The sequence below is a fragment of the Phyllostomus discolor genome, chromosome 1, assembly GCF_004126475.2.
Source record: "Phyllostomus discolor isolate MPI-MPIP mPhyDis1 chromosome 1, mPhyDis1.pri.v3, whole genome shotgun sequence".
Lineage (NCBI taxonomy): Eukaryota > Metazoa > Chordata > Mammalia > Chiroptera > Phyllostomidae > Phyllostomus > Phyllostomus discolor.
The window spans coordinates 179,609,056-179,742,267 of NC_040903.2; the positions used below are offsets into that span (position 1 = coordinate 179,609,056).

The 133,212-nt window shown below is 40.6% G+C and overlaps 1 protein-coding gene across 1 annotated transcript; it reads left to right on the plus strand.

The window, feature by feature from the left end:
* The first annotated feature begins 1,002 nt into the window (after nt 1–1,002).
* Nucleotides 1,003–109,763, plus strand: GNG2 (G protein subunit gamma 2). The gene is made up of 4 exons (XM_036010028.1): nt 1,003–1,252; nt 18,463–18,503; nt 88,722–88,837; nt 106,570–109,763. Exons 3-4 carry the CDS (start codon nt 88,751–88,753, stop codon nt 106,696–106,698), a joined length of 216 nt encoding a protein of 71 aa, XP_035865921.1. The 5' UTR covers nt 1,003–1,252; nt 18,463–18,503; nt 88,722–88,750; the 3' UTR covers nt 106,699–109,763.
* The last annotated feature ends 23,449 nt before the right edge of the window (nt 109,764–133,212 follow it).

Sequence of the window (133,212 nt, forward strand, 5' to 3'; positions counted from 1 at the left end):
TAAGAGCTAGTATGTATCAAACACTTTCTGTGTTTCAGGAATTATTATATTCCTTTCGTATACCATCTCATTTCATCCTCAGATTTCTGCTGTGGGATATGACTGTGATCATTTCCATTTTGCAGATGAGGAAATTGAGGCAAGTAGGAATTAGATAATTTGCCCAAGTTCATAAAGTCAGTAATGACAGCTTAGATTTAAATCCTGATGGATGAACAGACTTCTGCAGTCTCTACTCTTATTGGTAATGCTGTGCCACCTACTAAAGTGACTGGCAAGGACTCGGTAGATCCTTTCAGTTCTACCAATGTGTTGGGGAGGGGATGCAGGAGAGGACTCTCTTTCTGGGCTGGGACTGGATTATAGTGTTTAGGACCACGTCCTTCCTTCCCACCATCAAGAGTGTTGGCAATATGTCTTCACTGTTAGGCTACAGGTAGCATTGCAGGACTTGGTTTAGCTCCTATGCCCCACAAGAATACTTAATCGGGGTCATTCTTTTCTGAGTATGTGGGTTAAGCAAGATTTCAGTGGTAGTGGGACCTTGGAGAAATTAGTCGTGTAGAATGTTGGCCCAGAGAAAAATGCTGCAGCAAGGCACTGCAAGCTTCCAGTTAATTCATTTGAAAAAGATTATAGTGAATCAGAAGGAGCCATTGAGGCTGGTGCTGGATCTCAGGACCGGAACCTGGCCAGGGGCTGTTGACATCCCCCCAAAAACAGCCACAACAACAACAATGAAAACAAGTCAAGTTCAAGCTAAGAAAGCAGACTGTGTGCCGGCAAGGGGGCCGCCCGTGCTGAAGGCGGTAGGCCGTGGAGGTGAGGGTGAGGGAATATGGAAGGGGAAGGAAGGACCAGATACCACCAAAGGGATTTGGAACAAAGGGGTAAAGGGGTTGGTTTCTTCTAGTCAAATTGTGTCAGTAGCCCAAGAAAAGGTGAAAATGCTAGTGAGCCCTGAAATGGAATGAGAGGGAAAGAAGAAAGCAGCTCGCAGCTACTAAGAGAGGAGGAAGTGGGAGATGTGCTGCTTCCTGTAGAAAGAACGATGACTGAAGACAAAGCTGGGTGGGGACTAGTCCCTGGGCTGCCGGCGCAGCTGCTACACATACACACAACGGCCGCTGCTCTGTGGGCAGCTCCTACTACTGCTGCGCTGGGCTGGGCGGGCTGCGCCGGAGCTCGCCTGCACAGACCAGCTCGGAGACAGGAGAAAAGCCACTCTTCTCTGACCAGCCTCAGAGCCAAGGTAAGAGAAAGGCGTTTCATTGTCGGTCTTTTTTAAGTGAGTGAAATGACCATCGCCTGTGGTTTTACAGGCAGATTTCTAAGGGAAGATAGGGACATTGTTTCAGGATTGGGGAAAATGATTAAGATGGGTTCTTGTGGAAGGGCTTTTGAGAATGACCACATTTGCTTTAAAAAGAAAACGATCAGAGTGCTTATCTTTGGTGACTGATCAGGAAAACACGCCAAATGTAAGGAGCTGTTAGCACAGTTCTCTGGGAAGAAAAGCAGGGCTGAGTTGAAATCAACTGGGGCTGTGAAGCTGTGAGCGGATCATCTGAGCGTTGCAGTCCTCTTTCAGGGGTGTAAGCGAGTAAAATGCTAATTGCATTATCTTTCCGACACGTTGCACGGGGGTATCATCTGTTTTGCAGCATAATGACTGTGATTTGGCTTCTTTTGGGGGAGGCATAGGGGTATTAAATCCTTTTGTATTCAGAATTTGCCAACAAAAGAATTGCGTATTGTGAGGGGCAGTATTTACCATTAAAAAACGGTGTCTTCTTCCCGGTGCTCTGTGCAGCTGCTTCACTGTAACCTCAGAAACAGCCACAATTTGCCAATCGGTCTTCTCCTAAAGTTGCTTCCTTTCTCAAAGGAGGGTGGCGGGTTTCGCTTGTCCAGAATGAGATACCAGTGTATACCTGGATTTTATGTTTACATGGATTTTATTCATCTCTAGGGCAAGACGCATGTGAATCTCAGTGAGGAACAAAATATAAAAATGTGGCTGGGTTGTTTCCTTACTTATATACACCACAGACAGACTGAAATAGTAAAATCAGAACGTGGTTTTTATTCTTTGATTTTCTTGAGCAATGGATGCTCTTAATAAGAGTCTGTGACCGTGACTTGTTCATATTTATGAATGATATGTAAAAGTGCATTAAATAAGTCTAATGGATAAGAGAGGAGATTGTGGAGTCCTTTGACATGATATGTAGGAGAAAGAGTTTAACACCCTAGTGTAGCTGGTTCTAAAAATTAAGCTTTGTCTCCAAAAGAAAGTACAGTTAAGCAGCAAATAGTCATTGATAAAGGTTTTATTTTTTAAGTTATTAGAATGGAAGGAGATAAATTTTCAAAGAAAAAAAAAGAATTTCTTTTCTTTTTATAGTAGAGTAAAATAATAAAAAGGTCATATTGAGACACTAATAAATTCTTAAAATAGTGGTTTTTAAACACTGAATAAGCCGTTGAGGGTATATGTGCCTCCTCATTTATCACCACTTTCTACTGTGAAGAGCTATAGGTTTTTTTTAAGCTATTTTATGAAATTCATTTGGCTTCTCAAAATCTGTAGTATAGCAGCACACTTTGAGAGAGAAGAATATTTTGGTACTGGAGGAAAAAGCAATGTCTACTTTTCTGAGGTGACTTATTCAGTGAAACCTGGTTCTATGTCTAAGAGGCAAAACCATGGAACTCCCCTGACAGATTCACTGCATTTAATCAAATCTGTGGGCAAAACAAGTCACGCCATGTATTCCACAGCTCCCCTTCCCATTTGCCTCTTTTTAGTAAAATATGTGAAGATACCTGCCCAGAGAGGGGGTCTAGCCCAGATCTGGGATCCAGAAAGCCCCTGACTGGAGTTCTCCGATCAAGCTGCCTGTCATTACGTGAAGTAGAAAGTTGGGAACCTGGGCTGTATGAATGAGTATGGGCTCATCCTCTGGTACTGACTCATCTACCAGCTGTGTTCACTAGGTAATGCCAACACTCAGCTGTGTTTGGGGGGTGTGTGGACAACCTGCATGCCTCTTCTCTGCGTGTTTCACACAAGAGTAAGAAAATAAAACCTTGGCCCACAGGCACTGGAGAGTCAAGAGAGCCCCTTGCTCTCTTTCAGAAAACAACTAAGAGGTGCCTGTTTTGTGCACAGCACAAAACGTTTCCTTAATTGTTTAATTCCAGCTTGAGGCACAACATTAGTGAGTAACAGCAGATCAGTAACTGCAATGGTAGAAGGCTTAGGAAAAAGATGAAAATGCTCCTACGCTGTAAAATGAGACTATTTCCACTTATTGTGGCCATATGGAATATTGAAAGGCATAATGCTTTTGCCCAGGATACTCAGTGGCTTTTGAGGGAGTCGACCAACACTGAAATTTTAATTGAATGTGTTTTTTCTTTTCTGCCATATGGCCAATGGCTGAGAGAGGAAACACGACTCCATTATTTCATAGCCAGCCCTGGGCCTCATGTGGTAGGCACATAGCGAATGTATTTGGTCCACTGACTTCTTTAGCCTACCTCTGAAGGCAAGCCCAACTTTTAAGTATAAAGGCTGTATACTCAAAACAGAAAGCCCGTTCAAAAAGACAATTGTGGGTAAAAGAAAATAACATCATGGACTCAAAGGAATGCAGGCTTGCAGAGTCAGGCAAATCTGCCTTTGAATCCTATCACTTAACCTAGTAGGTTAATTTATGAACCTTAGTTTTTTCATCATAAAGAGGGTTCAATAGTACCTAGTCAAGGTGGTGGGGTTTTGTTTTGATTCTGTTGGGGGGGGGTTGATTTTTATTTTGTTTTTGCTTTGTTGTGGATATGTGGGGACCTGGGACATAGTAGGTACTCAGATGTCATTTTTCATTCCTGGGTGGCATAAAGAAAAGTTAGCATACACATAATCTTTGCCACTATCACGAAAGTTCCAGGAGACTTTTTTTTTAAAAGAAGATTCAAATTTTTAAAAAAGACTTATTTATTTATTTTCAGAGAGGGAAGGGAGGGGGAGAGAGAGAGAGAGAGAGAAACATCAATGTGCAGCTGCTGGGGGCCATGGCCTGCAACCCAGGCATGTGCCCCGGCTGGGAATCGAACCTGCGATGCTTTGGTTTGCAGCCCGCGCTCAATCCACTGAACTACGCCAGCCAGGGCCGAGACTTTTTTTTATTGTAGTAAAATAAATATATCTTTAATAAAATTTCTCATTTTGGCTATTTTGAAGTGAAAATTTCTCATTTTGGCTATTCTATGGCATTAAGTGTGTTGACACTATTGTGCAGCCATCACCCCCATCCGTCTCTAAACCCATTTCATCTTCTCAAACTGAGAAATTTGAGTTTACTGGGGAGTTTAATGGGGAAACTCGGTCCCCATTAAACACTAACTCCCCATTCCCTCCTCCCCTGGCCCCCGGCAACCACCCTTCTGCTTTCTGTCTCTATGATTTTGATTATGCTAGGTACCTCATGTAAGTGGAATCATACATTATTTGCCTTTTTGTGACTGGCTTAATTCGCTTAGCACTTGTCTTCAAGGTTCCTCCATGTTGTAGCATGTGTCAGACTTTCCCTCCTTTTTCGGCTGGATAATATTCCACTGTGTGAATGTACCACACTTTGTTTATTCATTTGGTGGACACTGGGTTACTTCCACATTTTAGCTATTGGGAATAATGCTGCTGTGAACATAAGTGTGCAAATATCTGTTTGAGTTCCTGCTTTCATTTATTTTGGGGTACCCAGAAGTGGAATTGTTGAGTCATATGTTAATTCTATGTTTGATTTTTGAGGCACTACCATATTGTTTTCCGCAGCAGCTGCCTGCACCATTTTACATTCCCATTAGCAGTGCACAGGGGATCCCTTCTCTGCACATCCTCACCAACACTTGTTCTTTTCTGGAGGTTTTGCTTGTTTGTTTTCGATAGTAGCCATCCTACTGGGTGTGAATTGATATCTCGGTGTGGTTTCAATTTGCATTTCCTATGCAAATAATCCTATTTGCATAAGGATTAGTGATTTGGAGAGGCTTTTCCAGCGCTCATTGGCCATTTGTATATATCCTTTGAAGACATGTTTATTCAAGTCCTTTGCTCATTTTTCACTTGGATTGTTTTGGAAGAGACATTTTTAAATGGTGAGATCTCTTAACATAGTGTGCCAACGATCATAATTATAACATTTGTATTTAATTTGGTCATACATCAGTATTATTCCTGCCCGAGTAAAACACTTCTATCAAAGTAACTTTTAAAATCAAAAGGAGAAAGTAGGAAAATCTGTAGAACTCCTGATACTTTGTGATATCAGGAACCCAATAGTGAAATTCAATCCCCTGAGTAGACAGTCAGACCAGGGACCCTGATGGTCAAGTGTGGACCAGGCTACTACTGTCTCCTAAGTGCCTTTCCACCTTCCCCTCAGCTGGATGAGAAAAATTGCCCAACAGGTAGTAGTGTCAGAAGAAGGGAGAGATACTAAAGTACTAAATTGCTTCCAAACCCTTTATAATTGGGAGCATCAACCTGTAGAGAAGCCCTGTAGTCGTAAATAATAGCTATAGATCTCTGGGACAACAGGTTTCTCCTAATGAAATATGATTCTCATCTAAATTTCATGTTCGAAAATAAAAAATCTTTGTGTGTTTCATTTTCCACTATGTATTTCACTCCTGATTCCCAAAGTGCTGAGGCAGGGTATGAATGGGGCTGGGGAGAGCTGGGCAAGAAGAGCAGGGAGCAAGGACTCTATTGAACAGGGACAGAGTCTGAGCTGTATGCTGTGGCTGCAGTCATTGACCTTGAATGGTTTGAAGAGTTTCTGAATAATTGCATGTTAACTTTTTGTGATGTACTCTGTGTGTGTTGTAGGGTGGGGGGGTTGGGGCTGGCAGTAATGACCCCTGGCTTTGTTTACTTTCCAAATCTATTCATTTCACAAGTTCTGGGAGGATCCATGCCTGGTTCTATGGATACACAAGGAAGAGGGGGAATTACAGAGCTGTATTAAGGTTTAGTCCCTGGCCTAAGACATTGGGAATGGTAGAGCTGAAAATGACTTGGAAACCATGCTAGCCTGTATCAACCACCCTCCACCACTGATAATTAAATAGGCCCAGAGTTTAAGTTACTTGTCCAAAGATGCACAGTTGATTAATACCCCACCTCCCAAATTCAATCTTCATTTAACTTTCTTCCATAATAGGACAGGAATAGAGAAAGTCTCCATACTTTGTGACTATTAGAATTGTTTATAAGACTGAATTATTTTGTTTAAAAAGGTGATGTTTATATTTAACACCATATGTGAATATGGAGTTTCTTTGTCCACATTTGTTCAAATGTAAAGATGCCACTATGGAAATGAAATTCAGATTTTCAGGTAAGAGTATCAGAGATATATATGGTACCCCAAAGCTTTTATGTTAAAGAAAATGAGTTTTATATATATATTTTTTAATTTATTTTTAGAGAGGAAAGGGAGGGAGATGAGAGAGAGAGAGAGAGAGAGAGAGAGAGAAAGAGAAAGAGAGAGAAACAAGAAATATCAATGTGCGGTTGCTGGGGGTTATGGCCTGCAACCCAGGCATGTACCCTGGCTGGGAATCGAACCTGGGACACGTTGGTTCCCAGCCCGCGATCAATCCACTGAGCTACGCCAGCCAGGGCGAAAATGAGTTATATTTAATGGGAGTCAGTGTTCAGACAACCTCTAGAGGACTTTATTATTTTTTAAAAGATTTTATTTATTTATTTTTAGAGAGGAGAAGGGAGGAAGAGAGGGAAACATCAATGTGTGGTTGCCTCTCATGCGCCCCCTACTGGAGACCTGGCTCACAACACAGGCATGTGCCCTAGACTGGGAATCGCACCAGCGACCCTTTGGTTTGTAGGTGGGCACTCAATCCACTGAGCCACACCAGCAGGGCTCTGGAGGACTTGAAACATTAAAAAGAGGGAGGTCAGTTGTCAAGCTTTAGGGATAACATGTTTCTTTGAAGTGGCACCACTATATACCAAGGTTCAAGATAAGGCAAAATCAACCCTTTTATCTCTTGCAAATATATGTAAACAGTCATGCTCTTAATGGAGAACCAATCACTTGATCTCTGTTTCTTTGACCTTCCCTTGCTACCCTGCCAACCTGGTTGTCAGTGTCAGACAGCCATGATACTTGCTCCCAGGTGCCTGGCACTCAGAGCTAATGGAGAGGGTCTGGCAACTGGGTTGATGGGTTCCACTCGAGATTCACTGCAACATCAGCAGGGCTCTTGCTATTGTTTGAAAATCTTTTATTCTTACTTTTTAAAATTTCACTTCCCCTGTGCATTTTTTATGAAAACCATTAAACCCAAGCCCTGCTCCCTTTACCCATTACACATGACCCCCTTCTATTTTTCTGAGAAGGTGTGTGCTATAGGTTTCCTCAGCCTTATTCCTTACCACCTCAAGATTTCTCTGTCTTCATCCATTCTCTTATCCTTCCTTCTTAGATCAAATTAACACAGCCTTTTCTTCTTAGTCAGGAGTAAACCCACACTTGGACTCTCCATTCCATTTCCTTTTACTTTCTAGGGGACTAGGTTCTGACAATAATTCTATCTCCTTCCTACATATTTGGTTTCTTCTCTTTATTGGCCCTTTCCTCTTTGCTTGCAAACATGCTTAGTTTACACAGATAAATTAATTAAAATTTAAACAACCCTGCTGTCAGCAAAGCTTCCTCTGTACTTTTTAAACCTCTACTGAGCTTGTTTTCTTCCTAACTGTAAGGAAGGAAAAGTAGTTTTCCTTCTACCCTCCTAACTTCTCAGCAAGCACCCTGTAACAAAAGACAGATCAATAAGAGAAAAGCAGGCATTTATGAATATGTGCACCTCATGTATACAAAAGAGATATCCAGGGAAAAATGAGTAACTCTCAGAGATGGTTGAGAATTCAGGATTGAAAAACATCTTCAGCTGGAAGACGTAAGTGAGGAGATGTGGAGGAGGCCAGGTGTGGGGAGGTGATCAGGAGAAGCGCGTAAATGAGAGTCAGACTGTTACGCACATTTAGGTGGGTGCCCCTCCACAGACGAGAGTATCCAATTGTTAGTCATCCTTTTCTTCCTGGTACAGAGAGGGAGGCACTTTTACAAATGATGATTTCCTTCGCAAATGTAAATTTTCTTTATTAAAGAGGTAACTTCTAGCCTGTTTTCAGAATTTCTCCTATGTGTGCTCTTTTCCAAAATAATTCTTATGCCAAAGAGGCAAATTTTGAGGTGGCATATTCTGCCACCCTCCACTCCTCTTGGAAGGCTTCCGTCTTCTCCGTCCATTCTAGATTCTCTCTCAGTGTTCTCGAGATTTGATTCTTTGGCAATTTAATTTCCCTCTCCCTTAATCAAATCCCCTCCTATGATTTCAGTCATCGTTGCTGTGTGAGTCAGTCCCCAAACCAATTCTCCATCCTGACCTCTAACCTCCTTTCTAAACTTACACATCGGTTCCTGCAGACCTCCCATAGCATCCAGCCCACTGACAGTGAAACTCCCGTGTCCAGAGCAGCACTGGCCATCCCCTTCCCATGCTCCTCCACACCAGTTCCTCACCTGATTCCATGATTATCAAGGACACCCATTCTCTCAGTCCCTCAATTATAAAAACTCATTTTCACTATTTTCCTCACCAACAACCCAAGTTGTAGTCAGAAACATATCACGACACTCTCTACTCTTTTCCATGTGGATTGCCCTGTTTTAGTTCAGGCCCTTCTGACCCCCAGCTGGGTTGGTTTGCTGTTTATGTTCTTGCCTCTCCCTAGAATAACCTCCCTGCTTCCCCTTCCACATGTCACTGCCACAGTCTTTCTTCTCCAAAGAACCAAATTCCATCTTTCCTGTGAGGCTCAGATTAAATGCTACCTCTTCTATGAAGCCTTTCTTGGTTTCTTCCCTCTCATCCCCAATAAGAAGTAATCTTTACCTCCCCGGAAGTCTTCTTCTCCTTCATCACAGCAGTGAGCACATTTTACTGGGTATAATGGCAATCTGATTTTGTTTTCTTTTGCAAGATCTTTGCGGAGAGTGGCCACATCCAGTCTTATCTTTATCTTCTTTATAGTACACAAAAACAGTTTGGAGATTCTTTTCTTTGTTTTTTTTGTTTAAATTTTTTTTACCTTCACCCAAGGAGATTTTTTTCATTTAGAGAAGGGAAAGAGGAAGGGAGAGAGAGAAACATTGATTGGTTGCCTCCAGTATGCTCCCAGACCAAACTGGGGATCACACGCATCCTAGACTGGGGATCAAACCCACAGCCTAGGTATGTGCTCTGACCAGAAATTGAATCCGAAACCATTTGGTTATGGGCTGATGCTCTAACCAGCTGAGCCACTTTGGCCAGCACTTGTTTGTTTGTTTTTAACTTCAGCTTTATTGAGGTATGACTGATAAAATTTTAATTTTAGTTAAAAATGTAGTTAAAGTGTACACTGTGGTGATTTGATATGTACTGCCAAAAGACTGCTCCTCTCTAGCCAATTAACACATTGATTATCCATCACCTTCTCTTTATTTATTTACCTTTATTTGGTGAGAACATGTAAGTCCACAAATGCATTCTGTTTATTATTCATTTATTTATGGAACTTTCTTGAGGCACTTATTTTTTGATGCCAAGTAGGTTAGATACTCTAGGAGCCTGCTCATAAAGTACTGGTGAGCAGACACTACTGACATAATTACAACACAGGTAGGCAGTCTGTCCGCACTTCGTAACTGAATGTCTGCAGTGTGACACATATCCTTTGAAGGGCTAGGGGAAAGTTGGACAAACAAAACAAGGACAATACATAAACCAGGGGATTTTAGATCTGGCTTCACATTGGAAATCACTAAAGAGTGCTTTAAAAAAATACCTATGTCCCAAGCCTCAACACAGACTCATTAGATCAGAACCAGCCAGGGTTGGACCCCATTCACAGAAACAAATTACAATACAAGAGAATATTGGGTAGTGATGAATGCTGACATGGATTAAAATAGTAACCGGTTGAATTATAAAAGTTGTGTGTGTGATGGTGGTGGTATTGGGAAGTTTTACTGTTGTTGGGTAATCCCTGAAGGCCTCTCTGAGGAGGTGACATTTTAACTGAGACTTGTATTATGGTGAGGAGTCAGCCATATGAAGATCTAGGGGGAGAAGGTTCCCAAGCAAAAGGTACTGGATTCTGGAATAAGGATGAGACAAAATTCCAGATGAGATGCTGCCTTTTTACATGTGTATGGTAATCTATAAAATATGTCTTTCATCTACAAAAGAACATTTTCAGTTAAACTAGGTTGACTCCAAATGAGGAGCACTTGGCTGTTGTGTTGAGTACTTGGTCAGGGCTGACTTTTATTTGGATCCGTTGATTTACACAGTCAGGAAGATGCCTCTGTTGAACTACATTTTTCTACACTACAGTCAGCACTGCAGGGCTTGCTGTCTGAATTAAACGCCAATCTCATTGTTTAAAATAAACTTAGGGTACTTGGTGTTACCTTTAGATGAGTAAATAAAGAAAGCACTGACTTCTGCCCTTTATTCTGTCTAGAAGAACTAGGGAAAACTCACGGAGGAGCCATTCAAACAACACAGGGTCCAGCTCTCACGTTTGAATGAGTCAAGATCAATGTACGTGTTTCAGAAATCAAGATGAGAACTAGCACTTTTCCCATATTCTGTTTGTGCCGCTGTGTGCTGGATGCTTTGTATACATTACGGTTTTCCACTAGTTTTAAAAGTAAGCCTATGAAATGAGAACAGTATTTTCCTATCAGGACACTTCTGGCTGCTGAGAAAAGAACACCTTACCAAAATAGTTTGAACAATAGGAAATTTATCTCCAAACCTCCTGAAAGGAGGGTAAGTCCAGAGTTAGTTATGCATAGGTGAACAACATTCTTAGCAATCCCGAATTCTTTACTTCCTCCCATTCTGACCACCTCAGCAGATTGGTTTTCTCTTGGGCCCATCTTTGTCGCTGTGCTGAGATGGCTACTATAATTTCAGAATATAGGCAGGGTTCAATGCCTAGAGACACAGTGAAGTGGCTAGTTTCTTCTCATGTACCTTTTTTTAAGGTTACAGGCAAAGCTATCTCCAGCAGAATTCCCCTCACAACTCATATGCTTATCTCTTAGGATAGGAAGGTGGCCCATTGTGATTGGCTAAAAATAAAATTTCCTCCTGAGGCTTTGGAGCAGCCTGTCTCTCTGAAGAACATAGTTGCCAACCCGCACCCCTCTGCCCCCCACACCGCAAAAAGAATTGGTTCTATTAGCAAGGAAGAAAGGTGAATGGTTATCAGGTGGGCAGTCAACAGTCTGCAACTATTATTATTCCCACCTTATAAGTGAAGATACCAAGGCTCAAAAGATTAAATCAGTGTTATCAAGATCACACAACTCTAAGTTAAACAGTGCTTTCATGCATCTCCCTTTGATACGCACACACACACCAAAACTTGTTTTGATTGGTGAGGATGACCTAGGTAGATTGCAAAAAGAACCCTAGAAGAAAATACAAAATGGCTGATGTAAGACCAAGTAAAGAAGAACCTTCTAAACAAATTATTCCAGAAGAAAATACATCAGGTTCTATAAAGCAATAAAAATAGCATTTAATTTAGACAACCAGGTCTGCATGTCTGCATTGTAAAAATATATAATTAAATTGAGTCTTCCTGGCTGGTCATTTAAATCAATTTGATGAAAATAAAATCCACCTAGGGCCAAGAAATGAGCTAGAAAGGCTAAGGTTCTGTGTATGGTATCTGTCAGACATAAATGAAAACCTTGTTTTTTTTTTTTCTAGAGAGGGATGTATTTTGTTGATCATGGCACCTGTAAGATAAGAATGAGTAATCTGTAGAATTTTCTATTATGAGTTATTTTGAAAATAGGTTTTCACTTTCCAACTCAGAGGCAACATGCAGTTTCATTATTGTTGCATTTTCTTCATGGTTCTTACCTTCCACTTTGGTGTTGTATTTCAGAGGCTATACATGTGAAGCAGCAACAGTGAAAAAGGGAAATTTCAGTGGAATTGTCATTACAGTGTTTTGACTGCTCATCTCTGAGTGTATTTCTGTGCTTTCTCATCATAACAGACTATGTATTAATGGTAGGAGTACCTTTTCTGTAGTAGATGATTGAGTGCTTCCTACTCTTATATTTGCATTTTTAAACAGGAAAGTAAAGTTAATTTTTAGGCTTTGCCAACAGAGCTCTGTTTAAGAAGAATATTTATCCAATCCATGCAGAACCATTTGAAAAAAATTGAAAAATCTAAACAGGAAAAAATCTCATTTTGGAGGCTATCCTCGGAAAACTCAATTCATCCTTTGCTGTTTTTTAACCTTATGCATGACGATTGTGCATAGGGAACATTGCCGTGTATAGGCATTAAAGGCATTTCACTAACAGTTTTATTTTTTCTTTGGAAAAAAATGATATTGAACAGCCCCAAGATTTTCTTTATTTAAAATAATAAGAAAATTTAAATGTGCAAAGGTGGAAGGTCCTAGGCAAAAAAAAAAAAAAATTGTACAACTTCTCTTTTACTATGTCTTAAAATAATTCTAAAATATAGTGTAAAAATAATATTCTAAGGCTTCTTACACAGGTGAACATGGTAGTTGAAAAACATGGGAGTCAGAATTTCTTGAGCAAGTTGCTTAAACATCGTATGCTTGTTGTATAATATGGGAAATTATGATGACAATACCTACTTCATAAAATTGTCAGGAGAAAATTATATAATGTATGTAGAGTATTTCTTTAGCCTAGTGCTTGACCTATAGTAATTATTCAGATGGGTAGCTATTATAACATTGTTATTGTCACCACATGCTGGAGTAGAATATCTTTTATTCTATCCATGGGATTCTTACTGAATTTCTGCCAGAAATGATTACAGCCCAACCTCAATCATAGATGCTCAAACTTGGGGTAAGGAATCACCTAAGGAAGCCTATTTCTATGGGATAGTCACATATTGGTGTTCTAAGTAATTTACTTAAGTGTCAATCTCAGGCATATGCTGTTTGTTCAGTAATCCATGTGCTTACTCATAAATATTTTCAGCTTTCCTTCTCACCGCATGATAGACTTATGTTTCTCTGTCCACTTTAGTTAGGTGTCACCATGTATCTTGCACTGGCCAGTGAAATGTGAGCAGAAATGATATATGCCACTTCCCTGAAGAAGCTTGTAAGAACCAGGGCATAAGCCCATCACTTGGTGACGGGGAGTAGTTCAGAGCAGAGGAGGAAAGGGTGGCTGCTCTCTTAAGCCTGAGTCTCGGAGTAAAGACAACACAGAGGTGATCTCTCCACTGACCTATCAGGTAGTGAGAGGTACAAATAAGCTCTGCTGTCTTGAGCCACTGAGATTTGAGCTGGGGGTGGAGTGGGGTGCGTGGTTTGCTGCAGAATAACCTAGCCTCTCCTGACAGACACACTCAGGCTACCCCTTTAAACTCTAGAGAAAAAATATGTTATTGGTAACAGTGCATAAAATGTGTAGCTGTTTGGAGACAGTAATTTTTAGGGACTATTTTCTGTGTGTTTGCATGCATATTAGATGTTATATTATACATAAGCATCAGGAGACAGACTCTTAAGTTAAATAGATTTATATAAAAATTTCTAGTTAAATTTCTGGTCAAATAAAATGTATTTCTACTTCATACAGGGGAAATCAACATACCAAAATTACCAGCATCTTTTTTTGGAGGGAGTCAACTGTGATGCCAAAATCAGGACTCTGAATTCAAGGCCTGATATGATCGATCAATCATTAAGTAATGGGTCTTCTCACTGAGAGTTTATTCAGAATGGTGTCTTGTGAAGCAAAGGGTCCTTCTGAGAGTACGTGGGCTTTCATCTCCAGTAATAAAATAGACCTCCCTAGCCCTCAGTGCAATGTTCCAGTTATACACAATGGTGTTTAGTACATAGAAGGTCTTAAATAATCTGTATTAAGTAAATAAATGGAAGTGTAGTCCACAGTTCTCCAAATGTCTGGACACTTTCATGTCTGACTTTAAAAATAAATGTCTTTATTTAAAGACATTTAGTGTCTTCTAAAGTTCATGTCTGAACTTTAAAAAATAAATGTCTTTATTTTGGACATTAGTTTGAAAAACATCTCAGTATTAAGACATTTATTCTTTTGTAACACTTTATGTGTGACTGACCATAGGCCCACAGATTTAGGCTATTTTATTTGATATTTTTTTACTCCTGATTTTATTTCAGCTGATTATTCCATTTGGGTCTCTAAAACTACATTATGAAATACTTTAATTATTTAAATTAGGAACAGATTAATTATCTCCGGCGTACAAACTCAAATTAATTTCATTATTAACTTGAGTTTTAAATTGATTAATCTTGGAGTGTTTAAGGAACCAAGTGAGGTGTTTTTTTTTTATCCTTAAGGAGAAGGGCATATTTGATTGTGATGAATGTCTCTTCATCACACCAATTATGCTAATAGAAGAAATTTGCAAGAAAACTTTGAAGAGATTTTATAAACCAGCCAGAAACCTGTGTGTCTGAGGTTTCTGGGGGAACAATCTGTGAGTCATTTTAAAAAACAAACACGCTCATCATCACAGCGCATGTCGTTGCCATGGTAATTAGGCCTGTTGAGTTGGCTTGCTTATGTTCCTGTGAAGGGAAAAAGGGGAAAGAAACTGAGAATTCAGAGCTTTGACTATCAGCTTCAATTATTGCAAGGGAGAATATAGGGTGTTCTTGAAAATATTGGCACAGTCATCCTCAGAGGGAAGTGATGAAACTCTGGCATCCTGCCTTTGTTATTGAATGTAAGTTAGCCATATTAGTGTTGGATGTTGTGATTCACAGGTGGGAAAAGGACCACTTGGCATTCTCTTGAGAAGGGTTTTTTTCTCTGATATATAATTACACCTAAGTCTCTAGGGTCTACCTGGTGAACCGTCTTGTATGCAAGTGTATAGGGCTTTAATGATCCTCTATAAGGTGCAAAATGCCACTGGCATAACGTTATCACAAATTTAAAGGATCCTCAGTGCATTATTCTAATGTGGTTAGAGACCGGTTTTAGTGAGGCCCTTGTTTCAGATCCGATGCCCAAGTAGACCAGATATCTTTCCTGTATTTTATGGAGTAGATGTGACTCCTTTTTCTTGGACAGCCATCTTATAACGCAGGCCCCTAAGTTACAGAGGAGACCTGGAAGGTTATGTGAGCTCTGCCAAACCTTTCCCCTCTCCAGGGGAAAGAAATCAACATCTCTGCTGATGGGCAGTCAACAGTTATTGGGTCAGTGGAGTTGCTATTAGAGGGATTCGTTATGATTCTATACAGAGAACGAACAGCACCCTTAAAGTAAATGTATGAGTTAGTGCACATACAAAACTGTTTTTAAGAATGTTTCTAAATTCACTTTAAGCAGGTCTGTGTATCCTCTTAAATGGGTAGATATACAGTAGTCCCCCATTCCCGCGCAGGATACATTTTAAGATGCGCCCCCCCCCCCCCCCAGTGGATGCCTGAACCATGGGTAGGACTATACCCTATATGTATTATGTTTTTTCCTCTACTTACATACATTTTCACTTACTGCAAGCACTTTATGTGTTCTCTTTGGCATATCTGAGTTGCCAGCATCACTACTCTTGCACTTTGGGGCCATTATTAAGTAAAATAAGAGTTACTTGAACGCATGCCTTGGGATACCATGACAATCAATCTGGTAACTGAGAAGGCTAATAAGCAGCTAATGGGCAGATAGCATATACTGCGTGGAGACACTGGGCAAAGAGATGATTCTCATTCCAGACAGGATAGGAGATGGTGCGAGATTTTATCGCGCTACTCAGAATGGCGTGTAATTTAAAACGTATGAGATGTTCATTTCTGGAATTTTCCATTCAATATTGTTGAACTATGTCTTACTATGGAAAGTGAAACCATGGATAAGGGGGAACTACTGTAATGCATTGAGTAGAGTTTTGTTTTTTTTTTTGTTTTTTTTTTGAGTATTCCTCAAGCAGATTTTAAAGCAGATTTTATTTAGAGTTAAACTACTTTCCTTATTAAAACTATTTTTCAAAAGTTTTCAAATAAAGTGCCACAGGGTGTGACTAAGGGTCATACAAACTCAGAGAGTGTGTGTGTGATCTGTGCACTGGCATATGATGTAATAACTAGTTCTCATAACGGTAAGTTTCATTTTTTCTCCTGTGTGGAAAGAAGGCAAATGTTACCCAGACTTCTTCTGTGCTACCTTCATTTTCTTAACATTAGTAAACAAAGCTTACATTTTTCTTCTGACAAAGTAATTCATGACAATTATTGAACCTTTGGAAAATGCTTAAACTGTAAAGCAAAAATAAGAATGAGCCTTTCCATTAATTAGGTTGCTAGTTGAATAGCTTGTAAGGAACCACATTGCACAGTGGCTGACAAGTGCTGGGAGTTATTCCTCTTTCTCATAACAATCCAGAGGTGGGTGGTCCAGGGCTTGTAAATAGCCCTCCTCTACAAGATCATCGAGGAACCCAGGCTTCTTATAGCACATTGTTCTGTTATTCCTCTCTTGTTTCCCTAGCTTTGTGGTGTAACATGGCTTGCCATAAGGAGCCTGCTATAACCAGCAAGAAGGGAGAGTGGTGAAAGGGAAAGGCATAACCCAGAGATGCACGTATCACTTTTGCAGCCATTCCTTTGAAATTTGACCCATGGCCACATGCCTAGCAGCAAGGGAGGCTGGGAAAAGTAGTTATTTTTGACATGTATGTGGTATGTGCTACTTAGAATTCATTTATAAGCCTGGAATAAGAAGAGAGCAGATATTAAGGCATATCTAGCAATTTCTACCACTTTAAAAATGTCACATGCAAAATATAGAAAATATATTAGAAAAATCATGTGTTTGTAAATATGTATATTAGAAAAATAGTTGAGGTCATGCTGTATATAAAATTTTATATTCTCTTTCATGTAACTTTATATCATGTGCATTTTTCCTCATTTAAATTTTTTTATTCATTGTTTTAAAGTTCCTTTATGTAGAGTTTCTCTGTTTTATTTAATATAAAAATATATAGATTGTGTTTGGTATCCAGGCTCTTTTTAACACATGGTGATAATTCTTTTTATACATTTTTGGATTTTACTTACTTATTTTTTAATAAAGTCAAAGGGGTGACATTACTAAGACAATAATTGAGAATATATTTGAGGGTCGTGATAAATACTGCCAAACTGCCCGCCAGAGAGGCGCTGCTGATTCATGCTGTTGGCAGTAATGTATGGGTGCCGGCGTACCCTGGAACAGGCTTATGTTGCAAGTCCCGCTAATCATTGTTATCCCTACGGTTTGTTCTCTGAAAATAGATTGTTTTTGCTCTTGGCTTTTTTTTCTTTGCTGTCATTAATCATGATAATAGTTTTCTAATAACTTTGGCTCATTTGAAAACATATGATCCCTTAAATTCACCTGGGAATACAATTGGTTGCATTGAGATTGCAGCACACAGGCCACTCTTCAGCAACAGGAGATCTCCAGAGACATTAACGTGGGTTTGGTCCTAGGACCTCATGTGAATGGGGTTTTCACCCTTAGCACTTTCAATGTGAGATACCTCTTCGTTCTGAGATGCAACAAAATAATGGTAAAGCACTCCCTGAGGCAGAGGCAATTCCTTTGGAGCTGGGTGCTGGGTAGGTTTTCAGAAGTAGAGGAGCTTCTGAACATAGGAACTTTCTTAGATATGAACCAAACTCGGGCACAGTAGGCAAAATTAGGCCAAATCTGCTCAACATCCTCAGAGGTCGTTAGTGCCTTGGGGTACAGGTGTTTCTACAGCCTTTTAAACAGCCTGCAGAAGCTTTGGATGCTAAAGATGCTTTTGCAACCACTACCTTGTTCATCTACCCTCTTAAAGTGCTAGATACCCACAAAGGGTACTCCAACTCTGCCCCTAACACCTAGAGAAAGAGCGTGCTCTGCCTCTGCCACTTTGGTCCTGCTGGGAGCAAATCGGGTGAGGGCAGAAGGGAAGCTCATTCGAACTCATCTCACCGGTACACAGACTCTGTCACCGAGAACTCTGCTCCCGCTAGGGATTCCAAAACAACTTTGTGTTTTCATGTAGTCTGACAGGCTAGGGATGTTCACAAAGAAAAGAACTCCTATTTGCACAGATATATTTGTTAAAAGGAAAAGAGTTAACAAAATGTCTGCTTCTTGGCTCAGAAATGTAAACCTGTTAGGTGTTCCTGCTCTTAGAGCCATTTGGCCATCAGCACCCAATGCCACTTACAGAAATATTCGTTTGCTTGTTCAGCTCTTACTTGTCATGTTATTTCTCCTCTTTCTAAACAACACATTCTCCTCTTTGCTCTTTTGACAGCCAGATCTGCCAGTGAGCCTCAGGCTTCGGGAACTGAAAAGGTAAGGATTCTGAAATATTTTCTTCTAGGATCTTCTTGAATCTCACCAGAACTTCAAAAGGAAAATACCTATCTTAAGTGATGCTATAGGTGAAAAAATGTAACATGTGATATTTATTTAACATTCATAGCATCTTTAGCAATATTGACACCACTTTGGGATTTCAGCAGGAAAATGGCTCTCCTTGTAACCAGATTTCTCACCCACATTTCCCTGTTTTCTTCTAAAAGCTTGAGTTGGAGACCTTTCATGGTCGCTGCCTTAATGAACAAAATATATTTCTGTGGCACCAAACATGACCAATCAGGTACAGCCGTGGAGGACATACCCTGGGGAACAGAGCCGTTAGCTAGGTCAGAGGTTAGATCAGAGAAAGGCAAACCCTGTTGTCAACAGATTGTAGGAGCCTTTGTAGCAGCAACAACAACACCTACAACAAAAGGTCAATTTAATGCTGGTGGGTTTCTTCTTGAAGAAGCTGAGCTGACTTTTGAAACTAGCTAAAGCCCTTTTCACCTGGCTACAGATTTGAAAAGTCACCATATTGCTGAGACAGTTGATAGTGTGTGTGCTCTCCCCAACTAAAACAGTTTCCTCTAGTCGGTGACATGGATTGTCAACCTCCCTTTTAAAATTTAACTTTATTATGAAAAGTTGCAAGCATAGACCAAAATAGAGAGAATAATATAATGAACTTCCATATCCATATTCACTTAATTTTAACAATTTCCAACTCATGGCCAGTATAGTTTGATTTATACACGCACCTCCTTTCTTCTTTCCTCATTGGATGTTTGACAGTGGCTTGAATTTGGTTATTGAATCTTTAATTTTTTATTTACATAATTATTCAGTGGCTACAGCAAAATGCTAATAAGAAATAAAACCTACTTATAAATGACTTTGTTTTCTGGGGCTAGTCATTCATCCATTTATTCTTCCAATAAACATTTAGTATTTACTAGTGCCAGAAACTTCTTAGGGTAAGAGAGCCAATTTCCCCCACTTCACATTTATGAAGCCCCCGAATTTGGACTTCTGGCATCTCCAGATGAGGCTACCTGTCGGAGACACACCAACAAAACGAAGAGATGACACTCATCATGTCACTTTAATTGTTAGATGTCAACATTGGAAATGTGCCACGATTTTTAAAACCTGTTCTGACACCTTCTCACTTAAAATACTGTAAATTTAAAAACAAAACACTTTTCCCAACTCTCTCGTGTACCTTCTTATTTTATCCTAAGTGTTTGTCTAATTATCTGCCTCCCTTTCAAGAATATAAGCTCTGAGAAAGCATTTTGCCTTGAGTCTCTAGCAAGGTGGCTGCACTTGTTACATATTTAATACCAACTGTTGAAGGGCTGAACAAATGAGTGAATGCCAGATGCTGGGAATATGAAGATGAAAAATACTCAGGCCTCGTCCCAGAGGTGCTCAGTCTCGTGGGGAAGAGAGCCTTGCAAAAAGGAGCTCTCTGAGCAGAGTGCTCTGGGTGAGAGAGGAGAGGACTAACTTGGTGGAGAGTTTGGCAAGAGGCTTGATGATCAAGGGGCATTTATTTGAGCTGTGACATGAAGTGCCACCAGCCAAATAAAGCCAGAAAAGTTAGAGAAAGGCATTCTGGGAATAAGGAATCACATGTGAAAGTACACAAAGGGCCCAAAGAGCCTGGTGGAACCTTCAGCAATTTACAGTGGCGACAGCACAGTTGGGATGTAGCAGTCTGAAGAGGTGTGGCTTGAGAAGCAGGCCGATTAAGCGGGGTAGGACTCTTAAGTGCCAGGTTCTAGTTTGGGTGGGAAGACAGAAAAGGGCACGTAACTCTCTTTAAAGGTAATTCCTTAGGCTACCTAGTACAGTATAAAAATGTGGAGAGAGACTAATGGAAAGGAGACCAGTAGAGATCTTGGGTTTGGAAATGGTGGGGGAACTGCTGATTAAGGATGAGAAGTGAAGGGACAGCAGACATCTGGAATGACTGCCAGATTCCTCTGTTGGAAGATGATATGGGTTGTGATAACTGGGATACAAATGCAGGAAGAAAGGATTCAACTCTGTGGAGTGGCCACAGCCAGATAGATAAGTCCAGTAGGCTGCTTATAGTTGGGTACTGAGCAGGGATTAACAGTTCAGACCCCACATCAGAATCTCCAGGGGAAAGTTTAAAAGCACTCATATGCAGGCCCTACCCAGACCAGCTGAATCAGAATCCCTGAGGGAGGGGCCTGGACATCTGCATTTTTTAAAAGCTTTCCAGGTATTTTAATATGCAGGCAGGGTTGAGAATCTCTAGTCTAGAGCTTATTAAACAAAAGACCTTTGTATGTCTGCTTTTAAGACCATGTATAGCCTTTGCTGCTCCATATTGAGGTTTTTTTGGAGTTCAGTACTTAATATCTTATAGGTGAGTATTGAGCCATACATTTGACCAAATTTTGCTAGTAATAAAGACATCATAATAATGTTTTATAAGTATTTGATATTCTTTGTCTGATACTTGGGTTGATTACTTTCATGCTAATAAATATTCTTAAATGGTTTCAATTCAAGCAGAATTTCTCAATGGGGGCCACAGGCATGTTGAGTGGAATAATTCCTCACTGTTCTCTTTGTTTTCCTGTCCTTGGCTCACAGAAGGCCAGAGGCATCTTCCAGTCACTGTGATACTCAGAGACACTGAGAACTACTGTGTCCCAGTGTACAACTTTAAAGAGTTTATTTGGCATTTTCCACTGTCACCTAAAAGCACTTTTGCTTCTTGCAAAATTATTGGTTTCAGGTATGCTCCATGGTTCTTTCTGTAAGTGGTCTCTGTGCTAACAAACTAAGGAAAGAAACTAAATAAAGCAGATGTGTACAAGGAAGTATTGTTTTGTTCTGTTGGAGGGATTTTGAGCATATTTGCTCTTGTACTAAGTCTATTTTTTTAGGTCTATACAGGGAAGCAAATTAAACAGTAGGTAAGCAATGGTCAAATATTGGGGTTTAAAGCAAAATACTACTAAGGCATCATGAGAATTGAATAGCAACGATGATGAAGAATGTATTTATTTCCTACTGCTGCTGTAACAAAATGTTGCAAACAGTGGTATAAAGCAAGACAAATTTATTACCTTACAGTTCTGCAGCTTCAGTTCTGTAGGGATCTCTCTGGGCTAAAAGCAAAGTATCGACAGAGCTACGTTCCTCTGTGAAGGCTCTAGGGGAGAATTCATTTTTTTTGACTAATGGCTTGTGGAGTCTGCTTTCCCCCATCTTTAAAAGAAGCAACATTGCATCGCTGTGGCTTTCTACAGCAATTACATCTAATTCTGAACACATCCAGGAAAGGTTCTTTGATTTTAAGGACCCACATTATAAGATTTGGCACACCTGTATCATCTAGGCTAATCTCCACTTCTCAAGGTCCTTAATTTAATCACATCTTCAAAGTCTCTTTATCTGTGTGAGGTTGCAGGTTCTAGGGATTATTAGGACATGGACCTACTTGGAGGCTATTATCTACCTACTCCAAAGTAATTAATTGTTTTAGTGCCTCAGGTAGCAAAGGTTATCTAACATTTTACTGAGAAGTTTTAGGGTTCCCAAATTGATGATGCAAGTTCTTGTCTTGATTCTGCCAATCCTGTCTTCTAGATACAGGCACTGAAGGCTTTTGGTCTTCTTGGAGTGTTTGGCTTTGGATAAAGTGGACAGATTCAAGTCCAAGGGCTCCTTTCTTGGCCAGACTTTCTGGTACTATGGGTGTGGCCTCTGGAGAGTGTGCTGCTTTTGACGTTTTTCCAACCCTGACAAGTTTGCCTGCAGTGTGCAGGTTCCAAAGTCTTTGAATAGCAGCAAAGAAATGGGAGATTTTTATTTTGTGCTGTTATGTCTGCCTGTCATACTTTATTTATGAGGCTCTAAAATGTGGAAACTGAAGGGAAATAATAACATCATAATTCAGAGCCTCACTGTAGTGGTATTTACTATAGCTGACTTCTAGGTGTGGTTTAATCCCCCACAAGAAGCTTGAGCACCATCCGTCATGGAGGTAAGATCTGGGTTTCTGACCACGAGGGTAGGCCTTGGGTAGAGTTGTGAATTGTTTGGATATCCTCCCCAATCCCTTTCTGGGCTCCTTCTTGGTGGGACTCCCAGTCTTGTTTTCATTTTCAGAACAGCCTCATTTCAGCTTTGAACCTCAGTTTTGTCTTGTTTTGTTTTGTGAATCAAACAAGTTCCGGCAGAAATGAAAGGTGGTCAAGTCATGATGCTGTCATTTAAACTGATTATTTTATTCTTTTCCAAAGAGAAATTAGAGAGTAAATAAAAATAAGAGATCCAAAGGACTGTTCTAGGTGCAGGGTTTCTTTGGGGACAATAGAAAGGTCTGGGAACCAGATGGAGGGGATGACCGCAGACATCGTGAAGGTGCAGAATGCCTTTGAACAGAGCAGTTTGAAATGGCGAATGGTTCATTTTATGCTATGTGAATTTTCCTCAAATAAAACAAGTGCCCATTGGACTTCAAGAGATTTTTTTTAAGGCTGCTTCTCATCCTAAGTTCTGGAAGAAGCTTAAATCCATTTCAGTACCCTTACGTTAGGTTTCTAGATCAAAATTGTTGTTCTATCCTGTCCCATTATTGGGAGAAGGTGTTTAGACCTGAAAGTGTCTGAAAAGCAGAACTAATGAGAATAGTCTCTAGGAGGTGAAAGAGGAACACCTCTGTGCTGGCCACCATGCCCCCCTCAGTTGGAGCATCATCCCATAGTGATGGCTGCAGGTTTGATTCCTGGTCAGAGCACACACCTAGGTTGCAGGTTTGGTCCCCGGTTGGGGTACATAGGAGAGGCAACTGATCAATGTTTCACATTGATGTTTCCCTCTCTCTCTCCTCCCTTCCCTTCTCTCTAGAATCAATAAGCATGTCCATGGGTGAAGATTAAAAAAAAAGGGGGAGCATTTCTGAGAATTAAGACACTATTAATATGTATAGTTTTTGTTACTGAATTATAGGCTGGCCTGTACTTTGCATAGTTGATCACAATAAGAATTTGTGTTTTTTTAAGTGTAACAATTTAAAACACTGGACTTTCTTTCACCTATCATGGGATAGAAGTTGTATCAACAAAGCTGGAAAGTTTTTCAATACCCTATAGTAGCAGACTGTAATTGGATATGATAAATGGAAAGATGCAGCAACTTTAGTAAAATGTGGGCATAGGAACGAATTTCACATAAATGTCTTCTACTGAAATATCTCCTTGGATAGCCTCAAGGGCTGTCACCTCATCAAAGTCTGCTGGCACCTGTCTAAGGGGTGACTCCATAGGGTCTCTACACACAGGCTTTGGCTTAGTGATGAAACGTTAAGGTTTTTAATTCCTTCTAGATTCAGAGACAACGATTTTGACCTTTCTACAGAGAGGTAACTAGGCAACCAGTATAGCACTTAACCAGTGCATAGCATCCAAAGTTCATAGCTATTACATCATTTAAAAAAAATACTATTTAAATCTGTCTTTTAGCCTTGGCATATGCTACCATGTAACCTTTAATTTCTTAGAAAATATCATGCAAACCCCCAGCTCTGAAATAGAATGGTTTCTAGAAGCCCACCGTCCTCTGACATTTGGAAGGAAGTGTGCCTGCAAGAACAGTGGTAATAGAGTTGAGAGGTCGCCATATGCACTGTGTTTTATAACTGGGAGTTTAAAAAGTAGGTTTCATTTTTTGTATGTGAAGGTATACGAGTTTAAAACCATCTCCTCTGCAGGTGGTAGTGAGCATTCCTCACAAAGTGACCGATGGAAACATACATTCGCAGAGGGGAGAGCTGGCTTTCACGCTAGCCTGCCTTTCACTAGATCCAGCTTTTTACTTTGCTGGATTGGCGGTAACTAGAAGTACCTAGAATGATCAACAGACAAGAATGTATTGAAAGCGTTTGATGTGTCAGACACTACACTGGGTATATACCATATTCCTTTTCTGTGATAACCATGCTTTTAGTTTTTTCATTTTTTTTATTATGAAAGGAATTTATGTGTATGTTTTTTAAAAATTCAAGTGGTAGACATGGGATGACATGAAAACTAGAAGTTTCTTTCCAAACACCAACTTCTAGCCCCACTCCCTAGAGGTTAACACTGTTATTAGTTCCTGTGTGTTCCAGAAATTTTTATTTACTTGTCGGTCTGTATTGAAAAAGTGACCATGATAAGCACCATTAAAACACCTGTTCCTAAGCTTTTTTTCTAGACTATAGACTATTTAAATTTTGAGATACTACTTGATACTTCTTTTTGAAATGCACCTTTTAAAACCAAAAAAAAAATGTTAGAACCAAAGTGATGATGCCACTAGAGGGATGGTGACAGAGAGAACTATCACTGGAAAATGTCAATGTGTCATTTTAGCCTCCGTATAATTTACATGCAGAATTTAGGAATAAATCTTACGGTAGTTCATTGTAATTTTCAAAGTCATCTGGTGCACATTATCTCCGTTTACCCTTTTGATGACCCTGTGACGCAGGGATTGTTTACTTATTTTACCAAGGAGGAAGCTGTGGTTCCCAGGGGTTAAGTAACTTGCCCACGAACACAGCTGAAGAGTGACAGGATCACTTCTAGAACACGAGCCCCTTCCAAGATTTGCTCCCGAACCAGACCACACTGGCAGCTGTGGGGAAGGGCGAGGCGCAGAAACACCTCTGCGGCTCCAGCAGTGACCAGCTGTGAAGTAAAGGGGGCGCTGCTGGGCTTGCAGCCCCCAGATGGGTCATGACGTTGTTCTGATTCTGTCCGTTGGGCAGATAGATTATTCAATGAAGTACATACACATTGGCGGGGGGTGGGGGGTGGGTGCTGGCTCTCTCCTTACAGTTTCCCCACTAGCTATGTCTATTCCTGTTTTGTTTGTTTGGGTAATACTGGCCACAGGGTTGGGGGCTTGACCCAAGCTGGTATTTCAAACCCAGACCACAGGAGTTTGTTCAAAGGGTGGACATGCAACCCAGCAGGGGCTGATAACTTCTTCTGCTGGAATTTTCCAGCTCAAGTTGAGGAAGAGAGGTCCCAAGGTGGTAAGAATCACGTAAGGCCATGTTTCAGTCTGGAGAGAATGAAGTCCAGTGTGCAGAAGGGAAGCAAAAGAGAGACAGACAGACAGGGACAGATGGATAAAGTGAAGGAGAGAGCAAAATAACACTTGGAGACCATGAATCCAGATGATGTGAGACAATTCATTTCCATTTTTTGCCTAAGTTAATTTAAATTGCTACCGAAAGAATCCTGACTGGTATCTGCAGGCCTTTGTTTCTTCATCTATAAAATGGGGGCTATAATATTTGTCTTGATGGTATCCGGACAATAGTAGTCCCCGCCTATCCACAGAGGATACGTTTAAAGACCCCCAGTGGTGCCTGAAACCTTGGATAGTACTAAAGCCTGTACACAAGGTCTGCCCAGAAGGTATCCAGCCATGTAATATGAAAAGTAGAGACATTTTTTAAAGAAGATACAAGGTACAAGAAATACCATACAAGGACAATGATGCCTCAGTCCCCTCTAAAGCAGGCACCTTGGGACCTCACACAGTTCTCCCAATCTCCATCAGCTGCCCTGTCATGTTTTCCTGAATCTCACTGATGGTCTCAAAGGTGACTTAGTATTGGGAAAACCCAGGAGTCACAAGGCACCAAATCTGGGTTGTTGGGGGGCGGAGTCACCTGGGTGATTTGATGTTTTACCAAAAAACTCTGCATGAGATGTGATGTATGAGTGAGCAAGTTGTTGTAATGAAGCTGTCAATCACCAGCTGCCCATAGCTGCAGCCTTCTGAATCATCCAAATAGTTTCCATGGAAGAATGTTCAAGCTTAATGCAAAATCTGATGCAGATTTATTGCTCTAGTCTCTCATTTTGAATGCGACGGCCACACAGTATACATGCTCACTCAATGGCATCTACTGCCCCACTGACTAGTACAGTGAAGTCGTCATGGTTCACACATGCTCATTCCAGTCCACTCTCCTTGGCTGACAGGTTATATCAATGTTACACAAACTGTTCTCGTTGTATTAACAATGGCTGGCTTTTTCCAGACATACCTCATATACTGTTTTTTCTATATAAGGCACAGTAAGAAATTAACAATAACAACTAATAATAAAATAGAACAATTTTAGCAATATACTATAATAAAAGTTATGTGAATGTAGTTTCTCAAAATATCTTTATGTATTGCACTTACCCTTCTTCATGTGATGCTGTGAGGTGATACAAGGCCCACATGAAGAGGTGAATAACACAAGCATTGTGACATAGTGCTAGGCTATTGTAAGGGTTCCTTGAACACAAACCCTGAGATACCATGACTGTCGATCTGATAACTGAGAGAGCAACTAAGTGACTAAGGGGTGGGCAGCAGGTACAGGGAGGATACACTGGACAAAGGGATGATTCATGTTCTGGGTGGGATGGAGCTGGATGGCATGAGATTTCATCACGTTACTCAGAACAGTATGCAATTTAAAATTTATGAATTGTTTATTTCTGGAATTTTCCATTTAATGTTTTTAGACCTGCAATTGACTGGGGGTAACTGAAACTATGGGAAGTGAAACCGTGGATAAAAGGGGACTGCTGTACTGTAAAGATCAGTTGAGATAATGAATAGGAAAGCTCTTCCTAACTGTAAAATGCTATCTAAATACAGGATGGTGTTATTCATTGATACATTGCATTGAGTAAGGAAAAGTTGAAAGAATGAAATAAAGAAAATAAGGAGAGCTTTGTAAGAGCCATCTGGTGTTATGAAGAATTAAATGGAAGCTGCCAGAATTCTCCAGATATTCATTTGATTTCAAATACTCTTAAGTTCGCACAGATACTCTTAATGAATACAAGGATAGCTCTTACCTCACTGGTTCCAGTTAATTCAATGAATTACTCATTTCTACATGTGGCCCTAATGTATGGCAAACACACACACATGCACACACACAAAAACAGAAATAAACAAATCACCATATTAATATTTCAATATTTTAACTTTTTCACTTAAAACAGCTTTATGGAGTCATACTAAGTGACATTTCAGAGAAAAATCATCAAAGGAAATCAACCTTAAAGTAGCTATTGTAGTTATACTTCATTTGGGAATGATATAGCTGGGGTGATTCTGGAGATGGGAGGTTATTTATTTTGGGCTTAGATGGGATCAAGATCCATTTTTTCTCTCCCAGGACTTATATCTTTGATATAAGCTCTCAGTAATCACAGCCTTCTTGAGATTATAGTGTATGCATGACCCGGGATGCCTTCGCTTTCACAGCACTTGTTACTACGTTTGAAACGCCTCTCAGTGAGGGAAAACAGAGGGTACCTGTGAAATCTGTTCTCTCTCTTGTATTTGCTGTTTAGACCATTTTTGTGGTAGCAAACCTGTCTTTCTTCATATTTGATAGTAGCACTCCAAAAGTGGTTTCAAGTCTCAAACTAAGTAGAGTAGCATATGCAAAAGTTGGAAGGTGCCATGGAAATATGATCTGTGAACATAAAGCAACATGATATAGCAACCTGAAGCTGTTTTACATCCCTTACATTTTAAAATCTGAGAAATGAGAAATGTATCCACTATCTTTACTGTTCTTGTAAATCTACGTGAATCTGCCTTTGCCTTACACAGTGGCCAGTGCAGTGAGAGTGAGTCAGTATGTCTGACCACACATCACCTTACTGCTGTGCACCTTTGCCTGGGTGTGACATCACCTCTGTGAATGTCAGTGTTTTCCTGTCAACTGAGGACTTGGAATAAGTTCATTTTTCTGAGTAGCACTTCAGGGTATGTCAGCTGTGTTGGAAACAATTGACAACCTCAAATTGATTAATTTTAGCAGAGCTTAATAAAGAGAATATTTACAAGCACATGGGGAGAGTATAGGGAACGTGCAGGGGGGATTACATGCCTGTAGGGCTCCTTTACTGCCTGTTGGCCTAAAGGGAGGAGGAGGACTGGGATAAGAGGACTCCTGAGTGGAGCTGCGGCCCCCAGGAAACAGGCTAGCCAGACTGTAATGACATGGCAGACAGGGGTCCCAGGAAACAAATACCCTGAAATGATTCTCCTCCCTCTTCTGATCTGCTTGTGTTTCCCAGTGACCAAAGCCAACAGGAAGACAAAGAACAAATTAGCCTTGTTTCTGAGTCCATGCAGTTTAGTCTCCTGGGGCACAGAGCTGGGCAGAGCAGAATGAGGGATGAATGGGGAAGGGCAAGTGGAACATACAATATCCAACACAGTCAGCCTTCACTGTTAGTGTTTTTTGAAAGAAATAACACTCTCCCCCCCCCCAAATCTAGCTATCTTACCAAAAGCAATTGTTTCAACTAACTTTTACTTTTTAATTAATTTTGCTTAATCCAAGTCATAGTTCAACTTCAAATGGGCCTCAGTACAGTGGTAACATTGGGTGAAGTTCAGTTGTTTGGTGAAAGATGATCTAGAGGAGAAAACCACCCTCGTGTTTGTCCTATTTAGAGATGGGCTGACAACCTCAACTTAAAGTTCAGGTTTGGCAAAAGGGGCAGCAAAAAGTAGGTAGCAACTCCGAACAATCCGCATTCTTGGGTCTCCCATATTCTAAGGAGTGACTATTGTACGATGCCCAGCCAGTGGGCTGAATGGCCAACTTTTGTTTTGTGCAGCTTGCCTTTCATCTCAAAACTATTTTCAGTCCTTTGACCCAAGGACCAGGGTTATTTGCCTTGACCTAATCCAGATTAACACTCTGACCCACTGAAAATGAATAAATCAACTGAATCAAATAAATCCCCACTATTGGAGAGGTATTTGTGGCAGCATATGATGACAGACAAAAGAAAACAAATTTGGAATGCCACACGCTAGAGCATAAACCTCTTCTATGGACCAGAAAATTCCCTGACTTTGGAAATTCTGGGATGCAGGGATCTCAGAAAAAAGAGTCGGGTCTGTAATAGGAATAGTGAGAGGCAGTGTGGTGCGGTGAAAAGCACATGGATTTGGTTAAGAAGAAGAGATCTCAGCTTCATACGGACTGCAGTCACCTTGGCAAATTACTGAACTCTCTTGTCCTCAGGTTTCCTCATGTGCAAAATAATAATTTGAATTGTTGTAAAATTAATTGAAACCTTGTATGCAGAATGAAGGCACTGTTTTCTGCACAGTGGTCATTCAAATACTTTGGGGGGGTGTACTCACTTTTTAAGTAATATTGATTCTTAACAGCTTTATTGAGGTGTAATTTACATGAGATGTAATTGGCATACAATACATGACACATTCAAAGTTGATGTATTTGACTGCACAAATCCATAAAACTATTGCCACAGTCAAGGTAATGAATATACCCATCCACAGTTTCCTCCTGCCTGGTAGCAATATCTCCTTCCCAACCTCATATTCAGGTCACCACTGACCTGCTTTGTCACTCTGGAGGAGTTTGCATTTTCTAGAATTTCATATAGATGCAGTTATATATTATAATATAAAATTCTAGAGGAAAATGGCTTCTTTTGCTCAGCATAATTACATGGAAATACATCCACATTGTATGTATCAGTAGTCTGTCACTGAATAGTTAGTGGTCTGTTGGATTGGTGTACCACAATTTATCTGCTCACTTATTAGAAGAAATTGCTCAATTATGTTTTAATTCTGTTTCCATTCTTCTTCTCTTATCAAGAGTATGAGAAAAAAATTTCACATATTTCATGTTACCACTGACATTCCTATTAACACCCTCCAGGAGTAGCATAATTTGCAAGAATTGGGTATAAATGCACATATAACAATAATTGTGTTCATTAACCCCTGGTTTAGGTTGAGTTCTGAACTGGTTTAGCCTAGGCTTTCTTTCATTCTTTACCATAAATAAGCAACCTGGAAGAAATAACTCAAATACGCATCAACTAATGAGTTTATGAAATTATGGCATATCTCTGTAATAAAATATCATTTGCCATAAAAAGGAATGGAATACTGATTCATGCTTGCAACATGGATGAACCTTGAAAAGATTATACTAAGTGAAAGAGACCAGACACAACAGGCCACATGTTATATGGCTTGATTTCTTGAAATGCCCAGAGTAGGCAAATCCATAAAGACAGAAAGTAGATTAGTGGTTGCAGGGGTTGCCGGGGAGAGAGAAGTGGTTAGTGACTACTAATGGGTGTGGGTTTTCTCTTTGGGGTGATGAAAATGTTCTGGAATTTGATAGTGGTGATAGATACACAACTCTGTAAATGTTCTAAAAATCACTCAATTGTATACTTTAAAGAGTGAATTTTATAGTGTGTGTAGTATATTTCAATAGGCTGTTTATTTCTGAGAGAGAGAGAGAGAGAGAGAGAGAGAGAGAGAGAAACATCGATTGGTTGCTCCCAACTGGGTAATGAACCGCAACTCAGGCATACGTCCTGACTCAGAATCGAATCAGCAACATTTTGATTCACAGGATGATGCCCAGCCAACTGAGCCACACCGGTCAGGGCAAGAGGGGGGCGGGCTGTTACTTTTAAAAAGCAATCTATGAAATGTTGTTTGGATAAAAACATCAAGAGCAGCAATTAATCTAATTTCTCTCTTTTTTGTTTGCCGAAGGGAACACTTACAGCTGTTTACTTCATTGATCCAGGTCTTGGTCACAAATTGGAACTTGCCAACATTAGGAAGCAAAAAGGTCATGTCTGTAATACGTCATATTTTGAGAGGTAGTTCATTCTCATGCTGTTTTGGTTTTCTTGAGACAGCAAGGGGCCTGCAGCTACCTTGGTGTTTTTGTCTTTTCCTTTCCTTTTAAAAACAACATGCATTCAAACTGTCTAATCACCCCTTCCTCTAGCCTGAGTTAGTTAAACTAGATACAGGATATCCTGTCAGTAAAGCATCTTAGCTAAGTCACATTATTTACCAAATGCTTAGCGGCAGCAGATAGAATAAGTAGAAGTCCAAATACTCAAAATAATCCTTGGAAAGGAAAAGAAGCCAGTAGCTCAGAATTAGTAGTGTTTTCGAGCAGCTGTGGAGGGTGGGAATGAGGACAGACTTCCTCCCTTTCTAATTGTCTTCCTTCACCTGGTGAAACACCGCCTTATTTAGAAGGCTTCTAGCCATTCAAGTGCTGTGAATCAGGACCCGCATTGTCACATCTGGAAATAGAGCTTTGCCTGCTGTCTTCCCAAGAAATCAGTGTTTCCTGGGGCCTCATGTTTTGTCATTGAGAAAAAGGCTGTTTGCCCTGCTCTTATACATTTTACTAGCCAAAGTTTGAATTTTGATGTCATTTAATTTGAAGCATAAAGTGAATGAAAGGTATTAGCCTTGAGTGAAAGCAAAACCCATGTAATGGTACTCAGAAATGTTACCTTTGATTTTGTCATAACTGCAAATAAAGCTTTCCTAAGATGACTTGAAAATTTTTATGTCAGTATGAGTGTTTATCTTTCATTTTCTGTTATAGTCTCTCCAGCTCCTGGTGCAATAAAAAAAATGCATAAGAGAACTTTCTGTTTTATCCTGGCCCTGGAAGAACATGGCTCCCAGGGACATGCCTCTGAGTATTACTCTAGAAATATATATTCATTTATACATTAAGCATCCACAATGCAGCATATACCTGAAAGATGGTTAAGTGGCTTCTCTAGTAATAGGATGAGCTTCGTAGGCATGAGCTGACATTGACCTAGATTCTTTCTGTGTGTATGCACATGTGTGTGCATGTGTGAAGTATGCTATACATTAACAGCATACATACATGTACACACATGCACACACTTAAAGACTATTAATTAGATCAACAAACATATATTCCTTGTCTTTCCTCCCAGCTTTATTGATCAGTATGACTTAAAAATTATTTTTAATTAATTTTGTGTTTAAGTATAGTTGGTGTACAATTTTATATTAGTTTGGTTATATTAGTTTCACATGTAAAATATAGTGATTCAACATTTTTATAACTTACAGTGTGATCACCCCACTGCTTCTAGTACTGATTTGTTGCCACGTAAACTTATCCCAGTATTATTGACTATGTTCCCCCCTTCCCCTTTTCACCTGCCAGTTCATGAATAAAGAAGATTTTATATATATATATAAGATTTCATTCTTTAATATATATAAAAGAATAAAAACAATGAAAAAGAATGAAATCTTGCCATTTGCAACAACATGGTCTCATGCTGAGTTAACTGTCAGAGAAAGACAAACACTGTATGGTTTCACTTATATGTGTAATCTAAAAACAAAACAAGCAAGCAAAACAAAAAACAGACTCGTAGAAACAATGATCAGATCACTTTTAGAGACTCCTGTTTGCCTTCCCCTAACCCCTCCCTCCTTTCTTCCCCTTCCCAGAAAGGAGACTTATTTGTCATTCTCCTGCTTTTCCTTATATTGTTGAATGTGGCCTGTTTTTGAAATGGAATCAGGCTTTGTCTCTGGTTTGAATTTTTACCCAACATTATGTTTGGAGATTCATCCAGGCGAATGTGTATAGTTATAGGTCTCTCATCTTCACCGTTGCCTAGTGTTAATCAGTGCATCAGTATTGCTCTTTCACCATATGAAATGTAGCACCCTTTACCATTCCATCCATTTGTGGCATTCAGGTTGCTTCCAGCTTTTTGATCTCATGACAGTGCTGCTCTGATAGTGGTGTACATGTCTCCTATTCCTCTTCTAGGAAGTTTCTAGGACTTACACTTTGGAGTTCAGTTGCAAGATCATTGAATACGCATTGTTCAACTTCATTCAGTGATTGCGCCAATCGACTGTTCCTTAGCAGTGTAAAAGTGGTACTGTTACTCCACTTGGCAACAGTGTTCTCTGACTTTTCACTTTTTCTTTCAGTAATGTTCTCTGAATTTCAGTTTTGTTGCAGCTATGTTATGAAATTCCTTTTGTAAATAACAAAAATTGGTTTGATTTTTATTTTAAACTATATTAATGACAGAGACCAGGAAAGGAGTTTGTGTTTGTTTACTACATTTGATAAAGTTAGAGGGACCACTGCTGTAGATTGTGCCCCTAGATACATGTTTCCAATAATGTCCGCACTAATCGTCTCATTTCTTTTCTATTTAAAAAGTTTTAATTTATTAAACATTTTAATTTGTAAGCTTTTAAACAAGTAAAACAATACAAAGATGTATGAAGAAGTTTATTCCCATTTTTTCCTTATCTCTTCCCTCCCCCAGGCAACTAGTATTAATGCCCTGGGGTATATCATTCTACTTTTTTATGCTCATAAATATGTAATAAACATATTACATAAACTTATGAGATTGCCATTTTATTAGCTCCAAAGCAGTTGAATATCATCCATTTTGTATAGTTCAGTCACACACATACAGCAGTTTCTTATAGCTTAATAACACATGCATGCATATTGTGTCTTTGAGGATTTTTTTCAAATATAAGCATTTCCATGCAGTTGTGTCTCACATGCAAATGTCACAGACATTTATGTAGCTCATAGGTATGACTGTAACTGACTCACATTCATGATTGTATACTGCCCACTCAATGGTCCCCTATGGAGAGAAATGAACATGGTTTTCCTTGGATGTGGTTGTGTTTTGTCTAATTAACCTGTCCCTACATACCTGTGCTTCACTCTGGTTGACTCCCAAAAGCAAAGGGATGGGGGTTACGGGTGGGGGGTTATTGAGTCAAAAACACATGCATCTTAAATTTTAAAGTATGTTGCAAGATTTCTTTACAAAAAAATTGTACCATTTCAGGCTTTCATTAGCAAGTATGAGACTACATATTTTTTGTATTCTAGTCATTCTGGTATTACTTCTCTGCTGGGTAAAGAATGATATGCTATTTTAAGTTACATTTCCTTGAATTTTAGTGTGGGGAATATATTTTCATATGTATTTTTATTGCCCTTTTGTATTTCTTATTCTGTGAGTTGTTATCCTTTTCTCATTTTTCTAACATTATTTGGCTTTCCCCTCATTTTGCAGGGAGCACTGAGTTTATTAGTGATAGTAGTGCAGTTACTGAATGTTAATTCCCAGTCTATCATTTGTATTTGATCTTGCTTATATTATCTTTTGCTATACACAAATTATGTTTAATTGTATGTAGCAATCTTTTCATTTATGACTTCTTATTTTTCTTAGGAAGGTTTTTTCATCCATTGTAAAATAAACATCCTCCTAACTCTTCTAATTTTTTTATTGACTTATTCCTAGATACATATTAAACTCATGTATTTATATAGGTGTAAGGTATGAATATAACCTTATGTTGTTTCAAATGTACAGCCATCCGATGACTCTACTTTAAAAACCTTCTTTTATCTACTGAATTGGAATGTGATGTTAGTCATGTATGGCTTCACGTATACTTCTGTCAATTTCTGTGCTTTGTGTTATATTTCCTGGATCTGTTTTCTATTCCTGCATCTATATAATACCATCTAGGTTATAATAGTTTTATTTTTGGTTTTAATATGCAGGGTGGGCAAAATTAGGTTTACAGTTATTCCCAGTCAATACAAGAGTTAACAAATAATAATACAAGAATAAATAAACTCTGTGTTTTGCATACTCACAACTGTAAATCTCTTCTTACTCACCCCTGTATAGAAAGTCAGCGGAATCATATTTCATTCTTCTTTTTAATATTGCTTAGTATCATTTGCATTTGTTTCCATATAAAATTTAAATTTAGTTTGTTATTGTCCATAAAGGGGGAAACAACCATTGAAGAATCTGATTAAAATGGCATTAAAGTCATATATTAATTTGAAAAGGATCACCTTTTTTATATTCAGTTTTTTCCCATCCAGGAAACATGTTTCTCTGTTGAAGTCTTATTTTATATCTTTTAAAAATATTTTATAGTGGCTTTCAAAGAGATACTGTAGCATTCATTTAAAATGTATTCCTCAGTATATAAGAATTTTTGTGTCTGTGGGAAATGGAAATTTTATTAAATGGCTGGCTATAAGATAAATAGGAAAATAAATAGCTTTTCTTCTTTTTGTGTTAAAACTTGTTCTCAGACTAAACTACAGAGGAGTCTCTAGTTCCCTAGTGCTGGTCACGAGGGACAGATGTGCTAGGCTGGACGTAAAGAATGTTAAAGAAGAGCTTTGTGTTACTTGACCTCATTCCAACTTTGCTACTATGGGGCGATGTTAGTTCAGATGAAGGCAGCACTGTGAGCTTTGTGTGATTAAGCATGTCATTTCATCTTTAAGTTTTAGATTAGTCAAACTTCGTTAAAATACGTAAATTTCAGTTTTCTTTGAAGCATAATTTTATCTGGTAAACAGATTTATTTGAAGATAAAAACCTCAAGATATAAGGTATTTATAAGGTAGATGAAGAATATCATTTATTAAACAATTTTTATTATCAATTAAAAAATACAGTACTCCTGTATTTATTTTTAAAGACTAGAATGTACAAGTAGAAATGTTTTTACTCTTGGAAACTAATGGCCTGAGTAGACAGCCTTCTTCCATTAAAACCCATTAAAATACCAATGAAAATGTTTCAAACAAAAATCTTTAATAACATAACCTCAATTTCCAAAAAGCAAGTCAAAGAAAATTTTTCAAAATAACCCAAATAATTTTTAAATGTTTATAAAAGAATTTAAAAAATAATAATAAACTTTAAAATTGTCTGACACAAAATAACCAGTAAGTCTCAGTCAGAATTGAAAAATGACTTAAATGTACTCTAAATGGCAAAACAAAAAAGGTATAATACCATGAGACAAAGGCCATGTACTGAAAATTGCAATATCACAATTAAGGACATTTCTAGAAGTAGGAAAGAGTTTATGAGGAGAACTGCTAAGTAATTAATTAAGGATGCATGCTTATTAACTACAGAATCAAATTCAAAATTAGATGGCTTAAAAGTGTGTAAATAATAACTCATTTCTAGAACTGAACACAGTGTTTTAACTTAGAAATAATAAGACCATGTGCACTGATAGAAAAAATAAATTTTAAAGAATTGACAATTCAAGGTATAAATTATTCCCAGCATCGACAAAAAGGCTTAGCCTATGAATAGAAACTAACACACAGAGAAAGATATCAAGATGTTGCTTATAACATTTTCAAATTTCAGTAAGGAAGAAGTCTTCAAACATCTGGATTGAAACGCCAGATAACATTAAAAATCTTGATTTCAGATGTAGCCACAACTGAGACCATGATCTCCCCAAGGAAATGAAACATCTGCAGTTCTTTATATGGAAAAAAATTATCCAGGCAAGATGTCATTCATTTGGGAAAGCTCATGAAAGATTTTCCCATATCCCACCAACCCTAAAGAGCCACTGCTCTTACACTTTGCTTCCAAAACAGGAATTTCTTTATTTTGTGGCTGATTTATTAACTTGCAAGATAGGAGATTAAAAACACTAGATAGGAAAGATAAATGCTTCTGATCACCGTCCTGTTGCAGAATCAAACTGTGATCCAAACCTTAAAAGGAGGAGAACAAGGGGACCAATGCTCTGGGAGTATCTCCTATGTATTACATTTACTTACAGTACATTATCTCATTTAATCTTCAAAAACCCTGGTGGTATGAACCCCTTGTTTCAGATGGGAGAACGCTCTCAGAGAGGTTGAGTAACTTGCTTTTTAAGTAATAGGGTCAGAATGTCTTTCTGACCTGCAAGAAAAGGAGAAGTTTGAGAATAACAGTCCAAAAGCTGAGAATGAGGTATGAAGGGAAAGGGCCAAAGTTCACACCTCATGTGTTTTCTTTCGCTCATGGAAAGAAACTTATGAATTTGGGGTTTTATTATGACTATAACTAGAAATCAACAGAAAAATGTATTTGATGATTGTCACAATTGTGTGTGTGTGTGTGTGTGTGTTGGTGTCTAGATTTGGTTTAAGTAGAAATAGTTTACTCAATGCTTCCTTCCAAACACATTTCAAAAAGAAAGAAGGGAGTATATGTACAATGTTAATACCAATGGCATATATTAAGCAAAAGTAAGAAATAGCAAAAATAAGAGGAAGTAAAGAATGATAGATAATGGTACAAATGTAATAGTCATAACAGATGTAAACTTAATTATGCCATGAAACAGATGACCTAAAACAAAAGGCCATGTTTTAAAATACAAGGAAGGACTGTGATGCATTAATTATACATCACAAGGAAACTGAAGATAATAATATCTGAGAATTAATTGCACGACAAAATGGGTAATGTGGGAAACTTAGAAACAAAAGGAAAAGTAAATAATGTGAAAATGCATAAGTGCTGGTATTAGCGTGGAGTTTCTCCTTTGGAGACAGCATTCTCAGGGTGAAGGTTGGCTTATTGTGTGGTATATTCCAAGAGCCCTTAGGGCCAGGGAGGAGCTTTGGCCTTCTGAAATGTAGGAATACATGTTGTAAACCTCCTGGCTTGCTGACACCGAGTAGAGTTGGACAGTCAGGTTTTATCTGGACTGAGATGTAGTAGAGTCAAAGCATTCACTCACTTCGAGTTAGGAATTGTAAGAGTTTTCTTGACTTAATCACCTTGAGGAGGAAAGAGGCTTCTTCCTCTGCCTAAAGTCAGGCAATTTGTCAACATCAACGGTAACTTCACGAAATTAACCGGAACGGTGATGATGTGTGACAAATATCAGGTGTGGGGAATAAGCATGATGACCCAGAGTGGAAGGTGGTGGAGACAGGAGATGCCTACAAATTTGCCGGGCAGATAGGAATCTAGCTGTTTGAGACCAGTGCCTAGGGGAATGCCAACGTGGAAGAGATGTTCCACAGCATCCTAGAGTTGGTCCTCCCGGCAAAGAAAGACAACGTAGAGGAACGGCAGCAGCCGCAACAGAACAGTATGGTGAAGCTCATGATAAATAGTAAATGAAAGAAATGCTGCTGCTGATGCCGCTAACGAGAATGGAAATAGGTGTCAGAGCCAGGGTTACCTCATTGCACAAGTCCAGAGGGCGTTGTAAGATTAAACCTGTAATATGAAAAGGGCATTAGAATTAAGGTGTCAGATGAACAGTTTATAAAGATGGAACCAGGTATCCAGCTGAATCAGAATCCTAGTGAGAACTTAAAGAAGGAAAAATAAACTGAAGAGTTTAACTGATGAACAGTTATTAGGTGCTGAATTAGTGTTCAACTTTGCTTCAGAGGAACATAGGCCTACCTGTAATGTGGCCTGTGGCCCCTTCTTATCTGCTTCTGGGAGGGCAGGGAACTCCTTTGGTGAAAGGCCAGATGGAGCTGAAAGTGACCAAGTAGACAGACACTGTTGTTGTCCCTGCCATGGTCGAGGCCATGGTCCCATGAGGTTATAGCAGCTGGTGTCCCACAGTGTGTAAAGGAACAATGTGTCCGAGGAAGGCCATGAGACATCTGCATGATAGTCACATTCTTTTCAAGTGCTGCCTCGAAATGAGGCCGTGAGAGGCAGGCCAATATGAAAGGGGCTCTATCAACAGAGAAACCCTCTGACTATACATTTAACACTCTTTGGCTGTTTTCTAGAAGATTCTTGCTCTCTGGATATTGGTTTTCATTTCTTTTCCATCTGTGGCCTGGTCTCCTCAAGAAAATTGCCTCTGTCCTATGGTTGCATATGTTAGAGACCACAGATTCTAGTTTACAGCGCTCATATTCTGAAAATTTTGGGGCGTTTTGATTCCAACTATTTCCCCAAGCTGTCTTTGAGGCTGATGTTATTTCTTACAGATAATCATAAAATATTTAAATTATATAGGGAAGGACATAGATTTTCTTTGTTTCTTAGTGGTTCTTCTGAATGATTTGCATGATGAATTTTCAGGGTAGAAATAGCCCCTGCATGTAGGCTGTGCTGGGTCTCACTTGTGTAGGTATAGCAAGGAACACCAGAGGCCCACCAGGAGAAAAGTTTGCCCTCCTAGTTCTTGCTTTGTTTCCACATCCTTGTTTAATAAAAGTAAAAAAAAGCATGAAAGCTAAAAAGATTACTCATTTTTTTAAAAAGAGAAAATTGTTGTAATAATAGCTCCAGCAAAAGACCAATGGAACAGACAAGATAGCCACAAAGGACTGAGGAAAGTTCTTTGTCTGAATTAAAAATAACTAGAAAGCGGTAGGATGTGTGTTGAGTACAGATGTGTGTTCCATTGCAGAGCCCTCTGGCTGTGTCACTTTGCAGCCTCTGAGCTAGGGGTGCCTCTGCCTCCGTAGGGAAGAGCTTCCCTGACAACCGCTGCTGGGCCAAGTCACTGTCCCCTGACTCCTTTGACAGTCTACCACAGCACTTGGACATTCAGGTTCCTGCCGCAATACCACAAGGATGTGGTGGAAATAAAATAGGTAGGATGATCCAGACCACTCATTAATAAAGCCCTTAAGTTCTGATGTAGTCCCCCTTCAGCCACAGTGAGGACAGACAGGAAAGAAAGGGGAGAAAGGGTAGCTGTGATAAAATCTCCACCCCTTATAGTGCCTTGTCAGCTTCCTGGAAACCCATCTCTACTCTCGAGTTGACCTTCAAGGACTTGTGTCCCAGCCTGTTTATGAGACCTTCCCCTAGCTCTGCAGCATAATTCTGGTCCTGACACCTGGCTGACAATTAAGAGTTTGCTCCTGGGCTCTTTGAGGGGACCCAGGGGTTTTCCCTGTCCCAGTCCATTTCTGCCCATCAGTGTTTGCTTGGCCTCGGATCTGCCAAGGTCCAGCCTTTCTCTGTCAGCCCACAGACTCTGAACCAGCCCCTCTCTTCAGGCTGCGGCCAGGCCCAGCCCAGGCCTTAGTTGGATCTGAAGCAAGAATGGTACCGACAGTCAGGCGGAATTATGATTTACATCAAAATTAAGGGTAGGAAAAAGAAAAACATCTTGGGTTTCTTTTTTTGAAATTGTGGTAAAATACACATAACAAAAGTCTAACCATTTTAAAGTGTACAGATCAGTGGCATTAAGCATTTTCTCACTGCCATGCAACCATCACCGCCATCCATCTCCGGAAATCTTTGTATCTCACTCAACTGAAGCTCTGTGCCCATCAAACAATAATGCCCCAATTCTGTCTGCTCCCAGACCTTGGCAACCACCATTCTACTTTCTGTCTCTATGAATTTGACCATTCTAGGTGCCTCAGATAGGTATTTACATGCAGTATATTTATTATATACCGTATTTGTTTTGTTGTGTCTGGTTTATTTCTCTTGGCATAATGTCTTCAAGGTCCATCCATGTTGTGGCATATGTCAGAATTTCTTTTCTTTTGAATTACTTTAAAAAACATTCCATTATATGTATGGACCACGTTTTGTTTACCCATTTATCTACTGATGGACACATGGTTTGCTTCCTCCCACCTCTTGGCTATTGTGAATAAACTGCTATAAATATATGCATACACATATCTCCTCAAGATCCTCCTTTCAGTTCTTTTTGATAACTACCCAGAAGTAGAATTGCTAAATTATATAATACTTCAATTTACTTTTTGAGGAACTGGCATACTGTTTTCCATGCAGCTGCACCAATTTACATTCCTATCAAACGTGCACAAAGGTCCCCTTCCCTGCACATCCTGAAGAACACTTATCTCTTGTTCTTTTGGTAATGGTCATTCTAACAGGTGTGAGGTGATACTCTGGTTTTGATTTGCATTTCCCTGATATTAGTGATGTTGAGCATTTTTTCATGTGCTTATTGACCATTTGTGTACCTTCTCTGGAGAACTGTGTACTCAAGTCGTGTCCCCATTTTTTCATCAGGTTGTTTGTTTTTTTTAATACATTGAGTTGTAGGAATTCTTTATGTATCCTGGATATTAACCCCTTATATGATTTGCAGATGTTTTCTCTCATTCCATGGATTGCCTTTTCTCTTTGTGTCTTTTTATGCACAAAGTTTTTTAATTTTGAGGTTATCTAATTTATGTATTTTTTTCTCTGTTGCCTGTGGAAAATATTTTTTCTCAGACACACAGGAAGTTATAAAAATGTATTCTATACTTGTACACATGAAAGTTTTTCATAAGAACTAGGGTCATGTCACATTTTATGACCATAGTACAACTCACCCAAAAATAGTTGTAATAAAACTAACTATATAAAAATATTTTGTTTATAGAAAAGCAGACAAAGGAACAAGTGTAATGTTTTCAAGATTGTTTATTCTTCATTTCTTTCTTCCCTGGAATAGAGAAAACTGTTCATTGAATAGAGAAGAGAAGCGGTCTGCAAAGTTTGAGAATGGGAAGAAGGAAACAGGCAGTAATGTTTTGTAGCACCTGCCCACTGTTAGGTGATTTGCATGTGTTATTTTATTAATTTCTTAGCAGGCCTGTGAGGGAGGCATTATTGCTCCAGGTCACGGGCTAAGACCCAATATCTTGCCCAAAACCGCAGACTGTCTGAGCAGCAGAGCAGGGATGGGAACCCAAAGCTTGTTTTTTTCTAACCCATCACCAACTGAGCTGATAGTTAACCAGTAGTTAATGTCAATTGAAATATTGGCAGGATACTTTATAGAATATAACAAAATTATTGTAAAACTAACTGGTAAGGGATAACTTTAAAATTACCAGTGAAAAAGAAATAATCAAAGATGATTAAAAATATATTGTAGTATCTCACAATTCAAAATGGCATGATAGAGAATGAAAAGGAGACACAGATTATTGTGATAAAATTAAGATCTCGGGAATAGGCTTCATTATACTTATTATTTAATATATAATACTCTGAGTTTACACAATTGTCAGGGGAAAGCAACTCATTGTTTTATCAAGGCTGAGATTATTATTAACCCACTTTTAGAAAAAGTCATAGACCAAAGGGTCCCACACCATCCAGAGGTGTGTTTGACCAGAGGTAGGGGGTGTTTTGTGTGTGCGCGCGCGTGTGTGTGTGTGTGTGTGTGGATTTGAATACTTCTGTGTAGGACATTCAGACTATAATTTACCACTGAATCTACCCTTCCTTATAATCCTTATCTTGTCAAAACTGCATTTTTGTACCTGCCTGGCCCCTTTGGCATTTAAGCTTGTGACTTCTGATGTATATTCATTCTAGGTGAGTGATTCTCATATAGTTGAGCATATATCAGAGTCACCTGGAGGTCTTGATAAACACAGACTGCAGGGCCCCATCCTCAGAGTTTCTAATTCAGTAGGCCTAGGGTGAGGCCCAAGAATCTGCATTTCTAACAAGTTCCCAGATGAAGTGTAGTCCTTGGAGCTAAAATAAGTACCTAAATTGAGAGTAAGCACTAAGAGACTATTATACTTTTAAAAGGAAATTCTGTATTACAGAGTAGTTTGGATGTTTGGATTCTATTGAATCTAATAATAAAAATGGGTTTACACTTTTATTAATACTTTTAAAAACTTTATTTATTTACTTTTAGAGGGAAAGGCAGGGAGAAAGAGAGGGAGAGAAACATCAGTGTGTGGTTGCCTCTTGCACACCCCCCCACTGTGGACTGGCCCTCAACCCAGGCATGTGCTCCAACTGGGAATCAAACTTGAGACCCCTTGCTTCGTAGGTCTGCACTCAATCCATGGAGCCACACCAGCCAAGACTATTGTATTCCTTTTTCAAATTTCATTTTCCTAGTAATATATTTTTATTAAATTTTATGAAATATTGGTCTTCGAGGATTGGAAATTAAAAACAAACAAGTGGAAAAAAAGCACATCCACAACCACAGATAGCTTGAGAAGCGCTGTCCCCAGAGTTCTGAGCAGCGGTCATTTCCCTTGATGGAATCACATAATCTGAGGTAGGCCACAGCCTGTAGGCCTAGAAACCTGATCTAGTGGAAGAACCAGAGTCACAACACAGACACACTCCATCAGGCTCCATGAAGAACTGGAATGCAAAACCACACACCAAAGACAATTTATTAGTTTGTGAGGAAAAACGAAACTACCAATTGGATGAGTTACTTATACTGGCCTGACCAGCAAATCATTTCCGCCCGGGAAACCAACTTATAATCTAGAGGTTACTTAGTGATCATGGACATGGGAAAAGGGGAGCTAGATACATGCTTGGTATGTTGGTGACAGTAGGCTGTTAACCTGCTGCAGACAGGGACACACACCCACTCAGTGGACCCCTCAGCCCCTAGTGAGTGCTTACATGGATGGAGATCGACCCGTGAAGCTTCCATTGCTGATTTGCAATTTCCCCTTCCTAACTGAGAGGTGATGAAATTTATTCAGTCAAGTCACTGCCCTCAATCTAGTCAACCTTGTCTGGAAGTAATTCTGTCTTTGATGATGTATGCCTTGGCAAATCTCCACTGTGAACCTTGAAGTTATGATTGTCAAAGTCAATTTTGAAAAAGTTAAGGACATAAATTTCATACAAATGCAGAGTGAGCACATCAAAGATTTACTTAACTTGTTAAAGAAAACAGCAAATGAAAAGGCTATTTCAAAAAACACAAGAAGTATGTATAGCCAAGGAAAGAAAGAATGCTGAAATAATATTGCCAAGTTACATTCAAAACTGGTTGGTGGCCCATAGGGTTATAAGGGCATAACCTTTGGGGTTATTGCTTCAGCCAAATAGTTTGCGTTTCTACCAGGAAAAAATACATCTGTTGATTTATCAACCTTCTTGAAGTGCACATCTGGCTTTCAGAGTCCAGGCCCTAATCAATTGTGGATCAAAACTAACTATAGTGCCAGACGAAGCTGGGCAAGCTCGTGAGACCATGCTCCTGTTACAGCACCAAAACAGCACACAGTAACTTCGCTGCCTAATTTCTGAGTTTTGGAATATTTTTCTTAACAACTTAATAGTTTTACTCTCAGAGAGCAATCCTGTTTCCTTGTTTTGATGTTCTCTGGCAGAAGTTAGAGACAGGTCTAGGGAAGAGCAGAGAGAAACTGTTCTCTCTTTCACTTTCACCTTTCTAAGCTCTTCTAGCTAGAGTGACTTGGACTTCCAGGGACTTAGATCTATTTATTGGTTGTCTCACATCAGAAAGAGTATCTCAGTATTCGTAACTGAATAAAAGCAGTGGTGTAGCACTGACCGGGTGGCTTAGTTGATTGGAGCATTGTCCCATACACCGAAAGGTTGCAGGTTCGATCTTTGGTCAGGGCACTTACCTAGGTTGCATGTTTGATCCCCCCCACTGCACCCCAGGTGGGGTTCATACAGGAGGCAACTGAGAGATGTTTCTCTCTCCCTCCCACTCTCTCTAAAAATATATATATGATAAAATAAATCAATAAACATGTCCTCGGTTGAGGATTTAAAAAACGATATAAATGTACCTATTGACATTTAAATGCTCTTATTAGCCAACTTCTAATTTTGAGTATTTAGGTTAGGTATTTGGCCAGTGCACCAAAAGTACAACTGTGAAGCACTTAAGGGTGATTCCAGAGTGTTCCTACATCCTGCCAAGTTGATCATCTGAAATATTTGGGAATGTGTGGGATCTGCAATCTGAGCAGGTGTCCAAGAATGTGTTAAATACTGAAATGTTTTCGTATCAGTTGGTAAAGGGAAATTATCTTGTCTTTGGGGTTATAAGGTATCTAATGATGTCACCCATCAGTGGCCTGGGAGGTGGTAATGGACCTGGGAGGGGTGCCAGCATGCATGCTGGTGGCCCCAGCAGCTACTGAGTGGTCTGAGGGGCAACAGCGGAGGTGTGTGCGGTGTCCTCACTGTGCCCTAGGGCTGCCTGGAGTTGGCATGCCAGCAAAGCAGGCACAGGCCCTGTGGGAGGCACTGGGAGCCAGACATAAACCTGTTGGGGAAGCCTTCACTGTGCCCAGCTTCAGCAAAGATACTGGAGATTCAGTGACTGTCAATATATGGCGAAGTCATTGATGTGCTTCTTATGGGGCATCACTTAGCTAGGTAACAGCTCCACCAACTTCAGATCACAACAAAAATTTGTAAAAATCAACCAATGATTTGGAAATTTCTAGAATATTTTGATGAATCATTTTCATAATATATCACTTATGACTATATTGGGATGTATTAATTCAGAAAATAAAAGGAATATTAAATATAGTTTGGTTAAATACTTTGGTTTATTATATTCCATATTAATATCAACTCACCAATTGTTAAATATTTTGAATATGATGAATTTCTGGTTACATAAAAGTTAAAATTATTCAGTGAAACCATTAAACTAAGAAAAAAATGGCCCTGGCTGGTGTGACTACGTTGGTTGTAGCTTTGTCCCATAGACTGAAAGGTTGTGGTTTTCATTTCTGGTCAAGGCACATACCCAGGTTGTGGGTTCAATCCCCAGTTGAGAAGGCAAACGACTGATTTTTTTTCTCTCTCACATCAATGTTTCTGTCTCTCTCCCTCTCCTTTCCTTCCTCTCTCTCTAAAAGCAATAAAAAAATGTACTCAGTGATGATTGAAAAAAAAAAACTAAGACAAATGAATTGCAATATCATAGAAAATGATTCACTGTTTAAATATACATAAAGTGTTTATTCAGAGCTAAAAAGATGACATATACCTCCAATAAGGCAGGTATGTGAAATTTTCATAAGGCCATTATAATAAGGCAGGTGATGTAAAAGCAAAGACAGGCAGAGGAGAGGTTGCCCAGGGGCAGGGACACTGTTTGGTGTGAGCTTAGCATCCTGGTCGCCTGGTAGAGACTCTTTAAATGTTAATTGACTAAGCAAATGACTGAATGAGTATATGAAAAAGTTTCTCATCCTCACCAATAATTAATTAAATGCAAATTAAAACAATTATGTGGTACATTGTCACACCTATTAAGTCAGTAAATTTAAGAAATAAAACCAGTCCTGGAAAACTGCTGAGGATATAAGAAAGCTTGTCACCACTTCTGAAAGGACCCAGTTAATTTATTACTAGCAGTCAGGGATGCTCACTTTCTTCACCCACTCTGAGGACTTAGCCTCAGAAAGAAAATGAAAACTTTCTTTAAAAATGTCTATAATAGAGCTAATTATAAGAGCAAAAATTGGAAGCAATCAATGTATCTGACAGCTCAGTGGAATAATATGCACTCATTTAAAATGATACATGGGAATCGCATATAGAGGTGTGTGGGAGAAATGTTAACTAAGAAGCATGTTCTTTTTGCATTCATGTTTAAAAACAACACAACATCTATCAATTGGATGAAAAGCCGTTAGAGTGTAATTTTTATTTTCTTAGCTAATGAATACACGGATATTCTTAAAGAAAAATTGACCTCCCTTACAGATGGCTAATTTAGAAAGTCACTGCAGATCATTATTAGCACATTAAAATGTAACCTAAAATTTATTTTCCCAAAAGCGAGCATTGTTTTCTCTCTGCAATTTACACTACTCCTCACAAATAAGCCTCATTCAGGCATGAACTGCTGGGGTATTGGCCCCCAGTTCAATGTTAACAAATCAACAATATATAAAAAAAGTCTTTAAACAGAAACACACTTAAAGCAAGGTTATGTGCTGATCCACTAACCAAATGTTATGACCAAAGGCTCCCAGGAATCTAACCCTGTATTTCTCCTAGGTACAGTGCTGCAGCATTTGTTAATTCAGTATTTGCAGCCACTTTACAGAACACACCTACCGCAAACAATGAGAACTGACCATTTGTGGTTTCACTGGGGGCGTAGAGTTAAGTGTTCACATCTGGTCAAGTATCTCGGTGATATTCAAACTCGTGAGCAAGGCAGAAAAACACACCTGTTTTTAGAGGTTATTGTTTTCACTCCCTGACAGCCGTGAGCATTCACAGTTCTGGATCTCCATGACCGTCAGTTTTCGTGGGATTTTTTAGATCCCTTATTCCCTCTTTTTCTAAAAATCAATAAGCATGTTATTACTTAAGCAGTGAAGACCAGCACAATACATCCTAAGAAAAATGGAAAGAACCTGATATAGCTACTATTTTTACTTAAGTCCTCTCAAGATCAGGAACTAATAACTGCTACCAATTCTTGAGTTCTTCCCGATTTGGGAAGAACTCAGTGACATGGTAGCTATGACCCAAATCTTAATCAGAGAGCCCGTGCTGGACATGACTCCGACCTCAGAAACTATGTTCTGTTCCTGGTTCTGTCCACTGTGGGCATTCTTAGTTACAGAGAGTTGTGACTAGCTTGGGTGAGTTTGTCCATGGAATTTATCAAAAAGTACGCGACACTTGCAGAGCCTCTGGCAGAGCTGGAGAACCTTGATGCATGGAGGATGGTTGGTCAGAAATAACATCCCAGTCATACCACAGAGCTGGTCCAGAGAAGATTTAGGGAAGTTGGATTCATTTTAATTACCTTTCCCTTTTCATGTTGAACTATAGACAAGCTCAGAAGAATGGAAGCCAAATATGTCACAGATACAGGTGACCCATAGCAATAGAGGGGGTATTCCTTGGTAGAGTGCCTTCAGATATGACAGAGAGTTAAGACAGACATTTTCTTTCATCCTCCTAAGTAGACTTTATTTCTGTCACTAGTCCACTGAAGTTTCTAGAATCTTCCACATGAGGCAGGGGTTTCTGTTCCCTGCCCTTTCTGCCCTGTGGCCTTCAAGGGTCTTTCTCTGTTCCTCCTTTCCTAGTCCTTCTTTATTTTACGATTCCATATCAACTTTTGACATACTAGGAATTACAAAATGATAGTACATTTTATATACCACACTTAATGTATAACGAGACTGCTCTTTTTGCTTAACATATATACTCTTAATGTAAGTGTATGTATAAAGCGTAATTTGCTTTAATCAAAGCACTGAGTTTTCATGTTCACAGGATGGGTAAAACTGAATTAGACTGTACTTACATTTCAGTGGAGAATGAAATAGACAAAGTCTTTTTTTAAATAAAATTTTACACATCTCAGTGTATCATGTAATGGAAGCTATACCTCTAATATCCATTGATTAAAAGAGCTATTAATTGAAGAGTGCTTTTAAATGAATTTTCACTTGGTATATCACACTGTCATCTCTTTATATGTAGAAAAGAGTAGAACACATGTGTGTTGAGTATGTTTTACATGGAGCCTGCGTGAGAACCCTTTGCAGGAACTTCATGACTCTGGGGGCACAGGCATGGCATCTCCTAGATTTCGTGCAGGCTGGCGGCCACTGCCAAGCCTCCTTGGGCCAAGCTGGCAGTGAATTGATGTTGCCTTGGGAGATTGGTTCCCCTCCACCCCAAGACATGCTGGGCAGGCTTCCCGGATCTCTCATTGATTTTTCAGGTGGTGGTTCATACACATGTTTTGTTCAGTTACACAAAATGTGCCATACATGTGCACGCCATTTTAAAACAGAACATAAAAGCCATTCCTAGAACTATTTGAACAGATGCTTCTGGCTAGATTAAAAACCACCAAAAATAAGGATCTTGGGTGGAAACATACCAATAATAATAGCAGAAAACACTGGTACAACAATGGAAGCTCACTTCCCTCTCTTGGCGTTAAGCAGAGTTAAACTACTTACGAGAGGAGTCCCTCTCTTCCTTCATCAGAGACCCTACTTAGGAAGGAAAGAATGGACCACTTTTTCAGCTGTTCTGTCCTTTTGTCTTTGTTACGGGGGTTCTCATGTGACATTGATTATGAACCACTGCCGGAATCAATAAAGTAATGGCTTGATTGGGTCAGATGAAAAAGGCAGAAGTCTTTTTAAAAGTACAGGATTTTAATTTGAAAGTTTGAAACCAAATCAGTCCCAGGCACCTATGTCTCTGCTGACTGCCCTTGGACTCAGTTCCTTTCCCCTCCTCATCAGCAGTGCCCTCCTGAGGGCAGAACATGATGCCCTATAGTAACTTCAGGAGCTGGTCTTTACCAGTTTGATGTTGGTGCAAAGCAGGAACCAATGTAAGACTGAGTTTAGAGCATGAAGATGGCAACTGTAATAGGCTATATGTGCAGATTGGGAAAGAGGCTCCCAAAATTATATAGTTGATCTGCTCCTATGTTAGTATCTGTGGCTGCATAAAAAATTAACCCTAACAGTGTCTTCAGACAACAAACATCTATTATCTAACTGTTTCTGTGGGTCAGGAATCCAGGCTTGGCTTAGCCGGCGGCTCTGGCTCAGGTGTTCTCAGGAAGCTGCAGTGAAGCTGTCAGCGGGCCTGCAGTTACCTGAGGCTCGGCTCAGCAGGAGGATCCACTTCCAAGCTCATTCGTGTAAGTTGTTGGCAGGAGGCCTCAGTTCCTCACCACAGGGCCTCTGTACAGCTGCTCCTGACATGGCTTCCCCCAGAGCAAGTGGTCTAGGAGGGAGAAAACTCAAGAGGAAAGCCACAGACTTTTATAACCTAATTTTGGAAGTAATGAACCATCATTTCTACCACATTCACAAGGTCACACAAGGGTATGGATACCAGAGGGCAGGGATTATTGTAGGTCATCTTGGAGGCTGGCCCCTGTGGGTCCCCTTGACCAGCTTTTCTAGCAGCCGTGGAATGGGTTAGCTGTATTCATTGTAAGTCTGCTGCTCTACCTAAGGACAGCATGTGGATCAAGTGACTAACAAAGATTATCATATTTTGAAAATAAATTTTATCTTTTTGCTTAAAATGTAAGCTTGAATATTATTGCATTTAAATAAAATATAATTACAAAGCCTGTAAATAATAGATAATAGAGTACAATATATACATTTAAGTTTTCATGTACACTTATAACCATAGTTAACAATAAATCTATATTACCACTATGTAACGTGCTTAGTGAACACTCTACACTATTCAGAACCTTTTTCTCGTTAATTTAGCAGTGTACTGTGGATATATTTCAATGTTGACATATAAATTCATGTTTTCACCAGCTGCATAATCTTCTGTGGGACGCTGGCAGCAAATAGAATAACTGCCCGGAATTTTCTAACTGGTCCCTAAGAACCATGTTTGTACATGCATCTGCTGTGCGAGAATTCTTCAGGATAAGTTTTTAAGTGAATGATTGAGTGAAGAGTTTGTGCATTAAAAATGTACTAGACACTGCTGAATTGTGTCTGCTAACAATATTGTACTTACACTCTTACCAGTGGTGACAAAAGTGTTCCAAAAACTGGCTTCTAATGCTACATCTAACTGTGATTTTGAGGAAGGCCTGGGCATTGTACTTGGCAGAGAAACCTAAGACAAAAAGGAGAGAAATGGCCCATGACGAGATGAGAGTAACTATTAGAGTGAAAAGGACCCTGTGAGCAGTTGATTCTAGGTGGCTGCACCCCATCCAAGCCCCAGAGCTCTGCATGTAGCTCCAGAGCCCAGGCGTGGCTTCTGTGCCTTGAGTATGAACATTGGGTTGCTTACCCAGCTCCCCTCTTAACAAAATAACTGCTGCCTTCAGGTGTCTGTGCCTCAGTGAAGGCAGTAAGAGCCTAGACGTGAAGATAAGTGGACTGCAGCAAGCAACTTTGCCAGTTGTTTCCTAGGCTGCACAGTTCCTTCCCGAAAGTCTCACAATTGCTCTGCCTGACACCTTGGTCCTTTAAATAGCACACGTGTTGTCTGAGAAAAGTAGTGCATTGAGATCAGCCACTAATGTGTGTAAACAAGGTTAGTGTTTCACATTATTTGAAGAGACCATTCATTCATGCATGGATTCATTCAATTTATAATAACTATTGAGTACCCACTGTGGGCTAGAGGCTGTCGTCAGCCCTGGGTATATGACTGTCATTCCAAACAGGCACCAACATGGAGCTGTCAGTCTAGTGGGCGAGATGGACAATAATCAAATAATCACAACTATATATTTACAAACTATAATTATGTCTATAAATGAGCAATATTCTAGGGAACCAGAAAAGTGAAGATCTAAAGGATGAGCTTGAGCCCAGTTGGAGACATGCTGGGAGACTCAGCCTGGGTAGAAAATAAAGTAACAAATACCAGTTTTGCAAAACCTTGAGGTGGGAGGGAGTTGGGCTGTTTGAAACACTGAAAAGACTTGCCACTCTTGGCCAGGGTGGCAAGAGATGAGACTGGAGAAGGGGCCGGAAGTCAGATCATCCAGGGCCTACATATTGTGTTGGAAGAAGCAGTTTGAAAAAAAAAATAAAAGAAATTCAGAATATGGAAATGTTCAAAAGGGCAAGTATGAAGGGGTGGGGGCAAAGTGATAGACATTGGGCTGGAAGGATAAGATGTCAGTTGGGTAAGAAAGCCCCGTGGGCTTCCTCAGCCATGTGTCTCTGTCCCCTCGTTATCCACCTGGGCTTCATGGGCAGAATGGTCTTGGGCTGGGGCCGCTGTTGTGCTAGCACGCACTCCTGGGGCTGGGCAGCCTTTCCAAGGCCTACCTTTCTACCCTCGTGGACTTAAAAGTCTATGCCCCAGTTTGCCTCCCAGCTGCCTGGGAGTATTCCAATGAAAGTTCATGCCCGATTCTATTAATTGAATTACAGAGAAAAGGCCCTAGTGCATTCAGCAAACCTTAATCCATCTCCACATTACCTTAAAATGTTGAATGTTTTAAAAAGCCCACTGTGGCATGCCTCTAAAGCAGCACTAATTGACATAATATGGGTCACCTGTCTACATGGAATTAGCTGGTAGAGCTTCCAGAACAACCTACTTTCCCTCCCTTTTGCCTTTAGTTTTTGAACTTTTGAAATGCGTCAGTGCTGCTGAAGTCAGTTCTGAGCTATTATTTAATAAAGAGGTGTACAGTTGAGACCTGTGCTTCTAACTTCAGCATTTCTCTAGCAGTGCCACTGGGGAAGTGAGCGGGCACTGTGGTCAGGGCCTTGGGAACTGGGTCAGGGACCTGTTGGTTATGTGCACCAAGATGGTCCGCATCAGCTTTTGCAACCTTGTCAAAGAAAAAGTATCACATGGCCTGGTATCAGGCTTTAATGTTGTCATGCTTTTAAGGTCAGGCTTTATAAAGTGTGTGTGTGTGTGTGTGTGTGTGTGTGTGTGTTCGGGATGGGGAGATGCATGAGTAAATCTGTTATGGGGCAGCAAAGGGAATGTTCAGTCAGCCTTTTGAAAATGAAATAGTCCCTGGACATGAACTTGGTACTCCTGTGTGTCCCTACTTGGGAAGCCTCAGAGCCGAATAGCCAAGTGTGTGGTCTGAGCTCAAAACTTGGTATTGCCACTTATTATCTGGGAAATCTTGGAGATTTAATGAACTTACTTGAGCTTAATTTTCTCCCCTGTAAAATGGAAATAATGATAGCCATCTTTCATTGGGTTTTTGTCAGGATTAAAAGAGTGGAGGCAGGAAAAGACCTTTGGATAACATAATCATTTAGTAGATTTAAAGAACAGCTAACAGGCACTGTTCTGAGTATCTTAAACATATTAACTTATTTAACCTTCGCAAAATCCCATGAGGTACATGAGATGATTCTTATCATGCCCACTTTCCAGATGAGGAGCAGCAAGGTGCAGAATTTAAGTAACTTGCCCAATATCATCTACCTAGTAGATGCCAGAACTCAGATTCAAACTTGGACAGTTGGGCTCAGAATCCAAGCTCTTCACCACTTTGCTACAGTGCCTCTCAGCCATGTATGATAAATGTTGGCTTCCATTATTACTGGGAGAGGGGGGAGGAAGGATGGAGGAAATATGTATGGTAGGAATGGCCAGAAAAGGAAGGACAAAGCACTAAGATTTGAGGGACCCTCTCTGCCCTCCACTCTTCAACCCTACCCTTCATACTACCTCTACCCCCCGACCCGAACCCCTTAATTTCAGTGGCTCAGACTAAATACCCAGTGTGTCCTGAGAATGGTACATCCTCACTGGAACCTCCAGATCCCAGTTAGATGGGGGAGAGACAGCCACTTTCTGCTGTTGCTGCAGCTGCCCTGGTTAGAGAAGGCGGTCGGGGTCTTTGCAGGGGCCCCTGCCACCATTGCCAGGGCAGAAGCCCTCGTGTGGGTTGAGTCCTGTCCACTTTCATTTCCACTGGCTTCTTCACACACACCAGAAGAAGTACTCAGGGTGAAATTCTCATAACAGAATTACATGATTGACCAGATCTGACATTCTAGAGGAGAGTTATTCCCTGCAGGGTTACCAGCCTAGATTCTTTCTTCTAATATGTCAGTGATTCTAATATGAGGCCAAAGTCACCACACAGGGGAACAACATCATGTGGGCAGTCCTTTACAAAAAAGTCTTATACCAGATATTATGCTGCAGCTCATGTCTCTGATACCTGGCTTGGATTTGCTTTAGTTCCTTGAGGTGGGAGATTGCTTAGGAAAAGCTAAAATAAATATTTAAGTAAAACGCTGAAGTTCACTAACTCTCTGAGAATTATTTTAAGCTGTAGCGTTACTGTCTTGCTTTTCAAGGGATGCTGTTGTAACCAAGCGACACAGGCTCTGTCCGCGTATTGCCTTGATACATGACCCAGCAATTAGTGTTGATGGAAGCAAGTTTTTATTTACAGGAGTCCAACCTCGGGGGGCTGAGAGCACTCCTGCTCAGAGCCCTGTTCTCCCACAAGACCCAGCACTTCCCTTGCTTTCCACCAGGGTACAAGCCAAAAGCATGCCCCAAAGTTCCCCATATCCTCATCTGTTCTTAAGCCAGTTGCACGAACAGTTCTCCATCCCCTTTGGAAGCTATACTTATGGGTTTCAGAATTGCCATCCTCTTGCTGCAGCTCTCTCCTTCAGCATCTGGGGTACACTGTCCTCTGCCTCTGTGTAGTAGTCCAGGAAACATGCACCGTGTTACACCAGATCATGATGGTGGAGTCCAGGGAGGCACATGTTCCAAGAGAGTGGCTTCTCTGTACTTCCTTCAGAGATGTAGAAGTCTACATTCCTGGTCACAGTTCAGTCCCAAAGCATCTCCTGTGAATCTGCGCTTGGTTAGGCAGGTTCTCACTCAGCTCCATCGACTTTGCTGATCCCCACACAACTCCATCAGTTCTCTCCTCAACCCACATGGCTGCCTTCCTTACTACCCCAGGCCACAAGGCGGAATCCTGACTCCCAGCCAGCATGGTTTCTGCCTTATTTACCAGCCCTCATGGCAAACCACCTCACTACAAACTTCGTAGCTGCTTGCTGCTTCCTCTCTCAGACCTCATGGCTGAATTCCCTGCAACCCACATGGCTGCTTCCCTGCTCTTTCGGCCCTCGTGGTGGAATTCCTCCCTACTTCATGTCTCCTTCCTCATGGCTGCCTCCCCTCTCTCAGCCCACCCTTATTTTTAAGTGCTGACCCAGAACTTCCTGCATGTCCTCGTATCTGGCCGCTCCTACAATGTGCTGCTTTTGCCAGTTCCTCCATATCTTTTACCTTCTTTTGGCTGCTGTCTTTAGTCAGGCAAACAGTTCTCAGTGACGCAGGGGCATCTGTCCCCTGCCTCTCATGCAGGCCCTGTATAAGCTCCTCTGGCTATGTCGCTAGTCCCTGAATGCCCCCCAAACCACATATGCCTTTGCTTGGGGTGGTAGCACAGCTTTGAACTTCTTAGTGTTGTGCAAAGCATCTTAAGCTTACCATCTGCTCCACCTTCCCCCAATCAAGGTTTTGAGGGGTTTCCCTCCTATATTCTGGGGACCCCAGCTTTGCACATTGTTACACTATTATTGAAATGTTCATGATGGAGTCTATTGGTGTCTGCTATATAGTTTCAAATGGTGGGGAGGGACAGGGGGACAGAGAAAGCAGAAGTGACAATTGTTAAATCTAACTGGATGCTATATCAGTGTTTATTCTTTCATTCTTTGAACTTTTCTGTATGTGTACAATTTTTAAATAATAAGTTGTGGGAAATAAAAGCATTAAAAGTAAGGTTAAGAGGAAGAATTTTAGAAATACAGTTGCTACAGAGGGGCTCTGTATGTGGGAGGTGGTGTGGGAGGAAAGTGGTCCTTTCCTCCATGGCATCAGGCGCAGTAGGAACAGCAGAGACCTGGCAAGGTTGTCGGGAAGGGCCGCGTATGGGAGTATGGGGAGGGGCTGCTCCCCACAAAGAAGTAAGCGGTACTACTGCAGCACTCGGAGTTGCTGCAGGAGGGAAGGCTACCACCTGCAAATTATATTTGCAAGTCTAACATTAGGGTTGAAGTACTCCCTGTATTCCCTTGAAACGGATCCAACAATAACAAAAATGTTGCACATGTATATGAATTGTTTTTTCACGTGTTTCATTTTGTATGTATATAAAAAGTAATGGAAAGAACATTCCTAAAATTTTCTCTGAATAGTAGAGTATAAACGATTTTTATATTATTCATACTACCTCTCTGAGTTTACCAGATTCTTTTCAAGTGACATATTTTATAATCAGGAAAAAGCAGTATTTTATGAAATAAATATTATGGGCATAGTATCTCTCCATAACTTGTTTTCTGTGTTTACCACATTAACAACTGCGTCCAGTGGCATTTGCTCCTTTTATACAGAAATTGACATTAGACATTTCCAAGGAGTATGCCCTATATCTTAACAGGAGTTAATGAATAAACCTTTGGTGGCTTTATGCATGCTTTTGATTTTATGAATTTTGACCACCTTAATAATTTGCCTAATTTTGAAGAGTTCTTCACATGTACTGACTTAAAAAGTGCTTTGGCCAATAGTTCCACAATTTCAATCTTTCTTTCTGTAAAACTTGAGTAGAATTGTCCCAGTCTGGTGACTTATCTAGATGTAGTTAGTCTGTTCGCGAATGTGATGTACATTTACCATGGTTTGATTTATTTGCTCAGACATTTCTCTTTCCCAAGATTATTTTCAGATGGGAATCTCTCCAGTGGCTTCCTGAATAAAGACCAATGCCAAGACTTCATTCAATTTCTTGACAAATGTGTTTTCATCCCTAGACCCACATTATGTCCACAAGTAACCAAATGATTTTTTTTTAATTTGCATGAAGGAATTTTATAAAGGACACACAAAACTCTTTCTGACTCCAAATTTTTATTCAATTTGCTATATTTACTAGGCCTATTTGGGTAGGAATTGCCATAAGTGCTTAATACTGAGATTCACTGTATGAAGTATAAAATTTAAGGTTTCTTTTTGTTTGCTTGCTTTTTTATATACTTTGGCAGAAGGTACCCAAGTTGCAATGATCTTCTGTTTCTTGAGAATGTAGTGGTTCCATTTTGGTTCTTGTGTAGGTCAGTCACCACTCTTGTCCCATTGCACAGGGATCCTCGGGCAGCACAAACACCTCAGAGCAAGGCACAGAGGAAGAAGGAGGCCATCTTGGGCGAGTTGTTAGGGCTGCAGAAGTGCTGATGAAGACACACTGACCACAGCAATCCCAGCTCCTGCTCTAACCCTTTCTTCCTGAATCTTCTTGAAGGATCTTTCCTACTAAGGGCACCCTGAGTGGAGGTGGGATTGGAATAAATGCAAACTGTTTTGGCAAGAGGTTTGGTAAGCCATATTGGGTGTGATGTTTTCTGATAGTAATGAAATGTCAGCAGTTTTTATCTCTTTAAGGCTTTAAATAGACCACATGAGTAATGTGCTTCAGGTGCTTATCACTAATTAATTAATTCATTTGTGAGCAAAGTACCTAATTAAAGCAGTCTAAGGAAGCCCCTTTGCGGCCCTGATCTGGTGGGTCCAAGGGAGAGATCTTGCCTGATGAAACTTGTTGGACGTATTCCCATAGGGCTAGCTCGCTTGATCAGATTTTATTTGAAGAGGTTTTTTTTTTAAGTGTAATATAGGCTTTAACTGGTCATTCTAGTCATTGACCAGAGACACTCACATATTCATAGCTTTAGAAGAAACCTGAAGATTGCATGACTGGGATCTCTCCTGATGCAACAGGGAAAAGGGACAACAGATCCCATGACGTGCCCTTCCTCGCTGCCTTGCTCGTTGCCGTCAGGAAGGGCCAAAGAGCCTGTCACTTCAGTAATTCTCTCTTGGGCTTAGCTTCAGGGGCGTTTTTCCCCTTATGAGTTTACTTTGCCTTTACCTTGTCAGAAAAGGAGGTAACCCAAAGTACTCACCATTTTGCCTCAGCCATTAAGAAATTTGGCCCACGTTTAGAGTTCAAATATATTAATCAGTTCGATTATCCATTCACTATTCTCTCTTTCACCTCTTTTCAGAATAAGGGCATCATCTTCAAAGGAAAAGCGCCTCACAGAGGCAATTCCTAGTTGTCTGTAGAAGCCACTAGCTGTCTTCTGTAGTTTTGTCAGTCTGTCTCTCTCACCACCAACCACCCGCCCCCAGAGTTAGCATGTATTTTTATGTAAAAATCAACCTTCTCCTATAAATGCTAAGCTCTTAAAAGAATTTGTCCACAACAGAAAATTGGTATTCTCCTAAAATGTTTTGTGAGAAAATACTATTTGAAAAAAAAATGTCCTTGCTCTAAATTAAACCTTTGAGAAGAATATGCATGTAGCAGGAAATGATCACTTTGGCCTACATTGTATGAAGTGAGAGTGTGTGTTTGGAACTTTGAAAGCAGAAGTTGTAATCTTTTCTCAGGCAGAACATACCATGGAAGGCCACCTGTGGACTTTTTCATTCTTCTGGGAGTGTGACAGTAGGTGACAGGTGACAATAATACTTATGGTAAGATAAACCTATAAGCAGTCCTTTTCAGCAATAGAGGCATTAGGAATGAATATAAGGATACAGTGGAGCTATAAAGTAGTATAGAAAGTCAACCTCAGAGATAACTTTTTGAGAATAGGACCTCTTCCTATTTATTGCTTTGTCCTTTATTATATAGCATACTACATAGAATAGGCACCAAATGAACAAAGAATGATTGATTCAATTAATGAAATCATGCATCATTCTGTCACACAATCAGGGTATTTCTGTATGAAATTTCCTTGTGTTGACTGGTAGCTGAGAGTGTCTAACGAAGGGCTAATTTTAGATGGAAAACCGTATTTTAGATCTATTATTATTGTAGTCAGAAGGAAACACAAATTGAGTGGGTGCTGGAACATATCCATGATTTGCCCCCTGGAGATAAACGAAGTAGTTGAGAACTGTGCACCGTCAGCAGGCTGTGATGGGGAAATTTGCACTCTGCCATCCCACAGGGACCCATATTGTGCTGATATTTCATATTTCAGTCTCTAGCATGTCAAGGTTATAACATTTTAAAGTGCTAAAATTTCACCACCAAAATAATTCGGGAAAAAAATGAAATTAATCAAATTAAACACACTCTCCTGGGAGATCAGGATTTGTAGCTGGTGCATCTTCATCTGGGGCCAATGAGAAGGGAGGTAGCGTGGAGCAGCGGTGGGGGCACAGGAAGCTCTAACTGCCTGCGGTGAGGTGAGAGTAGTGTGGCCACCTTGGAGTGCAGTGCAGTGGACAGGGAATGTTAGGTAATGAATACTGTCAGGGTCCCAAGGCCATTGCCAGCTTTGAAGCTGCCTCTCTATCTAGCATTGAAGATTCAGGGAAGAAGACCTGGCTATTGAGGGTTGAGGCCTGGCAGAAAGCCCAGACCAATGGGCAGAATGCAGGGAACATGGCCTAGGTGCCCAGGTGTTCCCAGGTTTCTGGCTATATGGCTTAAGAAGCAAATCTATTCCCTAACTCACCTACTGCTGGAGTTCTGATTTTCAATACACTGCCAGGCTTGTTCAGCGTTGCCTCAGCTACCCACTAGAGAAGGCTCTCTAAAAAGTAAGGCCGTTGCCAGAGAGGAAGAGGTGGTGGCTAGGAAAGACGTGGTCTAACAAATTTTCCTTAAACCTCTGATAGCCCTCAGGGTTATGAATGCATCTCCAGCTGATCCCTCACCCTTTCAAGATGAAAACTCATTTCCAAAATTTCTTCCATCAAAAGTGGGGACAGACCCCAGATACTCTGGAGTCAAAATACCCAGTCACCACACTTACCAGTGTGGTGAAACCCAGCCATGGCTGGGAAGATGGATGAAGAAGGAGTGATTTCTGCATAGAGGCACCAGCTAAACTCCAGGAGGAACGCATCAGAAAATTGCATCCCATTTGTCAGGTGGCCCTGACAGGACTGGGTTCCTTCCTCCTGCAGTGTCCTCTGCAGTCTCCCTGAGAGATGCAATGTCCCCCAGGGGACTGGCGCCAGAACCTGAGCCCGGTGCCGAGTTTATTAGAACCGTGTTTGTTTTTTTTTGTTACTGAACATCTAGCAAGTGGTGTATTTTTAATTCAGAATTTCCTCTGATTAAAGGCATTTAGGATTAATCAAGAAGCTTTTTTTGTTCCCTGAAAATCAGGCTTTTTAAAATGACATACCATTGAGCTATTTAGCTATGACCATTTTAATCATAAAAGCAAATCTGAATTTTTGATCATTTCCTTATCAATCACCAGACACTATATTATTTTAAACACTACCAAGCAAGCCCCAGCTCCCTCTCCAAAAACGGGAAAAAGCCTAAAGTTACCGGGTAATGAGATAGAGTAATGAGGGGAAACAGTGGGGTTCAGGGGGATAGAAGAAATCCCTAAGGCATATTTTACTGTCTCCAAGACACCTGCCGAGGTAGGGACCTAATAAGATTTGGCCGTAGCACCAAGAGGTAGTCGTGCACTCAGGTGAGGAGCCTCGCTACCTCTGCACGGCACAGAGCAGCTTCCGGCTACTTCTGCTTCCTAGTTGTCCTATGTAAACATAAGTCCTAACAGATAGCATTTTTAAAAATATAAAGCTGACTTTGATCTCCTTCATTTAAAAGGGAAATGCAGATTTTGCAGTTTTACTTTGATAAGATGAGGCTAGGTGTTGAATCCAAATTTCAAAAAATATGTATCCATCCCAACTTATACAATGGTGTTTTCTATAATAAAAATATAGTTGGTCACCCTGACTGGTGTGGCTCAGTGGACTGGGCCATTTCTGCAAACCAAAAGGTCTCAGGCCAGATTCCCCATCAGTGCATGTGGGCCAGGTCCCCATTTCGGGGCGTGGGAGAGGCAGCCCATCAGTGTTTCTCTCACACATTGATGTTTCTCTCCTTCTCTTTCTCCCTCCCTTGTCCTCTCTCTAGACATAAACAAATACATAAAATCTTTTTTAAAAAGTATTTGTTCATCTCTGGTGTGGTCCCCATGAGAGAGTACTTACCTTGTGCTTTGCAGGTTCTCTTTTCACCCATTTATGCTTCTCAAAATAAGTAAATGAATACACTAACACATATAACCCAAAAATAAGACAGATTTTACTTGGATCCAGCTATAAATGGAAGCTGAAGCAGATGGGTCACTTAGGCACAAAGTTAATGCTACCAACTTGAATCTGTTTTCTTCATTGTGAAAGAGTTAAAAGAAAAGTGTTATTGTTTTTGGAGAGATCCTTACACATAATCGTCAAGGAAATAGAATTTAGAAAACTTTATAATTCAGATAGTGTGAAAACTTTGTTAATTTAAATGCCGTTAATTCTCAGTTCATTTTGTTTCAGGCAGCGACTGCACTGACATTAATTTTGCTCAACAGAGTTTTTCTCGGCGGGTAATAATGCAAGTAATTATAATACACTGATGTGTAAACAAGATTATAAGAGTAACGTTTAAAATCTTAAAAGAATAATTTGGTTTTGAACGTCCAGAAGGTCTTTAGAAATAGTTCTTTAAATATAAATGTGTGTGCCAAATACGAACAGGCCAAACACAAATTATATTTTTCTAATCTTTCAAGCAGGTCCCCAAAGGAGTGTCTTACGGCAAACTCTGCTCACCTATTTTGAGTTACCCTGAGACCTTAAAAGTAACACATTTCCTCCTAATATATTCCATACTTTAGATGTTTTCGACTGGTCCTCTACTTAGTTTGATGATTGAGGTTTAACATTATAACCAGCCCCACCCTGGGGATTTCTGACTCCAAATGAAAGGTAGATTTGTAAGCCAACTCGATTCTGCTGATTGAGACTTCGTTTGCACATGTTCTGTTCTAGTGATAGATGTGGTCCAGGCAATGAGCACCGGAGAATAGGTGTTTATTAGGCCTAAGACATTCCTTAACACTGTTTGCTGAGTGTTGGTGTAAGTTTATTTAACAAATATTAATTGAGTACCCACTATATACCAGGTTCTAGGAAAACAGAACAGATTTCATGCCTGTCCTTATGGAGCTTGCAGTCTATCTGTAACACACACACACACACAACTATATATACATATACAATTACAAGCTGTGATATAGAAGTACTCTGAAGGAGCAGGGTGCCAAGAGATGCAGCAATGAAGACTTATTGTAGATAGAACTTATAAGTGTTAAGGTCCAGGGGAGCATCAGGGATTTTGACTCTTAGAATAGTGCTGCATGAATGGTTCTTAGGCCCTCCTCCCCTTTCATCCTTTGTAACTGTCCAGAATACCCCAAGGAATTTTGCCTTTTTTGCTGCCAATATTTACCTTTCTTAAACAAGACATCATAGATTTTCATAGGCCTGACAAATTGCAGTTGTTTGGGCCATGATAATATGGGAGGAAATGTTGCCTAGTGAAAAGGGGACTGGGCTCCTTAGGAAAACCTAAATTCTTCCAGGGGAAGGGGTGAGAGAAGAGGACAGTGCCTACACATTTCATTAGGGTTAGAGTGATCTTGATTCTGCTCTAGACTTCCTAATAACTAGCTTATGTCTCAAGAAAAGTCACCTAACCTCCATTGACTCTCATTCTTTTTCCTATGAAATGAGAGAATTAAGATGATGTCATTTCTGAGGTCCTTTTAGATATGGAGTCCTGAAAGGCTGTATAATATAGTGACAAAAAGTACAGACTCTGGAACAGAATGTGAGGATTTAAATCCCTACTTTGTCACCGGTTGACTGTGTGCCCTTGGGTAAACTCCTTTACCTCTCTGTGCATCCATTTCCAAAAATGTGAAATGGTGGATAACATTAGTACCCACCACGTGGTGTTGTGAGAATTCAATGCATTTAAGTAGAGTACTGAAAATAGTGCCTGCCTCATGGTAAGCACTTAAGTGTTACAATCATTAATATCCTCTGAAAGGAAGTCATCTCCTTGAAGGATGGGACTCGAATAGATGCAGAATGTTCAAGACATTGGAGCAAACATAAACACACTAGTGTGGGGCAACTGAGAGTTACAATTTCACAATTCCTACCAAACCTTCCTTTGTTTTAAAGGGATAACGTTTTATTGCTGGCAGAGAGGCCATAACTGCAGAATGCTGTATTTGATACCCATAGGGACTCCCTTCTTCCTTAGGACACAGGCAGCTAATTAAGTCCTTGGGTAAGCGGTGTGTACAGGATATTAAACTAGTGCTTGCTTCATAATGTTGTCACACCTGTGGCCAGGGCAACAAAGCAAGAGAGATAAATGTCATTACCAGAGATGCTGAGAAGTGGGTTCTCTTAGGGCAATGAGTTTTTGTTCTTTTTAAGAAACATAATGAGACCTTGTAAATTAAACGGGAAGGATTTTTCAAATCATGAAAAGTTCTTTAAAATTTATAAGAATTAACTTCAGCTGACTCCTGCCTACAGCAGGCTTTCTGTTTTAGTAAAGCTAATACAGAATTGCAATAAACAACATCATAGTCTCTTCATTTCTTAATGAATCCAAATCTCTAAAACCCTATAATTTTTTTTCTTTGTACTTTTTTTTTTGGAATTTTCTTCAGTGGTAGCACCTGGAATCAGTGAGATTATGATAAATTTTTATTAAATGTTTAATTAATGAAGGATAAATTGAGACTATCTTTTTCTGTGTGTGCCTCTGTGCATGCATATACACATGTTTAACCATGTTACAGCCAAATAAATGAAATGGTAAAATGGTAGCCTTTTCCTATATACTTACCTACTCAGATTCTGGAATGTCTGAAATAGATGAAGAGATTTGCTCGTTCAGGAAAAGAGAAACAAACTAGGATAGTATGATGGAAAGAAAATTGGTTGTGAATCTCATAAAATATAAAATATAGCTTTTTGGATAAAAAGAAAAGGAGAAGAAAAAGACAAGAAATTAAGTCTATTCAGAGAGCACCAGGTTCCCTGAAATTTTTCTGGAGGCCAGAGCGCTAAGATTTCTCCTAAATATTCTTTGCATGAATGGATCCCTTTCTGGGGGAAAAGACCCCAAGCGGTTGTCCAGCCAACTGCTCTTAATCCCAGCAACACCTTGACCCCACTCCCTGCCAGCTACCAAACCCCGGAGCTTTAACTGAGAAAGGCCTCCGACACTTCCCACTGCCCCTCCTTTGTCCCTAGCTGTGTAGTGTCCCCCATTGAGCCTCTTCCCCATCTTCGGTTTCTCCTCCCTCTCCGAAGACTGTTCAGAAGGAGCTCAGTTTTTCCTAAAGAGTAGGAAACAAAAAAGTCTTTATGTGGGAGTCTGTTTAAGAAATAACCGACTGCTGTTTACAAAGGCCCCTTTCATTCTGTTTGCTGGTATGTGCTTCCTGAGCAGCCGCGGGTGGGAGGCTCCATGCAGTCCAGTCAAAGATTGCAACTGCTCATTTCCGAGGCTGGTGGGGGTGGAGAAGGGGACGCTCGAGCGGCCATGGAGACGCTTCCCACCCGTTACTCAGCCTCAGCCACCAGAGAGCTCCGCCTGAAACAGGCCAGCATACATTTTGTTCGCAGAGCAGTTCTTTCTGCCCAACAACTTTTTTGTGGCTTTCCGTGTATAGGAGGTTTTATTTTTCACACAATACCCATATTTAGATATAACCACAGAGCAGAGAAAATAATAGGCATTGCATAGGAAATGGTTTGAACATAAGGTTTGTCTCTGTTGAAGCCACAGCAGGCCAGTGTGTCGCATTTCCTGTGGCAGCCTTCGGGAGGGCGCCCAGAGCGAAGGTTAGCTGTTCGCTGTTTGGAGAGAGCTCCCTCTTGGTCTTGGGTCTTAATTACATAAAGGTCATTGGGCTTCCAGAGGATTTGAATCTAAATTGTGAAGGTAAAGGGAGTTTGACTTAGTGATTTACAACCTTTTTTGAAGCTATGAAATCAAATGGTTAGTTTCATATTTTTCCTGTACGTGCACAAATATATATGAACACATTTACATTTTTCCAATCCTCATTGGTTCATATACATGTATGTGATTTATATTGTATATTGTAGGACTTATATTTTACTACATGAATTATTTAGATTTAAATGAAAAGACATTTGTTTGTGGGACTTCATAGAACCTTCTTATACTGGGATAATGTTACCACATACCAAGATTAATATGGTAAAAGTTTCACTCTTTTATTTTAAAAATTTATGTTAAAGTAAGCATGGAATAGAATGCAAGATGTATATGAATTCAAGGTAAAAATGGAACTTAACCCTTGCTTGTGATAGGAATGGCCCACAGATTCCCTAGGGGCATAGGTTTACTTTCCTCTTAGCCTCAGCAGACACCCTGAGACACCTCAGTTTAGGACTGGCCATGCAGGTCAGCAGCTATGGGCAGCAAAAATCAGAAAGATCCTCTGCTGAAATATACCTAAATCCCCCACCCCCACCTTTATTCTATAACTATGAATTCATTAATCTTTCCAAGGCTTCTCTTTTTAAAGCATGTATCTCTTGATAGGTTTAAACAGTTGGTCATCCACATCTTAGTATGAATTTCTTGAAACAACTAGCTTTCTGTTCCAATTGGCTTCACAGACCAAATCAGAGCTGGCAGCTCCTACTGTAAAGCCACTTATGTTTTGTGGACCATAAGAACTAGCCAGTTCATGCATCTGAGGCTCAGTTTCCTAATCTGAAGTTAGGAATGATAGCACCTGCTTTGCCGTCATAGTGCAGCTATGAAGTCAAAATGACATGCAATGTTGATGGACGACCTCTATTAAATTATGAAGTACTATTTAAAAATCAGTTATTGCTATTAATAATTTTAGTTGAGACTAGTTAACAGATAAGGAAGGAAGGTATAGGAAGAGGTAATTTTGAAATATAAGACATTTAGGAAGATGAGACCTACAGCATTAGCTGAGTGAGGGACTTTGGTTATCTGAATGTATTACAAATCAGAGGAGAGAAGGAAGGAGAAAGGGGTGGGTACATGCCAGAAGAAAGTCCTGCTCTGCAATTCAGCAGAGGGACCTTGAGAAAGACCTTTGATTGCCCAAGTTGCTATAAAGGAAAAGTCCATAGATGAGATTCATCTCAAATTACTAGGCAACCTTCATGACACAGACTAGGGAGTTCTGAGTAAAATATTTCTCAAAGCAAAGATCTACCAAAAGTGTAGATAATTGAAGACAAACACTGGATCTGCCTTCCTTTCAAAATATGTAGCGGTCTTGTCTGCTTTTCATGCCGCTGCCTGTCATCTCTGGTGTTCATCATCCCAGGGATGGCAGCGGTTGTTAAGCAAGTGATACATATGGGGCACTATTCTCACACTGTACGTGAGTCACCTTGTCTCCACAGCAACCCTAAGAACTGGACACCGTAATATTCTCACTTTACAGTTGACAGAACTGAGGCTGAGTGTTTAAGTAACTTGACCAGTTAGTATATGGCAAAAGATCCAACTGAAACCAGGTAGTATGACTATAGAACTGTACTGATTCTGTGGCTCCTTGTACTTCCTCCCAACCCACAGCGCAGCCATTGTAGGTAAAGGCAGTAATTACATGTGCAGAAGCCAGGAAGCACTCGGAGTCTCCCCCCTGACAGTCAGAGGATGCTCTCTTTTGGGGGCCCCCACTCCACTTCTCTCATGTGAGACTTGACATTGAAGCCTTAAATGTACTTGGAGAGGTGAGGGGAGAGTAGGGCCAAAAAGGAAAAGATTCCAGGGAAGTGACTGGTTGTGTTTTTTAAACTAAATGGGGGTTTGAGAACAGAGAGGTAGGGACATTAAGAACATAAAAGTGTCCATTTTTATTATAAAAAGTGATCTGTAGTGTGTAGTGAGCTCTCAATTCTGGTGTTTGCACTGCTGAGATACACTGAGTTGTTTTGCTGTCGTCTGGCCCCCGCTGAAATCATCAGTTTGACATTATGTTTGCTTCTAACACCAGGCTTCACCGAGGTGCATTTAAGTTTATTTGGAGGAAGTCATGAAGAGCAAAGCAAAATAGTGGATTTGAGATCTTAACCTTTTAAAATATCCCATCTCTTCCCTTCTAAATAAGACATAGAAATTACAGGCAAAAGTAGATTCATATGTAAGAAAAAAGGCATACGGTTTATCTCTGACTCTTGAATGAGCTTTAGACTAATTTTTTCAGGTGTGGGGGTGCAGTGGGCAGAAACGTAGACCTGAGGTTGGTGTTCCCATGTGCTGCGACCTTGCACAAATCACCACTCACACAGGAGATTGGTGGCTCCAATACCTTTCCTTGTCAGAGATTTCCAATTTTTAATGATTATTTTTGTTATTCTGTACCAACTCTTATTTTTAAAAAGTCAATATAATAGAGTAACATTTATAATGGTCTAAGTATTCAAATCATCATAAGACAGTCATTTTGAAAAAAATACTTGGAGACAGGTACCAGATACACGTACTTTTCTCCTGTCAGCCTTATTCATATGAAATGACTTTTGCTTCTGTCCTGATCAGTGAGTGACTCATTGTGTGGGCACCTTTCTTATTCTCCACAACAGTTTAGCGAGAAGAGGCTCTTGGAGGCAAATGCAACTGACGAGGCAAGTTGCCAAACACACCTCAGCTGGTCCCTTTTCTTGGACTATTAATTAGGAGAAGAGTCTTCCCTCCTTCCTGGGCTGTGCTGACCTTCTCATTTTTTGTCTCTGACCATTAGCAGTCCTGTTTGGTCAGGTAATTCAATTTGAGTGCATAATCAATCCAGCAACATGGTAAACAATTTTGTCTGGGGCCGAATGTCTATTGCTTATCTACAGCTGATGTCATTGAATTACAATCACCATACTTCTTTTCTCTGATCCTTTTCCCAATTTTATAGCATTAAAATTCTTCAAATTGAGATTTTCTTTCATAAATCAAGGTCTCTAGTTCATCTAAGACCCACCTACCACTGTATGAATAACAGTAAACAACATGAAACCTTCCAAATCAGTTATATCTGATTCTTTATGTCATTGGCTCACATTATGATTCCACATCATTTAAGTCAGTCTTGATCATGTGACCAGAGATCAAACAAGAACTGAAGTCCGAAGCTGAAGAAAACTATTGGTATCTTTTTTCAGCTTCTGCTGTCAGCTTTTGTCACATAGTTAAATTAAGTTCCTTGCCTTTCTCACTGTCACTGGAAACGTTTATTTACCTTTAAGTCTATGACCTAAAGAAGTCATATACTGTGTACTTAGCACTTTGCATTTCTTAGCTAGAGATAAATTATTATTCTTTGTACTTCACTGTTTTATTATTCAAGATTAAACCACAATGCCTTTTACACAGGTATTACGAAGCAAGTTTATAGTCGTGTGTATTTTATTTTCCTGGAGGACTCTTTATGCACCAGATTCTTCTTTGTTTTTTTTTCCTCTAGCTTTATTAAAACATAATTAGCACATAAAACTGTACAAGTTTAACATATAAAATGTAATGATTTAAAACATAATATATTGCAAAGTAATTGCCACAATAAAGTTAGTTAATACATCCATCACCTTCCGTAATGATCATTGTGTATGTGTGTGTGCATAGTGAGAAAATTTAAGAGGTTGCCCTCTTGGCATCCTTTGAGTATATAGTACAGTATTGTTAGCTCTAGTCACCATGCTATGCATTAGATTTCCAGGACTTATTCATCGCATACCTGGATGTCTGTACCCTTTGACTGACATCTCCTGTTTCTCTCACCCCCGGGCCCCTGGCAACCACCATTCTACTCAGAGAAAAATCTTTATTTAACCTAACAGATCACTATATTTCATATTAGTACTATAAAGTCTTTTTTTATTTGTTCTTCTCTCCAGAAAAAAAAATGGTTAGGTGCCCTTCCTAGATGCTTCCACTATACCTGAGCTTTCTTCTCTCTTAACACACAAGATGCCATGTTGAAATTGCCTGTTTGGGGGTCGTCTTCACCTTTAGAGCATAAGCTCCCTGAAAACTGGGTTGTGTCCAGTTCCCTGTTCTGTCCTTGGCTCCCAGCAATGCCTGGCACATTAAGTAGACAAACCCAAAATCTCTTGATTACACTGATATTTGAAAGGAAAGTAGCCACAGAGGGTGGCAAGATTTCTGTTTAATTGCCCAGTTAGATTAAATAAAGCCACCCAGGTGTTTAGGAAGACTGATCTGTTATATAAGGAAGACTAAAAGTTTTTAAAACTAAGTCTTTGCTGTTCTTTGCAAACAGTGGGAAGAAAAGATGATTGATCTCCCATGAAATTAAAATCCTACAGTGTTGTCATGACACCAAAACACTCCATAGAAATACCACGTTTCCTCTGAAGTCCCTCTTGGGTGTCTGCCTTTTGCCAGACTTGGAGCTACCACAGTGCCTGGTGTGAGCTGAGCCATTGTTTCACAGAAATCATGGACTCTCTTTGACTGCACTAAACCTTACCTTAGTAATTTTTAAAGACTTTTACTAAAGATTCTGTTTTGTCATTCGTGTGTATGTGGAACATTTATGAATAAGAAGCATTTCATAAGCAAGTGGGATTACTGACATTAGGGTTCTTAGGACCAAATTCTAGGAATTTCGAATGACTTTGTGATGTCAGAGTATTAATTAGACCACTGTAAAATGAACTGGGCTCATTTGATTAATCAGGAGTCACCTGAATAACAGGCCCATCAAGTAAGCTAGTTTAGATGCAAGGTTGCTTATTGTTTCTTTTCCAGCTTTTTAAATAGCTTCTGTGGTGGGCCACTGACCTTATTCATCCCATTCCTATCCACCCACTTCGGTGGGCGCAGTTCATAATCCCACGATCATGGGAAGGAGGGAAAAGATGTGAGGGTGCTAAGAATCCAGAGTCACTCACTAAGCAGCCTTTCAAACACACAAGGCTTCTGAAAATGAGTATCAATAAATCACAGAAATCTTTAGCAACTTTAGCAGAATTTGCCTCTTCAAGTAACGCAAAGGGTAAAGAAACAATACCAGGCATTAGAACTATAACCCTATGTGCCTAGAGCCAAAAGTAATTTGGTTGTGGGTGGGGTTAATGCCATCCAGGTGCTGAAACTAAATGTAATCCACCTCTCTTTCCTATTCAGTTTTGGTTTGGTTTTCATGGAAATATTCTTTAGGATGAGAGAAGACTGAATCCACTTGCCACAGGGACTCCCTCGATCCTTCCATGCTTGGCAGGGTAGAGAGCACAAGGAGGATGTGAGGCTGGCGTTGAGAGGAGAGGCTGGCAGTAGTAATTGACACGGGCTGCTCTGATGCCAGTTTGACAGACAAATGAAAAATTTTGTGGAAGATACACTGCCTCTGGAAAATTATTTGCTAGGATGATAATATCTGTTCCCACCAGCCAGAAGAAAATGTATCATCCTAATTTTAAACTCACCAGTAATGAAAGCGTCTATCTCCAAGGCTTCCAGAACATGTTCCTGTGCAGACTGCTAATCACCACCTCTGTCTGTGACGTGGCCCATTCATCTTAGCCTCCACCTGCATGACACTGTAAACAACCCTCAGCCAAGCGGATAATGCTCTAACCAGGCATGAATCGCTCTTCTGGCTCTTTTGTGTGTACTTCCTTTGGTGTATTTTGGTTAGCGCATTGTACAAATATGATCTGAACACTTTTATTTCTCTTTAGCAGAGTCAGTTTTGCTTTATTCCAGGGCCACAAAATGCTTGCCCATCCCTATCCTGCCTTGTCTCTTGGTGATGAGACCTGACTATCCCATCGCCACCATAAACAAAGTGTGAATGTGAGCCCCCAGTCCTGACCTTACTTAACAAAGGAAATTAGTCATTTTCATAGAAAAGAGGTAGTAAGAAAAGAGACTTCTATTTTCTGGGGTTTTCTAGTGAAAGCACTAGTTCTCAGAGATATAAAAAGTAGCTTATATTCACCATCTGTGACCTTGGTCAAGTCACCTGCTCTCTCTATTGTCTCTTTATCCACTAATCTGTTTTTTATTTGCCTCAGAGGTGTTTCCTCAAAACAGTGGACAGTACAGTATGTTATTGAAGGTAACCTTCTACAGTTATACTTACCATCCTATATTGATGACTTAAAGTTCAATGGAACAAATATGTTTCAGGAGTATAATTTACAAGTTAGCATCAAATTCCCTAACCTGTATAGGTGAGAACAATATTTAGAGCGTCCAACAGGAAACCTGTTTTAAAGCTAACTTCCTGTAAGGTCTTTTTTAAAATTCCAAAGTGCCAAAGCTCTCAAAACCCATCTATGAATAATCAATAGAAACAAACCCCATTTTGGGAAATGACTCATTTGATAAAGGTATTATAGGTACTTCATTCATTCATTCATTCATTCACTCATTCTGCAAGTACTTATTGCAAGCCTGCCATAAGCCAGGCACTGTTCTAGGCACCAGTGATTCTGCAATGATCAAAACAGACTAATTCTCTGTGCTCATGGGGCTTATATTTTAGTAGATAATATACACACTACAAATAAATGAAGATAAAATATGTTGTGTGGTGTTAAGTGCCAAGAGAAACAAAGTGTGGTAAGGAGGATGAGAAAAACAAGAAGAAGGGTTGGGATTTTAGACAGGAAAGCCAGAGAGGGCCTCTGATAAGTTGATGCTTGAGTAGACATTGAATAAAATGAGGACATAAACTATAAGAAGAACATTCCAAATAGTGGAGTCAGTAAGTACAAAGGCCCCAGGACAGCAGAATGCTTGCTGTGTTCAAGAAACAGCAAGGAGACATGGTTGCTGTATTAGAGTGAAGAAGGGGAGACTGATAGAAGATGAAATCAGAGAGATGCCCATGGGCGTTATTATCCAGCTCCTACAGACCATGCATAGGACTGAGCTTTTACTCTTGAGAGAGATGGGAAGTCACTGGAGAATTTTGAGCAGAGAATTGACATCATTGACATACACGTTATTAACGAACACTCCGGGGGCTATTTGAAAAATGGACTGAAAGGGGTAAGGGTAAAATCAGGGAAGATAGGATGATATTGAAATGCTCAAGAAATAAAGGTGGCAAAGTCAGTATGGTAGTAGTGGAAGGGAGACATGTGGTTGGGTTCTGGAGATATTTTGAAGGAAGAGTCCACGAATTTGCTGGTACATTATATGTGAAATGTGAAACAAAGAAGAAGCAAGACTGTCCTAAATATTTTTGAAGTTTTTTTTTTAATTTTAATCACTGTTCAAGTACAGTTTTCTGCCTTTTACTCCCATTCCAGACCACCCACCCATCCCTCCCCAAAGTATTTTTAATCTGAGCAACCAGAGAAATGAGTGGCCATTGATCCCCATGAAAAAAAAAATGTGGGAGGAGCAGGTTTGGGGGAGAAAATTGAGAACTTGGTTTGGGACATGTCAAGTCTGAGATGCCCATTCATGCAGAGGGCATGTAGATAGTTGGACATATGGGTCTCAAGTTCAGGAGCAAGACTGGTCATCAAGATATAAATTTAAGAGATGTAGGCAAAGGGTTAGTTTTTACTGCTATGGATCTGAATGAGATCATGGAAGGGAGGGTAAGGGGTGAGTATAAACACAGAAGATAAAAGTGCAAACACAGTGAAACCTGGGGATCAAGGAGATGAGTAAAACCAAGATGGGAGACTGAGAAGGAACTGACAGTAAAGTGAGACAAGAATCAAGAAATAAAAAAAAATAAAAAGTGTTAGCACGGAGGTGGAGAATTTGAAACCATGTGCGCTGCAGTGCTGGTGGGAATGTAAAATGGTTCAGCTGTTGTGGAATACAGTATGGACATTCAAAAAAAATTAAAAATAAAATTTCCATATGATCCTGCAATCCAGCTCCTGGATATATACTCAAAAGAATTAAAAGCAGCATCTTGAAGAGGTATTTGTATATCTATGTGCATAGCAGCATTATTCACAATAGCCAAGAGGTGGAAGCATCCCAAATGTCTATTGATGAATGAACAGATAAACAGTATGTAATGTATTGTAATGGAATATTAGCAGTAAAAAAGAAAGAAATCCTGTCAGATGCTACATGTGGATAAAACTTGAGGACATTATGCTAAGTGAAATAAGCCAGTTACAAAAGACAAATACTGTATGATTCGATTCCATTTATATGAGGTATCTAAAGTAGTCGAACTAATAGAAACAGAAAGTAGAATTGTGGTTGCCAGAGGCTAGGGAGAGGGGGAAATGAGGAGTTGTTGTTCAATCAGCATTGAGTTTTAGTTTTGAAAGATGAAAAAGTTCTAGAGATATGTTGCAAAAATGTAAACAAGTTAACACTACTGAACTGTACACTCCAAGTTGGTTAAGCTGGTAAATTTTGTTATGTGTCTTTACCATAATTATGAATGAATGAGTGAATCATCAATGAAGAAAAAGCAGCATCTCTGAAGTCAAGTGAAGAAAGTATTTAAGGAGAAAGGAGTAAACCACTGTGTTAAATGTTACTAGAAGGTTAAAGTAGTTTAATAATGATCTCCAAAGATTGCAAGTCCCAATTCCTAGAATCTGTAAATATTATCTTATAAAGTTAAAGAGTCTTCACAGATGTAATTAAGTTAATGATCTTGACACAGAATCATTACCTAGTGGCTCTTAAATCCAATGATAAGTATCATTTTAAGAGAGAGGCAGAAGGAGATGACACACAGAAGAAGAGGAGCCAATATGACCGCAGAGGCAGAAAGTGGAGTGATGTGGCCACAGCCCAAGGAATGCTGGTGCCACCCAGAGCTGGAAGAGGCAAGAAAGGGATTCTTCCCTAGAGTTTACGGGGAGGATGGCCCCGGTGACACCTTGCTATCCACTCAGTGGAACTCACTTTGAACTTCTAGCTTCCAGAACTGTGAGAGAATACATTTCTGTTGTTTTAAGCCCTCAAGATTGTGATAATTTATTAGAACACCCATAGAAAATTAAGACAGAGGTCAAGTAAAATGAGGACTTGGTAGGTAATCGTTGGATTTGACAGACTAGAAATTGGACCTGCTGGTGACCTAGACAAACACAGTTTCTATAGAGTAGGTAGGGAAAAACTATTCAGAGTGAGTACAAGAAAGAATTGGAGGAAGAGAAATGTATACAGTGAGGCTAGACAAGTCTTCCGTGTCACCTGTAAGGGAAAGAGAAAAAAATGGGATTCTCGCTGAGGAGGACATGCAGAGTTGATAGACAGGTTTTATTGTCATTTTTCTTGGGATGGTAGATGTTTTAGCATGTTTATATGCTGATGAAATTGCTCCAATAAAGAGAAAGGAAAATTGGTGATGCTGAAGAAAACAAGAAAAAAAAGGACAGGGTCAAATCCTTTAGTAGACAAGAGAAGATGGGAGCAGTGCTGAAGTGAAGGAGCTCCTCCCTGAGGTATAACAAAAAGAGGGCGTGGGCAGTTCATCATCACAAGAAAAGAGAAGGCAGAGTTTACGAAAGTGCAGGTGCAGGTAAGTTGGTGGGGTTGGTCATGGGAAAATATAGGCATTCTCTTCTAAATGCTGCTACTTTTTCAGTGAAATAAGAAGCAAATTTATCAGCGAAGAATGAAGATAGTGAGAGAGGAGGTGGTAGAGGTTTGGGGAGAGAGAAGAAGGTGTCAAAAATATCATTGGAATTTGACTAAGGAAATGTGGAAGAAATGATGGGCAGCACTAAGGACACACTTAAAGTTAATGTCTATGAGTTTGTGGTTGTGTGTTTACACAGCACTCTTTAGTTGCCCAAGGACAGATTGAGGGTTGGATTCAACCAGGATGGGGATTTTATCAGCAGATATGATTAAGGGAGAAAGAGACAGAGTTTCTGTGGCTTGAAAGGAAGTGACCAGTTGATAGACCATGGACTCTCTCTAAGGCTGGTTAGGTGGCAAATGAGGACATGAAGGTTTTGAGGGACACTGAAGAAACAGGAGGCTCAATAGATTGGTGTCCTGAATTCTTAGAATTGGAGTCCAGTGGGAGTGACCTGGAAAGACAGGAAATGAACATGAGAGAAAAGGAAACTTGAAATCCTTCTTTCAACCAGCTGGGGTCCTCTTGGTCTTATAGCTTTTCTGCATATTTGCCTACTTTCCTTGGACATTTAATTTTGGAACTTGGGCTGAAATTTAACTATGTTGAGAGCATCCTAGAGCTGTGGGATTTCATAATACAGTGACAGAAACGGAACTATGTTAATGTCTCTGGAACAACTAGCAAAAAGAGCTAGAGAGGGGTCAATCACTCATCTCAATTCTCTTACTTTACAGAAGGGGAAATTAAGGCCAAGAATGGTGAAATGACTCATTAGTGATTATGCAGCAAAGTGAGGTTCAAATCCAGACCTTCAGCCTCAGAATTCAGCATTCTGTATTACCCCATGCTGATTCTCTCAGTTTCTTTCTGAACCGGGTTCAGTACCTGTGGGGCCGTGTCTGTCAGCTCATTGAACATCCTCATGACTCTGCTACTTCCATGCCCACTCTGTCTTTCCATTCACATCTTGACCAAGAGACGCCACAGTTATTAAAAGGAGATGTCCTCTAAGAAATTCCTTGGGGATCTACATAATTATCTGTTTCTCCTTCCACACAACACTGAACCTATTTTATTAAAGGGCAGGAACCTGCTCTGCAAATACTATTCACTCATTAATGAGAGAAACTTTGTAGTCAAAGTTGCTGGCAAACCACATTCTTTGCAAAAATAGTACTAAAAATGACTTAGTAATAGTATAAGGTGGGAAAATCAAGCCCAGTTCCTCTAGTCTAAATAGATCATAATGCCTCACTGTTGAGTAGTGATCACCGTAGAGTGTGAGGGGTCAATAGAGAGACCTTTGACTTCCTTGACTCCCTTCTCCCCGGCCCCCATTTTCCTCATAGGGCTCCCCTAGTGGGAACTGCCCACGTGGGGCAGAGAGGGAAGACAGCTGAGTAAGAAACCTGAACCTTAATATGCTTCCAATTTGGAGAGTACTAAAATGTTAGAAATACTCAAGAAACAGTGAAAAGTGTATCTAACTTTTTAACCAGGGTAGAAGTCCTTGATTCTGATGCTGGGTTATAGCTATTTTTTAAGGTAATTCATTTCATCACCCTGGCCCTTAAGTCTTTTTAATCTGTGAAATAAGAATCTTGGTTCAGTGGGTTTCAGATGTCTTACATTTAGCCTCTCTCTAAGTTAGTGGCATACATTTGCAGAGGAGCCGTTTTCTAACTCACTCATTCCTGGAAGAATCCTGAACTTTTACCCTGGAGAGGCCTCCTTTCATGATCCCCCAAGGGGCTGCCAAAACTGGACCAAATGTTAAACAAAGTACAGCGCCACTCTGGGCTCCATACATTTAGAGCTATTTCCTAAACCTGTGTCACAAGTGATTAAAGGTAGTAAGTCAGTGGTTCTAAAAAAGATTTCTGTTTTGGATAGATAGATCTGCAAGATAATTTCTGGGTCCTGCTCAAGTCTGAGATTTAGTAACTCCAGGAATTCCAGAGTATATGAATTAAGGTCAGTTCAGTTCACAGCCTTTGCTTTCTCAGAACTGGTCTGGATATCTGGGGACTGATCTCAGAGGTGTTCATTCTATGAGGGCAGGCTAGAAAAGGAAGAAAGTGAGCAGCCAAGGCGCTTAAAGAGCTCCTGAAATTAGTTTCTGCAATTGAGATACTTTCAGAACTGTATATGCACAATCATCAAACCCCTTCAGCAGCACACCAAAACCCTGAATTTTAATGGTATCTGTAAGAGGAACTCCTGGTTCCCAAGTTATTATTTCAGACAAGTTCATTTCACCCCTCGGAGAAGCCAAATGAACCACTTTTCTGACTCTCTTCTCCTGCAGTCCAGGCTGTTCTGACTCAGTGTGGGCCGTAGCTGTCTATGGTCTTAGTTAAGGACAAAGTAAAAAAAAAAGTTACTTGTCTCTTCATCTTTAATTTCTTTCATTTATTTCTGATCAGAGGGATATTGGCGTGGCAATTTACTTTACGCACTTAGAGCAGTAGTTTTAAAAACAATATTGTTTTAAAGAATAAAAAATGTCTCTGTATGATATTTCAGAGATATGTAATAGACTTAAAAGATGTGATATAAAATTTGACACTTGAGTAATGGGGAAACATTAAAATAACCTTATTCTCATAAGGATGCAGGGCGGAGGAGGAACAAATCTTGTAGTGCAGCTAATGAGAAAACATCCCAGAAGGTCAACATTTATGCAGGGGTAATGATTATGTATATTAGTTAATATTCTCTTCTTAGCGTGATCTTACACACGAAAAAAATAAGCACTCTGAGTTGGAGAGAGGCACTTGGAAAGTTACTGGGAAGATTAACCAGATTGTATATCGATGGAAGGATTACAGGAGATTTTTGTTTTCTGAATCTCTGTGTTTTTCACAGAGATAATGACTATGTAGTCATTTTATAAGAAAAAGTATTTTAAAAAGTGAATTGGGAAAAATGGGCTTCCTGCCTTCCCTGACATTAAACTAGTAAGAGGGAGACAAGGCCTTCTATGCCTTGTTTCCAGAGCTATGGCCTCACACTGGGATTCTGTCTGAGATGAGTGGTCACAGACTGGTGGAGGGGGGAGAGGCGAGGCCGAAGTTACAGAGGAGCTTTCAGCGTCAGGCTAATGTTTATGTTCTCAAACAGAGCGTTTGTGTCACTTTGCAAAGTGGGAAAACTTATTGATGCTTTACATGTTGCCAAAAACAACCTGGAATGGATCTGGTCACTTGAGGATCTGTCCCTTTTTTGGCTGGAGCCAGGAAATGGTGAGAGGAAAGAGGGGCGAGTCACAAGCTTATCTTTTGCCCCCAGAGTGTGGGGACACTTGAAGACCAGATGAGATACAGAGTCTGTGAGGTGCCCTTTGGGAGCCATGCTTCATAAGCCCACTTGCTACCAAACAAAAGCCATTGCTAACAATCCGTATTCAGAAACATCTGCTTGGTGAGGTTTCAGAGAGGGGCGTGGATGGTGCTGTGTGCCAGGTACTCATCCTCAGAAGCAGCAAATATTTACTGATGCATCTAATATATGCACATTAGGCTGGGCGCTGGGGGTACTCTGGAGGACCTTCATTCATTTAATAGTTATTCATGGAGCACTTTCTGTAAATATGACAGATGAGGTCTCTGCTCTTAGCTTACACTTAGAGAAGAAAAGAGACTAATGATATATAAATTAATTCAATAGCTTTAGATTTTTGTTAACACATTGAAGAAAATACACAGGGTGATGTACTGGAGAATGACAAGAGCCGGGCAGGACCATTCAGATAGTGTGATCAGGAGGAGACGTGGCACTGGAACACAGGCCTGCAGGAGAAAGCTGCTGTGGCCAGGTGCGGCCCCACCCAGGGACAGCGCAGCATTGCACGCTGGGAAACAGCAAGTGTGCCAGAGCCTGTGGATGAACCTGGCTTGACCTGTTTAACCAATGAAGAGAGATAAACTTAGAGCAATTTGGGGGATACAAGGGCAGGTTTAATAAATATTTATGGGAGGGAGGCTGAACAAAATACTAATAACTGGTAATACCAGTTAGCATGCAATTTTAAAAATAGAGAAGTGGCTTGTTTTATAATGGCACCAGCTCCTGGGCTAGGGGGGTGGGGCTTGAGGGAGACAGAGGAGGTTGATGTAGTTGCCAAGGAAGGTTTCTCAGAGGAAGATAGGCTTGATGTGGGCAGTCAGATACAGGCATGCATGAGGGGTAAGAGATATGGCAAAATCATGGCCGCTGTGGACATGAACTGTGGTCCAGAGACCAGAGAGAGGCTGGGTTGGCTTAAGACTGGGGCTGCTGGTGTGGAGCAGCAGCCAGCAGTGGACATTTTGATGGAAACGCTTGCTGTGTATGCACAGATGCTCTGCTGGCCTTTACATACAGGGGACAGGACTGAGGAGGAGGCCAAAACCAATTAGCCTCCAGTGATAGGCAGCAAGTTTATTCTGTGGACACAGGAAACCTTTACAAACACCGTATGTGGATGTGAGCCACTCCCTCCAGAAGATACCAAGGAAAGGAAGTGCCTTTCTAGAATTATTGAGGTAGCACATCTGCTCAGTGGCTGGTTTCCTTAGAAACACCGTGTGTAACCTGGGCACAGGCTTCTGGTGCACACACATCAAGCATTCAATAAATCCATGTTTACTAACTCTAAATCACAGTTGATTTTCATATAATCTCCACCTCTTCCATGGGTTGTCAACGCAAATTGCAAAGTTCAAAATCGAATGTAAAGATTTACTCATCTTCCTCCCAAAGATTTCCTTCCCTTTGGAATGTCAAGTTCATGCTTATTAAGTTCTCACTTAACAGAGTCATGGGTGACCATCATCCTAGATTTTTCCCTTTGCTTTCTGAGTCACTGATTCTTTTTCCACGTCCCTTGTTATGAGGATTGGATATTATGTATGTAATGTTCTTAGGGCCCAGTGTCTAGTAGCTGTTCAATAAATGGTGGTGGTCATTTTCTAGTCATGCCTGCTGCTTGCATAGCACTCCATAAGGCGTAACATGCTATCACAAGCATTAAGCACACTTGTGAAATCCTGGAGTTGTTATCTCCACTTTACAGCTGAGCCACTGAGCCCCAGAAAGATGAAATGATTTTCCCACCGAAAACAGCTGGGAGTGTCAGAATACACTAGAATTCAGGTCTCCTATCTTCTAGAGCCTGTTTTTTCACTCTTGCACCACCCGTCAGTTGCATCACAGGGAATATCCCCAGACAACACGGTGATAAAAGCAAATCTGAATGGAGCAGGTCCAGTTCTTACCGGGGGCAAGGGACTGTGTTGAGGAGCTCAGCCGGAGGGCTTCTGGAGTTACCTTTCTGTAAGCCTAAGGGGCCACTGGCACAGTGGCAAGGAAGCTCTAACAGGCAGGGCTCCCTGGACCCCAGAGCTGCCTAAGGCTGGAGATCCACTGAGAATTTAGAATTGAAGCAGTGTTTTTTCTTTTTTTTAAGAAATTAATTAACCAATAGATAATTTCCTACAAGGAGACAGAAGGCCGCTGCCTGTCAGATCCCCCTTGCCTGCTGTTGCGCAGTGTTAGACATCAGGAGGTTAACAGAGCCATTTCTATGGAAACGAGCTCATTATTTTTCTTTTGTTGGAATCCTGCTGGCTCATGGTCTGGGCTTCCATATTAAAAAAAAATGAAGAAGGAGAAAAGAAAGGAAAGAAAATTCAACATATGCCACACAAAATACTAATCTTTCTTTCGTGGAGTGAACAAAGCCCATTTAACATCTAAGACTGCCAGCCCCATCTGTGGATAACAAGCGGTGTCCTTATCCAAGGCTCAGATAAAAACTAAAAGCTTACGTGTGTTTTTTAAGTTGCAACATGGCCTATTCATTCCTGTTTCATTTTACACAATCGGTGAAAACCATGACTGAGTCAACATTTTTCAAGGGCTGTGTTTTTGTCAAGGTCGTTAAAAGCTGCTAACCAATGATGCCTTTTCTAAGAGGAGGGCTGCACCTCACAGAGATGTTGTTTCAAAAGCAACAGTTTACTGGAAAGTAGAAAGCTTTCAGTCCATGTAATGGTTTCTGGCACCCAGCGCAACAGGGAAGCTGTGTTGTGCCTTACTCTCCACCTACACGGCATAGACAACTCCTCGCTGGCTTGAGGGAAATCAGGCAGGATCTTGTTTCTCCCAATGGGCAAGTGGCAATGTCCCCACAAACCTGCACGGAAGCAGTACAGAGTGGATTTTAAGGTGATGTCGCTCCCTTGGTTCCTTTGCTTTCCTATTGGCCCTTTTGCTTGCTATAGCTTCCACACTAGCCCTCATTTGCATTTGCTCTCTCTGTAGCTACAAAGGTCGTAAAAATTGCTATTATGTTTGTGAAATGACCAAACATATACCACAGGCCCCAGATTGGGATCACTCTGCTTCTTCTAAAAATGCGAATTAAGAGGCTGGAAGAAAATCCCTGAGGAACCTGATTCAGAAACACCCATCTCACTAATGTTCTGACTTAATCTAAACTTCAGTTTCTTCCAACTAGGTATACAGTGGTTACTGACTCCCCTGGAACTGTGAGGGTTAAATAGGGTAATGCTTTAAAGCACTTGGCCCACTTCCTGGCACATGGCAAGCCCTTGGTTTATAAGCTAATATTCATTTTTTAATATGAGTTCCTGGTCCTCCAGTGAAAGAACAGAGCTTTTGGCCTATAAAATCGAATTCCCAGAAATAAGAAGCACTAGAAGGTGGAGGAGGGGTGGGATGGGGGGAAAGGTACTTAGAAGACCCCTGTTTTATTTTTTTTACAAATCCATATTTCACCTTAGCCACCATTGTGTTGTCCAGCTCTCTGCATTCTGGCTGCCTGTGAACTCCCTGAGGCTCCCCAGGGGAGGATGTTTTCCTGTGCCTCCTTCACCTCCCTGGGTCCCCTCCTCTCCCCTCCCTTCACCTCCCAGGTACCCCTCTTCTCCTCAAATATCAACCAGTTACAGTGGATTTCAATATCATTTCAGCATTGGCTGGGTGGCTCAGTTGGTTGGAGTGTCATCCCATACATTGAAAGGTTATGGGTTCAATTCCCAGTCAGGACACCTATCTATATACCTAGGTTGCTAGTTTGATACCTGGTTGGGGCGCATACAGGAGGCAACCAATCAATTCACCCCCCTCCCTCCCTCTCTCAAATCAATAAATATATCCTAGGGTAAGGATTAAATAATGTCATACCCTTTGTCCCCAAGCTCCTCCATGCCCAAGTCTGTGTGGATATGCCCTACCCTACCTCTCACCCTGCCCCCACTTGCCTTATTCTCATCTCTGTTTTTATTCTCCACTTGCAGCCTCCACACTACTGCTCAAAAATGAGCAAAGGCAAATGAAGAAACTAGGATATTGTGACACCCAAAATAGATCTTGGTGACGTCTCCAGTTGTTGAAACACGTAGATATGAAAGAGTGAGCATCCAAGACCGATTCCAGCCCTGATACTCTGGGGCTTCAGGGTGTTGGGGGAAAAGCACCAAGCTTCACAAATAAATCCCTTATTGATTTAAAATGTCCCCAGTGTCTGGAGAACCAAAAAGAAATTAGTGTGTGCTGATTAATACACACTATTAGATTGAAATGTGCTATTTTGGTATCAAGTCAAAGTGGCCAACTGGTAGTAGAGAGAGATGCCTGACAAAAAACCACACTGAAGCCTGGCAGACTGTTTTACAATTACTATTTGATACACACTGCAGCTGCTATGCATAAATTCACTGGTGTTCTGACGGTTAAAGCCCTTCACAGGAAGGCACATTAACTTTACTCTTTGTGTGCGTGATCTAATCAAGTTCATGATGGTATACTTACTTGCTGCAGAATAAATTAGAGTAGTGATCAAAAAAAAAAAAAAGAATGACAAAATGATCAAGCTAAACTTGGGTTGTGGCATGAGCAGTTAACAAAGATATTTATCTAGGTGACTAATTGTAGGAAGAAGCTCTGAAATATTTTAAATTGGAATAGTTTGAAATTAGTCCTCTAATTCAAAAGCAAGTAACAACCACTCACAAATGAATATGGCTAACTGACAAATGAGAATAATAAAGGTATCATCAGGTGACTGGGAGACTATAACCTCTAATTTGTTCTCTAGACCTAAAATTGCTTGTTTTATTGCCAATGTAATCTGAACCTGTAAATATACAAAACGAATAAATCAAACCCCTTTAGCACCTACTGCAAATATCACAACACAGTTCTGGGAAACACACAGTTATAATTAAAATGAAAGGCCACAGGGAAGCTTGCCGGATACCAGGCTTAAAAAACACCATTAGAGTACAAAAAAGAATGGAATCCTCTACAATTACCCTGCACTCTGTAAGGTGAGGATTCCATTAGCAAAACATTTATTTATCTTTGTGTCACTGAAATAAGGGGTTGTATGTTTATCCCTAAGCCTCCATGGCAAGAAAATGTGTGGCTTCCTAACAGAAAAGTTCCTCCTGAAAGAAATTAAAATGCTGGATGTATTTTTAGGAAGAGAAAACTCATCTAATGCTTATTATTCCATAATGGGTCTCTCTCTAACGTTGCTGGGGTCGGAGTGGGGAAATGCTCCTCTCATGGGCTGAGAAGAATAAAATGCCTTCTGTGTTATTCTTGGGTTTGGAATTCAGGTGGGATAATTAGGACATTCCTGCAGATTCCTGCCAGTCTGTCATATACAAGCTTTATCATTGTTCTTGGGGTTTTTGTTGTTTGTATTCTTTTTGCTCACTGCCAGAGAAAACCCAGCATAATCTCTTTCTACCAGCACATTGCAAGAGACTATGTTCTCTTTTTGATAGCAGGAATCAAATTTCCATAAAGCATACTGCTAATGAAATTATGAGCACTTAACATTTATTCATCACTGGAAGGAAATAGGGATCATAAGACATTAGACTTAAGAAACTTCCCTTGTGGAGCACTTTCTTTGAGCAGATTTTCCATGCATGGCTCTGTGGCCATTTTGGAGCAGCGCAAGTCACCACAAGTGCCGTGGCCCGGCACTCTGCAGGGTGTGAGAGTCTGGGCCTCCACTCACTGAATGCCAGGAGCACTTCTAGTGATTGTCATAACCCAGACCGCCCCGCACATTTCCCAGTGCTTCCTAAGGGGTGGTACCTCCCCTGACTGAGAACCACAGCCAGTGAATCTGGTGTGGGGCCTGGAGAATAGATTGAATCCCATTTGTAATTTCCAGAGAGTAAATTATTAGAATTTTAAAAAGAACTCTTGGCTATAGAATTCTGAAAGAATTAGTATGCAGTATTATCATTCCCTAATTCAAACTTAGAGATGTGTAATCACTCATATTCTGTGCCATAAGTTAGTTGCCAGATGAGCTGGTGCTTGACAGGTGCTGCCAATTGCTGGGCTAAGAGAAGTTTGTTGGACCAAAGAGTGTCACTCTAGTGCTACCCACCCTTGATCACTACCGCCGCTGACTCCCAGAGATGTTCTGAGATTCCAGCAATGGCCTCAGGAATCCAAAGTTTCCCCAAAAGACCCAGATACTGACTCAGTTTCCCTTTGCCCCACCGTTTTGTAGAAGACGTAGAGCACCCAGCTGGGTGAATCTCCAGAGCAGCCCTCTGACGGCCCAGGTGTGTGTGTTTTAAGGCTTTATCTGCATGGTCTCTTCGGCAGAATTTTATTTATTCTTTTAGCTATTTTAGTTAGTGTATTCAAACAGTTTCCTTCCCTCTTATTAAAAAAAATCACTTCTGCCTCATTGGGGTTGCATGTAAAATGAAACAGGAACATTAGCTGAGAATGTCTGATTTGTGCCTGTGCTTCCCTGTTGAAACTGCCTCAGCATCTAACTCTGTCAACAGGGTTTCTCGGGCCCATGATGCCAAGGAGGTGCAAGACCCTTTCCTCACCCACACTTCTCACAGCGTGCAACCGCTCTCCAATCAGGAAGGGTGGAAGGCAGCAGGCTGCTTCTTCCCCATTAATGTATAGCAGCGATATGCCATCTATGTACGCTAACAATGAGCGATCTGAAAAGGATATTAATTTTAAAACTCCATTTACAATAGCGTCAAAAAAAGAAAATACTTAGTAATTAACTTAAAATAGAATTAATTTAGGAACAGAATAGAGAGTCCGGGAATAAACCCGCATGTGTATTGTCAAATGATTTTCAACAAGGGTAATAGGAAAAAGACAATCTTTTCAACAAATGATGCTGGAAAAACTAGATATCCACATGCAAAAGAATGGTATTGGACTCTTACCTAATGCCATATACAAAAATTAACTCAAAATGCATCAAAGACCTAAATAAAAGAGCTAAAAACTATAAAAGACTCTGAAGAAACAATAGGGCAAAAGCTTCACAACATTGGACTTAGCAATGATTTCTTGGATATAACAACAAAGGCACAAGCAACAAAAAAAGAGAAGACAAATTGGACTTAATGAATATTAAAAACTTGTGTGCCTTGAGGCACACTATTAACAGTGAAAAGGCAATTCATGAAAGAGAACTCCTATATATTCTAGATAGTAATAAAAATATTATAATGAGAAAAATTCAAAGTGGGCTAAGTGTGGTGATTGCAAGGGGTGGGGGAGTATAAGGGAGTTAAATGGTAATGGAAAAAATAAAATTAAAATTTTTCAAAAATTAAAAAATATACAAATGAGCTAAGGATTTGAATAGACATTTCTCCTCAGAAGGTGTATAAATGGTTGATAAGGAAAAGACATTCAATATTACTAATCATTAGGGAAGAAAAATCAAAACCATAATGAGAAATCACCTCTCACTAATTAGGATGATTACTATAAAAAAAATAACAAGCATTGGTGAAATAAGGAAAAATTGGAACCTTGGTGCATTTTGATAAGTGTGTAAAATGGTGCAGGTGCTGTGGAAAACAGTATGGCTGTTCCTCAGAAATGAAAAAGATTTACCATATGATCCAGCAATTCCACTGCTAGGAATACACCCAAAAGAACAGAAAGTAGAGTCTTGAAGAGATATTTATACATCCATGTGCACAGAAATGTTATTCACAGTAGCTAAAACATGAAAGTTACCCAAGTGCCCATCAACGAAATGAAATATTATCCAGCCTTAAAAAAGGAAATTTTGACATATTCTACAATATGGATAAACCTTGAGGACATTATGGTAAGTGAAATAAGCTAGTCATGGAAAGACAAAGACTATGATTTTACCTGTATGAGATAGCTAGACCAGCCAAAAGCATAGAAACAGAAAGTGGAATAGTTGTTTTCAGGGCTGAGGGGAGAAAAGAATGGGAGTTATTGTTTATTGGATATAGTTTCTGTTTTATATGATGAAAAGAGGGTGTGTGTGTGTGTGTGTGTGTGTGTGTGTGAGTGTGAAATGCTTTATCCAAATGCCTCAAGCCTAGAAGAGAGGCCGACTTTTTTATGTGCCATAGCCACTTTGTAGGAAAACACATACCTCTTTGGAACACTGGTCTAGGACTTAACTTCACAGTTTTCAGTCTTCAGGAGGGGGACTTTGTCACTGCTTTTATGGGAAAGCAGCTGGATATAAAAAAGAGGGAAATGCACAAAGTGATTCTAAAAGTGGCACTAGACTCTGTTGGGTCATATGATAAGATAAAAACATTCAGGATGTATCTCCTAAAACTAGGAGCACAAATCAAAACCTATGTTAACTTTTTCTCTGAAATCTTTTTAGGTTTCAAGTGTGTTTTCTCCCCAACATTTCTAGACTCACGTTCTGCCCCACTCCTCTTCTTTTCCCATCTCAACCCCCACCTCCCCACTTCCCTTCTCTGTCTATACAGAGGTCTCCTTCTATGGAGGTAGAGGAAAGGTAAAGGCCCCCAAAGATGCCCATGCCCCTGTTCCTGGAACCTGTGAATATGTTGTTACATGGTAAAGAGAAATTAAGCTTGTAGATGGAGTTAAGGTTGTTCATCAGCTGACCTAAAGATAGGGAGATTATCCTGGATTATCTGGGTGAGCCTGACGTAGTTATAAGGATCCTTCGAAGTGAAAGGAGGGGGCGGAGGAGAGTCAAAGGGAAATGCGACTAGAGGGGAGTTTAGAGTGATGTGACAGGAGAAGGGCTCTGTGTGTATTTGCTGGCTTTGAAGATGAGGGAAAAGGCCAAGAGCCAAGGAATGTTGGCAGCCCCGAGAAGCTAGAAAAGGAAAAGAAACAGATTTTTTGTTAGAGCCTCCAGAAGGCACGCAGCCCCGCAACACCTAGAATTTAGCCCAGTGAGACCTATTTCAGACTCCTGGCCTCCCACACTGTAGGGTAATAAATTTCTACTGTTTAAGCTACTAAATTTATAGTAATATATTACAGCAGCAATAGACCGACTATTCATATACTTTCTAGCTCAGTCTCCTCAGGACATCCGCAGCTTTCCCGGGAACAGGAACAGGTATTACAAGACATAAACTTTCCTGGATACTCAAGTGAAAATAATGGGTTATTTACTCACTTAATGGCAGATCTGTCAGCCAATAGCAGAGAAACCCTTAATGGTAATGGAAACAAGATAAGTGCTTCTTTCTCTTCACATAGATGGTAACCAGTTTATAGCTGGCCTAGTGGCTCTAATCCTTCCTGCTCACCCCGGAGTGTAGCCTGGAGATTTAAGATGGGGCTCTATAGTCAACATGACTACCATCCAGGCCAGCAGCAGGAGGAAGGGGAGGCAAAGGGCACACCCCCTCCCTTCTACTTATATCCCATTGGCCAAAACTTAGTCATTTAACTAGACTGAGCTTCAAGAGAGACTGGGGAATGTATCTCTCCACTAAACTATGCCCAGCTAAAATTCATAAATTTTAATTTGTAAGAAACATTAGCTTCACAGAACAGTGTCCAGGGGCTTGAAGATCATGGCCAGCTTCCAATTTAAATGAATGGAAGAGGTAGGCTACTCTAATGGATAAGTCAATATTCCATCTTGTCCCTGAGAGGTTTTGCAAGGTGGTTAGATATGTGTTTGATTCGGGGGCATATAATTAATTTCCTGTAGGGCTGCGATGATTGGGTCCCTAACCATGTGGATGAAATCTTAGTTGTTAAAGCCTCCTTTTATTTGTTTTGTTTGTTTTTCCATGTTTCTTGATCTTCGACATGTGAAAGCAGAGTCAGAAATCTTCGTGGCTTTAAAATCCCTTGAATCTTCCCTCCCATTTTGTTATCACTAAGCCCTTTGAAAATAAATAGAAGCAACAGTTAATTTATCTTCCAGTTTATAATGTACACGTTATTTTGCAGCATTCTTTGTAAAATAGCACTCTCCACAAAGGGACTTCTTTGTTTGCAGAGAGTTATACATAATTTCTTTTTTGTTGTGAAGAACTAGATATCAAGAAATAAGAACCGAAGGAAATAATTTATAGTCTTTTGCTTTTTTGGTAATTAAAAATTATTTTTTTATTTTAGTAAAAAATTTATGTATTGAGTTTATTATGGGTTATTCTTTCTTCTCCAGGTTTTCAATTTGTCCTCTTTCCCTTTTTAGATGGTAACATGATCCTGCTTTATCCCTAGATAAAAATATTCCCCAAAGCTAGCAGAAGTCACAGCTTTTAATATAGTCTTCTGAAGAAGAGTCAACCAGTGTTGACTGAAGCAGTGTATTAATGCTTTTCATTTCTGAGTCATGCACACCAGTTAAATTGCAGCTCTCAGCCATTGCTTCATTATTGGGTGTCAGTGACCCCAAGGGACACACTTACACAGATGGTCCTGAAATAGCATGTGGTGCCTTGGCATGAAGTGAGATCAGAATGCAGGGAAAATGAGCAAAAATAAAATAGGATGCATTCTGAGATGAACAACAAGAATAAAGTGAGACTGTGGGTCAATAAAAAATTAGAAGAGAAATAAAATTGGGGTAGGTAGTGGGAGGGGGTGGGGACAAGGATGAGGAGGGTGCCTGGCAGAGCCAGCGGCAAAGAAACCACGTCTCAGTCTACATGGGTTCAGAGCTCCACTCTCTAAATAGTTATGTTCCATTTGCACATTTTAAAAAGTAGTAAATCTGTTGCACCTAACTTAGAATGCCACTTGTGAACTCATTGATATAATTAACAATTTAGACAGGGCAGCCCCTCCCCCTGGACATTATAGATGTGTTTCTGAAGAATTGTGAATGAAGTGAATAGTTGTGAATAAAGCCATATTTCAGACAGAGTGAAGAGAAATGACTATTTAAAACAACGCTGGCTGAGTGACATGGCAAAGCCATACCTCCGACTGTAGCGTCTCCAGTTTAATAGGCCTAGGCTGCGAGCATTATAGAAAGTTGGTGTGTGAGCCTGTCCATCAAGAGAGCAGAGTAAACTTGGTGTCCTTAGTCCTAAAGGATTATGTAATTTACTGTTCCTCTGTCTGCTTGCCTCTCACTCATCCTCCCAGGGCACTCCACAGTATCAGACAATAGTAGTACCCACTAAATAACAGCAGTAATAACATATACTACCGCCCTTATAATTTTGTTTATTTTATAAACTATGATAATTTTAATAGCTTGCTTTATTAATGTGGCAGCATATCTTATTACAACTGACTTGGTAGCATTGTTCCCCACCCCCCAAATAAGGATGTAAGGGCAAAAGGTGAGGGGAGTTGGGGAAGCAAACCCATGTTCCAGTCCGCCTGACAATCTGAGGCAGTGCTGCATTGAAGAGGGAGAGGGCTGGATCCCTCAATTACAAGGAACCTGCACATTCGGCAGCTCCTGGATTCTCTGATGCATTCTTCTTCCTTCTTTTCTTACTTAGCGTGTCTGAAAAACCCACCCAGCACCCCAATGGCCAGCAACAACACTGCCAGCATAGCACAAGCCAGGAAGCTGGTGGAACAGCTGAAGATGGAAGCCAACATCGATAGGATAAAGGTAAGGATACCATTACCCACACAGCTTATCTAGCCTTGACTGTAAGGAGCACGATTTGCAGCAACCTACCATTTAATTCTCTTTCCATACAGAGTAATGAAGCCAGCAATGATGAGAGAGAAACTTAATGATTGGACAAAAGTTCATTTGTCTAATGTCTTTGCCTTTTCTAGATCTCTCCAGCATAATATAATAGTATAAATTAAAACTGGTTATCCATGTAGAATTAAAAACAAAACAATAACCACAAAACAAAGTAGAAATAAAACATAGGCTCATGACTGAATGCTAGAGAAGGAAGTCGGAGAACACCTAAAATGGAGCAGTCCACCAGTCGACCACCCTTACCTTGTAGGACCCTCTTCTTATTTGGATTTTAATTTTTTTCTGTCCTGATTTAACTTCAAAGTTTAAGTGTCCAGCTTTAATGTCTATTCCTTCCAATTCCCCATTGTAGGTTACTTTTTTTCTGTTTCATTATACTTTATTGGATTTTTTTTTATCTGAAATACAAAAATCACACATGGTCTCCCTAAGAAGTCAAACAGCACAGAGGTTTGATGGAAGTTTAATCATCTGCTCTTTTCCTTCTTTCTTCCACTGCCCAGATCTCTCCTGACAGCTTTGCCTTAAGTTGGGCCCAACTCATATTGAACCAAGACTCTAACTCCAAACACTTTGTTGTCAGATTTTAAATGTGAAGTTGACCTACACGGTGTCATGAACAGATAGCTGTGGCAGGTGTGGTCACATGACATTTTGTCGACTACCGAAACTTCACTTTCCCAGAAGATCCAAGCATATTGTAAAATCAAACCCAGAAACATATCTCATTTTACTAAAAACTAGAACATTCTTCCAAATGTCTTTTGTATACACTAGAATAGTTTTCCTATTTTCTCCATACCTGACCTAGTGACTTGGACAATCCAGCCTCCTTTGGAACGTGCTTCTAGAATAAGTGTCAATAAATGACGGCTTGTGAGCCACATTCAGCCCACTGCCTGTTTTCATAATTTCATTTGCATGTTGTCTATGGCTAACTTTCACACTGCAACAGCAGAATAGAGTAATTGCAACAGAGACCTGTGGCCCCCAGGTCATAATATATTTACTCTCTGGCCTTTTACAGAAAACTTTACTGACCCCTAGTCTAGAGCAATGGTTCTCAGCCATCTTTACATTCAGATCACCCAGGGAATTTTACAAACAGACCAATTCTGAGACTACATCTTATACCAGTTAAATTAAAGTCACTTGGGATATGATTCAGGCATGAGTATATTTTTTATTAGTTAATGTCAATGTATATCTGAGGTTGAGAACCTCAGTCCTAGAGAAAGGGGTTAGCTCCTTTTAATTCCCGCCAGATACGTGCAGGAGAGTGAAGGGAGAGCTGGTCTTCCCCCATAAATAAGCTGAGCAAATATCCATGGACACTTTTCCGTCTACCCAAGTGTCCTTTGTCAAATCTGAGGCCACAAGAGGCAAACAGCTTCTACTCTTCTTCTAACAGATTTCATTCTCTTTATTCACAAATGAGATAAAGGGTCTTCACCATCTGCCTTGCTCCTTTACCACCTGCCTCTTCTCCTCTCTTCTCTTTGCCTCTCCTTGTATTCTCCCTTGCTGAAGAAGTACCCTGTGGCAGGTAGGCATAATAATTGCTGGGAGAAGTGAGGTGGCCCAATGACTGTAGCTTCAGAAAGAGCTTTTTGGGGTTTTTGGGGAGATGTTTCTGGTCATAGGCCCTCTAGAAAAATCCACTTTGGCTTTTGGGGTGATCCAACTAAGGTAAAAGTGTGACGTACTATAATGATTGGCATTTTCTGTTACTACTCACCACCCTCAGGCCTGGCTCCTGAAGGCAGCTGTGAGAGTGTTGGTGGTGATGAAAAGGTAACGGTGGAAGAAGACAGATATAGCCTTTTCAGCCCTAGATCAGACCTTTATCATTCCTCACCTGAACTATTAGCTGCAAAAGGCTCTTAGCTGATCTCTGAAATTCCATCTCAATTACCCACCATGTTACTGCCAAAGAAAAAAATATCTATGAGAAATCTCATTATGTTCCTCTCCTATGGAGAATCTTTTTGTGATAGCCATCACCTGTAAAATAAAATTCAAACTCTTTTTTAAAAATTATTTTTTGCCCTGGCCTGTGTAGACTTGCTTGGAGCATTATCCCCTGAACAAAAGGTTGAGGGTTTGATTCCCAGGCAGGGCACATACCTAAATTAAAGGTTCAATTCTTAATTCCTGGTCCCCAGTCCAGGTACATACAGCCCCCAGTCTGGGTGCATACAGGAGGCAACCAATCGATGCTTCTCTCTCACTCCAATGTTTCTCTCTCTTTCTCCCTCTAAAAGCAATGAAAAATAAATGTCCTTGGGTGAGGATAAAAAAGTATTTTTCAATTATAGTTGATATACAATATTATATTAGTTTCAGGTATTCAACAGTGATTAGACATTCATATACCTTACAAAGTGATCACCGCTCTAATTCTAGTATTCATCTGGCACCATACATAGTTACTACAATATTATTGACTATATTCCCTATTTGTACTTTATCTCTTAGTGACTATGTTTGTAACTTTCAGTTTATGCTTCTTAATCCCTTTTACCTTTCTCAGTATCTTACAGTTATCTAAGTACATGTCTTTAACCTCATTGCTTAAATTTAGTCCTAGGTATTTTATTCTTTTTTATTGTAAATGGGATTATTCTCTTAATTTCTCTTTCTGATTACTTTCTATTAGTGTATAGAATTCAATAAATTTTTGAATATTAATTTTACATCTTGCTACCTTACTAAATTCATTTATTAGTTCTAATAGTTTGGGATAGAATCTGTAGGATTTTCTATATATAGTATCATGCCAGCTACAAACAATGGCTGTTTTACTTCTTCCTTTCCAATTCAGATATCTCATTTCTTTTTCTTCTCTGATTGCTGTGGCCAGGACTTCCATTACTATGTTGAATAAACATGGTGGAAGTGGACATCCTTGTCTTGTTCCTGATCTTAAAGAAAAAGCTTTTAACTTTTCACTGTTGGGTGTGATATTAGCTATAGGATTGTCATAGATGGCCTTTATTATGTCGAGGTATGTTCCCTCATCTCCCCTCTACTCACCTCCCAGTTGTTATAGAGAGATAGGTGCTGGGTTGTGTCAAATGTTTTTTTGCATTTATCAATATGATCATATCCTTCATTTTTATCCTTCATTTTTGTATGTGGTGTATCACATTACAAAATTCAAATTCTTTAGCAGAGTATGCAAGGACCCTGCCCATCTTTTAGCCTTATCCCCTTCCTTTTTGCCCACATGTTATACTGAACCACTTAATTCCCTTGAGGGGAATTTAAAATGTTTGGAACATTCACTGTTGTCCTCTCTGTCTTTCTGTTTTACCAACTCCAATGAATTTACAGTTCCTTGAACATTCAGACCAATCATCATATCTTTTGAGAAGCTTTCCCAGAAACTCCTCCTAAAGTTGGATTTTTGCTGTTTTTCAGTTGGTCACTAATTCATTTACCTAGTAAATATTTTACTGAGAGATTTCTAAACTGCCAAGCCTCTTTAGGTACTAGAGATACAGAGGTGAATAAAGGTGAAGACATAATTCTTGCCCTCAAGGATCTCCTTGTCTAGTGAAGGATTACACAAAGTATGAACAAGATTTATCAATGATGCCAATAAGATATCCAAGGAGCACATTACCAAATGCCATCAGAAAGAAGCCAACAGCACATCCTGTTTCCTTTTGTATACTACTACTAAAGACACCAAATAAATCACTATTAAAAGAACATCAATCTAATCAACTGAGCACCAAGGAGTTGCCTTCCTAGGTGATGTTTATTCAAATCTCTGAATCCTTCTTGATGTTATTAGACCTTAATTGTTGCAAATACAGCAGCAGCCTGTATTTCAGCATTTGTTCTGCACATTGGAGCCAGGCAGGCATGCTGTGGTGAAGTGTCAGATTATTTTTAGTTTAGCTGTTGGATAAAACTGTGGCTGTATTGACACAGTTATCAGCTAGCTAGTTTAGGGCTTGGTTATCTGCCTTTAGAGGTCCCTTCAAGGCTTCTGAGCATTCTGGCTTCTGTACCTGCTTTTCATGTATAATACTGTCAGCAGGAAGGGGCTTCTCTCTGAATATCCCAGGTCGTGATTTTCTAGTCAGAATAGTGACCTCTTCAAGTCATCATTTCTGGAAGCAGTGGCTTTGTACACATCTGGTGCAGCCTACTGCAGCTGAGGCCACAAGGAACAGGGAGGGGGTAGAGGGCACTGCTGGCCCTGGAGCTGCGGAGGGTCTTTTAAGCAGGGGATGGCCTTCTCTCTCATGTGGCCTCCTGAATAATTTAGGCAGCATAGAGTAGCCCTACCATAAAAGAATCTGAATAGCATTTTTGTTTTTAAACCATCTTGTTTCCTATCCCTGCACATCACAGATCCTGGGATATTTGGGCTGTGGAACCCATCATCTACTCATAAGCCTTGGCATATATAAATTATACTCCCAGCTTTTCTGTGTTTGTTAGCATTTCATCCAGGGACAGAAAGTAAAATCAAAGAAGCTGGACAGGGGTCTGGGGAGGAGGGACAGAGAGAGTGCAGTGGAGACTGTGACACTCAGATATGTGGAACAGCAGTACACTCACACTAAGGCGAATGAAAGAAACCTTGTCCCGAGAGTACAAGTTGAGAGAGCATGCAGAAGAGTGAAGGACAGCAGGACTTCAGTAAATCTATTTATTCATCACTATATTAGGAGTCTTTGGGTTTCTAATAATAGGAACCTAACCCCACACTCGCTTAAGCAGAAAGAGGGGATTGATTGTAAAAGATAGAGAGTGTCTCAGAATCCAAGAGCAGAAATGTAGCTGGGTGAGCAGTGGACATGAGAATTGGAAGGCCATCGAGAACTGTAGGTGTTCTGTGACGTGTCCCTGTTTCTCTCTGTGTGTCTACCTCTTTCTTTTCTGGGGAAGAATAGATTTCTCAGCTACCGATTTCACATGAAAGTCACAAGATGGCCCCCCGTGGCTCCCAGAATCACATGGCACAGTTCCAGCTCCATGAGGAGATAGATTGATTCAATCTCTTTTAGTCCCGATTCCATATTACTAGAGTAGCACCTCTGTCCTAGCAAGAATGAGCCATCTGCAGCTACAATCCACTGACATTAGAACTGAACCACATTGCACAAACATGGCTCTTAGGAATTAATCCATCCATATGGATGGAAAGTGGATACATATTTAAGGAGGGGAGAGAATCACTGTGAGCTGAAAAAATGTTCTTGGACAGAGGCCATCGTTATATCATGAAAGATAATGTAGATGTAAGAGCAAAAGAAAGCCAAGGCCAGGAGTGTGGGTGAAATGATTGCTTCTTTAATAATTGGATGCTCCATAAATTGACCCCACATAAAAATGTCAAACTTGTTTCTCATTTCTCCCAAATGTTCCCAATAGACCTTTCTAACTGGGTCTGTACACCATCCCAAGAATATGCTGTGCAAATTCCCACCTCTTTGGTTATCCACGTCCCTCACTGAGAACACCCTTTCCCTCATTCTTTTTCTATCTGTTATAGACTGGGTTGTGTCCCCCACAAAAATTTGTATGTTGAAATCCTAACCCCCAACATGCTAGTATTTAGAGGTGGGGCCTTTGGGAGGTTATCAGGTCATAAGAGCAATTAGTGTACTTTTATAAAAGAGACCCCAGGGAGAGGCCTTGCCTCTTCTACCATAAGAGGACACAGCAATAAGAGCGCCATCTATGAACCACAAAGCAGCCTCTCACCAAACACTAAATCTGCCAGCACCTTGATCTTGGACTTCCCTACCTCCAGAGCTATGAGAAATAAATTCTGTTGTCTATAAGTTGCCCAGTCTCCGGTGTTTTGTGATACCAGCCTGAATAATCTAAAATGCTATCCAAACCTTATGCCTCTATTAGGGGTCAGCTGAAATCCTCACTTATCCGTGAATCTTTTTTTTTTTCATTTTGACTGTATTTACTAATTAATTTGCTAATTTTACCCTCATCAGATAAATTTTTCCAACAAGACTTTTTGAGGTCTGTCCAGAAGGTATCCAGCTATGTAATATGAAAAACAGACATTTATTGAAGAAGATACAAGAAACATTGTACACAGGACAACGATGCCTCTGTCCCCTTCAAGTGAGGCACCTTGGGACCTCACAGTTCTCCCAATCACCATCAGCTGTCCGTTGTATTTTCCTGAATCTCATCGATGGTCTGAAATCCCTTCCCTTTCAAAGGGAAAGCGATTAGTTTGGGGAAAAGCCAGAAGTCCCAGGGTGCCAAATCTGGGCTGTTAGTGGGGCTGAGTCACATAGGTAATTTGATATTTCACCAAAAGACTCTCCGCACAAGACCTGATCCCTGGGCAGTTACATCATCTTGATGAAGCTGCCAGTCACCAGTTGCCCATAGCTGCAGCTTTCTGAATCATCCAAGGAAGGAATGTTCAAGCTTAATGCAAAATTTGATCAGATTCATTGCTTTACTCGCTTAGTCATTTTAAATGCAACAACCACACAATACACATGTTCACTCAACAGTGCTAACACCCCCACTGACTAATACAGTGACCTTGTTACTGTTCACCATGCACATTTCAGTCCACACCCTTGGCTGCCAGTTTTCATCAATGTTGCTCAAACCATTCTTGTTATATTAACAATGGCTGAACTTTTTCCAGATAGACCTCAAAGCCAAAGACCATGTTATTTACTTCTTTTCATCCTTCATGGTGCTGAGGTATACAGGCAGTCAGGAAACACTTTTTTAGTGAATAGCTTTAAGTTCATGTACTAAGAGTGTCATATGCAAAAATATTAGGAACTATATTCTACATGGCATTGCTAATTATATTTATGGTTTGGGAAATTCCAGAAATAAGGTAATTGGCCAAATAAAAGTGTGGTAATAGGGGAAAATTTAATGAAATATAAAAAAGAAGGACAGACTTGATCACTTTACGGGTAAGTAAAACATACCATGTCATTTGTGTGTTTATAATTAGGCAGCATTTATGGTATATCTTTTTTTTTAAATAGTTCAACATAAAAAGAACAGGTTGATTTTCATAACTGGAAAATATGTATGAATTATTTAACCAAACATGAACGTTTCTAATGATTAAATCATCTTCCTGATGGTTGGCTCATGGTAGATTGGAATTGAACTTCACAAAAAGCTGTATGAGAAATGGGCCAGTTAGTCATCATACTTGTTACTAGAGAAGGGACATACATCCTAGGTTTGGGACTTTTCAAGTGTTTTTTCAGCATTGAGTTGAAAGTTTTAACATTTCTTTCCTAAACAGGTTTGTGTTCCATTTATTAGACAGAATGCGATTCAAGCCCCTTTCTAGGCTAATTGAGAGTATTTGTAGGGATAATAAAATTGGCGTCGTATATCAAAGGACTATAGAGAAAAGGGCTGTTCAAGGATGGCCAATTCTAATTCATTTGGTTTACTGAAAAGGAAGCAAAAATTTAAAAATTTAATTCAAGCGTACATTAATAACTGAACATAAAGCTTTATTTTTATGAGGGTTGATATAACTTTTAAAATGTTAATAGAGGAAAAGGGGAAGGGTTTACAGGAACAAGTATAAAGGACACGTGGACAAAAATTAGGGTGGGGTAGAAATGGGAGGGAGGTGGGGAGCACTGAGGGGGGATGGGCTGGGATGGGAGTAAAAGACAGAAAACTGTACTTGAACAGCAATTAAAATAAAAATAAAATAAAATAAAATAAAAATCAATAGATATTTGTTATAAGCACCAAGTATACACTTAGCCTTATGTACTGTACTTGCAGCTAGAAAAACAGTGCTGCTGTGAAGCCTTGGTAGTTTGAAATGTCTGGGAAATGAAGTTTTCTTCACAGTCTTGTTTTCAGGCCAGAGGACGTCTCCATTCTTAGAAAATGTAACTATTTTGGATGGCAATTTTGAATGTCTTTCTTGTTTGATTAAATAGAGTAAATTAAATACAAGGTACTTTTTCTTGATGACTATTGTTTCTAAAATTAATTATTCTATATCCTTTTTAAAAATACCCTATTGATATATACCATCAATTTAATATCACCTTGGAGGAGTGGAAAGGGGAAGCTTATTTAGAATATTCAGCACTGGCTGGTGTGGCTCAGTATATTGAGTGCCGGCCTGTGAACCAGAGGGTCACCAGTTCAATTCCTAGTCAGGGCACATGCCTGGGTTGTGCGCCAGGTCCCTGGTTGAGGGGGTGTGCAAGAGGCAACCAACTGATATTTCTCTCGCCTCTCTTTCTCCCTCCCTTCCCTTCCCAAAAAATAAATAAATACATTTTAAAAAACAATACTCACATCATTTTATAAATAAAAATAGTAGATATTTCTCTATGCAACTATAATTTCTCTAGTATCAAAATCAAAGTTTGAGCCCAGTGCTCCTCACAGTCACAGTGGAAAGACCATCAGACTCATCTCTGGGCACCAGCAGTGATTCGTGGCTACATGGTGACGCCGGCACTGTGGTGACTCGCAGCTCTCCATTCCCTACATTAGTGAGCTTGCTCTCTGTGGCACCTCTCATGTTCTCAGTAGAATTCCAAGGCATAACAAAGGGAGCTGAGGCTTCTTCTGCATTTACCAGTGCTTAAGCTAGGTGTGTAAATTATCCTTTACTTGAATTACATGTTGATGATTCAAAGAGAACTGAAGCTTTTAAGTGGCCAGTGCTTTTGACCTTAGTAAAAGGTCTTTCTAAACAAATGTCAGACCATTCTCTCCTAGTGTGAAAATTCTGTGATCTCTTCCCAGAGGTTCAGTAGTTTCTTTTTCCCTCAACTACATTGCCAGGCCTGTGACAGACAGTGTTCAATGTTCAGTATAACATCCCATTTTCCAGCCTCCATCCAAGTGTGATCTTTGAAATTCTTGTAAGCAACAAATTAGAGTTGTCAACCTGGATGGCTCCATTAGTGCCAGCAATTCAACTGAAGGAGTGATTGAATGATGCTCCTCTTAATGCACAAGCGACTTCCCACGTGCGCAGTCAATGACAGCCTGTCAGTGCTTAATTCTTTGCCTGATGGCTTGCAAGCATTTTGCAACATCATTTTTAAGATGTGTTTCAAAAGATAGACTTGGGTGGAATTACATAATTTGAGGTGTCTCAATTTCAGGATGTAATGAAGACAGAGCTATATCCTAGCATACTGTTTAAATTCTTAGGTCGGGTTTTTATCCTTAGAGAAAATTGCTTCTTCTCAGAGCTGTCAGGGTGTCTGCCTAGAGAAGGTTTCTTTTTTGTTTTGGTTTGTTTTGAGCCTAACATCACATTCTAGTGACCTTTTTTGGGACTGTCTAGTGTCCCCTTCCCCTTACTGCCTGGTTCTTAGCCCTAGTCTGGTTCAGTGAGGCTGCTGGATAGTGGTTTTAGCCATTGTTGATTCGGGAGATCCTTGCTGTTATCAGAAGTAAATCCCTTCACTTGCCCTTAAGTTTCATCTCCCTGATCAAGGACATGTTCCAGCGGTTCATGCCCTACCACCGGCCCCTCACCATCCTCCCCAAACACACACACTCTCTATCCCTTTTACCCCACTTTACTTTTATTTTCTTATAAAACTTCATACCTTCTAATATTACCTCTAGCAACTTTTTGTGTTTTATTTTCTGTTTTCTTCATTCTCTCACTCAGGTACTGTGTAAGCAATTTGATTATGTTGTGCTTTGGAGTAGTTAGATTCATGTTTCTTTTTTTTAAGATTTTATTTATTTATTCTTAGAGAGGGAAGGGAGGGAGATAGAGAGAGAGAGATAAACATCAATGTGCAGTTGCTAGGGGTTATGGCCTGCAACCCAGGCGTGTACCCTGGCTGGGAATCGAATCAGCGACACTTTGGTTCGCAGCCTGTGCTCAATCCACTGAGCTATGCCAGCCAGGGCTAGATTCATGTTTCTTCATCTGAGGTTTGTTGAGTTACTTGAGACTGTGAGGTTTGTAGTTTTCATCAAATTTCAAAATTTTTCCTCCATTATGGCTTCAAATATTTTTCCCTTCCCTCTACCTACTATCTTTCTCCTCTCTCTCACAGACTTCAGCTATACACCCATTGGATCACTTCAGGTTTTCTCCTTGCTCAGTGTGTGCTGTTTATTCTTAGCCTGTTTTCCCTCTGCTTCACTTTGGAGAGTGCCCTTTGTTGCCTTCAAGTTGACTCATTTTTTCTCCTGCAGCATCTAATCTGACGCTGATTTCAGCTAGTGTATTTTTTTTTTTTACCTCCAGAGATCTGATCTGCCTTTTTAAGATCTTCCATGTCTATTTTTATCATTTTTGCTTCCCTCTATATTTTTTATTATATGGACAATATATACAACAGCTATTTTAATATTATCTTTATCTACTAATTTTTTCACTGTGTCCATTCTGGGTCTTTTTTGGATTAATTCTTTCTCATGATAGGAGAAATTTTTTTCCTACCTATTTCATGCCTCTTTTTTCTTGTTGTTTTTATTTTATACATTTTGGATTTTATCTTGTGGCATGCTGAAAGTTTTTTCAGTCTTTTAAATATTTTAATTTTGCACTGTGGTGCAGTTAAGTTACTTAGAAACATTTTGATTTATTCAAGGCTTACTTTTAAACTTTGACCGGGGAGTCTATAACAGCCTTTAACCTAGGCCTGTGTGGTGCCATGACTGAAACATTACCCTTCTTAGGACTCTACTCAATCCCCGTTTTATTGTGAAGTTTTTCTACTCCGACCAATGGAGACACAAATTATTTGGGCCTTGTGTGCTCATCAGGGATTGTTTCATTTGATCCTTTGTAAAATTCTTTGCACAGCTTCAAGCAGCTGTCTTCCACAAATGTGCTTATCAGTATTCAGCTGAAGACTCAAAGGAATCCTCTGAAGGCTTCCAGAGCGTGAGTGCTCTCCCCTACCCTCAGCACACACCCCAGATCTTTCTCCCCTGTTACCCTCACCTCACCTCAGGGACACTTCTGAGCTTACTGGGTACTCGCTACCTGTGCTATGGCCCGGAAACCCTTTCAGGCAGTAAGGCTTATCTGGTCTCCATTCTCTCAGGGATTACTGTCTTTTGCTGCTTACTATATAACATTTACAAACATTTTTTGCATATATTTTGTCAAATTTTAAATTCAAGCAGAAAGGTTTCATTGGTCTCTGTGACTCCATCAGAATCAGAATTGGAAGTCTACAGTACTACATCAGCCCCACAAGGACAGGAATCTTTGTGAGTTTTATTCCCTAATTCCAAGCCTCTAGACTGTGTCAGGCATATTAGATTTTGGGTAAATATTACCTTAAAGAAATACTTGTTGGATAAGATAATGTTTGAGAGCTCTTTCAGCAATTCTTTGCGTGTCTACTACATGCCAGGCACCAATTCCACAGTGGTGAATAAGGCAAACTTGGTCCCTACTGTCATAGAGCACAGCGCTTAACATAAAAGACATATATCAAAAAAAAAAAAAAAAGAATGATCCTAATTATGTACTGTGATAAGTGTTTTTCTATGAAGGAACAGAGCAGGTTGCTCTGAGCAAGAATAATGAGGAAAGTCATTATGGGATGAAGTGTTTTGTGAGGACTCTACAAAGAGGCAACATTTCAGCTGACTCCTGGAAGAAAAGAAAGAGCCAGCCTGCTGGGGCGATGGGGGGAAGAATGTTTCAGGAAGTTGTATATGTGAAGCTCTGAGGCAGAAAAGAACTCGAAAATTTGGCAGAATTAGAGGAGACCTGTGTGGGGAGGTGAGAATACCACACCATGGAATTGGAGCAGTGGGCAGGCCCAGCACAGGCAAGACCCACAGGTCATTTTATGGTGTTTTGATTTTCTACCAAGTGCAACGGGAAGCTATTGAGAGTTTTAAATAGGGGAGTGATATGAGCCAATATACATTTTTAAAATATCTTTCTGCTGCATATGGGGAATACTACTCCTGGCACAGTTATGAAAGAAGAAAAGTTATTTAAAACCAAGATTCTTAAACATTTCTTTGCGCCCTAAACCTGCTTGGCTGTCTGTTGAAGAATATGGTTCCCTTCTCAGAATAATGTTTTTAACTTACAAAGGAAACTAATTATATTGAAATATGGTTCATCAAAATATTTTTAGGAAGCCCTGGCTGCTCTGGCTCAGTGGATTGGGTGTGGGCTGCAAACCAGGGGGTCACTGGTTCAATTTTTGGTTTGAGCACATGCCTGGGTTGCAGGCCAGGTCCCCAGTTGGGGCCATGTGGGAGGTGGCCACACATGGATGTTTCTCCCCCTTTCTTTCTCCCTCCCTTCCCCTCTCTCTAGGAATAAATAAAATCTTTAAAAATATATTTTAGGAAAATATTTGTGATCTAGTTATATATGTGTGTACTCCTTTATTAACTGATTCTATAAGATCTAATAGTGGGTCTATAATTATAAAGTGGGTAAACATGAATGAAATGTTGAGATGTTTACAATAACTAACATGAGAGAAAATATCTGATTTCTATTGGCAACTAAGTCACAGAAACTGCTACGGTGGTGTTTTTTACATCGATAATGGAAAGAAATGCTAAATTTCCATTGAGGTTAGTGAAAATAAAGATGTAATTATTATTATTTTTTAAACATTGTATTGATTATGCTATTACAGTTGTCCCATTACCCCTCTCCACCCTGCACACCCTCCCGCACCTACATTCCCCCCTCTAGTTCATGTCCATGTATCATAAGTTCTTTAGCTTCTACATTTCCCATACTATTCTTGCCCTCCCCCTATTTTCTACCTATCATCTATGCTACTTATTATCCATTCCTTTTACCCCTCTCTCCTCTTCCCACTCTCCTGTTGCTAACCCTCCATGTGTTCTCTGTTTCTGTGGTTCTGTTCCTGTTCTAGTTGTTTGCGTAGTTTGTTTTTGTTTTAGGTGTGGTTGTTAATAATTGTGAGTTAGCTGTCATTTTACTATACATGTTTTTTATCTTCTTTTTCTTAGATCTAAGTCCCCTTAACATTTCATAAAATAAGGGCTTGGTGATGATGAACTCCTTTAATTTGACCTTATCTGAGAAGCACTTTATCTACCCTTCCATTCTAAATGAAAGCTTTACTGGATAGAGCAATCTTGTATGTAGGTCCTTGCCTTTCATGACTTGGAATACTTCCTTCCATCCCCTTCTTGCCTGCAAGGTCTCGTTTGAGAAATCAGCTGACAGTCTAATGGGAACTCCTTTATAGGTTACTGTCTTCTTATCTCTTGCTGCTTCTAGGATTCTCTTCTTCATTTTCACCTTGGCTAATGTAATTATAATGTGCCTTGGTGTGTTCTTCCTTGGGCCCACCTTCTTTGGGACTCTGTGAGCTTCCTGGACTTCCTGGAAGTCTATTTCCCTTGCCATATTGGGGAAGTTCTCCTTTATTATTTGTTCAGATAACTTTTCCACTTGTTGCTCTTCCTCTTCTCCTTCTGGTACCCCTATAATTCGAATGTTGGAACATTTAAAGATGTCCTGGAGGTTCCTAAGCTTCTCCTCATTTTTTTTAATTCTTATTTCTTCATTCTTTTCTGTGTGGTTGTTTCTTTCTTCCTTCTGGTCCACTCCATTGATGTGAGACCCAGCTTTCTTTCCATCTCTATTGGTTCCCTGTGCATTTTTCTTCATTTCACTTATTGTAGCCTTCATTTTGTCATCTAATTTGTGACCAAAATCAACCAATTCTGTGAGCATCTTGATCACCAGTGTTTTGAACTGTGCATCTGATATGTTGACTATCTCTCAGTTGCTTAAAAGGATGGATTCTGGGGCTTTCATTTGTTCTTCTGTTTGAGTCATCTCTCTCTCTCTCTCTCTCTCTCTCTCTCTCTTTTTCTTGGTCTGGCCACGCCTGTTGTGTATGAGGAGTGAAGACTTAGGTGTTCACCGGGGTGGGGCACCCCAGTCGCTGGGTTGTGATGCTGTATGTGGGGACGGGGTCCAAGAGGGAACAATGGCTCTTGCTCTGCTCTCTGCCAATTTCAGTCCCTTCCGCCACTTCCCCCAAGCAAACTGGACCTTTCTGGTGCTGATTCCCATGTGGGTGGGCTTGTACACCTTGTGGGTCTTTCCAATGACCTCTCCTTTGAAGCTGGGAGTCTCTCCCTGTGCCTCAACCCTCGTAGGTGTTTTCAATCGGTGCCCCAAGGCTCTATTTTCCAGCATTGGGATCCTGGGTTGGACGCAGTGCCTTGCTTCACAATCGCCACCTCGCCAGGTCTGCTGGTTGCCACCCCTCGGCCGAGGTTTGCCAGCCGCCACTTGAGCATCCAGGGTCTGCCCGCCAAGGTCTTACACACCTGATCCCAACACTCTTTGTGCCACAAGACCCCTCTCTGCCCGGCTTCTCGACTCCTCCCCTCCTACTTGTCTGGATGAGTGTGTCTATTTTAACTCCTTGGTTGTCTGACTTCTATACAGTTCAATTTTCTGTCAGTTCTGGTTGTTATTCTGTTTCTAAATTGTTGTTGTCCCTATCTTGGTTGTGCGAGGAAGCGCAGTCTGTCTACCTATGCCTCCATCTTGGCCAGAAGTCCCAAGATGTAATTATTTTTAATCATCGAAGTTCATAGACTACTTCTGAATTCTACCCATGGATCTTATGTTAATCCATTTGAGCTGCTATTACACAATACCATAGATTGCATGGTGTATAAACAGTAGAAATTTATTTCTCACAGTTCTGGAAGCTAGAAGTCCTCGGTCAAGGTGTTGGTAGACTTGGTGTCTGATGAGGGCCTGCTGCCTGGTGTAGAAGGCTGTGTTCTCACTATAACTTTACGTGGTGGAAGAGGCAACAGAGCTCTCTGGGGCCTCTTTTATGAGGGCACTAATCTTATTTACGGGGGCTCTGCTTTCATCATCTAATCACCTGCCAAAGACCTCCACCTCCAAATACCATCACATCAGTGATTAACATTTCAATGTATGATTTTGGGGAGACACTTCAGTCTACAGCAGATCCCTTAGGAATTTTAACTTACAAGGTTATTTCAGTAATCATGGAGAAAAAGGTGGAACTAGGGGAATAGTAATAGAGATGACAATAGAGGACAAATTTGAGATATTTGGGAAGAAACAATGGGATAGTAAAGGGAGAGACTACCTAGAGTTATTGGGGAAATCTTTATGGAAAAAGTAGATCTAGGAATGTAAAATGTAAAAGAAACTGTGTGCAAAATGTCAAAAGGAATTGTCAGAAAGCAAGATTTTCCAGGCAGACTATTGCTGTGAATCATCATAAGGTAAGCAACAATGAGGACAGCTACAGGTTAGGAAGGAAGCACATTCATAAAGATTAAGTCAGGCACACAGAGACCCATGACTTGGCCGCTCGTGAGCTGTGAGATGGAGGGCAAATACCTAATGAAGCCTCAACTTCACACACTAAATATGAGGATAATAATAGCATGACCTATAATATTGTTGTAGGAATTAAATGAGATACTGTAAAGTGGTTGTTAGTACAGTTCTGACACATAGCAAGGACAGGTAAACATAAGCAATGATTGTAATTACTGCTAGGATCCTGGCATTGTTTTTGACTGTCACCCACAGGAGATTGTGATCTAGTTAAGGAAACAAGGTAAAACACGTAATATATTTTGAGAAGGAAATCATCTAGAATCAAGTGTTCAAATATAAGAAATGAGAAATTCTAAGCTATTAATTTTCCCAGAATGACACTTTTCTCTTTCATAATGAGATTTTGAGAATTCCTGCCACATATTTGTGTGTGAGCATTGCAAATGAGTAATCATGGTGCCAGATCCCCTCTTAACAAGTGGGTTTCAGATATTACTGTTGTCCAGTCTCTGCTGCTTACAGCTAAACTCCTGTTTGGTGCAATAATGACTATGGATCAAACCATGAAAGGCGCAAAAAAAAGTAATCGAGATTCTGAAAGTCTGTCCTTTGCTTTTATTTAGAGGAGCTAAAACAAGAACAGGATGTTTCCTTTCATTCTGTCATAGTAGCATTTCATAAAGATGCACAAGGAATTTTAATCAACCTTTAGAACTAGCCCTGCATTTCACTAGTTTGTATGTGGCTGGTTGTGCCTTAATGGCAAAACATAAGGGTTCAAATTCTTTTTCTGCTGTATACTTTGCTATATGACATATGCAAAGTGTGGAGCCTTAATTTTTCATTTTTAAAATGAGGATAACAGTTTCTATCTCAGGACTATTATGTAGATCAAGAGAGAAAACTTAAGTCAATGTCTGGAACAAAATAGAAACACAATAAAATATTTTATAAGCAATATAATGCCTATTAAAGAGTGAGACTTTAAGCCAAAAACTGCAACAAAAGACAAAGAAGGTGATTATTTATTAATAAAGGGGTCAGTTCATCATCAAGAGGATGTAACAATCATAAATATGTATGCACCTAATATTGGAGCACCTAAATATATTAAGCAAATATTTACCAACCTAAAGGAAAAAATAGACGACAATACAATAATAGCGTGGGACTTCAGTATCCCACTTTTAACTATGGACAGGTACCTAGACAGAAAATTAGAGGAAATGTTGGACTTCACCTTCATTATTCATTAGTGCAAATGAGCCTCACCAACGTATGTAGAACATCTAATCCAACAGCAGCAGAATGCACATTCTTCTCAAGTGCACATGAAACATCCTCCAGGATAGATTAAATAATAGATCACAAAAAAGTCTTAGCAAATTAAAGAAGGTTGAAATTATACCAAGAATCTTCTCTAACCACAGTGGTATGAAACTAGCAATCAATAACTGGAGAAAAACGGGAAAATCCACAAATATGTGGGAATTAAACAATACACTCCTGAACAACCAGCCAGTGGATCAAGAAGAAATAAAAAGAGAAATAAAAAATACCTTGAAACAAACAAAAAGAAGGTAAACAACATATTAAAACTTATGGTATGCAGCAAAAACAGTTCTAAGAGGAAAGTTTACAGCGATAAATGCCAACATGAAAAAAAGATCTAAAATAATCTAATTTTATACCTCCAGAAACTTTTGAAAAAACAGACTATACACAAAACTAGCAAAAAGAACAGAAATAACAAAGATCAGAGCAGAAACTAATGAAGTAGAACCCAGAAAAACAATACAAAAAATCAAGGAAACAAAGAGCTGATTTTTGAAAACATAAACAAAATGGACAAACCTTTAGCTAGACTAATAAAAGAAAGACTCAAATAAATACAATCAGAAATGAAAGAAGAGACATTACAACTGACACCACACAAATACCATGTAAAAAGGATCATAAGAGAATACTATGAACAATTAAATGCCAATAAATTGGATAACCCATTCTCAAGGCTGTACAGATGCAGAGCTGGTACTTGCAAGACCCCAACTATATGCATCTCCTTCAGTTTTATGCCCTCAGTACCTATTCCCCTCACCCTGGCCCTGGACCTGCTTGCAGCTATCCTGAGATCAAGAGCATCAACTCCATTCTTTGCAGGTAGAGGTTAAGTATCTTGCTTCACTCTCACTTGAGCTAGTAAGTGGTGGGCTTAGGATTTGAGCCTGAATTATCGAGGGAAGTTGGACAGCAGAGCCTGGGCCTTGACTGGCTGCACCTACATTGAGGCTTCATCTAAAGTTTCGGTTGTTGTCTTCCTTTCCAGGTGTCCAAGGCAGCTGCAGACTTGATGGCCTACTGTGAAGCTCATGCCAAGGAAGATCCCCTCCTGACCCCTGTTCCAGCTTCAGAGAACCCGTTTAGGGAGAAGAAGTTTTTCTGTGCCATCCTTTAAGTCTTCAAGAGGAGCCTGAAGAGCCTCAGGGCTCCTGGGACACTGATGTAGAGTTTTTAGCAAAGTGGGCGCCTTTCTAGTCCACAGCATTTAAATAGAGGGAGGAGAACCATCCTGGGAACTCCAGGCTATGCATGTTTAAAGAACTGGTCCCCTTTATGACAATGAAAGTCAATCCACACCCTGAGTTAAGAGCTCTGATACCTGCAGAACTGCCTGGAGGAGGGGACTATGTAAAGATAAAATCCGTGTCATCCCTTTTCTGCTATCCCTCCCCAAACCTTCTGTTTCTGCTTCATATTTAAAAAATAAAAATTCAAACAGACCGCTGTACTGAGCTAAGATATGTATGACCTTTTCGGAATGAATATTGCCTTTAGAATACCCTTTGATCAGCTGAGTTGTCCAGTGTAACCACGGTTCGATTTAATGGCATTGATGTCTAGTCTTTGTGCCTTCGTTTTCCCTTTCTCCCCGACCCTCCCTCCGTCCCCCTGCCCATTAGAGTAGTACAGAGATAAGGCTGGACTTGTCTCTGAGACTGAACTCCAAGGTTGAGCGCCCAAAATGTTTAGGGAGATATTCCCTGTCGTTTATTCTCATGGTAGTAACAAAAACAATGCCGGTTGTCTGTGTCCTCTTACCGCTATTCCTAACATCTGTACATGATAGCTTTGATTCTGCAAGTAACAGTAAATCATGTGTCGTGACTGGTGCTTTCATATATCTGTGACAGTTTTTGAGTACTCTTGCATGAACATGTCCCTATGTTACATCCATTCAGAAGTTTTGTTGTTTTACTCTAGAGATTGAAAAAGGAATAAGAGAGAAAAGAAGCTGGGAAGGAAAAAACGCAGTATCTTGAAAATTGAGATTACTTCAGCGCCTTAGCCATGCCTAAAATACCTCCTAGTTATCAGTGGTATAAATGCCTCTTCAACCTGATTTCCAGAATCTGAAGCATTTGGGTTCTATCTGGGATCCAGGCCTCACAGGTACCCCGAGCATGAGAAGTAAGGCTCTGCCATGAGCAGGGAGGTGCTTTTGTCATGAAGAGCAAATTCCTCCTTTCCCCAAATCACATGAATTCTAGGTCAAAAGAACCCTTTCTGTGCTCTTAAGAAAACTGTGGCCCCTTTTTTTTTTGTTTGTTTGTTTTTGGCTTTTATTTTTTGTTGTTGTTTTTCCAGGTATTAGGAGAAACGAATCCATGGCACCAGAGAAAACTCATTCTCAGAATCCCAGCTGTTCGCCTGCCTGGGAGAAGGGGCAGGTGTGGCCCCCGAGGGCCCCTCCACCAGAGGGGGTGTGCTCTTTTTGCCACTGAGATGGTCTTTGTGTGTCACTCACCTATTTTACCACTAGAATCTTTCCTCTGTTTTTGTCCTCCATCTTGTTTGTTAGAATCTCTCAGACTTTCTTTATAACTAACTTCCTTGCAGCGAGAGCCCACTCTTCCCAAGAGGTGACACTCGTAGACAGTGACTTTTCATGGCAGCTCTAGTCTCCATCAGCAATGGGAGGCACTGGAAGCCTTTATCGTATCTTGTTTGCTTCAAAATCCCAAAAGGCTATTTCCAAATTAATTTTATTTTCCTCTCTTTCCTTACCCCCATTTTCTTTTAAAGGAAAAGACAAAAAGACTTAACATGCCAACACAGATTATGAAACAGACTTGGTAAATATTTTCCTTAGTTCCTTTTTATGGGCATGCTGGTAAAAGAATAAATGCATCCAATTAAAGCTCACACCTGGGGTAAAGCAAGGAGAATACTGAAATATTTGTGAAAGGAATAAATGCACTTCTATAACTGGATACTTCTGTTCAAACTTTGGGATTTTGCTATAGTCAGTAGGATACAGATGAAGATTTAGAGGGAAAAACCCTGGCAGAGCATGTATTGAACTACAGTGTTGTACCATCAGCTTAGTGATGCTGTGGACTCAGCTAAAACCATGTCCATTTTTACATGAGACAAAATATGAATCAAACATGTGGTCATGTAAAAACAGCTGTGAATAAGCACTCTTTGGTGGTGATTAAAGGCATCATTATACAACTCTGATGACTTTCATAATCCACACCACTTATTTTCTCAGAAGGATTCTATATTTTCATGTTAATCTAGATCTTTGAGACAATGAAAATGGAATTAAAACTTCAGGAAGCATAATACAGCTCTGGTGACTAAAAGTTAAGGAAGTTCCAGACTTCATGTAACCTTGTTTGTGAAAGGGTAGAGAAGGTAGTAAATATACAGCCCATCTGAATTAAGTTTCAGGAGAATGTTTTGGCTTTTTCATAATTTCATGTCCTACAGTATGGAATTATAATACAAGAGTATATGCGTTTAGCTTGTTGATAGTTTTACTTATTAGGGAGAAAAAATCTAATATTTTATGATTACTTATGCCTCTAAAAAGTTTTAATTCTTTTAGAGATTCAACAATCATTTTCACCAGCGTAATTTTATCTTAAGGGGAAACTTATTTTAATTATTAAAGTCCCTAATTTCTGTATATAATGTATTGAGTGGTAATGAAATCTGACATAGAATTAGTTAAATAGTAACAATAACCTTCATATTTTTAAAAATTGCATTCTCAATATTAACTCCAATTTCATTTTTTTCAATTTTTAGAACAAATACTGTTTTATTTAAATCAGAGGTTGTAAATAAGTACTTTGACCTGAGGCTAATTTGCTAACAATGTTTGAAAGAGATTGCTTACCAAGGAAAAAACAAAAACTTTCTTCATACACTCACTTGCTAATGGAATCTTGAGAATCAAGCATGCTGTGTTAAGGAATTTTTGTACTCCCTCTCTTTTTTTTAAATATTTGTTTCTAGTTGCTCCTAGCAATGGTGAATTGTTACATATATACATTAATGTTTTCCCAGCCCAAAAACTGTTCATGTTTTTCCTATATAAGATCTATGGAAAGTGTCTTTCAGAGAGAGGAAATACAGAAATGTTAAAGCAGGAAGACCTGAATGTGATGTGCACATTTTCACCCCACGTGGACCATTCATTTGTTGTAATAAATGGAATTTTCAGACTCACTTCTTATGCAGTCAATCTTATTGTGGAGGGCTGTGGACCACCTCCCCCACTGGTTAATTTGGGAAGGTTGATGACACATCAGGTGGATGTGGAAATAAGAATACATTGATTTTCTTTAGGGTTTTGCTAATAGAGGTGCCTCAAGGAAGGAAAACACTCCCATGAAGCTCTTTACAAGCCTTTCTCCCTGGTCCCCACATCTCAGGTGCAGGGTTGGGCACAGAGGAAAATGATGGGGGTGCCCCCAGGGCTCTGGTAGGCTAGACCGTGGAGACAGAGCTGCATTGTACTCTAGCATGCTATAGGTATGCCACCAGGGAGTTTTCCTTTTCAAAAAAATTAAAAAAAAAAAAGAACACAAAGCCCTATTCTCCATGAGTAGTTCATGATTTTAAAGGAGTGCTGGAAAAGATAAATGCTTAGAACTCTAGACTCAGCAGCTCCTCAGAGATACTCCTACTCAGGAAAGGCTTCGTTATGTCCTTCACATTATGCCAGGAATAGACGGTGACAGTACAAAAGGAAATGTTGAGTCTCCTGGGACGTGCGCCAATGACAGTGGCACCATTAAACCTCTGATGAAGGGGCCACTGCAGTTCATGTATTTGTCATTTACATCACTGTCTGTTGGACTGTGGCCCCTGGAACACCTGCTTCAGAATCACCTGGGGTGCGTATGATAAAAGTAGACACCAGGCTCCATGTAACTCAGAATCTCTGGCAGTAGCACCTAAGAACATGTACTCGCTGCATGCTGTAGTCTGGAGGCTACTCATTTAAGTCGAGATGACCTGTGAACAATGCAGGGGCTAGGGGTGCAGACCCTCCCCATGCAGTCAGAAATCTGTATAACTTCGAATTCCCCAAAGCTTACCAACTAATAGCCTGCTGTTGACCAGACGTCTTACTAATAGCATAATAGCAACACACATTTTGTATGTTATATGTATCATATACTACATTCTTAAAATAAGTAAACTGGAGAAAAATGTTAAGAAAACCACAAGGAAGAAAAAAAAAGAAAAGAAAACCACAAGGGAGAGAAAACACATTTCCAGTACTGTACATATTTATTGGGGGGGGGACCCACATACAAGTGGAACTGCCTAGTTCAGATCTGTGTTGTTCAAGAGTCACTATACGACAACAAGTAGCTTTTCAAAATGCCTAAGGAAAGACATGAGCCAGTCGTAACTGTGCTTGCTCTAATCTCTACAGCGCAGGAAGTGCTGCCTGAGAGGGAACATATAACCGAAGGGTGCGCAGCCAGGCAGCTCCTGGACGTGAGTCACTGAGGAGAAAGCTTGTGGGGTTTAACTCTGCTCCTGTTCTGTTGAGCCCCATGGGAGGATTGCCTCCAGCTCTGGTTCTTTAATAAGCTGGTCCGTCACATTTTAGCACTCTCAATGACGTGGGAATTAGAGCTGGGTCAGCTCCAATCCGCAAATTGCAAATAATTTGCCAAGGGAAATCCCTTTCCCTTTGGTTCTGCCCCAAATCTACATTTTCTTCTATTTAGAACCAGGAGACTCAGACTTTATTTTTAATGAAGGGGGTCATGGGCTCCCAGGCCTTTCCTCAGTAAGAACTCCTACTCTTTCTCTGTGTCCATGATAGGAGAAGCCTGTGCAGTGGGGGGAGGGAGCAGTGTACCTCCTCTTGAAGATGACAGACAGACAGTGGCTGGTGACTTTTGTCTATACTATATGCAAGCAAACGAGTCCATCTAGCATGAGCTAGAGAATCAGGATCAGGCCTGAGTTCCTGTGTGACCTTCAGCAAGTCCTTTAGCCTCGTCATGCTTTAAAATGGGGACAAGAATACCTGATTCACGTGCCTCACTAAGTTGTCAAAACCAAATGAAAGAGAGCACATAGAGGATACCATGAGGGAAGAGGCTATAAAGAATCATTAGACAGTGCTTGTACAACTTTCAAAGAGAGAACAAGATTAAATAGTTCCTTCTTACTTCTTGACTCACCTTTTTAAAATTTTTTACCTCCATAGCCCCTGGTTGAGACCCCTCAATGCTTCACATCTGAGTTCCAGCCACAACCTGCTTGTGTAAGCACTCTGACTCTCATCTCCTCCACTCTAAGCCATCCCACTTACTACTATGTATTCATTAATCAGGACTCCTTTGGTTGCAAGTGTCAGGAAACTAACTAAAACTAGCTAATAACTGACGAGCTCAGAAATAGTTGCTACTTCAGGCTCAGCTAGATCCAGGTACACAGATGATGTCATAAGATGTCTCTTTCATCCCTCGGTCTTTGCTTTCCTCTGCTCTGGTTTAATTCTCAGATAGACTCTTAACCCTGCAGCACCAGAATAGTGTCAGAAAGCTCCAGGCTTACATCTCACTAATTTTGCAATCAGAGAAGAAAGATAACAGTTCTGACAACAGTCCCTGGCTGTATCTGTGAAAAGTTTTCCAGTACTCTTATTGGCTGGATCTGGTTCACATGTCCATCCATCCCTAAACTTAGGCCAAGAGGTAACATCACTGCCACACAAGGAGAACAGCAGTTCTCAGGAAACTGAAGTACTCCTACTAGAGGAGGAGAGATCAAAAGTTAAATGCAAAACCAAGTGGTGCCAACCACACCTTCACAGGCTCACCGATGTAACCTTGGGTTTCACCATGCTCAGAAGCACAGGGTGCTCCGATTCAGGGTGCTCTTACCCATCCACAAGACAGGTCCACATCAAATGCCTGGCTGTCCAGGCCTATCCTACTAATCCTGCCTGGTTCTCTCTCTCCTCATTCATCTTACCCCTTGTGAATATGACATTTGCAATCCTATCTCCTATCTCTTCGTGTATGAGGTTATCCTTCTGGAATGCCATTTCTCAATTCCATAAGTAAATAAACCTTGCTCAAGCCCAGTCTTGAGTTCTACATTGTTTATGAATGGCTTCAGGGAAGACTATCTTTCCTCTCCCAACTCCTGTCGCCCTTGTTATCAGTCCTCAGACAGTTTGGTATTTGACTGTTTGAGGTCCCGGCCTCCGTGGAGCTGTGCTTCAGTGGAGGAAGTAGACAAGTAAATTATCAATTACCAGTCACAGTGAGAAGCTCTAGGACACAGGAGGGGAGGGGGGCAGAGGTGGCTTACCAACCAGGGAAGGTGCTGTTGAAGTTAGTGGCTGGTTATATGAGAATCTTGTCTCTCACCATAATCTAGGGAACAGAGAACAGCAGTGGGGCAGGCCCCTCTTTAATCTTCCTCAGTGCCTCACACAGTGCCTGGGGTCTCAGTAAGTACTCAGCAATGACTGTTTATGGGTTGTGAGCACAGAACAAATGCCTGCAGAAATGGGTCAAGGTAAAGGCATAAGTAGTAAAAGCTGGTCTTGTGAGTTTGCAAAGGCAGCTAAGCAGGAAGCCCTCCCCTTCACAATAGTCAGCAGTCGGCTGTGTGCACAGAACAGTGGACCAAGCCACAGGGAGCTTGTGGCCTCTCCTCCCTGAGCCAGCACCAGCTTTGGGTCCCCGCCACTTCACTCTCCAACCCGAAAGTGAGATGTGGTGGTCTCAAGGTTCGGATGAAATGCAACAGTGGCCATGTTGCCATCATCGTAGCTCCAGAAGGGTCTTTCCGCCATCCACCAAGAACACTATTTCTAATTGTCCTCCACTGTGTCTTTATGTGGCTATTTGAATTTACATACAAATTAAGTAGAGTTGAATAAAATTAAAAACGGAGTTCCTCAGCCATACTAGCCATATTTCAAGTACCCAATAACCACATGCAGCTAGTGGCTACTGTATTACTGGGCAGCAATAGAGACTATTTTCACCAATGCAGGAAGTTCTATTGGAGAGTGCTATTCCAGATCAATGGTTAGCAACCCTTTTTCTACCCCATACAACTGACCAAATATGGCATTTCCTTGTGACCAAATGTCCACACACACATACATATACACAGGGAGAAAGTAAAAGTACCATAATAATCTATAATGATTACAACAAGTGACCAGAGGTCCCAGTCAATCACACAATCATACAGGCTGTGGTGTAGAAGAGACAGGCTGTGGGTTATGTTTCATTCTACATATTTAACTGTGTCTTACTCAAAAAGGTCAATGGTGATGATCATGATGATAATAATGATGATAGCAGCAGTAGCAACAGTAAAAGGAACACATTAAGCACTTAACTATGTGCTTGGCACGATGTTAAACCTTTTATAGATATTTCAGTTAGTGCTCACAAAACTCTGTAATATGGATATTATTTATTTCCCAGAGCAGGTACTTTCTGTGCCTCATGTCACATCCGGTGACCTACTTCTGATTTCAGCCACAGCTGCAGTGGAGATTTCTGTACAAGCTCATTCTTGCTCTGGGGAAGTTAGTGCTCATGGGGCAACCCTCAACCAGTGAGGGACAAATGTCTCAGGCACCCTCCCTTCAGAGGATAATTCTGGAGTATACTTTATACGGTTTTTCAGAGGGTCTCTGGCAGGATTGAGCCTCAATTATTCAGAGTAGCAACCAGCCCAACAACTTACCATATTAGTCTCTCCTCTTCATCTGTCTCATTTTCTTTCCTCCTACCTCTCTGCTGTCTGAGATCACTCTCACCAGCAGCCCCAAGTCCTCGAGCCTGGCTCTGCAGTGGAGGGCACTCAAACTAATTCAACCCATTTTACAGACAAAGAATTTGAGATCTAAATTGGTCTTTCCCCAAGTTCCCACTTCCACTAAGTGGGAGATCAAGAATATGTACCTAGCTCTGTCCTGATTCCAAAGATTTAACTCTTAATTATATCTTATAGTTTACAGGAATGAAAGTATGGAAGAGAGAGATTTTGAGAAAAGTTCTGAAGCTGTTCTTATTTAGAGAATAAGCAGATTGCTTGTAAAAACTTCAAACCTCTGAATCACTTCTCTGGAGTGAATAAATCAGTGAACTCTTTCTTGTCAATACTTATCTTCTGTTCACTGTGAGTATCTGGTACCGAGAAAGGGTTCACCTTGCACAGAAAATATCTTCTCGCATCAAGGAGCCTGTACAAGAACAATCAAGAAAGCTGATTTTAACAGGGATGGTCTAGAATGTTTACTTCCCTTCAGGACTTCAGGAGGGGAAAGTTTCTTCCCCTTCGAACTGCTGTTCTAATAATTGCTTCCCTGTCATCTCAGAGCCCAGGGACTCTCCAAAGGTTAGCAACAGGGTCTGAGTGGCAGTGGAGGATTCCAGAAGCTTCATTTGAGAAAAGGACCAGGGAGAATATCAGGACAAGGGCCTCTGCCAGTGCAGCGTCAAGGTCTCTGGAAACAGATAAGAAGGGTGTTCATTTCCTCCCTTTGCCCTCACCCCATTTCCTGCCCGGCTCCCGCACTGTGCGATATCCCACCCCAGCCTGTCACACAGAATCCCAGCTCAGATCAACAGACACCGCTGCACTCGCACGCCACACTGAGAAGGAAATGCTTAACGTTCCTCCAAAGCAACTATCGCTCCCCATCCTCAGTCAGAAATCACTGCTCCCACCCGCAGGTTATCTGGGTTTACTTTGTAACAGCAGTTCTCCAAGAGCGTTTCAGGAACTCCTGAGGGTCCCTGAGATCCTTATTTTTGTAATGATCCTATGTAGGGAATTTGCCTTTTCTACTCATATTCTCTTATGAGTATACAGTGGAGCTTTCAGAGGTTACATGACACTGATGTCACAACGGATTGGATGCAAACGTGCGTGTGAGAATCCAGCAGTCTTCTGCTAACTCAACCATGAAAAAGATTTGCAAACATCTAAAAGAATGCCACTCTTCTCACCATATCTGTTGTTTGAGAAAATATAGTTATATCTCATGACAATGTTAGTGATGTGAACATGTAATGGCTTTGTCATAGTTATTTTCAGTGAATTTAAAAATACATATTTTTTAAAAATCTTGGTTTTATTTTCTAATATGATAAGTGGCAATTGATATGTCCCACATAAACCAAAATCTTAACTCTAGGGGATTTTCAATCATTTTAAAAGGGGAAAGGGGCCCTTAAACCATAAAGTTTGAGAACTGCTGCCTTATAGATCGTTTTCTAGTTCCACCCCCCATCTTACAGATGGGAACATGTGTCATTGAAATCTCACAGCTGTTTAGTGGCAGAGCCATGCAGGGGACATGCATGGTGAGAGAAGGAGAGTCAAGCAGTGAAACAGAAATGTTTTAGGTTGTGCCCTATGGTGTTGTTCAAATCTGTTCTCGGAAAACATTCCTGAACTCAATTTCACAATTAAATAGCATGTTAAAAGAGAATTTTCCACAGAAGTAAAATCTTGACTCTCACGCAGGTGTAAAACGAATGCATGCAGAGATTCTCTTTAACTCTCTGTTAATAAAGAAACCAAGTGATGCTACAACTGGTTCAAAGCAAAAGTCAAAAAGCAGAGACATTTTAAAATCAGGAATAGAGGAATGAATTTGCAACTGGATGCAAAACTGGCTTTTTTTCACAAAGGGGGAGAGAAGTCAGAGAATCTCCATGAGACAGAATGAGTTGTGTGACTAAAGCAAGAAGTATCGCACCCTACGACCAATTATCTGCAACTCATAGAATTACAAAATCGCTCAAAGGCAAGGAAGGTGCAGAGCCCTGTGGAATCAGACTCAGGTAACTTGAAAGAATGTGCTCTGAGCAATGCATAGGCTTTGAGGATCCCCTCAAAGCACAGGCTTTTCTCTGCTATTGAGAGACCCCATTAGGTGGCAGGTACCAAGCTAAACTAAGTGAGTCAGAAGACAGGAACTTGGTGGTACCCTGCTCTCAAGGATCCTACAATCCACCCCTGCTATGTGCTATAGACAGAATATTTGTGTCCCCCCAACAGTCATGGGTCAAAATCCTAACCCCAATGTGGTGTCATTTAGGAGTGAGCCTTTGGGAGGGGATTAGGTCGTGAGGGTGGGGCCCTCATGAATGGAATTAAAGTCCTTATAAAAGAAATCCCATGGAGGTCCTTCATCTCTTCCACCGTGTAAGTGAAACCAGAAAGGCCTGGCATTCAGGCTGCCTGTTACTACCAAACCCAATAAGCAATGACAGTGATTGAATCTTTATGGGCACTTTATTCAGGTGGCTATCAATCTGAGAAGATGGTGGGTTCATACCCTAATAGACCATCTTGTCTTCTCTTTCCAGGCCAGACTTTTTATAAGGTGGTGGTGGGGCGGGGGGAATAAATAAGGTGCAGTGAGGGCTTTGAGATTCAGAGGCTACAGCATTCCCGTCCTGGGCAGTTAGCTGCTCCCAGGGGAGGGTGGTTGTCTGTCTCTCCCTGGAACACAAAGGCCTGGATGCCTCCAGTTGTCCCCAGGTGGTAATAATCTTTAGCAGGGTCCCAGGAGGTCAGCTGTTTTCCCAGGAGCCAGGATGGGCCTTATCTGTAGCTTCTGAAACAAAAGCTTTAACATACACATTACTTGCTAGACTTGTAACTTTTTACCTTAAGCTAAAATTTTCCAAGTCTTGAGTCCCCTATCATAAGGACATAGCAAAAAGACAGCCATTTATGGACCGGGAAGCAGGCCCACACCAGACACCAATTCTGCTGGCATTTTGATCTTGGACCTCCCAGCCTCCAGAACTGTGAGAAATGAGTTTCTGCTGTTTATAATTCACCCAGTTTATGCTACTGTGTTGTAGAAGCCCAAATGGACTAAGATACCATATAACTCATCACTAAGATACCATATAACAGGGTTGGAGTGTACCCTGTTTCTCATACATAGATGAGGCATTTCTTAGGGTTCGTCTCCATCTCCTAGGTAATAAAAACTACCATCTATTTAGTGCCTACTGTGTTTTGGATTGTTGGCATCCTCCCTGAAGCCCCATCTTCATGTTACAGGCGAGGAAAGAGAAGCTGAAGAAGCTGAGTCACGTACATGCCTGAGATCTCTCTCAGTCAGTAAGGCTCTGTTTGGGTTCAAACCCTGATGTAACTGGTTCCACTTTCACTCTCTCCCCTTGTTCAGTGCTGACCCAGCAGGAATTCTCTGACAAAACATGCATTTTGCAATCAGTAGTCACACCAGAAAGGGCATTAATTATATTTACCCTTGAGAATCTTGAGATTTTATTAACCCCTGAACTCAGTCCAAAATTTTTAATAGCTCTCCTCTCAACAACAGACATAGCAGAACCTCAGTGTTTCGGCTCCTTCATCTTTCTTGAGCCAGAGTTGGCACACCCAGGCCATCAGCTGAATCCAAATGGTTTTGTATAGCCTACGAGCTAAAAATGATTTTTACATTCTTTTTTTTTAATATTTTATTTATTTATTTATTTTTAGAGAGGGAAGGGAGGGAGATAGAGAGAGAGAGAAACATCAATGTGCGGTTGCTGGGGGGTCTGACCTGCAACCCAGGAATGTACCCTGGCTGGGAATCGAACCTGGGACACTTTGGTTCCCAGCCCGCGCTCAATCCACTGAGCTACGCCCGCCAGGGCTGATTTTTACATTCTTAAATAGTTGAAATAATCGAAAGACAAATGGTATTTTGTGACCTGCGAAAATTATATGAAATTCAAATTTCAGGGGCCATAAATGAAGTTTCACTAGAATACAACCATGCCTGTTTGTTTTGTATTTCCTGAGCCTGATTTCAAGATACAAAGGCAGATATGAGAAGTTGCAACACAACCTGTATGGCTTGCGAAAGGGAAAACATATATTATTACCTAAAAATAATTGCCAGCCACTGGCTTAGAGGGACTTTCTGCATGAATGTTAAAAATAACTTCTCAGGAAGCCCAGAATAAGTAGCTCTGAAGGATTTCAGCATAGTATGACCTTAATGTGTCAGGTTTCAGAATTACTCGGGGGAAATTCTGTTACTGCAGGAGTCTTGGTAAGAATGCAAGACCTCACGAGAGGCTTTAAATCCTCGTCCGAGCACCGCTTTGGGGAAGTTCTTCGCTGGGTTTCCCACTGTTGGCACCTCTGTCACTCGTGGCTGCTCTGGTTTATGTCCTGTGGAAGCTCCGCTTGCCTTTACCTTTAATTACAATGATTAAAATTAAGTGGTGCCTCCTGTGTGGGAATTTTCCAGTCCCTGAAAAGAAGCTTCCAAATAATTCTTCTTTCTCAAGAGCACCCTCTGCGGGTCAGTTCTCAGAAGGCACTACATCAGCGCGTTTCTGGCTGCAGGTGGGTTCGGCTGCCAGGAAGGACGGTTTTGGTGTAGGGACAAGTATTATCTCCGTGCCTGGTCAAGTTTTTCACAGTACACGAGTACTGGCATCTGAATACAGAACTTCTTCATTGTCTTAACTTAGTAAGAGAACAGAATGCCCTTTGAATGCAAATTGACAGTCCCCCTGGCTGGGCAGGAGAGGTGGAGGAACACAGAACCTTGTTGAAGGCGGGCTTTTCAAACAACTTGTTAATAAGGCAAAGCTAAGTTTATTGCCTCCCACCATAAGGAAGTCTGAGAGTCCCGGTAGGGGAAGGGCAAGGTCTGATTTACCAAGACTTTGAAGTCTGGTTTAAACCAGATCTTCTAATGTTTGGAGAGGGATTAGGATTGGGTAAAGATTATGGTATAGCCATTTAGGATTGGTGGACACAAGTAAGGTGAGTCTAGGAATGTAAACTGTCAGTTGATAATCTGATGAGACTCCCCAGAAATTTCTACAATGGAACAAAGATTTGCAAACTTGCTTTTCTGGGGTAAGAGTCTCTGAACTAGTAAAGCTATGCTAATGAGGGTGATGGAATAGTGTGGCTATGTTAATGCAGACGGTAAACCGTGGAGGTCAGGAGATAGGTGGTTTTGGTTCTCTGCTTCTTAAGAACAGTTTTTGCAGCCGAAGAGGCTCAGTGTGGATGGGGCATAAGCAGAGTCAGTGTCCTGGTGATTGCAGACAACATGGGGCCGTTTCTGGGCTTCCAGATTTGTTAGGGGTGAATGTTTGGATGTAGGGATTCTGTGGCTATAGGTAGCCTGTGAAGGAAACCAGAATATGTCACCCAAAATTTGTATGCCTCTTTGATATGAAAATTCTTTTGAGCTGAAGGCAATTAAGAAGCAATAAATGGCCCTGACTGGTGTAGCTCAGTGGATTGAGCACAAAACAAAGGGTCGCCAGTTTGATTCTTAGTCAGGCCATATGCCTGGGTTGCAGGCCAGGTCCCCCCAGTAGAGGGTGCATGAGAGGCAACCACACATTGATGTTTCTCTTCCTCTCTTTCTCCTTCCCTTCCTCTCCTTCTAAAAATAAATAAATAAAATCTTTTTTTTTTTTTAATTTTTAAAAAGAAAAAGAAGAAGCAATAAATGCAGGAAAAGCTCCCCATTTTCTGCTTAAAGGCAGGAAATAAATTCTCCTTTTACTGGAGACAGACTCACCAGCCAAGAGAGGGCACCAGAGGATTCTGCAAACAAACCTTGTTAAACTGACCCTCCTGCCTTCCTAGCTGAGGAAGAGGAGGACCACCTGCCCTGGGTGGAGCACCCTAGCCCAGACCTTGTTGTCCTGTCAATTCTTCACAGATTTGTTTCTTTGTCTAAAGGTGAATAGGCAGAACGCATTTTATTGCACCTTGCTTTATTGCGCTTCACAAAGTGTTGCATTTTTTTACAAATTGAAGGCAAGAAGATTATGACTCGCTTTGTTCCAATATTTGCTTGATGACAGTGGTCTGGAACCAAACCCGCAGCTTCTCTGAAGTATGCCTGCAGAGGCTTCCTGCTCCGGTCACTTCTTTGGGTCTGCCTCGTCTTATAAAGAGGCCCGTGTACATGTAAAAATTCTGTAAAATGTGTATGCCTTTCTCCTCTTAATCTGTCTTTGTCACCTTAATTTTCAGACCTAGGTAGGGACCCCAAGAGGCTCAAGGAAAGCTTTTTCCTCCCCTACACCTAACAGGAAAGGGGTTGATCTTTGTAGGCTGCTACAGTGCTGGTTTCACATGAGTATCTGCATTGGGCCTTGAGGGGACCAAAGGGAATGAGAGACCATCCCCATCTGCTCCCTTGCAGAGGCCTTTGTTTTATTTTATTTTATTTCTCAAGATTTTATTTATTTTTAGAGAGGAGCAGGGAGAGAGAAAGCAAAGGAGAGAAATATCAATGTGTGGTTGCCTCTCACATGCCCCTGACTGGGAACCTGGCCCTCAACCCAGGCATGTGCCCTGACTGGGAATTGAACCGGTGACTCTTTGGTTCATAGGCCTGTGCTCAATCCACTGAGCCACACCAGCCAGAGCTAGGCCTTCATTTTAGAGTTATTGAAGGTACACAGAGAACAGTGCCCAGAAGAGAAGTCAGGAAAACTTGCACAGCGTTAATGTTAGAGCTGGGATTCAAGGCATGACAGGAACTCACCAAACTGTGAAAGGAGGCCCAAAACCTCCCAGCATGTTCTGGGGATGGCAAGTGGTTTTGTGGCGGGGGTCCAGTGTGTTTTGGGAGCAACATAGGAAATGGTGTTTGGGGTCAGGTGCTCAAGGGCTTTGTTTGCAAAGGTGCTGAACTTTATCCAGGAGGTTATAAGGAGTCCCTGAAAAAGTTTTAGCAGCAAAGTGCTAAATGTGCTAATGATTTGATTTGTTATCTAGAATTCCTCTCCCACTGCAGAGTGGTGGGTGGGTGGGTGCAAAAAAAAAGACTAACCAGCCGGGAAGCTATTGTTGCAGTAATAGATGGAGGGCTTTCCCTGAGACAGTGGCTTGGAGGATGGAGAGGGGGAAAGACTCACAGTGAAGAGGTAGAATCACTGTGCCTTGGTGACTCACTGAAGCTGGAGGTGGGACATGAGAAGGTTTACCAGCTTGGATGATCCCGTAGACATTGGTTTAATTAGCTGAGACTGGAAATGCAAGAGAACAAGCCAATTTATTATGGAATATGCCACCCCCAATATGCTCCTTTTGCAGAAGCTTTATTTTGAGAAACAGCAGACACAGAAGAAGCTGTGAAAACAGAATAGAAGTTACCCCTTTCATAAGGGAAATGTACATTTATAAAGGAAATCTCCACTGTAAAGATGCCTCCACTCTGTACCAGGGAGAGAAGGACAACTAAACCACTAGACTCTTAATTTAAGTCGCTGGATTAAATCTGCATAACAAACCTGACTCTCATTGACTCTCTACTTTTCCTGGTCATCTCCCCACGACTAGTATTTCCCACACCCTTTTTAAAAAATCCTCACCCAAGGAGCTGTCCATTGGTTTTGAGAGAGAGAGAAAGGAAGGGAAAGGGGGAAGAAAGAGAGGGAAACATCAGCTGGTTGCCTCCAACGTGGGATCAAGCCTGACAAAGGGATCAGCCCAGACAGGGGATCAAGCCTGTAACCTAGGTTTGTGCCCTGACAGGGGAATCGAACCTGTGATCTTTTGGTATATGGGCAAAGCTCCAACCAGCTGAGCCACACTGGCCAGGGCATGCTTTTTTTGTTTTTAGCTAAAAATGGTATTTCAGCCTGAATTCTAAGCTTCCTCTTGGAGAGTTACTGATTTTTCCCTGGGTGTCTTCCATGTATGCATGACTAATGCATGTTACTAAAATTCTATTTGCTTTTCTCATGTTAATCTATCTTTTGTAACAGGGGCTCCAGCTGAGAATTTAGAAGGGTAGAGGAAAAGTGTTTTGTTCCTCTCCTCAAAGGTGATATGTTTAATCTGGACACATTGGCTGTGAATTATAGAGGGTGAGTATAGCCCAGGAACTGCAGAATTAGAGTTTCTCAAAGAGGTGGGTACTGAACAGTTGGTTTTAGGCTTCACTGGTAGATAGGCAGCTGAAGCCATGAAATGCAGGCATGCTTCTGAGATATTGTGTGTTCAGTTCCAGACCCCACCTCAGCAAGGCAAATAGTAATCCTTTTGCTGGTGGAGGGTTTTGCCTTCAATTTGTAGAAAACTCAACATCTGTGAAGAGTAATAATGCAAAGTACAATAAAGCGAGTTGTGTCTATGGCTGAAATCAGCAGATGAGAGAGGAAAGAACAAAGACGAAGAAACACCCTGAAGGAAACAGTGATACTTATGCTGCAGTACCAATGGCTGAGCAAAATGAGGTGCCTTACAAGTTCCTGTGCTTCTCTCTGCAGGGAGAGAGGTTCTTGTCAGAGGACCAGAAGGCATCTGATAGCATGTGTGGATATCTGGGGCCTTGTGCCACCTGCCCAATGGACAACAGAGGACTATGCTCAGAAAAATGGAGGGAAAGAAGTCCCCCACCTCACAGGACAGAGCCATGAGAATAGAGGAGGTAATTAGCTTTTATGGAACAGAAGCTTTGACCTATTTCTTCCTCTGAATTTAATCAACTCAGTGCCTGAAAGATTGGGGAACAATAGAAGCAGGAAGGAAATTGTTTCAAATGAATGCTGCCTCTGCGGAGGTCCAGCTGTGTGAGATGCAGGGAGAGCAGGTGCACCTGCACTGGTGCTCAGGTCTCTGGTTGAACAAGTGCAACATCCTGAAGAGAGGCGGGGCTGAGCCAAGGTTCAGGAAAGGGTCCGGGTTGGGAACTCTTCTGTGCACCGGAGGTCAGCTCTTGCAAGCCCCCGAAGTTCTCCGACAGTTGTGTTCAGTCTTGAACCCATCTTCTGGAGTGCTTGTTAAAACACAGACTGCTCACCCCACCCTCAGAGTCTTAGATTCAATGAGTCTGGGGTAGAGCAGAAGAAAGTTCATTTCTACAAGTTTCCAGGTAATGCTGGAGCTGCTGGTCCAGGGATCATGATTTGTGAACGACTGGTCTGTGAGATCCCCAAGATGACTGAACAAAGATGAGTATTTTTCTTTGAAACAATTACATATACATTTGCAAATGTATTCAAAAGTACCACTTGCCTATCAAATTCATGATTTTTAAAAACATTCTTGGTTAGGACAAGGCTAAAATCATTATAAATAAAAATATTTTTAGTAGTGTAGATAAAATGCAAATATAGGCACATCAGAAAGTGGTATGCAAATGACCAATAGTAAATATGAGCATAAAAAGGAAACAACCTTACATGTATACTTACTATGTAGTTAGGAGTCAGGGTAGACGTTCAGAATTAACATCTCGAAAGGCATGGACCGACTCAGCCCAGCCTGAATGGACACAGCCAAGCAGTCAGTTTTTCCGTAGAGGTGAGTACTGCGAAATGTCCTAGTTAGGGCAGTTAATTGGGTCCTGTTTTATAGATGAGGAAACTGAAGTTAAGAGATCCAGATCACAGTCAAATTAAGAGCAAAGCTATGGCTAGAACGTATAGCGTTGCAGAGACAAGAACAGCAAAATGTGCCCAGGACACTCCCCTGGAAAGTTGGACATGTTCCTCTAACCTGGTCACTCCGGCCCTTTCTACTACACCCACAAGAAGTAGAGGGCCTTCTCCCATTGTACCAGAGCCCTACACGGGCCCTCTTTCCTCTCCCGTAGGTGTCCCAGGGCCCCCACAGGGGTCATTGGCCCACCCATACCTGTGTATATACGAGCCCCACCTTTCGATTTTTTTTATTGCATTTGTTTGACAAATATTTTTTGAACACTACTCCGTGGTGGGACGTTGTTCTAGACACTAGGATACAAAGCAGTAAGACCCAAGGAGCTCACAGTCTAGGGGTGGGGACAGATAAAAAATAACTACATGAAGTAGTGATGCCGGGAGGGACACGGTACATGTGGAGGGACACCTGATACCACCAACTGGAGAGAGGGTGGTTCACGGCACCCCGAAGGTGATGACCTGACTCCTGAAGGCCAGGAAGCCTTAGCCAAGCAAAGGGAGCACATGAGGCTCTTCTAGACTGAGAGAGGAGCGGTCACGGAGCACTGCAGGAACCAACGTTCACTCATTGAGGCTCAAGCACGGAGTGTGAGAAGGAGCAATAAGAAAATAATACAGCCCTGGCTGGTGTGGCTCAGTGGACTGAGTGCCAGCCTACAAACTAAAGGGTCACCAGTTCGATTCCCAGTCAGGGCATATGCCTGGGTTGCAGGCCGGGTCCCCAGTGGGGGGCACATGAGAGGCAACCACATACTGATGTTTCTCTCCCTCTCTTTCTTCCTCCCTTCCCCTCTCTTTAAAAATAAAATAAAATATTTTTTAAAAAGAAAATAATCCAGTATATACTATGTGCCCAGCATTATAAATACCCTATATTCATGCATAAATTCTTTGTATATTCATATATATGCATTTATGGACACATGAATTAATATACATGTGTACCACACATGTATATGTAATATATGTTGATCACATAATGTTCTATGTACATGTATATTTATGTGTACATGTGTAATGTATAACATATATAATTAATATACATTAATGCATATATGAGTTTAATTTTAATCTTTACAAGCCTGCTAGGCAAGTACTATTATTATTCTCATCTACCAGATCAAGAAACTGAAAGGTACAGAAAGCTTTAGTAATTTCCCCAAGGATACACAGCTAGTAAGTGGCAGACCTGGGATTTGAACCTGAGCCATCTGAATCCAGGTTTAATCCACTGTACTATACAGAACTTATGAAATGAGAATGGGAAGGAATATAGACAGGCTTCAGATGTGGATGGCTTCAGACATCATGCTGAAAAATAGGACTTTATCTTGAAGAATTCCAGCTTGAAGGGTTTTAGAGCAGAGACATGATTCATATTCAGTTGGTTGACACACATTTATTAAGAGACTATAATATGCTGGGTACCACACACCAGGCCCCGGGACAGAGCAGTGAACAAGGTAGAAATGGCCCCTATGGTCAAGCTGCTTATCTTCTAGCAGTGAGAACAGGCATCAAAGGAGAAGTCCATAATTAATTAATTCATGACCGTAAGTGAAATGGAAGAGCAGATTAGGTTTTGGTGAAAGTGTATAAGCAGGGGCCCATTAGTTCTGGGGAACTAGGGGTAGCTTTCCAGAGTAAGGCAAATGCCACCTTAGGGATCAGTAGACATGAACCAAGCACAGGGAAATGGGGAGGAGAGGTTAGAGAAAGGTGGATGTTCCAAGACCTGTCACACTCAAGGAACTGGATTTGGTGTAATTTGGGAACAGGAAGTAAAAGGAGGAGCAAGGTTTATTTTTGGAAGTATTGAGTTTGAAGTGCCAAGAGGACACAGTGAAAATGTCCAGTGGGCACTGGGGTACAAAGACTGGAATCAAGGATCTAGACTTCAGGCCAGAGGCTAGACTTGAGAATTAGCATCCACAGGACAATTAAAACCATAGGAATGATGTGATTGCCCGGGAATGTATGATTGTAAAAAGAATGTGACTGCAGATGGTTCCCAAGATAGACTAGGAGGCAAATGTCTAAAATCTTTGGGGCAGAAAGGAAGAAACATCAGCCATAAACTACCGGTTGTGGGACTTCCTACCTCCTACCCAAACCCCCATATCTTGACTGAATCCCAAACAGCCTTACATACAAACTTTTAAACTAATTTTCAAGTGAGACTACATATGCAGTTGTGTGTGTGTGCCTGTGAGAAAAGTGTTCATTTGGTATAAAACATTTAATTCATCCCACAAGTTTTACAAGGCTTGGTGTTGCTTGATTTTAAAAGTAAACCTGCAACATCAAAAACTGGAAATGGTTTGACCTCCCTGATCTTCCAGGAGGCCATGAATGTGGAGTCAAGGTTTTATATGTCCTCAATGTCCCTCTCAAGCTGGCAGGGTGCTTCAGTGTTCCAGCCTTCTTTTTCCAAAACAGTTCCCTCAGGCTGGCTGAATGCCCTCTAGCAGCCCTGTCTTTAGACCCCGTTTGTGGTTCTTGGTTTTCTGGAGCCCCCGTCCCATCCACTTTTTTAAGCCGGAAGGAGAACAAGGAATTACCAAGTCTTGCATGACAGTGTACCAAGGTGAGAGAACAAACATATGGATGCTAATTCCAACACTTTTTCATATGCTTCTCCCACATGCCTAAGCATTCATTCAAATTCAGGTAGGATATTCAGACTGTCAAATTTTATTTGGCAACAATAAATAGAGCTGTGGTTTTCTTTTATTAATTAGATTTTTCAGTAGTTCTCTGTAATTTAGAACTCAAATTATTTTCATTTTTGGTTTTGCCTTTTTATTTGAGATATAATTGACATGTAACATTGTGTAAGTTGATGGCATAAAACATGTGTTGGTTTGATGCATTTATATATTGCAGTTTGATTAGCTAACACCTCAACCATGTCACACAATTATTCCTTTTCATGGTGAAAACAATTAAGATCTAGTCTCTTAGCAACTTTGAAGTTTACAATACAGTGTTATTGGCTATAATCATTATTCTCTTCATTAGATCTCTAGAACTTAATATATCTTAGCTGCAAGTTTGAACTGTTAAACAACATTCCCTCTAGTCCCCTACCTGCCCCCCACCAACCCCTGGTAAGCACCATCCTACTCTCTGTTTCTATGAATTTGGCTTTTTTAGAGTCCACATGTAAGTGATGTCATACGGTATTTGTCTTTCTCTGACTTATCTCACTTTTAGAGCTAAATTTGTAATAATTTACAAGAATGCAACCAAGAGCCCAAAGCCCTGAGTTTTGTCTCCACCTCTGCCACTAACACTCCATTACCAACCCAGTGGCATCCTTGCTTTTTTTTTTTTAATAGAAGCACTACATCCGAGACTCTGTGTTAGCACCATGGGAAAGTCCTTGAGCTCAGGAAGTGTAGATGTCTGTGACATCTACACCTGATGAGGGGGGCAGGATGACACAGGTACGCAATGACCACAGTACAGTGCCAAGAACGTGACAGGCAGTCTGTGCTCCATAGGGGCTCACATTGCAAGGAAGATGCCTCCTATCGAAGGTGGCATTGGAAAAGGCCTTGAAGGATCCAGAGGGCTTTGGAAGCTGAGCATGATGGGGGCCGTGAGGACACCAGGGAGGGTGGACAGTAGTGGACATGGCACTCCTGCTGGAGGGAACAGCATGTGCAGGGAGAGGTACAGAAGCAGAGAAATCTGGGAATTGTTTAGGGTCATGCTCACAATTGTTACTTGTGATGTACTATTTTTTAATGTATTGTTATTTTCAGTTTGCTAGTATTTTGCATCTGTATTCATCTGATATATTGGTCTGTAGCTTTCTTTTTGTGTGTTATCTTTGCCAGGTTTTAATATCTGGAGTTATGCTGGCCTCATAAATGTGTTAGGAAGCATTGCCTCTTCTTAACTTTTTTGGAAGAGTTTGAGATGGATTAGTATCAGGTCTTTGAATGTTTTATAGAATTCACTAGTGAAACCATCTGGTCCTGGACTTTTATTTTGGGGGAGGTTTTTTGATGGTTGTTTCAATTTCCTCACTGTTGACTGGTCTGTTCAGATTTTCCAGTTCTTCATGATTCAGTCTAGGAAGGTTATATATTTCTAGGGACTTATCCATTTCTTCCAGGTTATTGAATGTTGTGGCATATAATCTTTCATAGTATTCTAGTATGATCCTTTGTACAATATAGCTGTGATGTCAGGAACTTCTCTTTCATTTCTGATTTTGTTTATGTAGGTCTTGTCTCTTTTTTCCTTAGTGAGGTTAGCCAGGGATTTGTGCATTTTGTTATTTTCAAAAAAACCAGCTCATTGTTATGTTAATTTTTTCTATCACCTTTTGGTTCTCTGTTTCATTCAATTCTGCTCTGATTTTTGTGTCCTTTCTTCTACTGACTTTGGGTTGTGTACAATTGTAATTCACAGTGAGTGAAGTACAGAAACTGAGAGTAAGTATTTAAAAGACATACAGAAAATTGATGGAGTAATTTTTTTTCTGTTTAAACTAAGAATAATAAAATTGAGTTTGCATTCAGGTATATCTTTTTTCTTTCATTTTTCTGGTGTTACATTGTTTATTGTATTTTACACAAGTATTGGTCTGTAATAGACTGGAAATTTTAAACTTGGTCCTTCATCACTTATAGTTTGAGGATCACTGGGGTTTAGGGGATGTCAAGTCTCAAGCTTCATACAGTGTACAATGTGAAGCAGAAATGGAAAAAGTAAACTTAAAGTGATAGGTTGAAGCACATTGTTGGGGATTTTTTAAAGGTGATATTGCCTATTCGTAGGCTCAGAGAAAGCCAGGAGACAGGAAAGGCTGAGAGGCGGATCTGAAATATTTGAATTCTTCTGATTTATATGTTGGCTCTAAGTTTTAATATTTTTAACTAATTAGTACAGACAAAACAGTCCACATCTGAGAGCCACATGTGGGCCAGCAGTTCACAACCTTTGATGCAGGCAGATGCGGCTGAGTCACTCAGTTTTACAGGCTGCAGTGGAGGGTCAATGCTGCAGTCCCATGCGTCCGGAGGCCATGAAAGTGGAGCTCCTGGCACTTGGATGGTGCAGGGATACCCAGATGTTCCTGAACAGCTGAGGGCAGCAGCACAGCAGAGAGAACCTGGAGACCCGGCAGTGGGCACGAGGTGGGCACAGTGTACCAACAACCAGAATGAGAATGTCCCAGGGATTCCAGTGGTGGTGTATGAGGACACCTGCCACCCAAATTTAGGGGCAGGTCCTAGAAAAAGTAATCAAAATTGACTCATCATATTATAAACTGACTGTGATTTAGCTTCTATCATGTGCACGAGGGAGGTTCAGAGAAGAAATTAGATTTCCATTTGTGGGCTGTTGTATGATACATCACTTTCTCCAGCAATGCTTGGAATAGGCAGGCTGGGACCCACTTTATTTCCCAGGGGTGCTATCAAACAGGCCCATTATTGGGAACAGATCTGTACTTTATTTTTGACAATCAAATTCCAAATGTTTTCTGACTGTGAGGAAAGAGCATGGAAACTGCAGCAGCTCTAGAGACATACTGAGCTCTGAAGGCTAAAGCTGCTAGAAAGTTGGACTCACTGGGGAAATAACTCAGATGTTCATTAACAGTCTAAGTGATTTATTCCTACACAGTTTTTAGGGGGACCAACGAGGTCAGGCCTCAGGGTCCAGCAACACCATCAGGGAGATGACATGATTACAGCCGGAAAGGAAAGGATGGGAGAGGGTGCTGGCCCTGGGCATTTGTAACACGGGTGCCCAGCACTGAATATTAGCAACTGAACACTAAATCCCCAGGAGGTGGCTGCTGTTCCCATTTGCCAAAGCTAAAGTAAAAATAACCCAGCAAACATGAAAACTAAAGAGAAACAAAGTGTTGGAGTGTTAATGAGTATAAAGAGCAGATGTTTTTCCTCTTCATTATTAATTCCCAGTGCAATAGCATATTTACAAAGTTTTTTTTAAAGACTTTTATTTATATATTTGTAGAGAAAGGGGAAGGGAGGGAGAGAAACATCAATGTGCAAGAGAAACATTGATCAGTTGCCTCTTGTATGCGCCCCCACCAGGGGATCAATATGGTGTGCCCTGACTGGGAATTGAACCCACAACCTTTCATTTGGAGGGAAGATGCCCAGCCACACTGGTCAGGGCTTTACAATGTTTTTTAGGGAGCTTCATAAAAGAAAAAGCATATAAGGGAACTATCATGTTTTCCTGAGCCTAGGGGAGGAATGGGTGCCAGCATCTCACTGGAAAATATGAGAATCTACTTGAATCAAGAGTCACAACGGGAGAGCTGGGAAATTTGTGTTCTCACTGATAGCAGTTATATTTCTCCTTTTCTCGTAATGGGCTCCTGCCCTGACTGGTGTGGCTGAGTGGATTGAGTGCTGGCCTGCAAACCAGAGTCATGGGTTTGATGCCTGGGTTGCAGACCAGGTCCCCAGAAGGGGGCATACGGGAGAAAACCACACTTTGATGTTTCACTCTCTTTCTCCCTCCCTTCTCCTCTCTTTAAAAATAAATACAATCTTTAAAAAGAATAATGGGCTCCTTCTCTCAGCCTTAGAATTCATTTTTTTATTATTGAAAAATTACCCAAATGGTTATAAAGCTCTTCCAGCAATGCCGAGTAATAAATGGAAAATAGAAAGGTGAATAAGTGCTTAGGGGTGATTCTCAATCACCCACAGCAGTGGCTGAAAGAGACTAAAAGGTAATTTGCAACAGCTAATCCTCTCATATACATTACAATATCCTACATAGTGCCCATAGTCACTCACCTAACCACTGTAGCAACCTCCCTACTGGCCTCCCTGCTTCCTCTTTACCAGCTACATTCTGTTCTTCACACAGTAGCCGGAAGGATCTGAAAACCCAAGTCACTGCTTGTCAGCCCCCATTTGAAATCTTCAATAGCTTTTTGTTACACTTAGAATAAAACCCAGACTTTTTGCCGTGATCTGTAAGACCCTGCTGACCTGTGTCAAAGATAAAGCTGGGCAGCAAAGTGGGAAGAACAGATTTTAATCAGTAATAACTATTGCAGTAGGAAAAAAGAGTCCATCGTGAGCCGAACTCAACCTGGATTTGTACAGGTGAATTTTAAGGGCAAATGAAGGAGCAGGGAGTGGGGACAGACAAGGGCTTAGTACAGTTAGGGAAGTGAAAAGTTACAAAGGGCCAGTCAGTATAGATGAGAGTAAGCCAGCTGTGTCTGTGGGCTAGCAACTCTCCAAGTTAGGATTTTGTCTTCCTTTAGAGACAAGAGACAGGCCCTATCTTCCAGTGATGGCTTGGACAAACAGTAAATTTTTTGACAGCCTTGAGTTTTCTTAGGCAGACCCTTTCAAGTGGGCTAGAGTTATCTTAGGGATGCAGGCTTAAAACCCTGTTAGTGGTTGCTCAAGACTTTAGAGACCAAGATTGAGACCTAGTTGAGAACACGGCTCCTAGGAGCCTGGCTAGAGTTTGGTTTTGGAGAGAATCTTTGTCACCAACGTTTCTTCTACGATCACTTCCTCCTTATCTAACATGCACCTGCCCATGCACCTTGCCTATTGCCCTCTTACCACTCTGGTCCGCCTCCAGTTCCACCCTATTGAGGCAGGAGATAGTCAGGAAGGAAGCTCCAGAGGCCCCCACAGGGCTGAGGTAGAAAACATCTATACATGACAAAGACCCCCTAAGATGGGTCGTTCCTGTTTTCTGGGATAACTCTGAATCATAGAATGCGCCTGCGCGCTACCCCTGATTCATTAGAATATCATTATAATGAAATAACATTGTGGGACTCCCTTCTCCAGTAGCCAATCAAGAAAATCATGGGAAACCACACATGCGCAGTAGCTTTGAAATCCAACTCCTTGTACCTGCGCAGGAAAAGCCCGCCAAAGATTAGCAAGGGGGCTTCTGCCGTATAAGAATAGAATCCCACAGCCCATAGGCCTTTTTTTTTTCTCTGCTCAGAGCTGGCCCACTCCTGTGTCCTGTGGAGTGTACTATCACTTAATAAATCTTCCCTCTTTCTTTATGCTATAAACTCTGTGTGTTTGGTTCAATTCTTTGTCCTCGATCACTAAGAACCTGGTTACCTGTGCACACCTGTGACACTATCACACCCTTTCTGCCAAAACAATAACAACAACAACAACAAAAACCTTTCCACTTATCCTACTTTCTGTGTCCTGTTTCTCATCTGGACATCATTTATGACTCACTCTGGATGTCACCTCCTCTAAGAGGCCTCCCTTGATCATCCTGTCTAAAGTAGGTCCTTTCTGTTCTTCTCTGCCTCCTTTGCCTTGCTGCTGCTGTTTTCTGTCTCCCTATTTGGCTATAAACTCTGTAAGGTGAGGTTTTTCCATGGTTTCTCAGGGAGCTCATTCTACACATAAGTTTCAACTACAACTTTAGGCTGATGACCCTTCAGTTGACATCTCTTGTCTGGATCAGTCACTGAAGCTCATTCCTAAATCTCAGGAGTGTTTACAGGCGTAGAGGAGGAAATATAACTTTCCCTATACCCCCAAGTTCTTGGCTGGGATCCCTGTAAGAAAAAGAATAACGAAAGAAACAGTTTATTAATGCATGCAGAACACATCACATGGGAGACACAAAATGGGGGCTTAGAATTCCAGCTTATATAGCATCTTCAACAAAGAGCAATACATGTGTAGAGAAATGACAGGATAAAGCAGTTTTTTTTAAAAAATTTCTTACTGTGGTAAAATATACACAGCATAAAATTTAACATCTTAACCATTTTTTAAATACATAGTTTATAGTATTAAATACGTTCACATTGTTATGCAGCCATCACCACCATCCGTTTCCAGAACTCCATCTGGCAACACAGAAACTATGTACCCTTTAAACAATAGCACCTCATTCTCCCCCTCACTCCAGCTCCTGGCAACAAGCGTTCTACTCTCTGTCTCTATGAGTCTGACTACTCTAGGTACCTCATACAAGTGGAATCATACAGGACAAAGCAGTTTTAATCTTCCAGGGGGCACAGACTATGGGGAATTAAATATATGGGAGGAAACTAACAAAGTAAGATTTGTTTGTAGACTCCTCTACTGAATCTCTGACCTTACAAGACACTGTCTCTATGAAAATGAATATTTACCTCCTGCCTTTAGGCAAAAAGGGGGATTTTTTTCCCCCTGGGTTTG

Bases quoted from the DNA above. Each gene is read 5' to 3' on its own strand.
- GNG2 (XM_036010028.1), top strand. From the start codon at position 88,751: ATGGCCAGCAACAACACTGCCAGCATAGCACAAGCCAGGAAGCTGGTG. The intron at 88,838-106,569 runs GTAAGGATACCA...CTTCCTTTCCAG, and splicing joins CCAACATCGATAGGATAAAG to GTGTCCAAGGCAGCTGCAGA.